Source organism: Zingiber officinale, chromosome 1A (assembly GCF_018446385.1).
Source record: "Zingiber officinale cultivar Zhangliang chromosome 1A, Zo_v1.1, whole genome shotgun sequence".
Taxonomy (NCBI): Eukaryota; Viridiplantae; Streptophyta; class Magnoliopsida; order Zingiberales; family Zingiberaceae; genus Zingiber; species Zingiber officinale.
Genome location: NC_055987.1, coordinates 141,399,080 through 141,543,258, shown reverse-complemented (window position 1 = coordinate 141,543,258; position 144,179 = coordinate 141,399,080). Strand labels below are relative to the sequence as shown.

At 38.9% G+C, this 144,179-nt stretch overlaps 7 protein-coding genes across 18 annotated transcripts; 5 read left to right on the top strand and 2 right to left on the bottom strand.

The window, feature by feature from the left end:
* Positions 1–786: 786 nt before the first annotated feature.
* Positions 787–5,885, top strand: LOC122036347. Of its 3 annotated transcripts, XM_042595660.1 has the most exons (6): positions 1,167–1,308; positions 1,405–1,568; positions 2,290–2,604; positions 4,387–4,588; positions 5,197–5,425; positions 5,539–5,885. In XM_042595660.1, exons 2-6 carry the CDS (start codon positions 1,560–1,562, stop codon positions 5,729–5,731), a joined length of 948 nt encoding a protein of 315 aa, XP_042451594.1. In that variant the 5' UTR covers positions 1,167–1,308; positions 1,405–1,559; the 3' UTR covers positions 5,732–5,885. The 3 variants fall into 3 exon arrangements, with proteins under 3 accessions (XP_042451580.1, XP_042451587.1, XP_042451594.1); XM_042595646.1 differs by lacking the exons at positions 1,167–1,308; positions 1,405–1,568 and adding an exon at positions 787–1,113; XM_042595653.1 differs by having other exon boundaries at positions 1,164–1,568.
* A 57,724-nt stretch (positions 5,886–63,609) lies between these two features.
* LOC122036339 (alanine--glyoxylate aminotransferase 2 homolog 3, mitochondrial-like) lies at positions 63,610–67,898 on the top strand. Its single transcript, XM_042595637.1, has 9 exons — positions 63,610–63,933; positions 64,137–64,367; positions 64,462–64,632; positions 64,949–65,092; positions 65,291–65,470; positions 65,739–65,964; positions 67,090–67,203; positions 67,323–67,409; positions 67,509–67,898. Exons 1-9 carry the CDS (start codon positions 63,688–63,690, stop codon positions 67,550–67,552), a joined length of 1,443 nt encoding a protein of 480 aa, XP_042451571.1. The 5' UTR covers positions 63,610–63,687; the 3' UTR covers positions 67,553–67,898.
* Positions 67,899–80,773: 12,875 nt separating this feature from the next.
* On the top strand, positions 80,774–87,245 carry LOC122036317 (protein MALE DISCOVERER 2-like). 3 transcript variants are annotated; one of them, XM_042595611.1, is made up of 9 exons: positions 80,774–81,199; positions 81,331–81,466; positions 81,672–81,743; positions 83,951–84,094; positions 84,242–84,292; positions 85,153–85,559; positions 85,634–85,824; positions 85,901–86,033; positions 86,444–87,245. In XM_042595611.1, exons 1-9 carry the CDS (start codon positions 81,115–81,117, stop codon positions 87,007–87,009), a joined length of 1,785 nt encoding a protein of 594 aa, XP_042451545.1. In that variant the 5' UTR covers positions 80,774–81,114; the 3' UTR covers positions 87,010–87,245. The 3 variants fall into 3 exon arrangements, with proteins under 3 accessions (XP_042451545.1, XP_042451553.1, XP_042451560.1); XM_042595619.1 differs by having other exon boundaries at positions 81,302–81,466; XM_042595626.1 differs by having other exon boundaries at positions 81,302–81,477.
* A 1,256-nt stretch (positions 87,246–88,501) lies between these two features.
* LOC122010453 (clathrin heavy chain 1-like) lies at positions 88,502–89,359 on the bottom strand. Its single transcript, XM_042566988.1, has 3 exons — positions 89,203–89,359; positions 89,007–89,117; positions 88,502–88,915 (listed from the first exon to the last, which is right to left on the bottom strand). The coding sequence occupies exons 1-3, from the start codon at positions 89,242–89,244 to the stop codon at positions 88,754–88,756; spliced, it is 315 nt and encodes a 104-aa protein (XP_042422922.1). The 5' UTR covers positions 89,245–89,359; the 3' UTR covers positions 88,502–88,753.
* A 2,730-nt stretch (positions 89,360–92,089) lies between these two features.
* On the bottom strand, positions 92,090–94,530 carry LOC122036295 (protein FAR1-RELATED SEQUENCE 9-like). 5 transcript variants are annotated; one of them, XR_006127355.1, is made up of 6 exons: positions 93,375–94,530; positions 93,226–93,285; positions 93,048–93,143; positions 92,816–92,886; positions 92,615–92,686; positions 92,090–92,508 (listed from the first exon to the last, which is right to left on the bottom strand). XR_006127355.1 is itself a non-coding variant. In XM_042595596.1 (5 exons), the coding sequence occupies exons 1-4, from the start codon at positions 94,458–94,460 to the stop codon at positions 92,830–92,832; spliced, it is 1,299 nt and encodes a 432-aa protein (XP_042451530.1). In that variant the 5' UTR covers positions 94,461–94,530; the 3' UTR covers positions 92,615–92,701; positions 92,816–92,829. The 5 variants fall into 5 exon arrangements, 3 of the variants coding, with proteins under 3 accessions (XP_042451530.1, XP_042451514.1, XP_042451522.1); XM_042595596.1 differs by lacking the exon at positions 92,090–92,508 and having other exon boundaries at positions 92,615–92,701; XM_042595588.1 differs by lacking the exon at positions 92,090–92,508 and having other exon boundaries at positions 92,621–92,740.
* A 2,457-nt stretch (positions 94,531–96,987) lies between these two features.
* LOC122036285 (U-box domain-containing protein 43-like) lies at positions 96,988–124,311 on the top strand. Its single transcript, XM_042595569.1, has 6 exons — positions 96,988–97,522; positions 97,599–98,393; positions 99,624–99,930; positions 113,926–114,396; positions 114,988–115,262; positions 123,194–124,311. Exons 1-6 carry the CDS (start codon positions 97,097–97,099, stop codon positions 124,040–124,042), a joined length of 3,123 nt encoding a protein of 1,040 aa, XP_042451503.1. The 5' UTR covers positions 96,988–97,096; the 3' UTR covers positions 124,043–124,311.
* LOC122036266 (protein FAR1-RELATED SEQUENCE 9-like) lies at positions 117,416–119,875 on the top strand. 4 transcript variants are annotated; one of them, XR_006127342.1, is made up of 6 exons: positions 117,416–118,590; positions 118,680–118,739; positions 118,822–118,917; positions 119,079–119,149; positions 119,279–119,350; positions 119,457–119,875. XR_006127342.1 is itself a non-coding variant. In XM_042595558.1 (5 exons), exons 1-4 carry the CDS (start codon positions 117,505–117,507, stop codon positions 119,133–119,135), a joined length of 1,299 nt encoding a protein of 432 aa, XP_042451492.1. In that variant the 5' UTR covers positions 117,416–117,504; the 3' UTR covers positions 119,136–119,149; positions 119,264–119,350. The 4 variants fall into 4 exon arrangements, 2 of the variants coding, with proteins under 2 accessions (XP_042451492.1, XP_042451485.1); XM_042595558.1 differs by lacking the exon at positions 119,457–119,875 and having other exon boundaries at positions 119,264–119,350; XM_042595551.1 differs by lacking the exon at positions 119,457–119,875 and having other exon boundaries at positions 119,225–119,344.
* Positions 124,312–144,179: the final 19,868 nt, after the last annotated feature.

Here is a 144,179-nt window from a genome sequence, read left to right as displayed (position 1 = left end):
AAAAAAATAAAAAAAAATAAAAAATATAAATTTTAAAAATAAAAAATAAAAATTTTTAAAATAAAAAAAAATAATTTTTTTTTAAAAAATAAAAAAATATTTTTTAAAAAAAGTTTTAAAATTTAAAAAATAAAAAAATTTAAAAAATAAAAAAATTTAAAAATCAAATAAATAAATAAAAAATAAAATTAAAAAAATGTAAAAATATATATATAAATATAAAAAATATAAAACATTAAAAAATATAAAAACACATAAAAAGCAAAAAAAATATACAAGAAAAAGAAAAATAAAAAAAATATTAAAAAATAAATAAACAAATAATAACAATAATAATAATATTATTATTATTATGTATAGTTGGTTTTGTGACTGAGGGTAATATGATAAATATTAAATTAGGGTATCCATTAAAACCTTCAAACAAACAAGTTTTTATTGTATTACCTAGGTTGAACCAAACAACATTTGGTTATATTTTATTTCCCATAACCTTGATTATGTGATTATCTGGTAATCACATAATCAAAATTATACATGATGACTTGAATCAAATACACGAGTTACTTACTTATGCCTTTGGTAATTCCCCCTCCCAATAAAAAACATGATCGTTTTTTTTAGAAATCTATGAAATGATCGTAAAAATATTTTGAAACCAAATGAACTTGAGTTGACTTGGCGAAGCCGGTGCGGTGCGGTGCGTTGGGTTGGATCAAGATTCGAAGATGTCGGATATGGACGGCGGCGCGATGCTGAACGTCCACAGTCGATTCCCGGTTCGAAGCCGTCGATCGAGCCCCGTGCTTATTCCAAGAAGGGAAAGGTGTGGTGAGCCTCGCGAACGAGCAACCGCCCCGTCCTTCGCCCCTCGCTTACGGAGGAGCACGTTTCTTAATTTCGAGCAGCACTGTGCGCGACGACGCGCCATCGGATCGGATCGGATTGTTGCTTCCCACAGACGAAATCCCCGGTGTGCATCTGGATCTTGCTCGGCTTTAATGATCCACGCGGATCTGAGAGATTGCGATGACAAAATCCGGGACGGAGAAGAGGAGGGTTCGGCGAGCCCCGCAGAATGGGGGGAGAGATCCGACCGACACCGCGTTCAAGGTTCTCTCTCTCTGTGTTTCCTTCTCCCTCCCTCCATTAAATTTCCTTCTTTTCCCTGTATAATCCCTTAACATGTTCATTGCTATTCGACTTTGTGGAAGTTAAATTTTATTTTTAAATTCATTTATTTGATCTATTTTTGGATGGAAATGGAATAAAAGTAGGGTTTTTGTTCTTCCTCTGCGCGAATTTCTTGTAAGATAAGCCGTCAGTTCGTCCAATATTTAACATTTTCCCTTTTTTTAAAAATGTTTATGGTTATTAACTGTCATGTTCTTTTTGTTTAATCAGAAATTGCAATTCTATATTGCTAAAGATAAGGTCAGCTTTATGTATACAATGAAATGAACTGTACAAATCGGGCGCAGCAGTTCATTATTTTCCTTGCCTCGCAAAGGACATGAAGAACCATATCCAACAAAAGGAAATGTTATCAGCTCAAGACCATGTTGCTGGTGCTCGTACCCTACAAATGCCCGCGTTTCTACTCTCTATTTTAATTATACAAGCAGCCAAAGCATTTTTGTGTAGAAATCCTTTGACTATTATTGTACGTATATCCACAGAATATGCTTCATAAGTAACATGCTGAGCCGAGCCAAATTTCTACCTAATAGCTTGACCCAGATTCCCAAAAGGAACATGGATCATTCATTCAATTCATATCGACTAAGCTTTATCTATATATCATAAACCATATAATGATGTAGTTAACAATCTATCATGAAGTTGTATCAAAAGCGTTTTTCTTCTACAAATCTGTTAAGGTCACAATGTTTTTGTACTTTTTATTTGATACCACTCTCTTTAAATTACTACCTATATATATGGACAAACTACATCTGTTATTATGGATCTTTAGTGTACTATATTTGAACTGCTTGAATCTCTGAGATACAACCACTGTATTCCACTCTGTAGCTTAAGAGAGTTGACCTTTGGAATAATAATGTGTTAGATTTTTTTTCAGACTTACGATTGGATGGAAGAGTTACTTATATATCCTGTCAATTTGGAAGATAATTCTTCTGTTTTGTCAAACAGTTTTCATACACTTGGATCTACTTAACATGTATGTTTTGATGTTATTGATCAACAAAAATAGAAGGTTTTCTATCAAAAACTACCATATGAGTTTGTATTACACTTCATTTTTTAATACCATGATTTCTGCAGAAGAATACTCCGGGTAAAGATGTTTTCCAGCTGTTTGCTGAAAAGGTTAGAGACAATAAAAAGTTGGAATCAAGATGGGCCATCATGCAAGAAACAAGAGTTGAGTACTTTAGAGGCAAAGACTTTACAGTCTTTTTGAGAAATTATCCAGAGGTCAAGGAAATTCTTGCTTATGATAAGGATCTAGAAGTAGCAGATATCATAAATACACTATTAATCAAAAACCTTTTGGTGAGATGTGATCGTGTGCTTAAAACGGTTAGGCCTGGGAAGAAAAAGTTGTCCTCATGGCCTGCTCATCTTGAGATTCATTCTGTAAGTTTGTTTCATTGTATTTGATTTTTTTAAGCATCTTGATTTCTATTTTAACTCCGAAAGATATGAGCATGGTTTTAAAAAAGCACCTAGTTAGTAGCTTATATAGTTGAGAAACCAATCATGACAAAGAGGGCACATTTTCTACCACTATTGCATATAAATCAATATTCTAGTTGATGCATTAATTGGAAATCTATGGTAAAAGTTTATAGTTGAATGAAACAAATGTCATAAGTTTTTAACATGCAGATTTTGCACTTCACAGAAATACTAATTCTAAAGTAGTCCATCTAATCATGTTTTGAAATTTTTGTATGTTCTAGGTAGCATGATTGATCAAAATTTACCATTCTAGTAAATACTGAATACTAAATACTAAAATCTAATATTGGTCGACATAGTTAATCTCTCTTGGGCTACTCATACCACCCATGTCAGGGTGCATTGGCTTGTATCAACTCTTTGCATGTATCAAAGTGTGTCTAGATGAATTCAAATATACTCGAATAATGATATCTCGATTAATGTTTAGGTGTAGTGATGGCAGTCTAGGTGGACGAAAATTAAAGGAATAAAATTTGTTTAAATTCATTTTGACAGACTTTATCATGTCCATCTAGATACATCTTGGTGTCTTTTTCCACATGCAAAGTTTGTTGAATATTGATACAATATGGTATGGTAAAATTTTAATTCAATTGACTATCTAATTATTATTATACTTTAGGAGATTGAGAGAGTAACCTCTGTTTAAGTTCATCTTGATACACTTTAATGCATATTGAGTGCCATCATAGTATACTACTGAAATTTTACTGTTTGACCAGATACTTAAATGTCAACGTGGAATTATATTTTGAACCTTGCATCTAATGATGAAATTATTTTCACAGTTCAAAAACTACACATCAACATGCAGTGTATTCCAACTAATCGTGCCGTCCTTAAATTTAAGAATAAGTACAGCAATTATTAGATTCAAACTATGTTTAAATAGATCCTTCATGATCTTTAACAATTTTAAACCCGCACAAAAGAATCTTACACAGTTTATGTTTTCCTTGTACGGAACAATATGTGAACAGTTGAAAGTTCTATAATAATTTTAATATATAAATTATAGTTAAAATTCATTATTTGTGTGGCATTGATGGAAAATGTAGGCTTGGTCTGAGGGGAAAATAAGTCTATTTTCAGCCTGGCATATACAATTTCAGGAGATCTTATCTTAAATCTGAAATATTATTTCATTGTAATCTAACTCATAAATAAGTATTTGTTCAGCCTCCTTGAATAGTTAACTGAAAACCATTCTTTTATTTTTGCAAGGGTCATTAATAGTGTAATTTATTTCACCGATGACAAATAAGATACATTGGGATACTACAAGTTAATTCATTTTCTACTGGGTGATAGTGACCAAGTTGAAATCATGAATACTCTAGTTTATGACCAAGTTCATAGATGTCCACACCAAGTTTTTTTGAGGAATATTCTATGTTGTGAATGGATATTATATGTGATTGTTCATGCTTAGTTTTTTCCTTCCCTTTCAGTTTATGATAGCTCGTCAGTTAGGCATACATTTAAAGCATAATTTCCTAGATGTAATCTTTTCCTGGGAAGAATTTCTTTTCCGTACACTTGAAACCAAGAATACAAATGTCTTTCTCCAGAATTATACCTTATTAAAAGACTAATGTTTTTTTCTTTTTATGGAGTGGAAAGGAACAAGGTGACCGTGTCATACTGATATTTATCTTCGTTCTTTATATGCAGGAACAAGTATTCTCTGAAAATGATGGTTTTTTTGCATGGACTTTCATGAAAAGGCGGACCCTGTGGCAAACAATTCTTTCGTTTCTTTGGCCACTTGTTGCACTAGCGGTGTGCCTATTTCCTGTATACCCTTACCAATGCAAGATTGTTGTTCTATACGCCTGTGCTGGAGCTTTGTTGTTCTTGGTTACACTGCTGCTTAGTAAGTTCTTTAATGGCAGAGTATTCATTATTTGATTCTTTTGTTTCTGAATTTAATTTACCATCTTTTCTTCAGGAAACTGAGATGCATGTCATGCACCGATCCATGTATTTATTTGATAGTGTTAAGATTGCTTTTAGGATTGTATTTGGTGATGACCAGAAACTGTCTTGTTTGGTTTTCAAGAATTGGTTGTCAAACTAGACTGTTTGATTAAGGACAGATTATAGGGTCCTAGAAGATGCTGAATATAGTGACAAATGAACAAATGAAATCAAGAAAATCAACAAGAGCATTGTCTTAATGCACTAGTGACTCTAATAATAGGTCAAGGGAGTTCTTCAAGGATCTAAAAATATTTGAAGAAATAGTAGAAATACATCACTCAAGGTTAATTTTCTATGATTATGACTTCTACACCATGATGAAAATTTAGAACAATAAAGAGAGAATTAATTAGGACGTAGCACATTGGAATTGTTTGAGATTGATTTCTTTCTTACTCAAAGCAACGCATGCCTATGCACTTGAATATTTGGTTACAATATTCATAATTTATTCTATCGACTGAAAAAAATACAAGTTATGAATTCATTTTTGTCTGGCAGTTCGAGGAGCTATCTTTGGCATTCTATACATTATTTTGGGAAAGCGCATCTGGTTTTTCCCCAATATAAATGCTGAGGAAACAACATTTAGAGAGCTAATCCGATTTTGGCCAAAGAAGGATGAAGAAGAGCCCCCAAAATGGACATCAAGGGTTACATTTGCCATTGGGACTGCGTTGATTGTGGTTTTGCTTCGGCATCATGCTCCCAACGAGGCTGCTAGAGCTAGGTAACTTCTCAAATGTAAAGAAATTTTATGTATCATTTGTTGCTATCCCTCTTCATTTTTTACTCGACATGGATCTTTTTCTATTTATCATTTCTCCTGTTAATTCTCTTTAGATACCAGAAGAAGGTTTACAACATTATCGATGATGTCCTCGAGTGGTCTCCAAAGCTAGCATTATCGGGGATGATGGAGAAGCAACACCCTCTTGTTAACGGAACAGAGACAAACTTTACAAAAGAAGAGAATCAATCAGCCAATACTGAAGATTTGGTTCAAGAGGCTGATCGAGATTCAGCTCAAGTTTAGTAATACAGGATTACAATTATCCAAATTTTGCTTCCTCATCTTCTGAATCTTGAATTTTGAATGAAGAATTTTGTGGGTTCAGGAAGCTGATCGAGAATCTTGAAGTACATTTGCTACAATATTTGATTAATATCAAGTCTTTTACTTTTGATGATGGTATGCACTCTGATGTAAATCCATGAGTAGCATAGTAGCCGCCTGTGATTTACCTCCTCCGTGTTGGTCTTGGGACGGGTTAGCGGGGGCGTTAGGGGTGAACATATTCGTCTTTTTGCCACAATGAGTACAAAAGCCTAGTTCCACGAGTGCCTAATTGGTTTGAATTATAGATTTATTAAGGCAGGGATTAAATGTTGCATGCCTTGGGTCAGGGCTCCTGCCTAGGCTTTTCCTCGCCAAAGCCCTAGCTCTCTTGCCAACTCGTTCTCACAATTCTCCTAGTCGAAGACTCGAAGCCCTCTCTTGTCGCAACGACTACGAGTTCTCTCTCAAAGGCGTCCTCCATCGGTGAGACGAGCACTCTCTGACTCTCTCTTCCCCTATTGATTTTCTCTGTTGTGCTCTGCCCTCCTTTGCCACAACGAAGCTCTTTTGCCAGTAAACACTTATGTGTTTTTATTTTCTTGTTAATCATGTTTTGTTTATGACTTTTTGCATAAATTGGCTTAAGTATCTAAGGATACTAGATAGATGAGACTAATTCTTTTCTTCATATTTCACTTTGCATTCTTTTGCCTTACTGAAAAAGACAGGCGAAAGAGCTAGCTAGAACGAACACAAGAAGAATGTTCTGCTAATTAGTACTAATGTTTAATCAAGCTCAATTTGGATGTACTTGTGTTTTTAATTGCACGAATAAAGTCTTAACTCCTTAACAATTGAATTGTTGTATTTTTTAATAACTTTGTAGGATATTAATGTGACTGTGTAACTTCTTATTTAAGTGAATTTTGAATTGAAGAAAAATTCTCCATATCAGGTTTTATTATTTTTTGTTTATTGCTATTGTTCATAATTATTTATCATCATAAACAACTCTCTTGATATTAAAAAAGACAAAAAAAGAAAGAAGAAGAAATAACCTAAAGCTTAAAAGGTTTATTGAATAAATATTTTAGTAAAGAATCACATAACAAACGGAATGTTTAGGTCAGATTTTAACTAATGAGTCAAATGTAAATGAAGATTTTGTTGAAAACAAGAATGATGAAAATGAAAAATTAGTGAGAAATAAAAGTGATGAGAATGAAAAATTTGTAGAAAATGAGAACTAAGAAAATATAGATTTTAATGATTTGGATGAAATTTAAATTGATAAAACTAAAGATATTGATAATTGTTGGGATGATGAGCGTACAAACGAATATTAATGTTTGACACCTACATATGATTTGAACATATTTGATCTAAGAATCTAAGATAATCTCGATATAAAAATGAAAGATTTACTCGTGGAAAGATGTCCTAAAATAGAAGATATTCTCAAGTTTCCTTTAGATAAATAATCTCAACACTTTTCTCATACTTACTATGTTCAAATGTTACCAAATGGTGAGACTTGTGATAAAAAATGGTTAGTGTAATTCGAAGGAGTTGGATAAAGTATTTTGTATTTGTTATAAGTTGTTTAAAGAAATATATACAAAAAGTAATTTAGCAAGAGGAGATAATGACTAGAACCATTTATGTGACAAACTTAAATAACATAAAAATAGTATTGAACATCGAGCTTTTGTAAACTACAAATGAGATTAAAGAAAACATTGACAATTGATAAGGAAATACAAAAATAAATTAAAAAGGACACAAAACATTGGAAACAAATTATGCTAAAAATAGTCATTTCGTGGTACACATGACAAAATTTATGAAGATGGTAATAGTAATTTTTGGATCTACTTGATATGATTGCATATTTTGATTAATAATACAAGAGCATTTTTGACTCATTAAAATAAAAAGATTCATTATCATTATTTTAGTCATAAAATTTAAAATAAATTAATATCTATTCTAGCCTCCAAAGTCAAGAATATAATAATTTAAAAAGTAAAAGAGGCAAAATATTTGTAATTCTTGATTATATACCGGATGCAAGTCACAAAGGTCAAATGACTCTCATATTAAAATGTGTAGATGATTCAGAGACTCCAATTAAAATAAAAGAGCACTTCTTAGAATTTGTAAATGTAGAAGATACAACTAATTTAGGTCTTTTCAATAAATTGTAAGTTGTTTTACAATCTTTAGAACTTGATATTGATAATGTGAGAGGGAAAGGTTATAATAATGAATTTAATATGAAAGACAAAAATCAAGGTGTGCAAATGAGATTGCTTAACATTAATCCTAGACCATTTTACATGTCATGTGGTTGTTATTCTCTTAACTTAGTTGTTTGTGACATGACAAATTCTTGTACGATAGCAAAATCATTTTTTTAAAGCATGTCAATGTATGCACACCATGTTCTCTAATTCAACAAAAAGATGAAATATTTTTCTTAAAATTATTATAAACTACAAGATGGGAAAGCTATATTAAAATAGTCAAAGTAATATTATCTCAAACTATCCAATTCAGAAAAGTTTTATTCAAATTAATAGAAATAAGTGAAGGTAATAAATTAAGTAGAGATGCTGAAACTTTATCATATGGTGATCCATAATGTTAGCTTGTGTATTAGAATTTGTGAAATAACATGACCACATTATTTGTCAGCATACTATTTGATTTATTTCTGTCAAACTCGTAATGAAAATAATTTTCTTTTTAACATATAAGTATTGTAAAAATACTATTAGATCATATGAAAATAGTCACTAAATAAGGGGTATCCAATTTAAAACGATGCTCTTTGGCTTTTTCTATATGGTTGAAGTTACCCATGCTTTTATTGATTAATAATGTTTGTTCCTTTTAGTTGAGCGTAAGTAGATATAGGATGATGTTACCGCTCCTTGATATTGAACCTCAATTGAGTGCTTTGTGCATTTGATGATCCAGAAAAATTATCTTTTGAAACAATAAATATTGGAGGTTAATGGTGTCGACCTTTTTTATGTCACAAGGCGCATCAAATTAATTAAGATTGGAATTCATTGTAATTAAAGTAATCACGTATAGTAAGGAGTCTCAAGTCGTATTTTTCTAAGGGTAACTAGTGTGTAAATGTGTGTTGATTCTAGAATTCGATTCAACTTATGCTCTTACACCATCAAGGAGAATTCAATGTCAATTTAACTGCAATTAAATTTAAACTCAATGCATCAATGAAGCAAGGTAAACAATCAACAGAAGCTTCAATGAACAACTAGAATCCAACTTGACAATTAAACTCAAATGTTCAATCCAAATCTTTATGTCATTCCCACAATCAGCAAAGTTATACAAAGAAAAATAATGAAGATCATCACGTGATCCATTCAGCATCTAAACAAGTTCACAGTCACTAAGATCAAAAATCAAATCAACGCTAATAAAAGAAATCCAAATTAGTAACTAAAAAGATTAAATACAAAACACTAACTAAACACTTGTTAGTAACTAAGCATTAGCTGGGTTAAACTGAAATAAGGAATGAAAAATAGGAAATAGATTGCAGAGCTAAGTTAGTAACTAAATCTGGGTTTTGATTGCAGATATCAAACAAAATCAGAATTGCAACAGAAAATTACAGGAAGGAGAATTCAAATAAAACTAAATTGCAAAGAAAATTATCAGATCATTAGATCTGAGCAGGTTCAAGCATGATTCAAAGATAAAGAAAAAGAAACAAAACCCTAGCATTCCACAAACCCAACCGAGCTTCAAACATTCTCCTCTCTGCTGTGAAATAACAGAAATGCTCTCGGAACCCCTTAAGCATTCAACAACCAAATCCCGAGCTTCCAACTATTACCAGGGACTGATCACAGCTCTTGGAAACCTCCCTCAAAGCTCACATCTAGCTGGTAACTGTTGGGATCGTTCGTACTCGGCTAGAGAGGGGGGTGTGAATAGCCGCCCCAAATTCTCGCGTTCTTCCTACAGTTAGGGTTAGTCGCAGCGGAAATACAAGGAAGAAACTAAGGAGAAGAAAAAACAAACCGATGTAACGAGGTTCGGAGATGAACTCCTACTCCTCGGCGTGTCCGTAAGGTGGACGAAGCCTACCAATCCGTCGGTGAATGAGTCCCCGGAGAACCGGCTAAATATGAGCTCCTTATGGGTGGAGAAACCTCGCCACAACTACTTCTTGCAACAGCAAGATAAGGAGTACAAATACAAGAGAAGCAAGAAGTAAATACACAGCAAATGTAAACAACCCTTGCCTTCTTGTCGACTGTTGAAGAAGCAACAGCTTCTCAGACGCCAACCACAGCAGCAGCTCAGTCGGAGTCCCAGCCGAAGGAAGAAGCTCACGCGAAGCTTGCGAAGAAGAGCTCAACAAAGCTCAAGCACCAGAACAGCAGCTCTGTAGCAGAAGAGAAGAGGAAGAAGCTATAGCACAGAAGATGCCCTCGTCTCCTTTATACCTGCGAAGAAGAAACAGCGAAGAAACTAGCCGTTGCAACGCAACGGCTAGAATCCTGATCGGTCTGTGGACCGATCAGGCCCTGCGCTGATCGGTCCCCAGACCGATCAGTCAGTGCACAGAAACATTCTGTGCGTACTCTGATCGGTCTGTGGACCGATCAGGCCACAGCTGGATCGGTCCACAGACCGATCCCAACTCTTGGCTTTGAAGCTCTTCCTTCCGCGACATCGTCTCCTGATCGGTCGCCACGACCGATCAGGGAAGCTCCTGATCGGTCCACAGACCGATCAGGCGTCTTTCTCGCGGCTACTGATCACCTTCTGATCGGTCTGCAAACCGATCAGATACCGATCAGTAGCACACTGATCGGTTACTGATCGGTCACCAGACCGATCAGATAACTAGTGACTTGGTTTTTGCCCAAACCAAGTCCCAAGCCTTCCAAACCAACATTCGGTCAACCTCGACCTGTTGGTACTTCATTCCTAGCATCTGGTCACTCCCTTGACCTGCTAGAATTCCCCGCCAAGTGTCCGGTCAATCCCTTTGACCTACTTGGACTTTCCTCAACACCAGATGTCCGATCATCCTTGATCCATGGATTTTCCTGCACGGCTTCACTCACCGGACTTTCACCGCTTCACTCACGTGATTTCCACACGCCTAACATCCCGTTAGGACTTTCTCCTTGCTCGGCTTCACTCACGGGACTTTCCAACCGCCTAACATCCAGTTAGGACTTTCCCCGGCTTCACTCACGGGACTTTCCACACCGCCTAACATCCAGTTAGGACTTTCTCCCTGGCTTCACTCACCAGGACTTCCACTTTCACCTAGCTTCACTCACTAGGATTTTCACCTGGTTTCACTCACCAGGATTTCCCGACTGCCTGGCTTCACTCACCAGGACTTCTCCGACTGCCTGGCTTCACTCACCAGGACTTTTCCCCGTGCCAAACTCCCTGTTTGGACTTTCCCCGTGCCAAGTCTCCATACTTGGACTTTCCGCGTGCCAAGCTACCTGCTTGGTCTTTTCCCCGTGCCAAGTCTCCGTACTTGGACTTTTCCAGTGCCAAGTCTCCATACTTGGACTTTTCGCGTGCCAAGCTCCCTGCTTGGACTTTTCCCGAATCAGGTCAACCAGGTCAACCTTGACCTAAGGTTGCACCTACAATCTCCCAAACACCTATTCTTGTCAAACATCAAGAATACAACTCTCTTCTCGTCAAACATCGTCAAACATCAAAACATAACTCGAGTCAAGTCAACTCGAGTCTGGTCAACCAAGTCAACTTTGACCTAAGGTTGCACCAACAGTAACCTCACAATCCGAAGAAACAGAGTAGAATTCTATGAATTTGCAAACCAGATCAACCGGCCAAATCGACCCAGGTTTGGTGTGGTATGGAAATCGGAAAAGGGCCAGTAGCTCCCGGAAACCTCCCTTGAAGCTCTGGTGGAAGCGAACAACGCAGATCTGGAACCTCCCTCGATCGGGTTTGCGGCGATGAAACAAAATTCAACTGCGATCTGGAAACCTCCCTCGATCGCTCTCTGAACGCCGGAAAGTGAACGTCGGCCGCTGGAAGTCGTCGTCGATGAAGAAGAAGAAGAAATCGGATCTGATTTGAGGAATGGGAACTCAGCCGTCGCTGCGAAGAAGACGAAGCACTGTAGAAGAAAATCGCGACCGAGCCCGTCTTCTGCACTGTAGCTTCTCGCTATTTAAACAACTCCCTCTCTGATCGGACGGCTGAGGATTCTCGGCGCTTGATCAACGGTGGAAATCATTTCAGATCTGGATCAAAAGGTACTGATCTTCATCTATGGTCCAGATCTACTCCTCATTAAGTTGGATGAGCTGGATCTTTAACGGATGGCTCAGATCTGCTTGATCTTCAATGGACGGTCTAAAATACTTCAAGGCTTGATCACTTCGTTTAGCCCTAGATTTAAGCCCAAGTGTGGCCTAATCTGATCGGGTCCATGACCCTTTTGATGCCTACAAAATAATAAACAAATATTAGCATCAAATACCATGAAAATAGGCTAATTTGCAATTAGGTCCAAAATCATATGCAATTATGAAATACAATATAAAATGTGAGATAATGCTATGAAATGACCAATAAAAATATGCATTATGATTCAAAATAATATAGCAAAATCATGGTTATCAGTTAACTAGTTTGACTAAGCTTGAGTTGGCTCAAGCTTGAGTCTTGATGTTTGAATTTTGATATTTGACAATATATGAAAAATTGCTGGTGTAATTGTCCATTGAAGAGATTGTTGGTGTAATTCTCCTCTAGTCAAGGTTTGACTAGTTTAATGTAAAGAAGAGTCAAATAAATCAAGGTTGACTAGATACTTGACTGGGAAGTCCTAACTGAAGGTTAGACAAAGGTAAGACTAACGAGAAGATTGGCAAAAGAAGAAAATCTAAGTGGATCATTGTTGATTAGACACTTGGTGTAAAAGTCCTGGTGAGTGAAGTCAGACAGTTTAAAAATCCTAATGAGTGAAGCTAAACAGATGAAAAATTCTGGTGACTGAAGCTAGGTAAAAAATCCTAGTGAGTGAAGCTAGGCAGTTGGAAAATTTTGATGAGTGAAGCCAGGTGAAAAATTCTAGTGAGTGAAGTTAGGCACATGAAATTCTTGGTGAGTAAAATCAGGTAAAAAAACCCTAGTAAGTGAAGCTAGGCAAATGGAAAATACTAGTGAGTGAAGCTAGGTTACCAAAAGTCCTAATAAGTGAAGCTAGGCAGATAGAAATCCTAGTGAGTGAAGCTAGGTGATGAAAAGTCCTGTTGGGTGAAGCTAAGTGAAAAACCCTAGTGAGTGAAATTAGGTAGTAAGGAAGTCATGGTGAGTGAAGCCAATTAGTTGAAAATTTAGGTGAGTCAAAGGTTGATTGGACACGTGGTGATTGAAAGTCCAAGTGGGTCAAGGCTAACCGGACACTTGGCATGAGATGGTGAGTCCAAGTGGGTCAAGATTGATTGGACACTTGGCACGAGGAGAAAATTCCAAGTGGGTCAAAGGATTGACCTGACACTTGGTGGAAAAGTCCCAACAGGTCAAGGTTAACCAGATGCTTGGCAATGAGAAGTCCAATAGGTCGCGGTTGACTGAATGTTGGGTGAAGGAAATCCTAGACTTAGGTTTGAAAGTTATGGTTTGGTAATCGATTAGGTTAATCGATTACAACATGTGTTAAGCGATTAAGATAAAAGGGTAATCACTTAAGCTTAAAGTTGCAAGAAACCAAATGAAGCTAAATCGATTAGAGTAATCGATTCAACAATTCTTAATCGATTAAAGCTGTTTCTGTGAGAAATAGAATGAAGGTGAATTGATTAGGGTAATCAATTCAATAATCCTTAATCGATTAGGCTAATCGATTAAGGTTGTTTCTGTAAAAAATAGATGCTACAGTAAGCAATTAAGTAGGGAGACTTAATTGCTTACGGCTAATTCTCGCACGAATAGAAAGCTCCCTAATCGATTAGGAAGGCCTAATAGATTCGATTAAGCTTCATAAAAGTAGTCATTATGTAGGTTGCTGACGTGGTAATTGATTAAGGAGTTCCTTAATCTATTAAGACGCCAACGATAACCCTAGAAAAGGTTTTTTCATGCACTGTTTCATCAGAACTTTCGACGCCAGTTCTTGAGATTTAGGGGAGACAAGTGCTGCTACATTTTCTACCTTCAAGAGGCATTCTAAAGTAAAAAGAGCTCAAGCAAATCAAGGTTCAAAGTGCTAAGTCATGTTTCGATTTGTATTTGCATTTATTTCCTTGTTTCGAGTTGTATTTTTGTTCTTCAGCTTGTATGAGGCTTCTCCACCTCCAGATTATTTCCAAGGAGTATTTTCATAGTGTAGAGGTGTGTACTGTGTGAATCCTTAGATTAGTCACCTCATTTGAGGTTAATACCAAGTAAATCCTATTTGTTAGAATTGGAGAAGCTTGGTTTCGAGTATTCTACTACAAATCATCATTCTTGAAGCGAGCAAGCTATTCACCCCCCTCTAGCTTTGAAGTATCCCAACAAGTGGTATCAGAGCGAGGTCGCGCTTCATCGGACTCATCGCCTGAAAGAGCAACGAGCTAGAGCAAGAAGAAGAAGTTGAAGTCCTAAGTCAACAAAGTCAAAAACTTCATCAAAAAGGAGCTCTACTTCAAGATGGATTTCTGAGATAGACTCGGATCGACACAAGGATGCCTCCACTATTTACAATGATAAGCTTTGATCTTTGGAAATCAAGGATAAAAAATTTCTTAATGATGAAGATAGAGCAATGATTTGCTCTAATGGAAGGCTTTGAAGCTCCAAAGGATTGAAAAGGCAAGCTTATCAAGAGAAGCAATTGGAGCAAGGAGCAAATTCGATGATGCGAGGCCAATGATAAAGTGACCAAATTGTTGGTCAATCTATTGCCGAGCAATATTTTGAGCCAAATTGGAGACTATCACGATGCAAAGGAGATTTGGAGCAATTTAGTGAAGCTATATGAAGATCCATCCTCAATGGAGTGCAACGATAAAGGTAAAGAGGGAGCATACTATTTGTTTTATGTATATGAGGATTCGGAGGTTGAGTGATGCTCAACATCCGAGGGTGGAGAGGAAGAAGCATCCACCTCAAGGATTGAGGGGAGTATGCATCATCAATGCCAAATCAAGAAGAAGCCTCTACATCCAAATCAAATGGAGGATCATGTGCCACCCCTATAAGCAAAGGTATAATAATTCAATTATTAATAATAAAGATCACATTATTTTCTTTGAGCGTAAAGAAAGTGGGCATTACAAGAGTAAGTATTCTAAGTTGACCAAGAAGAAAGGTCAAATGGCACCAAAGGCTAAGGAAAAGCCAAGAAAGGTCGGCCCCATGATATGGAGGGGCAAGGAGCATATTGTGTGCTTCTTGTGTAGTCAAAAATGGCATTACTGAGTCAATTCCCACGGAGGAAGATATCGACCAAAAGTTAAGAAGGAAGTTTAACTCAAGGGGGAGCTCTTAAAAGCAAACCCAAGGTATCATTTATTGAACCAATTCCTTTGAACCATGATAAAAAGCATGCTAGGTCTAGTTTATATCATTTTAATGCTATTTATCATGAAAATAGAAAGCATGATAGGATTAAGGAAAAATATGTTTCATATCATGCTAGGACTATCTCACTTAAGTCTAGGAAGGTAGGTGATAACTCTAAGGATTTTAGATACATGCCTAAGAAAAGGAAAACTCAAGATTTTAATGAAAAATCAAAATTTGAGAACTTAAGGAGTGAAAATCAAGTCTTGAGGTCAAGACTTAAAAAATTAGAGAGGACCCCAGAAAACTTGACAATTAGTGTTAAAGGGTTAAATAAGTCAAACCTAGGTCAAAATAATCAAGAATCATTAAATGGTAGGAGAGGTTTGGGTTACGAACCTAAAGCAAAGAAGGATGCACCTTCTTATCAAAGAGTTTCATATAATTATGGAACCAACCATAGGTCTAGGGGTTAAGCCAAGGTTTCAAAGGAGGATATCCCTAAAATTAACCTTGAAAAGACCAACGTAACTAAGACTTCTAAAAGGATTTAGAAAGTCACTAAGAAGGTCATAAGGGAAGTTATCCCTAGAGTTGACCTAAAAGAATCTAGTGTGACCAAGACTTTTAAGAAGCCTATAAAGGTCATTAGGAATGTAGTTAGGGAAGTTATCTCTAGTGAGTACCTAACACACCCAAGGAGGGTCAATAGATTTTAGGTTCCTAAGGATGTGTTCTCTACACCCTAGATAGGTTTACAGAGTGTCAACTCCAATTGAAAGGGTAGTTAACCCAACCTTGATGAAGTTAACACTTGGAGGTATTTTTAAGGTTTTGTTAACCTTTGAAAATGTAGGTCTAATTGTTTACTCTTTAGAAGAGTAAAGTGTGTCAAAATTTGAAGATTTGAGCTCAACTAAATTGGCACAATTAGGATAGAGGTCAAAGAAATATCAAGCTGAGATTTTGACATTTTTCTTGGGAGAAAAATGGACAACTTAGGTTATTCTTACTTTAGTAAATGGTTTAAGGATATAAACACGTAGATAGATAATCTAGGTATTTCTTTATTCTAAATTGCCATGATTGTTTACCCATCGTATGCCATAACATCATATTTTATATTCATATTTGTTATAAAAAATACCATGTCATGTCATACATACATCATGTAACTATAGTATATTTTCTTTTAAAAATTATTCATTTTGATGTATGTCATAAATCATCATGCATTATTTTAATTCCTTGTAATTAAGTACAATGACACTAGCTATCAAATGACATCCTAGGTGGATGATTATAATTTAAATACCTAGATAGATATGCGCGAACCCTTAGATTAGGAAAAACCAATATCTACATCTCACAAAGACCATAAGTTGACTTGTATGTGTTTTTAGCATATATTGGATATAAGCGAGATGTTAGGAGGATGAACAAAACTCAAGATGTTAATTTAGTACATCGCTTTGAGTTTTAAATTTATCAAAACACATAATTATGTGTTATCCAATCATTGAAAAAATTAGTGCACAAGGTATGTGCATTTAGCTCAAGGAACATGGTTGAAAATTGATTTTAAAAATTATTTCAAAATATACTTTATAAAACCTTAGTGAAAGCTATTTTTTTATATATGAATCATCATTATATAGTTAGACACAAACTTAAAAAAATATTAAAATTTTCAAGAGTTTCCAACTTTGTATCAATTTTTAAAAATGAGATGTATTTTCTTAGAAAACTATTTTTACCTGATAGCATATGACATAATTAATGTTTATATGAATTTTTATAATTTTTAGAATTTTACATAATTACATATGTATTTATGAAATTCGGTTGAAATCAATTTCAGAAATTCAGGTATGGGAATTGATTAGGGTAATCAATTAGGTCAATCGATTAAGGTGAATTCTTGTGAGCACAGTGGCTCACAGAATTGATCAATGTGATCGATTAAGAGGTCTAATCTATTATAGCAATCGATTAACACTCGATAATCAATTAAATTCTAACTTTAATTGATTAAGAGAGACTGTAATTGACTAGTAGCTAACACCAATCGATTAAGAATGCCGATTTTAGGTTATATGGTTTGATTACAGTCTATTAAGCCATGTTTAGTCGTGATAACTATTCCTAACCCTAGGAAGTTCTTAGATAAGTATTTAAGTGTAGTTTTCTTGATGAAAACAAAAATGGAATAGTTAAATTAGACTAACTTGGAGTTTAAGATGAGGTTTAGTTTCAAAGTTAAATTTTAAACTTCAAAACTTTAAATTTTAAATTTCCTAAAGGTTTTGGAACCCCAAGTCATTGTTGGTGCAATGACAGAAGGTTAGAGTATGTTTTGAGGGGGAGATACTCCTTAAAGACATGGTTTTGATTTTTCTTTCAAAACAATGAAACAAAGGAAGGTTGAAAATCTTTATTGTTATGAACACTTAAGGTCGAGCATTGGAAAACATGGAAGATTGAAAATCTTCATTGTGGTGTGTGAATGCTCTAGGATGAGCATTAGATGATGGAAATATACTCCAGGATGAACATTTGGAGACAATAAAGGGTGTGAGACCTTTATTGTGATGTTGTGAACAACAAGTGAGTTTGTAAACAACATGTGGATAACCTTTAGGAGGAGAGTTTTTGATGTACGCCAAAGGGGAAGAATGTAGGGTTTAAGTTAGGAAATTCTCCATATTCACAGGAAGAGATTGGGAAACCCTTATGTTAAGGGGGAGAATGTAGGAAATCCTTATTCAATCTTTGGCATGAAGAAGAAGTTGGGGTTTGTGGATGAGTCTAATTTAAACGTATTGTCAAACATAAAAAAGAGGGAGATTAATGGTGCAATTTGTTGGGGTTGCAAGGTTGCAAACATAGTCCCACAATGAAAACACATGGGAAAGATCATGAGTTTATAAGAGAAAGATATCTTCATTGGCATGAGACATTTTGGGTAGAGCCCAATAGCAAATCCATGAGGGCTTAGGCCCAAAGTGGACAATATCATACCATTGTGGAGATATCTAAATTCTTTTCGATCTTACAATTGGTATCAGAGCCCGGACTGCCAGAAGGTTTAATCACCGACTGTGCACAAGAGCTATGATCTAATTTGTTGGTTGCTACTAGGAATATCGTACCGGTTCCCCTGAACAAAAATTTTGTACAAGTCCTAAACCTTTCCTAAGAACCTATTGTGTTCTTTAGAAATTAAATTTGGAATCGCAAACGGAACTTAACATTATTGATTCCAAATTCAACTTATCTGTTCATAGTGGTTTGGACTTAGATCGCAAACGATGCTTAACATTATTAATCTAAATCCGCCCATGTTACAAATTCAATTAAATATTTATTTCAGAGATTGACTCCCAGGTCAAACATGGCGAGACACTTGGCCTTCATGGGTATGGGAACATCCACCACTGCCTCGACAAAGCCTCTCAATGAAATTCAATATTTAATTTCCTTATAGTAACCCTAGGCTTAACCAAAAAGAACAATCGAATCACAAGATGAAAAAACAAAAGAAACACAACTTCGAATCACAAATCCGAAAATCTAGAATCACTAGCTTCTTGTGTTTGGTATTTTAAAATCCATACAAAGAAAACTAGTATGATGCGAAATAGAATTACTAGTTATACTTTTCTTTGTAAGCACCAACTTCTTGATCTTTTATCGTATTCCTCTTCTTATCTCAGACTTTGTGTGGGCAACGATCTACCGAGATGAGAACCACAAAGACACCTTCCTTCTTGCAAGTTTCGGCCACCAACCTTCAAGCTCCAAAGGATGCTAGAACAAAGCCTCCTTTCTCTCCTTCTTCTCCTAGCAAGAACCAGCCACCACAAGAACTCCAAGAGAGGGATGCACCGGCCACTAAAGAAGAAGAGAAAAGGAAGAGTATAGGGTCGGCCACACCAAGGAAGAGAAGAGAGAAATAACAGAAAAGATGTTGTAAGGTGAGTCACCTCTACCCTCTCTTTTATATTCCTTGGTCTTGTCAAATAAGAAAATTTAATTATTAAAATTTTCTTATTTTCCTTGCCATTGGTTAATAAGGAAAATTTAATTATAAATTCCTTTTAACCCTTCTCATGGTCGGCCCCTACAAGTGCTCCAAATAAGGCAAGTTTTAAACACAAAATTAAAACTTCCTTATTTGTTTCCGGAAATAAAATTTCCTTTATGGTTGGTTATAAAAGGAAACTTTTATAAATTAAAATCTCTCTATTAAAACATGTGGATGATTACAAAAAGGAAAGTTTTCTCAAAATTAAAATCTTCTTTTCAATCTATAAATAAGGAAAGATATCAAATCTTTTCTCTTAATCTTTTGTAGAAACTATAAAAGGAAAGATTTAATTTTAAAACTCCCTTTTAAAATCATGAAGATGGTTACATAAAAGGAAAGTTTTATAAAAAATTAAAATCTTCCTTTTAACTACAAATAAGGAAAGATATCAAACCTTTCTCTTAATCTTTTGTAAAAAACTATAAAAGGAAAGATTTAAATTTTAAACTCTCTTTTAAAACCATGGCTTCCACATAAGAAAAGATTTTAAAAAATAAAATCCTTTTATTTTATATGGTCGGCCACACTAAGCTTGGGCTCCAAGCTATGGCTGGCCACCCTACTTAGCTCAAGCCTTTGGCTTGGCCGGCCCAAGGTTGGGCTCCAAGCTTGCTTGACCGGCCACCTAAGGATGGGTAGGAAGTGGGTATTTGGTAGATATAATTCTCTATAAATAAAAGGCTACGATAGGGACCGAGAGGAGGAATTGGTTTTGGTCTCCCGATGAAATTAAGCTTCCCGTGTTCGCCCAGAACACCCAACTTAATTTCATCAATAATAATTCATACCACTAAAGAATTATTATTGAACTACCGCACCAATCCCAAACTATATTTTGGGTTCCTTCTTATCATGAGTGTGTTAATCTCCCTGTGTTTAAGATGTTGAATGCCCACTAATTAAATGAGTTACTGACAACTCACTTTAATTAATATCTTAGTCCAAGAGTAGTACCACTCAACTTTATCATCATGTTGGACTAAGTCCACCTGCAGGGTTTATATGACAATCCTTATGAGCTCCTCTTGGGGGCATTATCAACCTAGATTACTAGGACACAGTTACCTTCTATAATCAACAACACATACTATAAATAATATCATTTCTCAACTTATCGGATCTCTTGATTTATCGAACTAAATCTTACCCATCGATAAGTCAAAGAAATAAATACTAGATATATGTGCTTGTTATTATATCAGGATTAAGAGCACACACTTCCATAATAACAAAGGTCTTGTTCTTTTATTCAGTCAGTATAAAAAGAACTTACCTTAAATGGTCTTGCTCAATACACTCAGAGTGTACTAGTGTAATTTTATACTTAAGATAAACTAATACCAAATTATACTACGACTGTTTCAATAGTTTGTTCCTTTTCATCTTAGTCGTGAGCTACTGTTTATAATTTATAAGGAATTGATAACATGATCTTCTGTGTGTGACACCACATACCATGTTATCTATAATATAAATTAGTTAAACAACTACACTTAGCATATAAATGTAGACATTTGACCAATGTGATTCTTTATTTATAAAATAAATGTTTATACAAAAGCTAGGCTTTTAGTATACACTCTAACAATCTCCCACTTATACTAAAAGACTATGCTACCATAAATACTGCCATACATCTGATTCTCATTCCTTCATCATGCCCATCAAAAGCTCTTGCCTTAAGGGCCTTAGATAAAGGATCTTCCAGTTATCATCTGATGTAATCTAGGCGACAACAACTTCTCGTTATACGATGTCTCGTATTGGGTGGTACTTATGCTCTATGTGTTTACTTGCTTTATGGGCTCATGGTTCCTTCGAGTTTGCTACTGCACCATTTATTATTACAATACACTGTAATAATTTTGGGCAAACCAGAAATCACATCTAAGTCCATAATAAAGTTTCTGAGTCATACAGCTTTTATGACTTCCTCAGAGGCTGCCACATACTTAGCTTCTATGGTGGAGTCCGAAAAAGCATCTCTGCTTAACACTCCTTCATTGTTATGGCTCTACCTCTTAAAGTAAACACAAACCCCGAGGTTGACTTACTATTTGTCCATATCTGATTGGAAGTCAGAATCCGTGTAACCCACAGGGAGCAAATCATCTGCTTGGTAAATCAGCATATAATCTCTAGTCCTTCTCAGGTACTTCAATATATGCTTTACAGCAGCCCAATGTCTTTGTCCAGGGTTACTTTGATATCTGCTAACCATGTCCACGATAAAACAGATATCCGATCTCGTGCATAGCATACATTAGGCTTCCTACAGCTGAAGCATAAGGAACTGCCTTTATGTCCTCTATCTCTTTCGATGTCTTTAAAGACATCTCTTTAGATAAAGCTAATCCATGTCTAAAAGGTAGAAAACCTTTCTTGGAATCTTGTATGCTAAAACAAGTTAGGATTGTATCGATATATGAAGCTCGGGATAAGCACAACATTCTTTTCTTGTGATCTCTTATTACTTTGATCCCGAGAATATATGTGCATTCACCCAAGTCCTTTATATCGAATTGCTTGGACAACCATACCCTTACTTCCGACAACACTTTGATATTGTTTCCAACTATCAAAAAGATCATCTACGTATAGTACAAGAAATACCACCACGTTTCCATCACACTTCTTGTATACACAAGACTCATCCGAACACTGAATAAATCCATATGATTGGATTACTTCATTAAATCGGATGTTCCAAGACCTTGAAGCTTGCTTCAGTCTATAAATAGACCGATTGAGCTTACATACTAGATGTTCTTTGCCCTTTGCAATAAGCCCTTCTGGTTGCTACATATGGATGTCTTCTTCAAGACTTCCGTTAAGGAAAGCTGTCTTGACATCCATTTGCCAAAGCTCATAATCCATATAAGTGGCAATAGATAAGAGTATCCGGATAGACTTAAGCATAGCTACTGGTGAAAAGGTTTTGTAATACCCCGGTTCTGAGATTCTGGTTAAGTATGACTTAAAAGGTTAGATGGTACTATCCATATCACCAAGGTGCACTTTCCTTTTCGGAAGCCCAAACTTAAGAACTCTAAAGTTAAGCGTGCTTGGCTTGGAAAAATCTGAGGATGGGTGACCTCCTGGGAAGTTTTCCAGGGTGCGTGCGAGTGAGGACAAAGCACGCTGAAAGGACCTCCGGTGGTCTGTGGAGCTAGTCATCAAACCGATAGGTAATTCTGGTGTCGTTCCTGGTTCGGTCCGGGTGAGGCCCGCCCGAGCCGGGGCGTTACAGATGGTATCAGAGCGACCTTGCGACCGTGAGTGTATCTGTGGTAGGAGCACCCAGGGCACCACCTAGCGAGGGAGATTCTTGGATTTGTTTGTGGTGTGATTTGTGGTTACACAACAAGGACGTTGTGTCTTTAAGTGGGGGTGATTGTAATACCCCGGTTCTGAGATTCTGGTTAAGTATGACTTAAAAGGTTAGATGGTACTATCCATATCACCAAGGTGCACCTTCCTTTTCGGAAGCTTAAACTTAAGAACTCCAAAGTTAAGCGTGCTTGGCTTGGAAAAATCTGAGGATGGGTGACCTCCTGGGAAGTTTTCCAGGGTGCGTGTGAGTGAGGAAAAAGCACGCTGAAAGGACCTCCGGTGGTCTGTGGAGCTAGTCATCAAACCGATAGGTAATTTTGGTGTCGTTCCTGGTTCGGTCCGGGTGGGGCCTGCCCGGGCCGGGGCATTACATGTTTCCTCATAATTGACTCCCTCTTTCTAAGTATACCCCTTCGCTACAAGCCTTGCTTTGAAGGTTTCCACCTTCCCATCTATCCCTCTTTTCCTTTTGTAGATCCACTTACATCTAACGGCTTTTAAACCATTTTGTGGTTCTACAAGCTCCCAGACCTTATTAGAATACATAGATTCTATTTCAGAATTCATCGCTCTTTGCCAAGATGCTGCATCTATATCTTGGAGTGTTCCATCATATGTTCGTGGATCAGGTTCATGTTTACCTGGGATCAAGTCCGACGACTCTCCCAAAAACATGAATCTCTTAGGTTGCCTCACAACCCTCCCACTACGACGAGGCACTATCTGTAACTGTGCATCATTTGTGTCACATGTTGCAGTTTATTGTGGTATCTCATCTTGTACTGTTGGTACTATATTAGACGTGTCCTTTATTATTTCCTTAAGAACAATTTTACTTATGGGCATAGTCCTTTTCTAAAAATCAAGCATTGGTGTTATCAATGACCTTCTGATTTTTAGGACTATAAAATAAACCTCCTTTCGTTTCTCTAGGATATCCCACAAACAAGCGAACTTCTGTTCGTAATTCCAACTTATCAGTGTCTTCCTTCGGCACAAGTACTGGACTACTCTAAATCTGAATATGCTTCAGACTAGGCTTACGCCCATTCTACAATTCTATGGGAGTAGAGGGTACTGACTTAGAAGGTACTAAGTTCACTGTCGTTTCCTAAAACGAATTAGGTAATTCTTAATAACTCATCATTGATCTAACCATTTCCATAAGAGTCCTATACCTTTGATTTTCCTCACCATTCTTGTTGGGGTGTACCAGGTGCAGTCAGTTAGGATTAAATCCCGTCTTCTGATAAGTGACTCCTAAACTCTCCTAAGAGGTACTCGCCACTACGATCTTACCGTAGTGTCTTGATACTTTTACCATGACGTTTCTCCACATCAGCCTTATACTCTTTGAACTTTATCAAAGCACTCAGACTTGCGGTGCATCAAGTAAATGTAACCGTATCTCGAATAGTCGTTTAAAAAAATGAAATATTCGAAACCACCTCTTGCCTGGATAGTCATAGGTCCACACAAACCAGAATGAACCAATTTCATCACGTCTTTGGCTCTTTACCCCTTAAACTTAAAAAAGCATCTTGGTCATCTTTCCTTCCAAGCAAGACTCGCAGGTTGGAAAGTTTTCCACCACCAATGAACCCAAAAGTTCATCAGATCCTTTGAATCCTACTCAAGTTAATATGACCTAGCCTTAGATGTCAAAGATATGATTGGTTTATTTTCGAAGGTTGCTTTCTCTTATTAGAGTTAGAAGATGTTTTATTAATTTTCATTTGTTGCATTGTGAGAGTTTTTGGATTGATATAGATTGCCAACCAACATACCAGAACAGATAACTTCCCTATTTTTATTGATAACAATTTTGTCATCAAAATAGACAGAATATCCAATTTTAGAAACTGAAATCAAGTTCTTTCTAAAACTTGGTACGTAAAGACAATTTCTCAAAATCCATGTTTTATTCCTATCAAAGGATAAACATCTCCCACTGCAACAGTTGCTGCTATTGCAGCAGTGCCCATGGTGATTTCCCCTTTATACAGTTGTCGGGTTTCCTGGAACCCTTGCAATGAATTGTAGACATGAACAGTGGCTCTCGTATCTGCACACCAGGTAATGGTAGATAACACCACTAAACATATTTTAACAACTAATGAAATATACCTTTATTGTTCTCATTTCTTAGAGGGCAGTCCACCTTAATGTCCAAGTTTCCAATGATTATAATTGGGACTACTAAGTCTATTCTATAGTATAACAGCTAGGGGATTGACAAACATTTGAAATTCTAAGAATCACAAAAATATTTGGTCAAGACCAACACCTCAAAATCTCCGTGAATTTTGTATGTCACGTAAGTGTGGATGTATACAAATTCAAACTTTAAGAGGAGATTTTATCTATTAATTTTATTATCTCGTCAACCTGACTTTATGACAAATAAAATTAATAGTTGGTCTGTGTTTGATCAAATATTTGGACAAAACTTTGAATTTAAAATAATATTGATTCCTCAAAACAATATCATTTAAATTCATCAACACCTCAAACACCGTGAATTTTGTATGTCACGTTAGTGTGGACGTATACAAAATCAAGCATTTGTAAGAGGAGGGTTTTATCCATTAATTATCTTGTCAACCTATTCTTATGACAAATAAAATTATCTCAAACACCGTGAATTCTGTATGCCACGTTAGTGTGGACGTATACAAATTCAAACATTTGTAAGGGAGGGTTTTGCCCATTTAATTTTATTATCTTGTTATCCTAACTTTATGACAAATTAATAGTTAGTCTTTCTTTGGTCACACAAATAATAGCAGTGACTCCATTGGGGAGGATACTATTAAGTGTGCCTAAGTGTATACCATTACTTGATTACTTATAGGATTGTGCTCCTTCACCTAGAGAAGATCACACAAACCTAAACAATTTCCTATAATTACCCATAAAGAAAGTTTGATCTAGTGATCCACAATCAAACTCATCTGTTGTAGAGGAAAGCACTCAGAGCCAACACGTAAGTTTGAATGCATCACCTACAAACCAGTAATTATAAAGGAAGTTTGATCTAGTGATCTGCAAACAAACTCATCCATTGTGGAGGAAGGCACTCAGAGCCGACACGCAAGTTTGAATGCATCACCTACAAACCAATAATCATTCATAAAGGAAGTTTGATCTAGTGATCCGCAAACAAACTCATCCGCTGTGGAGGGAGGCACTCAGAGCTAACACGCAAGTTTGTTACATTATTTACAAACCAGTAATGGAGACCATGGAATTTATTTACTAATCCCTCTCCCACTTAGTTATTTAAGGTGAGGAATTTTAAACTATGCAAGCACACATCACATGCACGCACACATCACAGTAAATAAAAGCAATAAATATGGAAATTAATTTTCCAACTATTAAGACTTTTTCCATCACTGCCCTCCGTGTGATGCCAACTCTAGCTGCTGCCATCTTTAGCCACCACAATCGGGTTTAGTCGCCGCATCCATCTTGCTTCTTTTTCCGCTGCATCTCTGGTCCTCAAAAAGTACCACGCCTCGCAAGGATATGATCCGCGACAAAAATAGAATTTTACATTTATCGATCATATATTCCACAAAGGAATGTACATGTAATCTAGATCGAAATAAAATGTAAAATCCTAAAACTAATATAGCTCCTGCTATATTTAATACATACAATCATGCACACACATAAAATGCCCTTGACATGTCCAAGGGTCCAATCACACACAATATCTATAAGCCATAATAGTTGGAGCCTGCAACCACAGAGTTATCACATCCTACTATTATCCTACCTAAATTATGTATAACATGTGCATAATTTAACTGAAAACCAAACACACAGAGGCAAACCCTAGCTCTGATACCAATTGTTGGTTGCTACTAGGAATATCGTACCAGTTCCCCTATATAAAAATTTTATACATGTTTTGAACCTTTCCTAACAACCTATTATGTTCTTTAGAAATTAAATTTGAAATCACAAACGGAACTTAACATTATTGATTCCAAATTCAACTTACTTGTTCTTAGTGGTTTGGACTTGGATCGCAAATGATGCTTAACATTATTGATCCAAATCTACCCATGTTACAAATTCAATTAAATATTTATTTCAGAGATTGACTCCCAGGTCAAACATGGAGAGGCACTTGGCCTTCTTGGGTATGGGAACATCCACCACTGCCTCGATAAAGTCTCTCAACGAAATTCAATATTTAATTTCCTTATAGTAGCCCTAGGTTTAATAAAAAAGAACAATCAGATCACAAGATCGAAAAAACAAAAGAAACACAACTTCGAATCACAAATCCAAAAATCTAGAATCACTAGCCTCTTGTGTTTGGTATTTCAAACTTCATACAAAGAAAACTAGTATGATGCGGAATAGAATTACTAGTTATACCTTTCTTTATAAGCAACAACCTCTTGATCTTCTATCATATTCCTCTTCTTATCTCAGATGTTGTGTGGGCAACGATTTACTGAGATGAGAACCACAAAGACACCTTCCTTCTTGCAAGTTTCGGCCACCAACCTTCAAGCTCCAAGGGATGCTAGAACAAAGCCTCCTTTCTCTCCTTCTTCTCCTAGCAAGAACCGGCCACCACAAGAACTCCAAGAGAGGGATGCACCGGCCACTAAAGAAGAAGAGAAAAGGAAGAGTATAGGGTTGGCCACACCAAGGAAGAGAAGAGAGAAACAATAGAAAAGATGTTGTAAGGTGAGGCACCTCTACCCTCTCTTTTATATTCCTTGGTCTTGGCAAATAAGAAAATTTAATTATTAAAATTTTCTTATTTTCCTTGCCATTGGTTAATAAGGAAAATTTAATTAAAAATTTCTTTTAACCCTTCTCATGGATGGCCCCTACAAGTGCTCCAAATAAGGCAAGTTTTAAACACAAAATTAAAACTTCCTTATTTGTTTTCGGAAATAAAATTTCCTTCATGGTTGGTTATAAAAGGAAACTTTTATAAATTAAAATCTCTCTATTAAAACATGTGGATGATTAAAAAAGGAAAATTTTTTCAAAATTAAAATCTTCCTTTCAATCTACAAATAAGGAAAGATATAAAATCTTTTCTCTTAATTTTTTGTAGAAACTATAAAAGGAAAGATTTAATTTTAAAACTCTCTTTTAAAATCATGAAGATGGTTATATAAAAGGAAAGTTTTATCAAAAATTAAAATTTTCCTTTTAACTACAAATAAGGAAAGATATCAAACATTTTTCTTAATCTTTTGTAAAAAACTATAAAAGGAAAGATTTAAATTTTAAACTCTCTTTTAAAACCATGGCTTCCACATAAGAAAAGATTTTAAAAAATAAAATCCTTTTATTTTATATGGTCGGCCACACCAAGCTTGGGCTCCAAGCTATGACCGGCCACCCTACTTAGCTCAAGCCTTTGGCTTGGCCACCTAAGGGTGGGTAGGAAGTGGGTATTTGGTGGATATAATTTTCTGTAAATAAGAGGCTATGATAGGGACCAAGAGAAGGAATTGGTTTTGGTCTCCCGATGAAATTAAGCTTCCTGTGTTCGCCCCAAACACCCAACTTAATTTCATCAATAATAATTCATACCACTAAAGAATTATTATTGAACTACCGCACCAATCGCAAACTATATTTTGGGTTCCTTCTTATCATGAGTGTGTTAATCTCCCTGTGTTTAAGATGTCGAATGCCCACTAATTAAATGAGTTACTGACAACTCACTTTAATTAATATCTTAGTCCAAGAGTAGTACCACTCAATCTTTTCATCATGTCGGACTAAGTCCACCTGTAGGGTTTATATGACAATCCTTATGAGCTCCTCTTGGGGACATTATCAACCTAGGTTACTAGGACACAGTTTCCTTCTATAATCAACAACACACACTATAAATAATATCATTTCTCAACTTATCGGGGCTCTTGATTTATCGAACTAAATCTCACCTATTGATTAGTCAAAGAAATAAATACTAGATATATGTGCTTGTTATTATATCAGGATTAAGAGTACACACTTCCATAATAACAAAGGTCTTGTTCTTTTATTCAATCAATATAAAAAGAACTTATCTTAAATGGTCCTACTCAATACACTCAGAGTGTACTAGTATAATTTTATAGTTAAGATAAACTAATATCAAATTACATTACGACTATTCCAATGGTTTGTTCCTTTCCATCTTAGTCGTGAGCTACTATTTATAATTTATAAGGAATTGATAATATGATCTTCTGTGTGTGACACCACACACCATGTTATCTATAATATAAATTAGTTGAACAACTACACTTAGCATATAAATGTAGACATTTGACCAATGTGATTCTTTATTTATAGAATAAATGTTTATACAAAAGCTAGGCTTTTAGCATATACTCTAACATGATTGAGCCATGTGGGTACAATATTGACCTTAAATAAAGAAAGTGGGAGCTCCTATGTTCGGATCAAGAGGGCCAAACACCAGGTAGGAAGTCCTAGTAGGTCGGGTGGACTGAGGGGCAGGAAGGCCTGGTGGGTCGAGAATCAGACGTGGAAAGCCTGTGATCCTCTGTTTGAGGGGGAATTGTTGGGGTTGCAAGGTTGCAAACATAGTCCCACATTGAAAACACATGGGAAAGATCATGGGTTTATAAGAGAAAGATATCTCCATTGGCATGAGGCCTTTTGGGTGAGTCCAAGAGCAAGTTCATGAGAGCTTAGGCCCAAAGTGGACAATATCATACCATTATGGAGATATCTAAATTCTTTTCGATCCCCTTTTTTGATTATGACAACAAAAGTTCAAATTTAAGTAAAAACATAGTAAGATCATAGCATACATGCAATATCAAATTGTTCTAGGTATTCAACTTAACTTTTTATTTATTTTTAACTTAACTTTCACTTTCCTAACTCTCCCCCTTTGCCATATATCAAAAGTACTAAATATAGAATTGAATAATTAGTTCCCTCTGAAGGGCAACTCGTACTTGAAATATTAGCTTTGATAAAGAAACTTTAGCAAAAATTTTGAATTTTTGAAAATAATTTAGAAAGAAAGTTATATTCACTTAAAGAGTTCTAAAACTTAGTGAAGTACTTTAGCTTTTAAAAGATGTGAAGGAGAAGTCCAAATAAGTACTTTAAAAATCTTAGCTAGGTATTAAGATTTTTTATAATTATATTTTGATAAAATACTCAAAAAAAAATTGATCATAATTTTGACTTTATCAGAAATAAGCTTAAAGAAGCTTAAAATTTAGCACTCTAGCTCAAAAAGAAAAATCCCATAAAAATCTTAGTAAAATGTAGTTAAAATAATTTTGCCAAAAAAAATATTTTTAAACTGAGTCAAAATTATTTATTTCAAAAATCAAAAATTTATTTTAACACTAAGTAAAAAAAATTCCAACACTAAGTAAAAAATAATTTTTGTTTTTTTTTAAAAAAAAAATAAGTAAAGAAAACCAAAATTTCAACACTGAGTAACATAAACGTTTATTTTAAAAACTAAGTCAAAAGAAAATATCAACTTGATTTTTTTTTTAAATCCTTTGTTCACTCCCCTTTGATTAATGCCAAACAATTATGATAAAGTCCTAGAGTCCAAGCATGAGTAAACAAAACATTTACTTTCAAACAACTGTCTAACCTTTAGTTACTAGCTATTTACCAAGAGGTAGTAGTCTTCACTTGGTTAGTCAAATTAAGTAAATGTTCCAGTTAGTTTGACTAAATATGGATAACTCAATTTGATTGATATAAAGTTTGTATTTATTACTCAGACTTATGTCGATATATAGACATAAGCATTCTGAAGTCCAAGTAGGCAGTACCCAATGCATCTCACATCATTCTAAGTTGTTTCATAGACAAGCAAGGTAAACCTAGTGTGCTTGTGAGATGCTCTGGCTGAGAACTAGGGATACATGCTTTCTAGGGGGTAAATGCCTAGGCTAAGTCCAAATTTTGAAATACTAACAAACTTGAAATTTTGAAACTATTTTTCCTAGAATTTTAAACTGAATAGACTGAATTAGCAATTTGAGGAAGAATTAAGTAAATTCTATTCTACCAAACACATTCCTATCTATCTTCTCAGTGCACTGAACTCAAGTTCAGGTAAGGATTTTGTAAAAATGTCAGCCAGGTTTGATTTGGACTCAACATAGTTAATTACAACATAACCCTTAGCTACATGATCCCTTACAAAGTGGTGTTTTACTTCTATGTGTTTAGTCCTTTAGTGGTGAATTAAATTTTTGGTTAAGTTAATTGAGTTTTTATTATCAATTAAAATTTTTATATTTTTATACTCTAGTTGATAGTCTTTTAAGGTATGCATCATCCATAGTAGTTGAGATGCACATTCTTTTAGGGCTATGTATTCAACTTCAGTAGTGGATAAAACAACACAGTGCTGCTTTCTGCTTGACCAACTTACTAGGCACTTACCTAGAAATTGACAGCTACCACTTGTGCTTTTTCTATCTAGTTTGCACCTGGCATAGTCTGAGTTAGAATAACCAATTAGGTCAAAGGTGCAAGTCCTAAGGTACCAAAGTCCTACATTAAGGGTTCCCTTAATATACCTTAGAATTCTCTTAACATTTGTTAGGTGAGACTCTTTTGCACAAGATTGGTATCTTACACACATACCTACTGCAAACAAAATATCGGGTCGACTTGCGGATAGGTAAAGTAGACTTCCTATCACACTTCTATAGTATTTCAAATCTACCGATTTTCCTTCTAAGTCAGAGTCGATTTTAACATTAATTGCCATTAGAGTATTTATATTTTTTGAATTTTCCATGCCAAATTTCCTGATTAGTTCTTTAGCATATTTAGTTTGAAAAATATAAATTTCATCTTTGGTCTGTTTAATTTGTAAACCTAAGAAAAAGTTGAGTTCCCTAACTAAGCTCATTTCGAATTCACTTTCCATTAATTTGACAAATTCTTTTAAAAATTTAGTGTTTGTCGAACCAAAAATTATGTCGCCTACGTAAATTTGAGCTATAAAGATATCTTTTTCTAGGGTTTTTACAAATAAGGTTTGATTTATTTGACCTTGTTTAAATCCTTTAGTTATTAAATAATTTGATAGACGTTCATACTAAACCCTATGTGCTTGTTTTAGTCCATATAGGGCTTTTTTTAATCTAAAGATATGGTTTGGGTGGTTCAAGTTATCAAATCCTGGGGGTTGACTAACATATACTTCTTCCTTAATGAACTCATTTAAAAAAGAGGATTTTACATCCATTTGGTATAGCTTGAATCCTTTATGTGCTGCATAGGTCAGCAACATTCTAATAGATTCAAGTCTAGCCACGGGGGCATAGGTCTCATCATAGTCTAGCCCTTCTACTTGGCTAAATCCTTTTGCTACTAATCTAGCTTTGTTTCGTACTATTTTGCCCTTATCAACCAATTTATTTCTAAATACCCATTTGGTGCAACTATGGTTTTATTTATGAGTTTAGGTACTAGTTCCCAGACCTAGTTTCTTTCAAATTGGGCTAACTCCTCTTGCATTGCTAATATCCAATTTGGGTCTGGTAAGACTTCTTCTATAGTTTTGGATTCGATTTTAGAAATGAGGGATATTTGACTTAGGTTTCTATAAGATGACCTAGTCCGAACTCCTAGGGTTGGGTCTTCCAAAATTTGGTCAGATGGGTGATTGGTACTTATTCTTGATAATCTTAAATTAGGGTCAATAATTGGTTCTTTTGTTTCTTTAGGTCTAAATTGAATATCTTCATCATCTTCTGTGTTTCTTGAATTAATATTTTCTGTGTTTGGATTAGAATTTTCATTTATTGAGTTAGGTAAGTTATTTTCTTAATCAAAGATCACATTAATTATTTCTTCAACTTTTAGGGTACTTTTGTTATAAACTCTATAGGCCCTACTAGTTGTGGAATATCCTTAAAAAATTCCTTGAGTTGATTTTGATGTGAATTTACCTAAGTAGTCCTTAGTGTTTAGTATATGAACTTTACACCCAAACACGTTTAAATAGTTTAAGTTGGGGATTTTATTATAATACATTTCATATAGAGTTTTATTTTGAATTTTATTTATTAAAATTCTATTTTGAATGTAACAGGCTGTATTAATTGCCTCAACCCAAAATTGATTGTTTAAGTTATATTCATTTAACATGATTCTAGCGGCTTCTTGTACGGTTCTATTTTTGTGCTCTACTAGACCGTTTTGTTCAGGGGTTCTAGGGCATGAGTATTTATGTTTATATCCATTAATTTCATAAAATTTAGTAAATGTGAGGTTCTCAAATTCTCCCCCATGATCACTTCTAATTCTTTTAATTTAAGTATCTTTTTCATTTTCTACTAAGTTACAAAAGGTTTTAAAGATTTTGTAGGTTTCATCTTTAGTTTTTAGAAATTTTACCCAAATAAATCTTGAGTAATCATCAATTATTACAAAGCAATATTGATTTTTGCTTACTGAGTTGGCCCCATGTGAGTCAAACAAGTCTAAGTGAAGGAGCTCAAGTATTGAATTAGTCTTATTTAAGTTGGTTAATTTGTGAGTTGACTTGGTTTGTTTATCCTGTTAACACGCATTACAAATTGAATTTTCGGTAAATTTTAATTTGGGAAAATCTCTAACTAAGCCATTTTAACTCATTTTTGAAATGAGTCTAGTATGAGTGTGACTAAGTCTTCTGTACCACAGCTTGGTTTCCTCTTGTTGTGTCAATAGACACTTTAATGAGGAGGTTGGTAGGTCAATTGTATAGATATTCTTTTTCCTAATTCCCTTAAGTGTGATTTCAGGATTTTCAATGTTTTTAATTAGGCACTCAGATTTTGAAAACGTGACTAAGTACCCTGAGTCACATAACTGACTAATACTTAGTAAGTTAAAATTGAATTGATCAACTAGTAAAACTTTTTGAATATAGAAATCGAAACTCAGTTGGATATTACCTGTTCGGACTACCTTAAGTGTTCCATCGTTGCCGAATACAACTGACCCTAGGTTCTTGAATTTCAGCTTAGTAAATTTCAATCTGTCTCCGGTCATGTGCCTGGACAATTTCAATCTTTCCGCCTAGGGTTATCACCCCCTAAAACCTAGGGTTACCATCCCCTAGGGTTTTCCACCGCCTAATCGCAACCAGGACTTTTGCCTAAGTACCCTTAGGACTTTTCTGCAAACTCATTCAAACATGTTAGTCCACAAATAACCTTAACTTTGAACCATTTGCCATTATCAAAACTTAGGTTCAATCGTCGGATGGTTCCTGCACCAACACAATTTTCCTATGTCAAGGTTGATCAGTTTGACTAAACTTGAATTGACTCAAGCTTGATTCTTGATGTTTGACTTTTGATGTTTGATCAGTTTGATGTGAAGAAGAGTCAAGTAGGTCAAGATTTACTTGATACTTGACTGGGAAGTCCTAACTAGAGGTTATGTAAGGGCAAGACCAACGAAAAGTTGGCAGAAGAAGAAAAATCTAAGTGGATCAATGTTGACTGACACTTGGTGTGAAAGTCTTGACGAGTGAAGTCAGACAGTTGAAAAGTCCTAATAAGTAAAGAAAGGCAGATGGAAAATCCTAGTGAGTGAAGTCATGTGGAAAGCCCTAGTGAGTGAAGCTAGGTAGTTAGAAATCCTAGTGATTGAAGTCAGGTTAAAAATCTTAGTGAGTGAAGTTAAGCAGATGAAAGTCCTGGTAAGTGAAGTCAAGTGAAAAGCCCTAGTGAGTGAAGCTAGGCAGATGAAAATCCTAGTGAGTGGAGCTAGGTGATGAAAAGTCCTGGTGAGTGAAGACAGACAGTTAAAAATATAGGTGGGTCAAGGGTTGACAAGATACCCGGTGATTGGAAGTCCAAATAGGTCAAGGCTAACTCGACAATTGGCACGAGATGGTAAGTCCAAGTGGGTCAAGGCTGATCGAACACTTGGCATGAGGAGAAATGTCTAAGTGGGTCAAAGGATTGACAGGACACTTGATGGAGAAGTCCCAGCAGGTCAAGGTTAATTAGATGCTAGGCAATGAGAAACCCCAACAGGTCATAGTTGATTGGATGTTGGGTGTAACACCCCACCCTCCTCGCTACTAGTCTGTGAGAGTGGAGCGCTACTGTACTACTAACTTTACTAAACTATCCTTATTCATATATTGATAGTAATTCCTAAAACTCTTGGAGAACTCAAAACATACAATTAACTAGCAGCGGAAGACTAAATGACTCATCTAATACATTCTTAATAAATGGCAATCTTAATAAATTCTTATCCTAGGTCCCAAGGCTTCTATAGTCCAGGCATCACACATCCATCCGCACCTCCTTGTCGCCTTCCTTTGCTATAACTTTTCCTTTCCTTTATCTGTAGTAAGAGAAATGCAACTATAAGCAAAATTGCTTAGTAAGCGCTATCTAACTCACAAAACTCGAATATGCATGTTGCTGGAAGAAATCTAAAACTGAATGCTCAGAAAGAAATACTACTCATGCTCATCTAATAGCAAAAGAAACATAGCATACTGAAATACTAAACATGTAAGCAAATCTAAACAACATGTCAGCATATAGGAAAACTAAACTTGCTAAATTCTAAACCTATGTGAAGCTAGTTTCTTTTGTTTAAAAAAAACTTATACTTTAATACTTTTATACTTATGTGAAAACTTATTTTTCTTGTTCAAAAACTTATACTTATAATACTTCAAAATAGTAATCAACTTCTCTTGGGCCCAGGCATAGTACCATCTTATGCGCGTTCCCTAATAGGTTGGGGTAGCGAGCCACCAATCCTAAAAGAGCATACCTCGGTCTACCAGGGCCAAGACCTCGGAATTGGACACCTGGATTTGTTTAACGACAACCTCGGAAGTCAGGTATTAGCCTCTTCAAAGTAAAATATCTTATTATCTTAATTACTTCTTATTTAAATGCCTCGACATTTTAACAAGCACCTTGTGTGCCAAAATCCCTAAAGTCTTGACTTTGGGATCTACTTAAGGCCTTGGCCTTTTTCTTTCTTTTCTTTATCTTTCTTATACTTGTTAATACCTCTAATAAAAGAATGCTTCTGTAAAAAGAAACTGAAATGTTTAAACAAATTCTAACTTTGAAATGCATAAACAAAAATCTGCATACTATGCTAATTAAAATTCTGCATACTATGCAAATCAAGATTCTGCATTCTATGCTACACTATTTCTGCATACTATGTAAACATAAATTTTGCACTATAATACTTAATCAAACTGTACTATAATATTTTTCTTTAAAACTGCACTATAAGTTCCACCAAAAATCTGCACTACAAGTTCCACCAAAAAATCTGCACTATAAACTTTAAAGAAATCTGCACCATAAACTCTTAAGAAAATCTGCACTACAAGCTCTAAAGAAATCTGCTCTAAAGAAATATGCATTTTAAGCTCTAAGAAATCTGCACTACAAGCTTAATTAAAATCTGCACTATAAGCTTACATAAAAATCTGCACTATAAGCTTAATTAAAATCTGCACTATAGGCTTAATTAAAATCTGTACTATAAGCTTAAATAAAAATCTGCACTATAAGCTTAATTAAAAATCTGCACTATAAGCTTAATTAAAATCTGCACTATATGCTTAATTAAAATCTGCACTATAAGCTTAATTAAAATCTGCACTATAAACTTAATTAAAATCTGTACTATAAGCTTTCATAAAAATCTGCATTATAAACTTAATTAAAATCTGCACTATAAGCCTACATAAAATCTGCACTATAAGCTTAATTAAAATCTGCACTATAGGCTTAATTAAAAATCTGCACTACAAGCTTAATTAAAATTTGCACTATAAGCCTACATAAAAATCTGCACTATAGGCTTAATTAAAAATCTGCACTATAAGCTTAATTAAAATCTATAATATAAGCTCTACATAAAAATCTGTATTATAAGCTTAATTAAAATCTACACTATAGGCTTAATTAAAAATCTGCACTATAAGCGCTTAATTAAAATCTGCAATATAAGCTCTACATAAAAATCTGCATTATAAGCTTAATTAAAATCTACACTATAGGCTTAATTAAAAATCTGTACTATAAGCGCTTCTTATGCTTCGAATTCAAGAAGAACAAAGGTCCGAAACTGCTCCTACTGTAGGTGAGAAGCACTTACCTTGCTTCTTGGACTCACAACCGAACAAAAAGGGCTTCTAGGACCTTGGCCGACCGCCGGAGATGATGCCCTAACTCCCTTTCATTTTCTGCCCAAGCTCCGCCATCATACGCAGAAGAGAGGGAGAGAATGGTTTAAGTCATGGGAAAACAGAACATCAACTTATCCCTTTTTATAACTTAATATTTCTGTTAACTCCTTAAATAAATTCGCTATCTTTTCTAAATAGACAAATCCAACATCAACTTATCCCTTTTATAATCCAATATTCTGTTAACTATCTTAAATAAATTCGCTACCTTTTCTAAGCAAACAAATCCAACATCAACTTATCCCTTTTATAATTCATTATTCTGTTAACTATCTTAAATAAATTCGCTACCTTTTCTAAACATACAAATCCAACATCAACTTATCTCTTTTATAATCCAATATTCTGTTAACTATCTTAAATAAATTCACTACCTTTTCTAAATAGAAAAATATGTTTGCCCACCTGGTTATCTGGTTTTTGACCGAGTCAAAGGTCGTGGATTCAATTCTCAGCTTGGACATTTTTTTCTCGAAACTTCCTTCGTTTAGTAAAAATATCAAACGACCTCCAAAAATTACATAAAAATACTCTAAAAATTTCTAAAAATCCCTAGAATATTTCTATAGCATTTTTAAATATTTTAAAATTACTTTTAGGACTCTAATTGAGGAAATTTGGGGCGTTACAATTCTCCCTAACTTATAAAAAATTCGTCCTCGAACTTAGAATAATTCTTGATATCTCTGTCTCATACTGTCCTCACGCTCCTAAGTAACTTCCTCGTGCTTCTGGTTCTAAATGACTTTCACTAATGGTACTCTTTGTTCCTTAGTCTCTTAACTTCTCGGTCCTCTATTATTCATATCGTATCGTACCCATTAGGGGTCCTTGGAAGGCTTGATATCTTCTCTATCCTTTCTAAACATACTTATGTATATGAATATAAGAGAGACAAAACTTCTATCTTACTAAAGCGCATTTAAGCAATTACTCCATACTGCAAATAATAAAGAAAGCATAAAAGAAAAAACTTAAATACTTTCTTACTTGAAGACGGCAAGGTTGGTGCTGATGTGTGATGCTGGAGAATAGGAAATGCTCTGATACCAACTTGTAACACCCCACCCTCCTCACTACTAGTCTGCAAGGGCGGAGCGCTACTAGACTACTAACTTTACTTAACTATCCTTGTTCACATGTTGATAGAAATTCCTAAAACTCTCGGAGAACTCAAAACATACCATTTACTAGCAGCGGAAGACTAAATGACTCATCTAATACATTCTTAATAAATGGCGCAAGCCACATCAGGAAGCAAGGGCGCAAGCCGTGCAGCATGTGGCTTCCGGCAGACTAAAGACAGCGAAAGGTAAGGTATGGACGCCTATGTTTTGCTCCTTCCACTAGTCAGCGTCACACAACACACGTGACTGTCGCGGCCTAACGCCGATCGCCGGGCCAGCCCCAGAGAGCTATCGTTGCCGATCTCCCTCTCCCGACCGATGACACAGGCATCAATCCGTCGGGCAGCGGGAGGATGCAAGAAGATCACCAGAGCGACGACACCATCACCAGCAAAGGGAAAGTGTCGATCACCCCCTAGCCTCTCACGAGCAAAACAGGCCATCCACTCGGGAGGAGAAAAACAAAAGCAATGCCGCTCGGGGGGAAATAAACATCATCGTCGGCGGACCGATCAGCGGTGACTCTAACCGAGCCAAGAAGTCATACGCTCAACAGCTGGAGATTCACGTCGTAGGTTGTAGTCGAGAGAAGGCGAACGGACCCGAAATCAGCTTCGGACCCCAGGACCTCGAGGGCGTAGAAGTCCCTCACGATGACGCTCTCATCATCCGAGCGGTAATCGTAAATTATACCATTCATCAAATTTTTGTTGACACAGGGAGCTCGGTGAACATAATCCTCAAGAAGGCTTTCGATCTGCACTAGATCAACCAAGATGAGCTGCTGCCAATGACGACCCCGCTGTACAGATTCATGGGCAACGAGGTTATGTTGATCGACCAAACTAAGTTGACAATATCGCTCGGCGAGGAGCCGCTCAGGAGGACCAGGAGCACAAACTTCATTGTGGTAGACGCTTCCTTGGCTTACAATGTCATCCTGGGCTGACCGACCCTCAATGAATTCCGGACAATAGTTTTTACCTACTGCTAGAAGATCAAATTCCCAGTAGACGACCGAGTTGGGGAAGTTAAGGGCGACCAGCTAGCCGCTCTGCGTTGCTATGTCGAAATGGTCAAGACCGAAGCCAGGTCTGTTTGGAAGAACTCACGGCTAGAGGTTAGCGCTATTATTGAACAACCTCCTACCCTAGTCTATGAAGAAAAAGAGGAGGTTCAAATCCATCCTTACCGAGCGGAGGCAACAACTTTCATAGCGTTTGATCTGGAAGCCAAGCAGAAGGCAGAGTTGATCACCTGTCTACAGCAAAACCACGATGTATTCGCATGGTCAACGCACGAGCTTCCCGGGATTTCCCCGAGCGTCGCACAACACGAACTTCATGTCCGACCGGATGCTCGGCCGATAAAGCAGAGAGAGAGAGAGACTTCAGCGTCGAACAAAACCTGATTATCTGAGTAGAGATAGAGAAACTGCTGGAAGCTGGCCACATACGGGAAGTTCAATTCTTGACCTGGCTCGCAAATGTCGTTCTGGTCTCAAAGCCGAACAACAAGTGGCGAGTCTACATCCACTTTCGGGACCTCAACAAAGCATGCCCAAAGGACTTCTATCCGCTACCTCTAATTGATCAGGTGGTAGACTCCAGTGCTGGTTGTGAGCTGATATGCATGCTGGATGTGTATCAAGGGTACCACCAAGTGTTGCTCGCCCGGGAAGATCAAGAAAAGGTCAGCTTCATTACGGCCGATGGGACATACTGTTACAATGTCATGACGTTCGGACTGAAGAACGTCGGAGCTACTTATCAGAGGTTGATGAATAAAGCATTCCAACGGTAGATCGACCGTAACATGGAGGTATACGTCGATGACATATTAATCAAATCTCTCTGAGCAACTGACCTATGTACGAATATCAAGGAGACCTGCCAGACACTTATGACATACGAAATCAAGTTGAATTGAAACAAGTGTCTATTCGGCGCAAAGAGCGGGTGATTCCTGGGCTACATCATCACTGAGCGGGGCATCGAGGCAAACCCCAGCAAAGTAAAAGCACTACAAGACATGTCACTGCCAAGAAATTTGAAGAAAGCCCAACGCCTCACCAATCGGATAACAGCATTGTCTCAGTTCATCTCCAAAGCATTCGATTGGAGCTTGCCATTCTTCAAGATACTGCGTTGAGCCACCAAATTCTAGTGGGATGAGGAGTGCGACTGGCCGTTCGAAGAACTTACGGAGTACCTCAACTCATTGCCTGTACTAGCTAAGCCAGTTGTCAATGAGCCCCTCCGAATTTACCTGTCTTCAACCGAGTATGCAGTCGGCTTGGCTCTAGTGAGGCAGAACGACGAGGAATAGCCGGTGTATTTCCTAAGTCATATATTGAAAGACGTTGAATCCCGCTCACCGGTCTCGAGAAGTTGGCTTACGCGTTCTCCTCAATCCAGAAGCGTTCGGACGGCTAATCAAATGGATGATGGAGCTCAGCGAGTTTGACATCCAGTATCAGCCTCGAACGACCATCAAATCATAGTCCTTGGCAGATTTCATTACCGAGGTACAAAATCCTGAGCTAGAAGTCGTTTGGAGGATATATGTGGATGGTTCGTCTACTCGGCAGGGGAGCGGGGTCGGCATATTGCTCATCTCCCCCCGAAAGGAGCGGATGCAGCTGCCCGTTCGCTAGACTACAGGGCAACAAACAATGAAGTCAAATATAAGGCGCTCATAATCGGCCTACAAGCTGCTCAGGACGTCAGAGCCATCAAGGTCCTCATCCACTCAGACTCTAAGTTGGCAACTCAGCAGTTGACTGGGGCATTCGAGACAAGTAACGCACGACTCAAGCTTTACGCCGAAGCCTTCAAAAAACTAAATGCCAACTTTCAGAAGGTCGTCATATAGAAGATCCTCCGGTCGAAGAACCAGGCTATAGATGAGCTGGCCAAATTAGCTAGCTCATTATCGTCGATCGTCATAGCACAGCCGATCGAGCAGGTATCCCTAGTGGCTCATATTGACCAAATGGAGGGGCTTACCTTCCCAAATGATTGGAGGTCGCCATTGACGGAGTTTTTACGGTCGGGAGCTACACCGTCCGATCAGGAGGAGGCTCGCATGTTAAGGAGAAGGGCTGGTCAGTTCACATTGATCGGGTATCAGCTCTACAAGAAGGCCTTCTCTAGGCCTCTACTTAAATGCGTCAGATCAGAAGATGCTAATTACATACTACGGGAGGTACATCAAGGATCCTGTGGAGGACACCTGGGCGGTCGCTCATTGGCAAGAAAGATTCTACTAGCTGGATACTTTTGGCCAACCTTCCAAGAGGATACCACCCGGACGGTGGCTATTTGTCTGTCCTGCCAGAAATATCATAGTCTCTCGCACCGACCGACCGAGTAGATGAAGGTGTCAACAGTCTCTTGCCCGTTCGATCAGTGGGGCATGGACATCGTTGGGTCATTCCCCATGGCCACAGGTCAGCGAAAGTTCCTACTCGTCGCGATGGATTATTTCTCCAAATGGGTTGAAGCCGAGCCGCTGGCAAGAATAACCGAGCAGATGGTCATGAAGTTCATCTGACAACACATCATCTACCGGTTTGGCATCCCACGCCGGCTCGTCTCAGATAATGGAAGGCAATTCGTCAATCAAAAACTCAAAGAATGATGCGAAGGATATGGTATTCAGTAAGCATTCACTTCAGTGGCCTACCCTCAGAGCAACGGGAAGGCGAAGGTCGCCAACCGCGAAATTCTTCGAATCTTGCACGCTCGACTCGACCACGTTGGGGGGAGTTGGGTAGATGAACTACCTAGCGTGTTAAGGATGATCCGCACGGCTCCCAAAGAAGGGACCGGGGTGACTCCTTTCCACCTGGTGTATGGCGGCGAAGCGGTTGTCCCCGTCGAAGTCGGAGTCGAATCTGATCGGATTCAACACTATAGCGAGGACAACGCCAATCAGAGGCTTCTCAAGATAGACTTAGTGGACGAAGCTCGCGCAAAAGCCGCCAGCCGACTGATGGCATACTGACAGAGGATGAAGCAAAGCTACAATCGGAGGGAGATCCCGAGGTCGTTCCAGGTCGGCGACCTGGTATGGAAGAAACTAAAATCGGTCGACGATGTCACCAAACTGGAGGCCCCGTGGGTCGAACTCTTCAAGGTCGTGGAGAAGCTCCGATCAAGCGCTTACTACTTGGAAGATGAGGACGGATGACGACTAGAGAGACCGTGGAGTGTGAACCATCTCTAACCTTACCGAGCCGAGTGAGAGATGTGTCTTGTAATAGTTAATGTTTTGCATCCCTGTAATTTTTGCATATAGGGCAAAAGTAAAAAATAAAGGGTTTTAAAGCTTTGTGCCGAGCGACATGGAAAATCGTCGAGTGATGACGTTAAATGCGTGTCTCTATCGACGGTCGAGTGGCGACGTTAAACCCATGACTTCGTCGAATCGTCGAGCGTCGACGTTAAACGCGTGTCTCCATCGACGATCGAGCAGCAACCTTAAACCCATGACTTCGTCGAATCGTCGAGCGGTAACGTTAAATGCATGTCTCCATCGACGGTCGAGCGGCGACCTTAAATCCATGACTTTGTCGAATCGTTGAGCGGCAACGTTAAACACGTGTCTCCATTGACAGTCGAGCGGCGACCTTAGACCCATGACTTCATTGAATCATCGAGTGGCGACATTAAACGCGTGTCTCCATCGACGGTCGAGCAGCGACATTAAACCCATGACTTCGTCGAATCGTTGAGCGGCGACGTTAAACACGTGTCTCCATCGACGGTCGAGCAGCGACCTTAAACCCAAGCCTTAGTCAAATCGTCGAGCGGCAGGAGAAGGTATAAACCTTCCTAAAATTCCTTCAATGGCACTTGTATTGCCAAGTGGCTAGCCGCAGAAACGCCGCTCAAGCAAGCATCCTCGAAGGTGCTGCCCGTTCGGGGTGATACGCACAAACACCATAGAAGGTTAAGGGCAGTCGTACAAAGAGAATTGTAAAAAAAAACAAGTTCCATTGAACGGGCTAACATTCATTACAAAAAGGTTGGTGCACCACTGAATGGGCAGACTTACATTCAAAAAGAAAATCTTTTACAGGACGGACGCTCAACCTCACTCTAGGTAATCATAAATGTCATCAGACAATGAGTCATTCAGCTTGTTGTGATCGATGACGCTGTCCGTCAGCATGGAGGGAAGATGGGCATCTACCTTGAGCTGCTGGAGAGTCCCGTCAATAGCCAACTCAAAGATCCGGACAATCCGCTTGACGACCTTATCAGTGAATTTGCCCGAGCGAAGGTAAGCCTGCTTCAGCGTTTCAAGCTTGCTCGATTCACCTTCTTGATACGTCGCCAGTGCCAAGTGGGAGGCTTCCAAAGCATCCTCAGCAGCTTTCAGCTCCCCTCGTAAAGAAGCCTCTTCAGCCGAGCAGCAGCTCCGCTCGACGGCTAGAAAGTCTTCAACTTCCTTGAGCTTTTGGGTGAGATTCCAAGCCTCCTAGTTTTTTAGCTCCAGATCGACGATGGCTTGGTTCTTCCTCGCCGTGGCCGACTCAATTTTCTATAATTTCCTGGCTAGCAGTCTTCTGCCGCTCGGCCTTGAGGAGCTTGTTGGCCTTCTCCAGGTCAGCTTATAGTTTGACGACCTCAGTAATAGGCGGCCCTTGGGAGGAGGATGTACCACTCGAGATCTTAAGTTTCTTCAGCTCGTCCTCCACAAAAGCGAGTCGTTGGCACATGGCTATACTTTCCACCCAGTACTACAGGCGAACAAAAAAACGTTAACATTGATCGGAGGTAAATCCTGAATGGATAGTAAAATATATACCCGAGTGGGAATTTGCAGGTGACTGTTGCTGAGGACCCCAGGGGGCATCGTCGTGGCTCGCACCCTGGCTTCCTCCCAAATGTCGACGAGCGACCCACGGATGAGGATTTTATGCTCAGGAGTGCGAGGTTGGACGCTCGGCTCAAGGTAATCCTCTGTTGGCAAGTGGAGGATCGCCGTCATGGATCGCCGGTCGCTCGGGGCCGATTGGGAAGAAGCCACCGGACTGGAAGGTGAGGTCATGGGTGCGGGGCGAATACCGGAACGCAAAACTCTTCGTCGGGTTGGGGGCAGAAAGGCGACCGATTGTGCAACGAGGGTCTCTGGCAGCAGCTCGACCAAGGACGACGTCCGATCAAATGAAGTGGCCTCCACCGTTGCTGGGATGGGCGCAGGAGACGAAGTGCCAAGTTGCTCGACGGCCCTTACAGCCGAGGTGGCAGAACGGGAAGGCTGGTCCACTTGGCATCTCTTGCGCCTAATAAGGGGCTTGCCATTGCCCGAAGATCCGGAGCCCTTGGTCCGGGTGGCAGGCTACGACTCCGGGGTGGGGAGTAGCTCTCTAGCAGCTTCGACGCTAGGCACCCGGTCGGCAGCGCCCTCGCCCAAAGTGGGCGTCTCCCTGCTCTCGGCAAGCGTGCCTTCATGAGAGTCGACCGACGTTAGACCTCGACTCGCCAATTCCTTTGTGGCAGCTGCCTCAACCTCGGCATCTTTAAGCTTTGAGAAGCTAGCCACCCGCTCTCTCATCATGATTACGGTTGCGAGAGATGGAAAACAAATCAATTAGACTTAAAAGAAAGGATAAGATAATGGCATAACTAAGCCGCTCGGGAGCTTGGTGTGGAGCGGGCTCAGAGCGAAGATGTACATGACACCTTCCAGCAGCAGCTTATGGATATCATATTTTTGGCCAGCCATCATGGAGACAGCATGGAGGTAGTCTGAATGACTCTTGTACTTCTTCAAATCAGGTTGGGGTGGTAGGCTGACCTGCCAGCGGGTTCGGAAGCTAGGCCATTCGGGAAGACGAACAAAGAAGAAATATTCCTTCCAATGTTTATTGGAAGTGGGCATTTTGTCAAAAAACATTAAGCCGACTGAGACTGAAAGAGGAAGGTCCCTAGTTCAGATTGCATGGGATAATAAAAGTAATGGAAAGCTCGAGGGGTCAAAGGAATGTCGTGCAGCCGAAACAGTACGATGATGTCGCACAGCAAGCGAAAAGAATTCGATACGAGCTGCGGAAGGGGGGCACAGAAGTAATTACAGACTTTAATGATGAAGGGGTGGATAGGAAATCAAAGATCGGCCACAAACTGGTCTCGGAATAGGCATATGGCGCCGATTGGCAGGTCATTGGGTCGATTGGACGAAGAAGCCAGAATGATTTCGTGGTCGGAGGGAAGCTCGAAGGCATTTTTGAGGCTCTCAGCGTCGCCCACGTCGAACCGGGTCTCCGTGGTAGTGTACCAGAGCCCAAGAGCAGGGTATGACGACTGTGAAGTGCTAGTCATGGCGAAAATGCGAAGGGAAAAGAGTCCAAAGGGGAGAAAGACGAGCAGAAAACACAAAGCAAGCATTGGAAGTACCGGGAAGCGAAAAAGATCGGAGGGAGGATTCAGAAAAAAAGCTTACAGGAGGAAAATGTCGCCGCCGATGAAATGTAGGAGATCGCCAAAGCATAGAGCACGCACAAAGTCAGCCGTCAAAACTCTCGCAGAAGGCGCAAAGTGGGAGAAGCCGACGTTGTGGCTTTATAAACTTCGGGCTCGGCCGACCGGAGCCGTCCGATCTAGGTCACAGGAATTGGAACACAGATCCAGCCGTATAATTCAAACCATCGGACGTCACATCAATGCCTGTCGCTTCAGAGATACGGAAACTACGATGGCGACATGTGGTATTTCCCCATTGGTTCGCATTTAATGAGCACCATTAACAGGCATGGGCGCGTGCTCGGCCTTAATGGGGGTGATTTGCACAAATTCCCAAGAGATTCGGGCAACGTCAGCGCTGAGCACACGCATTCAAAGACGCTGAAGGAGAAAGTCTAAGTACAAACATACGAAGCGCCGATCAACCTCAAGGATCGATCCTATGGCCGACCGACACTCTTCGGCAGATCAACCGGAGTCCACCCATTATCATGGTCGATCGGCCAATTGAGCTCAGGACTTCTTCTGTCCAGTTAGTCGGACTTGCAACCTCCTTCGACTAGACTTGAGGGGGAGGCATGTGATGCGGTGATGAGGGGCCCACCCAGTGGAGGGTCATTGCAATGGTGGAGGTTCAAAGTCAGGGCAGTCAATGCCCCGGTATCACGGCCGGTCAGGTGGCCCACTCGCCCAACCAGGACAGAGAAGGTCCAACCCAACATCATTATAGCTCGGCCACATACCGAGCTTCTGACACTCAGAGAAGTGTGTCGGTGGAGCACACGCCGAGCGGCCAGCCTTGCTCGGAGTCACATCAAACCTCAGAACCAGTCCAGCGGAGCCACGACCGAGCAAATTACATTCAAAGCGGAGCTTTGACAGTGGGTGGTTGGTCGAGCGGTCATCCTGCTCGACCTGAGAACGATAGCGTCCGGACCACTGATGGTTGGCCGAACGGCTCACCCGCTCGGCCCAGTAACAGACAAAAGGAGGATATGTTATATCCTTCTGGGAGCCCGTGCCACCGACAGACAACATGGTCGGTGGCATAGTCAGGCAGTGGATCGTACGACGAAAGCTTCCACTATCATGTTAGAGATATGCTTGGGTCGTTAAGGTATGATGTCAAGAACACTTTCCTGACATATCTTTTTAGGGAAAGTTTTGAGAAGTGTGCACGCCTCGAGGAGTGTGCATGCGCGCCCCCGGAGCCCTATATAAAGGGCCCCATGCTTCAACGGAGGTATGCTAATTTTTACTGTAGCCATACTGTTACTCTATTACTCTGCTTCCTTGCTCCCGCATCGCCGGAGACTGACTTGAGCGTTGGAGGGTCATCGCTGAGGAACTCCTCCCTGGCTCGGCACTGACGTTGCTATGGTTCCAGGTCTCTCTAGCTCAAAGTCCACGCACAGTCAACAAGAGTGTCATGTCCCCCAACATCTATTGTCTCGACTCTCGGACAGGATCAAATAAATTTCAAGCCTTTCAAATAGCTATTTTCAAGCAATAATTTAAATAGTTCATGAACATGCTCGAATATTTTGAGCCGAACTCGAACCCGAGCTCTAATTCGAACTGAACTCGAACAAAAATTTTTGAATTTTTCGAGCTTTGAATCGAGCTCGAACTCGAATATACCTATTTTGAGCCGAATTCGAGCTTTAGATTTTTCTACATATTCGACTCGATTTGATTCGTTTACACCCCTACCCTAAACTTAAGTTTGGAAGTTAGGATTTTGTAATTGATTAGGTTAATCGATTACAACGTGTGCTAAGCGATTAAGATAAAAGGGTAATCGCTTAAGCTTAAAGTTGCGAGAAATAGAATGAAGTTAAATCGATTAGAGTAATCGATTCAGCAATCCTTAATTGATTAGGCTAATTGATTAAGGCTATTTTTATGAGAAACAAAATGAAGCTGAATCGATTAGGATAATTGATTCGGCTAAGGTTGTTTATGTGAGAAATAGAAGCCATGATAAGCGATTAAACAAGGAGGCTTAATCGCTTACGGACTAATTCTCACGCGAACAGAAAACTTCATAATCGATTAGGGAGGCTTAATCAATTGGGGCAATTGATTAAGCTTCAAAAAGTAGTTGTTATGCTGGTTGTTAAAGTGGTAATCGATTAAGGAGATTCTTAATCGATTAAGGCGCCAATGGTAACCCTATAAAAGGGTTTTTTGTGCACTATTTCATCATAGCTTTCAATGTTAATTCTTGAGATTTGGGGGAGACAAGTGTTGCTGTATTCCCATTTTCAAGCAACATTCCAAATCAAGAAGAGTTCAAGCAAATCAAGGTTTAAAGTGCTAAGTCATGTCTCGATTTGTATTTGCATTTGTTTCCTTATTTCGAGTTGTATTTTTATTCTTGAGCTTGTACGAGGTTTCTCTATCTCCGAATTATTTTCGAGAAAGACTATTTTCATAGTGTAGAGGTATGCACTATGTGAATTTTTTTGATTAGTCACCTAATTTGAAGTGGATATTAAATAAATCCTATTTGTTAGTATTAGAAGAGCTTAACTTCGAATATTCCGCTTCAAATTATCATCTTCGAAATGAGCAATCTATTCACTTCCCCTTTAACTCCAAAGTATCCCAATAATAAATTGAATCATTCAACTATTGCAACTGATATATTATTGAACTATTCTACAGCTGAATTGTTAGTGAATAAAGAAATTGTTCAAAGGCCTCCCGAGAGAGTGGAGAATCGAGCAAGCAACCACACATAGAAATGACAGAGACAGACCATTATGTTAGACGATGGGAGAGCCAACAATGAATTGATCATTCTTGTCATGTTAAAGTTTTGTGCTACTTTTATGCTATGAGAAGCTCCCTAATGCTATATCTTTAATGTCTCAGCATTCTTCCTAATATATGCTATTTGGTCATGGTTTCTTATTCCTGTGAGGGTGACTTATCACAGTTATGTTCCCTGATGATGACTTCAAATAATGGTTGTTGATTATTTGATTTAGTTTGGACTTTAACCTCAGGTTTTATGTTGTTATGCATTGCATGATCTCAAATTTTATACCTGGATTTGAAGGAAGCTTTAATCGATTGGATTTCATTGTCCTTGACACCAGGAAGTGAGTAAGTCATAATGCATAGGATTTTGGTCTATTGCTCCTGACATGAGATGAAAATTTTATTGAGTGAAAACCTTCCATGGATTCTTTGCAAGTGGTGGATTAAGTAATATATCTTTTTGATAGAAGACTCGAAAGATAAAATTAGTATATGTTGATTCTTGTAAAACCTAAGTCGTATGGATTCTAAGAACTGTATAAGAATTCACATATATAAGAATATATAAGCATGGAATCTTCGTTTTATCAATTAAACATGACATAAGAAAAATAAATACATAAACATAATAGACAAAAAACTTGATTGAAGAGTCATATCTTTGTTTTTAAGGTCGTCGGCTTAATTTCTATTAAAGAAGATGTAGCAGAAAGGAAGGTCTTCCAAGGGGCTTAAGGGATGACGGCGCCATAAAGTTTCTTGTCAATGGGGAATAAGAAACTATGTCAAGATGATCCCCTAAGCCCTTGGGGCCAACCCTATATATAGTGGACATCTAATATCAACCCATAGATAGTAATAAATACAAGACTATAAATCCATATATATACTGAACATCTATTATCAGCATATAGATGATAATAGATGTGAGACTAAAGGTTTTACATATACAAGGTCTACATCCAACAATCAAACCCAATAAGCCTAAGTTAGATCACTTTAAAAAGTTCAGATCTTATTCACATGTGCAATTTATAAATAAGCCCACCTAATAGAGATAATTATATCCAACAATCTCTCACTTGGTCTATATATGAGTTGTATGTAGAATACAAATAAAACTTTAGTTGATATCAAACTTTATGGGTACAAGATACCCCTGCAAACAATCTGGTCCATTAACTTCATTAGTATAGGATTAAAGAGGTCATAGCTATTGTATTGATCATAACAAGTCCCAATAGTAATCGCAATACCAATATCATTAATGACATATATCAAGATGTAGATGTGTAGAGTGAAAATTATATGAAATGTGATCAGTGCATGCCAATTTTCAACTGGTGTTAAGATGACCTTAAAAGTGATTATATCATATTTGCAAAATACTTTATACTAAACTGCAATAGCAAATCATGGTCCAAACTGTATGATTCCAAAAGGAATCTATATCTTATTTACAAACATCAAATGCTAAATAGCAACAGTAAATAATGATATCATAGTCAGAGTGTCAAATAAATATATAAATTCACATTAATATTTTGAACTTTAAGTACGTACAATAATTAAAACAAATATTTATCTTTATTAATCAACATAGAGCAATAAATACAGACTCCTACTAGATGAGTTCTTCTTCCATAAGAAGGACTCCCATATCCACAACATGTGCATGAAACACCTTAGGCACTAAGCCTTTGGTGAGTGGATCGGCCAATATGGAATCTGTGCTGATGTGCTCTACCATAATCTAACAACTCTGAACTCTTTCTTTAACCGCTAGAAACATGATGTTGATGTGTTTCGATTTCGATGAACTACGGTTGTTCTTGGCATAAAGTTCTGCGTCTTTATTATCACAGTAAATCCTCAATGACCTGCCAATGCCATCAACGATATGTCATGATGTGATGAAGTTCTGCAGTCAAATCCCGTGATTGGATACTTCATAGCATGCTATCAACTTTGCCTCTATAGTAGAAGTGGCTATTAGCGTCTTCTTGACACTCTTCCAAGATATAGCCCCTCCAGCAAGCATGAAGATATAACTCGAAGTGGACCTCCTGCTATCCAAGCATCCAGCAAAATTAGAGTCTGAATATCCAATCACCTCCAAGTGATCTGATCTCTGATATGTGAGCATATGTCCTTTAGTTCTTTGTAAATACCACATCACTCTCTTTACCATTTTCTAGTGTGATGGTCCTGAGTTACTAACATATCTGCCTAACATTCTCACTATAAATGCTATATCTGGTCGAGTACAAACTTGTGTATATATGAGACTTCCTACTGCTGAAGCATATGAGAATTGCTCCATCTCATGTATTTCAAGTTTAAGTCTTGGACACTGCTGCAAGCTGAACTTGTCACCTCTTGACACAGGTGTGTCACCAGGTGTGCAATTCTGCATACCATACCTTATAAGCACCTTTTTAATATATGTTTGTTGTGAAAGTCCAAGAATGCCTCTTGAACGATCACGATAGATCTGTATGCCTAAAACAAAGGATGTTTCACCAAGATCTTTCATTTCAAAATTACCAGATAGAAATGACTTGGTTCGATACAGCATACCCTTATTATTGCTCGCAAGCAATATATCGTCCATATACAAAATAAGCATAACAAAGTTGCTCCCATTGAACTTGACATATATGTTCTTTGGTTGCACCATATATATAGACTCCTCTATATTTCCATTGAGGAATGCAGTCTTTACATCCATTTGATGTAGCTCCAAATCATAATGAGCTACAAGTGTCATGATTACCCTAAGTAAGTCTTTCGTCGACACAGATGAGAAAGTCTCCTTGTAATCAATGTCTTCTTTCTGAGTGAATCCCTTGGCAAAAAGACGAGCCTTATACTTTCGACACTGCCCCTTGAATCCTGCTTGATTTTAAATATTCATTTACAGCCAACAGGCTTCTTTCTTTCAGGCAATTCGACAAGTTCCCAAATGTCATTGTCCACCATAGACTTTAACTCTTCTTGCATGACGTTAATTCACCTTTCAGGGTTAAAGCATTATTTGACTTCTTGGAAAGATGTAGGATCACTCTCCAGCCCTATGTCAAAATCATGCTCTTGGAGATAAACATAATCATGAGAATTCGTGGTTCTCCATTCCCTTGTGGATCACCTTAAAGGCACTTGTGTTTGAGGGGGTTGAGGTACTTGCTCATCAATATGAGGTAATACTTCAATTTCAGTAACAAGTTCCTCCAATTGCATTGGTGATGTCATGGGAATATCTTGGATCACTATGCTCACTGGATGTGTGATACCCATAATGTGTGGTATGGTAATCATACTGCTACTGATCTCACTAGTAGTAACCACAGGAGGATCGCCAATTCTTTCCTCAAAAGATACTTTCCTAATTTTATTACTCCCACTGTCCTCAATAAACTTGAGGAAGAATCTATTAGAGGGATCATAAAATTTATACCCTCTTAACTTCTCAAAGTATCCTACAAAATTACAACTAACCGTTCTTGAGTCTAGTTTCCTTTCATTAGGCTTGTAGGGCCTAGCTTCAGCTGGACAACCCTAGACATGTAAGTGTCTAATGCTAGGCTTCTTACCCATCCACATCTTGAATGGGGTTTTAGTTACTGCCTTACTAGGTATTCTATTGAGTAGATAAATTACAATCTTGAGTGTTTCACCCCACAAGGATTCTGGTAGAGAAGTGAAAGTCATCATACTTCTTACCATGTCTTTTAGGGTTCAATTGCGACGCTCAGCTACACCATTTTGACTGGGTGTACCAGGCATGGTATACTGAGGCACAATTTCACACTCCGTAAGGTAATTCGCAAAAGGTCCTGGACGTTGTTCACCTGTTCCATCATATAACTGTAATATTCATCTCCACGGTCGGATCGGACAACTTTAATTTTCTTACCTAGTTGAAGTTCAACTTCAGCTTTGAAAATTTTGAATATATCCAAATATTGTGATTTCTTATGAATAAGGTACAGATAGTCAAATCTGGAATAGTCGTCTATGAAGCTAATAAAATATGTGTCTATTCCAAGATGTCTTAGGGAATGGTATATAAATATCCATGTATTTGATCCTATCTGAAAGCTTAACGCAATGAAGAGATGGAGACGATGGGCGAAGACTTCGGGGGGCAAGTAGATGACGGCTCCGGAGAAAAGGAATCACGGTGGATCTGAGAAAACCAAAGCAGATCCCGAAGAAATCTAATCAAAAAATACCTCCCAGCGGTGAGAATAGCAAGTCGAAGCTAGATCAGAGAAGCCCAAAGCCGATCTAGGGAAGACTCTGACGAATTAGAACACCGCGACGAAGAAAACCTAGCTCACGGTTCCGGCGGATGTTATCACCTCCTGCACATTGTGCAGCCAATCAACAAGACGTCAGTGACTTAAGACCGGGGTGGGAATCTCTGGCTAGGCCCTCTGACGTTCAAGTTAGTCCCCTCTATTCCAAGAGAGAAGAAGAAGAAGTATAGTGAATTGGAATGAAACTAGGGTTTCAGTGGTGATGTTGTGCACATACCTAGCCAACGGAGGGGATTCCCCTTTTTATACCACTTCATATAACCTCCGTTGTCATGAAGTGGACCCCGATTTGTTAGAGTTTGTTATGAGATGACATAAGCACCTGCAATAATAGTTTAAGGAATATTTTTGTACCCCAGATGTACCTTCTTTGTCGTTTAGCACACCTACAGAAGTTTCTAGAAGTTGTTTCCCGCCAAATTGCCATATGATTGTATATTATTCATACATCGCCGATATTTGGTCGTAATACTCCTTACTGGTTATGTTCATGAGATTTAATGAATGTGAGTGTCTTTATGCCCGGTCAGATTTTGCCAAGTTGACTTTATACTAATAGCCTCCTAAAGGTGTGTTGGTATACTCGCCCGTGATTACCAAGCGAGTTATGTGTATGCTTGTCCGGGCTTATTCAACCGACCGTGTTAAGCCGAGTCTCTTCTAGCAACTTAGGTTTGTATGCCTGCCCGAGATTACACTGCCGAGCGAGTTTTGTGTATGCTCGTCCAAGCTTCTTCTACCGATCGTGTTAAGCCGAGTCTCTTCTAGCGACTTAGGTTCGTATGCCTGCCTGAGATTACACTGCCGAGCGAGTTATGTATATGCTCATCCAGGCTTCTTCTACCGACCATGTTAAGCCAACTCTCTTCTGGCAACTTAGGTTCGTATGCCTGCTCGGTCGCCTGAGATTACACTGCCGAGCGAGTTATGTGTATGCTCGTACAAGCTTCTTCTACCGACCGTGTTAAGTCGAGTCTCTTCTGGCGACTTAGGTTCCTATGCTTGCTCGGTCACCAGAGATTATACTACCGAGCGAGTTATGTATACGTTCGACCGGAATTATACTATCGGGTGTGTCATGTCTATGTCTGACCAGATGTTTCCGAGCTGAATCCCTTCTAACCATCTCGGTCCGTGTGTCTGCTCGATCACCCGAGCTTATATTACCGAACGAGTCATGTATACGCTCGATCGGGATTCTACTATCAGGCGAAATATGTTTGTATCGTGTTGATGCTCGCATGAGTTTCGCCTATCGAGTCATGTTGGGCCTTATGACAGGCAATCGGTCTTTGCTAGACCGACTACAGAGATTGCTTAAGGATGTACACCTTTAAACTCAGCGGAGCTTTGCTTGATAAGTGCTCCTAGGTTTATTGACCCTCTGTTATTTTAACTTGGCCGATATTTTATGCTCGATCATCTTTCTACCATTGAACGTATCAACACACGCTAATCCTTCGTTTGTTATAATTCGATCTGGCTTATTCTCTCGACCAGACCTACATTCTCAGTCGATATTTCCTGCTCAATCAAGACTTCCTCATTAGGCGTAGGCGCGCTCACTAGTACTTCACCCATTTGGATTAGTCTGATCTCATATACCTATTTATATCATGTGCTCTTGTTATTTTTATCCCGGCCTGTCCAAAGTAGACGATCGAGGTTTGCTTAGCGAGTGCATTTGTCTTGACCGAACCTCCTTACTTCCTCTTTCTTCTCCTTATATCTCCTTTTATATTATTACACAGACTCCACTCCTTATAACCCATATTACTACAGCGGCTAGCCTCCTTATTCCTTTTGTTAGTGGTCTTCCCCTTACACTCTATGTAGACATCAAAGTCTGACATGTCAAGGGAATCGAAAATTCCATATGACATTAACCTTTCTAGGCGTTGTTTGGATATATGTCCTAAAAGCCTATGTCACAACATGGAAGAATTCTTGTTAGTCAATTTACGTTTCGTACCTATACTATGCATTATCACGTTGTTAACTGTAGGAGTAAAGGTGTTTAATTTATATAGTTTATCACCCAAGGAACCATTGTCAACTAACACTAAATTAAAGAAAATACTAAAAATTCTATTTCTAAATGAACAAGAATAACCTGATTTGTCCAAACGAGAAATTGAAATTAAATTCCGTCGAAAAGATGGTACAATAAATGTATTTTCTAAATACAGAAAGACATTGGTTCCTAAACAAAGCCTAAAAATACCAATCGACTCGACTTTAGCCTTCTTTTCATTTCTTGTATAGATGTATCTTTCACCATCAAGCAGAACTAGGCTCCTAAGACAACCCTGTATAATGAAACTTATGTGAGTAGTAGCACCGGTATCTATCCACAAGTGTTAGTGAGTATAATAGCTAAATTAACTTCCGAACTAACAAAGTTGAGAAGTTTACCTTTCTTTACACGCCAGTTGGCGTACTTGAGGTAGTCTTTCTTCATATGATGTTTCTTCTTGCAAAAGAAATAAGTAGATTCCTTATCCTGCTTCTTGTGCTCCTTATGGCCATTGCCTCCAGAATCTGCAGTTTGTTTTCCTTTTCCTTTATTATTGATCATCTTTCGTTTCTTCCTCGCATTTTGAGAACCAGATGCTAAGTGAGCACTCTCATATGTCTCAATCTTTAGTCTCCCTTTCTCTTGCACACATTGAACTATGAGTTCATTCAATGTCCACTTTTCCTTTTAAGTTTTATATGATATCTTAAAAGGAGTGAACCGTGCAGGAAGAGACATCAAGATGAAATGCACTAATATACTCTTAGACATATCGAGTTTTAGTGCTTTCAGACTTGTCGCTATATTGGGCATCTCCATAATGTACTCCCTTATGTTTCCTTTACTATTGTACCGCATGGTTACCAACTTTATAAGAAGTGCGGTAGTCTCAACCTTTTCATTTAAGGTGAATCGGTCTGCTAATTGGTCCAGGAAACTCCTAGCATCTCCTTACTCTGTTATTGAGCCCTTTAGTGGTGCCGATATGAAAAGTTTCATGATACTTGGACACATGCAATTTGATTTCTCCCACGGCTGAAATTCAACCCTCTGCTCTATAGTGCTAGCACGGGACGATCGCTCCTTAATGCATAGTCTAAGCCCATGCAGCATAAGACTATGGTTATGTATTCTTTCCATTTAGCAAAATTTGAACTAGTTAGTGTTGAGATGTTATTAATATTGGCAGTTACAGATTGCACTGAAATTAAAGAGAGAAATTTATTTAAGCTCACGATTTAACTAAAGCCAAGAACATATAAGTAATATAAAATTATGCAAATAAAATAAAATTTTAAACGCATATAAATGGACTCTTTATGAGATACCAAATACAACATAATATGTCTTCCTTTAGATCGACACATTATTTGTTAGCGATACTCTCTAATATAACTCAAACTTTAATTAACCATACAATGTGTCTTCCTTTGGGTCAATCCATTGTGCGCATAATATGATACTTTATATGAGTTATATTTTGGTACATAGCTCACAACAACCTTAATCGACCACATAATATGTTTTCCTTTGGGTCGACATATTCTGTGCATGATCTGAACAAAATAATATCTTGTTCCATAGTTGTAAGCTATCTTATGCATATGTCTGGTATAAAAGTAATCTTTCTTTGGGTCGATTATTTTTAGCATAGATATACGTCTACCAACACAAAATGTACTAAACCTACCTAAGATGTCTTCCTTTGGACCGACACAATAGTTCAACTTAGTAGCACATTATATAGATAGATTCAAGAAAATTCTAGGAACTCAATTCGAATAAAAATTACTCAATCAGCTTTAACAGCTTATTAATCGATTGATATCTTATGGTAATTGATTGGTAGGATCCAATCGATTATCCCAATCGATCCGAAAGTCTATTATATACGACTACATAATTATATATAGAACTCTCCCCTAAGAAACTAAAACTTCTTTTAAATTCTATAATTAAATAATATTATTTAATACTATTTAATTCCTTAATCATTACATTAAAATTATTTAATACATTTTTTTCTAGACAAAAACATTGTTTAAAAAAAAACATAACTCTTTCAACATGAAGCAGTGCGGAGCAAAAAAAAAATACATTAATTTTTTTCTTTGCACTGTTTATGTTGGAAGTGGTTTTTTTTATTATTATAACTTTAAAAAAAAGTTAATATTTTTTATAACTTACAAAAAACCTTGTTTTTTTTAATGAAACAGCACGAATATTGTTTTTAAAAAACCGATTAATTAAAAAAAAACAATCACAATCCATTAAAATCAAACTTAATCGATTAAAATTTACATAATCGTGAGGTTTAAAGTTATTGATCGATTAAAATCTTTAACCGTTTCCGTTTAAAATTTTAGACTTGACAATCGATTACTCGACTATATTAATCGATTAACGGTCATAATTTTACTTAAAATTAGGTTAAATAATGCCAGTTTTCACCATTCTTCGTGTTCTTCGCAAAAATACGAAAAACTCATAGTTTTCTCTTACATGATTTTCGACGATTAAAAATTGTATTATACTAGGAAAACTTAATCTAGTATACAAATAATAAATCGACGAAAAATTTAAACTTTATTGCCATGAAAATTACGAAACAAAAACTTAGCTCTGATACTAATTATTGGTTCTTGTAAAACCTAAGCTAAAAACCGTATAAAAATTCACATATCGGAAATACTAGAACATATAAGCATAGATCTTCGTTTTATCAATTAAATATGGCATAAGAAAAATAAATACATAAACATAATAGACAAGGAACCTGATTGAAGAGTCATATCCTTGTCGTTAAGGTCGTCGGCTTGATTTCTGTGGAAGAAAATGCAGTGGAAAGGAAGGTCTTCCAAGGGGGCTTAAGGGATGATAACGTTGTAAAGTTTCTTGTCAATGGGGATAATCCCCTAAGCCTTTGGGGACCAACCCTATATATAGTGAACATCTATTATCATCCATAGATAATAATAGATACTGAACTATAAGTCCACATTTATACTGAACATCTATTATCAACATATAGATGATAATAGATGCGGGACTAAAGGTTCTATACATACAAGGTCTATATCCAATAATCGAACCCAATAAACCTAAGTTAGATCATTTTAAAGGGTTCAGATCGTATTCATATGTACAACTTATAAATAAATCCACCTAATAGGGATAATTATATCCAAAGGATATACTTAATAATTTTGTCTGGCATTTAAACAATAAGGACCAGCTTTATGCATATCCTTGATTAAAAAAAAAAAAATTCATTCCTAATCACTTAAAAGTTTATAAACTGATCTTCTTCCTTAATATATTTTGAAATTAAGGAATGAGCCGTAAGGAAATTTGATTGTAATTGCAACTATAAAAGCCTCCAAATGCAAACCTCCGAGCTTCCTTTGTTCCTCTCACCCCGCAACTTTCTCGCTTTTGCAGTTGTCTTTGCCATTGCTCATGCCCGCCAAGGCTCAAGCAAAGAGAGTAGATCCTCTGGACTGCACTTTGTGGTCCAAAGGATGAATCACTCTATTTATTGGTCCATTTGAATGGACCTTACCTGTTAAATGAACCAATTATCATTTATGGTTCATCCTTTGATCCATAAAGTACATATCAGAGGATCCCGCCTACGAGCAAACGTCTCCATATAGCCTTTAATTCCTTTCCTCCTCATATTTTGCACCCTTACCTTGGATTCTCTACCCTCCCTTTCTCGACATTTTAATCCATTAATGCAGGAGGAGAATCGAAGGATTCGATCCCTATAAATACCAGCACCTGTGAGCTACGCTAGCTTGAATTCATCATCGGCTGCCTTAAACATGGGGATGGAGAACCATGGTGTCGTCACCCTCAATTCCACCATCGCTCTGCTAAGGGAGAGGTCGAGCAGCTGGAGAGATTGAGGGAGATGCGAGAAGAGCGGGAGCTGTGCAGATCTCTGACCAGCAAGGGCGACCAAGTTATTAGTTTGTAGTTGCGAGAGCAACCCAAGTGGCTATTCTCCGGCGCCACGCCGTCATGCAGTAGCCATGTGGTCGACACCTCGCTCACTGTTAGCTCGTGGCACCGTAGTAATGGCTCAATGAGCAGCGAAATAGACGTCAACACTATAGGATCGTAAAGCGCTAGAAGAGGGTGAATAGTGCTCGTAACTAATTCATTCATTTTGAGTAAATACATAACGGAAAATAAAGATAAACAACACAAACACCAAGAATTTACTTGGTTCGGAGCCTATGACGACTCCTTCTCCAAGGCCCTCACGTGAGAGTCCTTTCGATGGGCAATCACTAATTAGTCGGAAAGAGTACAAATATAGTTTTACAAGTAATTTGAAAATTAAAGAATACCGACAACTTTGTATAAGGAAATCTTCAGTAGAATCATCGTCTAAGCTTTCGGGCATCGTAGAAGTATTTTATGAGTAGCTCGAAGAAGCGAAAGTTGTTCATGATCTTGTTGTGAAGCTCCTGGTCGAAGCCTGCTTTTATAGGTTGTTCCGGGCGCCTGGAACCCCTCCGAGCACCTGGAATATGTGGTTCAACCAATCGACGCATACCACATTAACTTGTAAATAATTTTTGGGTTCCGGGCGCCCAGATTAGTTCCGAGCACCTAGACCAATTCAAATACTTTTGAAAACGTTCAAAATATTTTTGAAAAAAGAAATCCAGTAAACCTTATTTGAAAAAACAAGTTCAAATACTTTTGAAAAAGTTTAAGTTTGTGGGAAAATACTTAACTGTGCTTTTTATCTAAAAACCTTTTTTAAAGGCTAAGTTTTTATCAAACTAAGTTTTTTTTTAAGATAAGTATTTTTCAAGCTAAATAGTTAATTAAGCTTTTATCAAAATCTTTTTAAAGTTAAGTACTTAACTAAGTTTTTTATCAAAATTTTTTTTAAAAGTTAAATACTTAACTAAGTTTTGATAAAGCTAAGTATTTGATAAAGTTTCTTTTTAAAAGAATTCATCTTTTAGGTAGGTATTTTTAGAAGTAATTCTTTTTAAGGTTAAATGTTTTATCAAAATCTTTTTTAAACCTAAGTGTTTATCAAAATCCTGTTAGAGCTAAGTTTTTCTAACTCTTTTTTTAAAATAATTATTTTCAAAGTTTAAGTTCAACTAAGTTTTTATTGAAAAATCTAAGTATTTTCAAAGCATTTCTAATTTAGCTAGGTGTTTTTTAAAGTAATTATTTTCAAAAGTTAAGTTTAACTAAGTTTTTTTTTTTTCAAAAGCTAAGTCATTTTCAACTCTTAAAAATTAGTTAAAATTTTTTTTGCTACCTTTCAAGAGAGTTTAAAGTTAAACAGAGTAAATATTTATATATTAAACAAACTTTCTCTCTACTTATTTTATTTTTAATTTATGTCAAAGGAGGATAGAGAAATTAAAAGTTAAGAGTTAAATATAATTTTTGTGAAAGGGGAGCATAAGGAAATTTTTTTTTTTACAAATTATTATATTTATGCTCATACTAAAATTCCTTTAGTTATCATTATATTTTACTTAACTTTGAACCAAGTTGCCATAATAAAAAAAGGGGAGATTATTGGTGCGGGAAGCACTAGACGATCGAACCTGTGTTTTGATTATGTCAAAGGAGTCAAAGTTAAGTTGTCTTGTGATCTAACAAGATTGATTGAGTTTGCAAGAAAAGTCCTAAGTGTTCTTAGATAAAAGTCTTAATGGATTCTAGGCAGGTGGAAAACCCTAGGGGTGGTAACCATAGGTCCTAGGGGGTGGTAACTCTAAATGATGAAAAGTCCTAGTTGTGGTTAGGTAGGTGGAAAACGCTAGGACTCGATAACCTTAGGTTCTAGGGGGTGGTAACCCTAAGTGGAAAGTCTTGACGAGTCGAGCGTTTCGGGCAAAATCCTAGAGTCAGGGACTCTAGGTTGAAATTCTGGTGGTCGTGGGTTGGGTGGAAGTTTGGATGGGTCGTGGAGCGGATGTCCAGCATGAAGACCGGAAGTCTCGGCCGCTGAGCAAAAGTCTAGTGTTGGTTTGGAGGATCGGTCTGGCAATAGGTAACTTCTCCTAAGAGGAGTAGGTGAGAGCGCGTTCCCCGAAGAGAGAACAATGCGTCAGTTCGACCTAGAGTTTCGACGAAACTCAAAGTCAGAGACTATCAAATCTCATATTATATAAATTGTTTTATGTCTGGACTAGCTTTATTTTGTAGAAAATAAGGGGCTGGAAAAAACTGGTCCGAACATCCGGAACTCAAAAATTATCTACAAACTGACATGACGCGCGTCGATTGACCTAACTACATGTTCCAAGTGCTCGGAATAACTTATAAAAATAGTCTTCAACCAAGAACTTCACAATAAAATCACGAATAATTTAGCTTTGATCCTTTAATAATTATGCTCGTCCCATCAATGGATGTAGTTATGCTCTGTTTTTTAAGTTCTTGCGACTGACTGCAAGGATCTATTGTACTTGACTGATCAATCTTTCCAACTTAGAACGTGGAAACAAGCGATAAGTGCTCGACGGAGGAAATGGATTTCCTGTAAGCAAAATGAGTAAACGACGGGCACAAAATGAACCGTCGTCTCTATCAGTTAAATCAATGGCGCATCTGCCAAGTGCTTTCTGGCGTTTTCTAGATTCAAGCCAAAAATCATCATGCTTCTGCGCAATGATTACTGGTATATTTGCCCGGGGCAGGTCAAAAACAAATGGTTCATGGTTGAATCATTTATAATTACGATCAATATAATCGGTAATTCAGTTTTAATTAATTATGATAACTCTCTAAATTTATTTTTCCATTTAAATTATAATTTAGATAGAATCAATGATTAAAGGTCGTCAAGAGACTACTAACAATGGATAAATAACTAGACAACATGATGTCAAGCAGAGGGCGGTCTCCAGATGACCTCCGGTCAATTATCTCAATCTAAATTATAATTTACGGAGATGATAAATTTAGAAAAAAATCATAATTAATTATGATCAGATTATAATTTTCATCAGATCATAATTATAAATAGTCCATGTAATCCATTTTTTTTTAATCAAAAGACCTGGGCTCATGTTTACTCCGGCTAACGTTCATGCCATCTCTTAAATATATTCCGTCCTCAATTATAATTTATTATAGAATATTTGTAGTGGGTCGAAAAATTAAGATGTTGGACTGTAGAACAGTACGTCAGTTGCGTTTTCAGACGTTTTAGGATCTGATTGATTCGAACAAAATCTCTGGATTAACAAACCTAGAATAGCTTTTTTTTTTCCAAATAAAATGATTTCAAATGACTAATCTCGACCACACTCCTAAAAACATGATCAACATCTTTATCAATCAAAACGAGCATGTTTATTTATTTATTTATTTTTTGCATATAATATATTTTCCATATTAATTTTTTCATTAGAGCACGTGCACTTAAAAACAAAAAATAATAAATCCAACTAGCTAGCCTTGCTGATTGATTCCGGTCCACGTAATTTTTTCATCGATTATTGATTACTAGGATAAATTAAGAAATACACGTAATAGGCGGTCTAAAAGCTCAGTATTTTTTAGTTATGCATCTCATTTAAAAAAAAAATTCTACAAATTGATCATAGCTAGAGATTGAATCGTAGGTACCCGAATCATAACTTAGATACCTTATCGCTACACTATAATTCCAAGGTAGGGCACATGCACTTCATACTAAACTTAGTTAACTTCTTTAATTAGCCCGGAAAGTGACTGACCCGATCTATGAAATTTTTTCATTGGTCATCATGATAAATCAAGAAGCTGATGATCAAGAAGTTCAATATCCTTTGATTATGTGTCCCAAATAAATATTTTTTACAAATTTATTATAGCTGAATATCCTAAATGATAACTCATAATCCGTGGACTACAACACATGCACTTAATGATCACTATCCTTTGATTATATTCCCCAAATAATTTTTTTTTACAAATTTATTATAGCTGAATATCCTAAATGATAACTCATAATCCGTGGGCTAGAGCACATGCACTTAATGATCACTGTCAAAATTAAGGATGACAATTTCACCCGAATTCTATGGGTAATCCGACATCCAGCCCGAATGGAGAAGGATATAGAGGAAATTTTTATACCTAATTATAGTAAATGGATATTCGGGTATGGATATTTCAGAAATGAAGACGGATGTGGTAAAATTACTCCCCATACCCTACCCGATACATATATCACTTTTTATTGAGAATGAAAAAACTTTAGCCTGCTTTTCATCTTAGAAAAAAAAGACTTAGTTTGTTTCTGTATCCCATCATCAACACATATCTCATCTTCTTTTCACGCAAAATATTCACCCGATCGAAGGAGCGCGAGTCGAGGAAGAGCTGACAAGTATATTGAAATAATTTTTTTTAAAAAAATGAGAAGGGTAGGAAGTAATAGGATGATAAATAAGATATAGATATATGAAATTTCGATTGATATGAAGATAAGTATAAAAATTAAATACTCAATAAATATAAAGATAAATATAAATATAAATATAAATATAATAAATAAAAATAAATAAAAATAAATATAAAAAATATAAAATTCTACTTAAATTCTATCCATTGTCATCGTAATCAATTAGCATATTTATCATATTTATCAAACCCACAATATTCAATCTGTTTGTCGACTTATGAGTGAGCCATGGTTTGGAGATAAGCATGACTGGTCATATAAAATATCTGGAAATTAAATCATGCATGACGCCATTCAAAATGTCAGTTTATGTATATTATATATAGATTATGCATTATAAGATTTTCCGGTCTGACTTAATTTTATGGAGCTGGACCGGGTTCGACCGACCCAGTGCTGATTCATCGATCTACCCGTTTTGGATGGTATGTAAGGGCAAAATGGTCAAAGAGCAGCCAGCTGTCTATTTAAGCGAGAGAAGGAGAGCATTCCTGCCGTGTTGGTGTGTCACTGGCCATAGTTGTGGGAAGGGAGCCGTCGAGGCAAGATCACGCCTTTCTCGCGCTCTTCGGAAGAAATGAAGAGAGTTCTTTTTCGGCGATTTTCTTCTTCATCATCTTCTTTTGCCTTGAATTCTAGGAGGGTCTTCTCCCAATCTTCCGCAGTAGCGACGGCCGATGAGAATGCCGCCGCCGCCGTCCTTGCCAAGATGCCACATTTCGACTACACGCCGCCGCCCTACGATGGTCCGCGGTCTGAGGAGATACTCAGGAAGCGTTCCGAGTTTCTCAGCCCCTCCATGTTCCACTTCTACAAGAAACCCGTGCGTCTGCTCTCTTACCCCTCTTTACCACCTGCGAAGAGCATAGATGGAACGAAATCTTGATCTGTTGCCCGTAAAAAAAAAGATCGTTTTTTTTTGCAATGCGACAAACTTGATCTGTCGCCAGTTTAAACTGGAAGTGATCTTCTTCTAGTTTGTTTCAAACGAATTGCTAAATTTTTAACAAATTTGTGTTTCCGCAGTTGAACATTGTTGATGGGAAGAAACAATACTTATTTGATGAGGATGGTCGCCGCTATCTGGATGCATTTGGTGGTATCGCTACTGTTTGCTGTGGCCATTGTCACCCTGACGTAATTGAAGCAATAATCAATCAGACAAAACGACTTCAGCACTCTACTGTTCTATATCTAAACAATGCCATTGCAGATTTCGCTGAAGCATTAGCCTCGAAAATGCCTGGGGACCTAAAGGTGCAGTGCTTCTTTTCCTTGGTCATTGATTCTACAAATTTATCCTGTTTCTTTCTCTAATGTGTTTAGATTGAATCCTTGTAACACGGTACAGGTTGTATTTTTCACAAATTCTGGTACCGAAGCAAACGAGTTGGCCATGATGATTGCTCGTCTTTACACTGGTTGCCATGATATTATATCACTCAGAAATGCATACCATGGGAATGCTGCAGGTACAATGGGTGCAACTGCTCAATGCAACTGGAAATTCAATGTTGTTCAGGTACATGTGATGTTCAATATTTAGACTGACTCTATTATCTTTTTTCTCTGATTAAATTTCCTTACTATGACAATTAATGAATCTGATGACTTAATTATTTATTGTGATTGTAGTAATTTTTGTGTGAATTATAGATTGATAACTTGTTTTTTAATTTTGTCCAAGCAATCATTGCAAAGAGTGGACATACCAAATTCTTTGACCTTCATTGTTTTTTTTTTCATTCTGAAACAGTATTTCATTGCATTGAGAAAATTACTTGTATTGAATTCCAAGTGGCTGTCTAGGATATTTATTGAATCTTGCTTTATTTCAGAGTGGAGTGCACCATGCTTTGAACCCAGATCAATATAGAGGAGTTTTTGGTTCAGATGGAGAAAAATATGCTAAAGATGTTGAAGAGATCATAGATTTTGGTACTTCTGGTAGAGTTGCAGGTTTTATTTCAGAAGCAATACAGGTACTTAGATTATGTTATTCTTTTACACCACAATCAACTGTGCAGTCTGAGCTCATTGTTTGTGAAGATAGAACATGACTTCAATTACTACATGCTTTCACATAATCTTTCATCTATTCTGACAGTAATTTTTCATTTAGCGAGATGACAAATTCTGCAGCTGAAACTATGTTTTTCACATGGGTTAACATTTAACAGGGAGTAGGTGGAATATTGGAGTTGGCACCTGGCTATTTGCCTTCTGTATATAAAACCATAAAAAAGGCTGGAGGACTTTGTATAGCTGATGAGGTCCAATCAGGATTTGCACGCATAGGAAGTCATTTCTGGGGTTTTGAGGCTCATGGTGTGGTGCCAGACATTGTCACAATGGCCAAGGTTGACTCATAGTTACTGTCTGTGAAACTTATTGTTTTGGATTTATTTTTCAAACTTGATTTTGATTCTATCTTCCATATAGTTTCCCTTGGTTTGGTTTGCCTACATGCTATCATGCTGGTTTATTGTTTCAGATCATAAAAAATAAGAAACTTAAGTTGATTTTGGATTTGCTTCATGTGTGCGCGCTTTAGTAAATTTTAGTCCACTTTATGCTCTGAACTATGGCTCATTAAGGACCAAGTAATTGTTTATGAAATTTTGTCAGGGTATTGGAAATGGGATACCCATAGGTGCAGTGGTTACTACTCCAGAGATTGCTCATGTTTTGACTCGCCGATGCTACTTTAATACCTTTGGTGGCAATCCAGTCTGTACAGCAGCTGGTCATGCTGTGCTTAAAGTGCTTGAGAAAGAAAAGCTTCAGGAGAATGCTTTGGTTGTTGGATCTTACTTGAAAGATCAACTCATGGCACTTCAAGAAAAACATGAAAGTAAGTCATTTAATATATATGCATGATATTTGTGATTTAGTGCTTCATAGTGATTTTGGTTCTATGCTACTCTAAGCCACGCCACTTGTTATACATTTAACTGTGCCACATGCAAATTGCAAATAATGAAGAAACAATGGTTTTTAACCAATATACTTATGGATGTAGCTTGGAGTTTTTTGGATAAATATTTAGTGGTAGAGTCTAGGAGGGTTTCATGATTGGTTAATTACAGTATGGGGTAGCTTTTTGAACTTCTTGAAGTCTTAGTTAATCTTGTTCTCATACAAAGCAAGCCAGACTGGAGTATATAAAAAAGGCCAACCAAGCTAAGGTTTACTGAATCACGGACAAGAAAGGCATAAAAGAATGGCTGTTGTGATTTGATGTATCTATGTTAAGGACTTATTTTTTCAGTTTCCTATTATTCGAGGACAAGGCATTCTTATGGAATGGTGACAATTGAAAATCTGTTTTTGCCATTTATCAAAACGTTATAATTTATCAAAAGGTTGCCATGGTTATGGGCTGACCTGAAATTGACAGACACAATGCCAACGATACATTGCATTTTGGATCAAATCTACTTAACATGGTTATGTGGTCACCTTAAATGGACAGAAATAAGGCATTTGTTTCCTTTATTATCCTAGTATTTCACAGAGAACCTATTTTTATCTTGATTTCTTTCTCACCCTTCTGTTAGTGTTCTTAGACCTATACTGAACCAACCAATTCGACGAGAAATTAGGGTCTAATCTGGTCGGTTCATGCTGGAAATTTAAAAGGTTAACCAAATTCAGTCACGAAATGGTTGATACTGGTGAAAACTGATCAAACAGAGATGAACCTGAAAGGATGCTGCTTTTGTATCTGAGAGATGTAAAGAGGATGGCATTTGTTTGGGGATTCCTCTGTTATACTCCTATTTGCATACACTCGAAAGTCCTTGGTTTATTTTTCCGATGCGGTCATATGATACATTTGTTCAGTTGGTTCTAGCTTCTTGTCGTTCTTCATAATTCTCACTGTATTAGTAGGTTTGCGCCAGAGGAAGTTACATCTACACTCTAGTTTCATTGGCACACTGATTGTCTGTCACATTCATGGTTTTTATAATTGTAGTTATTGGCGATGTGAGGGGAAGAGGTCTGATGCTTGGGGTTGAGTTAGTCACTGACCGCCTCAAGAAAACACCAGCGAAAACTGAAATATTGCATGTGATGGAGTCAATGAAAGGTAAGGAATCCTTCAAACTGCCATTGTAGATGGCATCCTTCTTGTTGGTACATTAACCATTCTCTGTATCTGTACTCGGGTTGCTTGTTCTCTGACCAAGTTGGGCATCTCGATAACAGACATGGGTGTGTTGGTCGGAAAGGGCGGCTTTTACGGTAACGTTTTTCGAGTAACACCTCCTCTCTGCTTCTCCAAAGAAGACTCAGGTATGGCTTTTGATGCTAGGCATTCATCTCCGTTCACTCCAATTCTTTTCTTCATTGCCAGTTTTATAGTGACAATGCACATAATCTTATTTGACACAGATTTCTTCGTGGATGTCATGGATATCTCGCTTTCCAAGTTATGAATCCTTTCTTCTGTTCTCACATCTTTCATTGTTCTAATAATATGTGATGGCCAATAAGAGCTGTATGCTCAGTCGGAGAAGATGGGACATCACCTCGTTGCCCCTCGCCTTCGCTCGTGTCTAGCCTGTGCGTCCTATTGCCTTAGATTTAGCCGTGCTTCCTGTGTACGCATGGTTGGCAGTACTAGCAAATGTGTTTTGTGACAATGTTGTTTCCCGCTACTTTCACTGCATAACATCACAGAATAGTTGAGTTCGTCATCTAAATCATAAATTCTAAATGCATCAATGTTTAAGGGGTGTATTTAATGTTCAACTTTTAATTATTTTGAATGACTTTTGTAAATTTTAAAAGTCTAGGTGTATTCAATCTAGATTTTTATAAACTCTATAGAAATCTAATGGTATCTGATCTTGTCCGAGAGCAAGTAGACGGATGCTGGGGAGACGGCGCTCATGTTGACTGGGTGTCGACCAAAGATGATGTGAACTTCCGACGAGCTGAGCCTGTAACCATAAGTTGTTAGTGCCGAGCCAGGGAGGAGTTTCCCGGCGATGACCCTTCGACGTTCAAGTCAATCATCGGCAGTAGGAGAATGAAGAATGAACTAGAGAGGAAAGGAACAGCGTAACTGTAGCTACAGTGATCCAAGCACACCTCCGTCGAAGTCTGGGGGTCCTATATAGGGCTCTCGAGAGGTGCGTGCATGCTTCCCAAGGCGTGCATGCTTCTTAAAGCATACCTGGAAAGGATGTGTCACCATACCTTAACAACCCGAGAATATCCCTGACGTGACAGTGGAAGCTTCCACCGTATGATTTTCTGTTTGACCACGTCGTCGATCACGCCGTCTGTCAATGACGCTGATCTTAGGAAGATATTATCAATTGCTCCCTTTGTCTGTTATTGGGACGAGCAGGAGAGCTGCTCGGCCAGTCAGCCGTCCGGGGGATGCAACGGCCGCGCCGAGCGTCCGCTCGGTCGATGAGCTGTTGCCAGCTATACCCCGTCGGGCGAAGAAGTACTGCCTGTCGGGTCAAGGCTGCGTCCACTATTTGATCGAGCGGGATGGACGCTCGGTCTTCGTGCCTCCCTGGTTGAGCTTCATGAGCGTCGGAAGCTCGGTGTCTGACCGAGCTGTCGAAGTGTCGGACCGACCACTCTTCCTGCTGACCATGGAGGTAATTCGCCCGATCGGACACCCGCCTAACGTTGACTACTTTGACCTTCTGCTGACCAGCCCTATCTTATCGTCAGATCACGTGCCTTCCCCTCAAGTCTAGTCAAGGAGGCTGCAAGTTCGACTAACTGGATAAGTAGTCTGATGACCAATTGGTCGATCAGCCAATGAGTTGGTTGGATTCCGATCGGCCTATATGGGACTGATCTTTATCTGCCAATCGACACTTTGAGCTTTTGTACTTGGATTTTTTTTCCCCATCGCTCTTGGAGGGGTGCGAACCGGGCAATCAATGCTGACGCCACCCAAATCTCCTCGGAACATGCGTAAAGCATCCCCATTAAGGTCGAGTACGCGCCCACGCCCATTAAATGCTGCCCTGTGGGAGGGCGTCACGTGTCGCCGGCACAGCCGCCGCAAGTCCGAGGTGACAGCTGCTGATGTGACGTTTGGTGGTTCGAATTCAACGGCTGGATGTGCACTCCGATTCCCGTGCCCTAGATCGGACGGCTCCGGTCGACTATGACCATCTTTATAAAGCCTCAGCGTCGCCCTTTCTTCCTCTACGTTTTCTTCGTGCTCTTTGACAGTTTGCTCCGACGATTTTGCTTGCTTCCAGCGTTCCGGCGACTCTCGACTTCCTCCTTCTGCGACTTTTCTCTTTGTAAGCCTTTCGACCTTTCCCAATCTCTCTGTTTGTGCGTAGTTTCCATAGCTTTCCTGTTTCCCATGTCTGCCTAGTTTTTCTCGATCATCTTCTCCGTCGAACCTTCTGCCTTTTTATTTCCCGGCAATGACAAGCTCCTCGCAGCCGGCCGATCTCGCTCCTGGTCTCGGGTATGCTACCATGGAGACTCGGTTCGATGTGGGCGACGTCGCGAGTCTCATAAACATCTACGACATCCCTTTTGACCACAAAATAATTTTAGCCTCCCCGTCCGATCGGTCCAATGACCCGTCGATCGGCACAATTTGTTTTTTTCGAGATCAGTTCGTGGCCGGTCTTCGGTTTCCCATCCACCCCTTCATAACCGAAGTCTGCAATTACTTTCATATCCCGCTTGCCCAGCTCGTCCCCAACTCTTTCCGCTTGCAGTGCGGCGTGGTGGTGGTGTTCCGAGTGCACAACATCCTACTGACCCCTCAGGTCTTCCACTACTTCTACTATCCCAAGCAGTCCAAGCTGGGCACGTACCTTTTCCAATGTCGGATCGGTTTAGTCTTCTTCGACAAAATAGCCACCTCCAACAAGCACTGGAAGGAGTACTTCTTCTATTTGAGACTTCCCGAGCGACCTTGCTTCCGGGCCAAGTGGCAGGTCGGGCTCCCTACTCAACCTGATCTGAAGAAATACAAGACCCGGCCGGATTACCTCCACGCTGCTAATATGCTGGTCGGCCTGAAGTTCGATATTCACAAGCTATTGCCAGAGGGTGTGATGTACGCGTTCGGGCTAAGTTCGATCCGAACGAAGCTTCCGAGCAGCCTAGGTATGAAATTTCTCAATCCTCATCCCTTAAGTCTAACTAATTCCTTTCTTCTTTTGCAGCCGACATCATGATGCCCGCTCGGGCAGCCGGGATAATGAAGACCAAGCAGGCCGAGATTGAATTAGCCGTGGCCAAGGAGATGGAACGGCTTGGCTTGACTCCTGTTGGCTCGCAGGAGGGTACAGTTGGGGAAACCCCAACTGTGGGTGAAGGGACAGTCGAGCGGACGCCCAGCGTAAGAGGAGCGGCTGACCCAGTCGCCCTTGCTGAGGGCTTGGGGTCCTCGGGCAATGATGTGCCGCTCACCCGTAAGAGACGTCGAACGAACGCGCCTTCCCGTTCTGCCACCTCGGTCGTCCAAGCCTCTGCAGGGGGGGCACCCCGTCTCCAGTTGCTCCCGTAACAGTGGAGGCCACTTTCTCTAAGCGGACTCCATCTTTGACTGAGCTGTCGGAGCCGCTCGCCATTCAGCCGATCACTTCCTTGCCGCCAGTTAGGCGAAAGGTAACACGGTCCGCTATTCTGCCGGCCCCTCCTACTCAAGCTTCCGGTCCGTTGACCTCTGCTCAATCGGCGCCGAGCGGGCGACGATCCATCACTGCTACGCTCCGCCTGCCGATAGAGGACCTTATGGCACCGGGCGACCAGCCCAACTCTCCCCAGCATCAAGTCTACATTCGTGGTCTACTCGCCCATGTCTAGGAGGAAGCAAGGGCACGAGCGGCGGTGAAGCCCCCTGGCGTGCTGGCCAATAGTCACCTGGAGATATCCACCGGGGTTAGTATTTTCAACTATCAACTCATGATTTACCTCCGATCGACACTAATGCTTGTTTGCAGTTCTGGGTGGAGAATATCGTCATGTGCCAGCGATTGGCTCAGGTAGAGGACCAGCTGAAGAAGCTCAAGATTTCTGGAGCTTCCTCCCAGGAGCCGCTGGTCGCTCGCCTGCAGGCCGACCTGAAAAAGGCCCAACAACTTCTTGCGGAGGAGTAGTAGAAGTCGGCCGAGCAGGCCAGTAGGCTGGGCCAGATCGAGGCGCAATTGAAGACCTATGATCATAAACTCGAGTTGGCTACCAAAAGGAAACAACGAGTCATTGTCGACTTGGAGCAAAAAAACCAGGATGCTCAGCAGTTGGCCGAGAAGCTGAAGAAGGTAGAGGACTTCTTGGTTGCCGAGCGGGAGAGCTGCTCGGCTAAGGAGGCAGAGCTTCAGGATCGAGTGAAGCACCTTGAAGAGGATCTGGGGGCCTCTCGGGCGGCACTGACATCCTATCAGGAGGCCGAACCGAGCCGCTTCGTGGTCTTGAGGCAACAATACCTCCGCTCAGACCAATTTCTGGAGAAGGCGACCAACCGGATCGTCCACTCGTTTGAGCTGGCCATCGACACTACGCTCATCCAGCTGAAGGAGAACGACCATATTTCTGAAGCTTTGTTCGACAAGGATATCAACCTTGTCCAGCTCCTCGAGTCCATTCCCGACGAAGCCTTTGATTATATTGAGTGAGCGAGGGACTTGTAGAGCGCGTATTTTTGCAATTTTTGAATGTACTCCTGCCGTTCGGCAGTGCTTGACCTATTGTCAATGAAATCTCTATGCTCTTTCTTCATATGCTATCTTTCTGCTAGTATTCGGCTGTGTAGTTCTGATCGGCTGTCACGACCGTACTTTCAGTATTGAAAGATTCGCTAAGATCATACCTCCGGAGTTTATAGTCGCCGTTCGACTCTGAGTTTTAACGTCTCCGCTAGACGATCTTCTAAGGCAGGAGTTTAAGATCGTCGTTTGACCGTCGATGGAGACATGGGGTTAACGTCGCCGCTCGACAATTTAGTGCAGACCAAGATTTAAGGTTGCCGCTCGACCGTCGATGGAGACATGGGTTTAACGTCGCTGCTCGACGATTTGGTGAAGATCGGGGTTTAAGGTCGCCGCTCGGCCGTCGATGAAGACATGAGTTTAACGTCGTCGCTCGATGATTTGGTGAAGATCGGGGTTTAAGGTCGTCGCTCGACAATTAATGGACACATGGGTTTAACGTCGCCAGTCGACGATTCGGTGCAGACCGGGGTTTAAGGTCGTCGCTCGACCGTCGATGGAGACATGAGTTTAACGTCGTCGCTCGACGATTTGATGAAGACCGGGGTTTAAGGTCGCCGCTCGACCGTCGATGAAGACATGAGTTTAACATCGCCGCTCGATAATTTGGTGCAGACCGGGGTTTAAGGTCGGCGCTCGACCGTCGATGGAGACATGAGTTTAACGTCGCCGCTCAACGATTTAGTGAAGACCGGGATTTAAGGTCGTCGCTCGACCGTCGATGAAGACATGGGTTTAATGTCGCCTCTCAACGATTTGGTGCAGACCCGGGTTTAAGGTCGCCACTCGACCGTCGATGGAGACATGAGTTTAACGTCGCCGCTCGACGAGTATTTGGGTAACCTTTCATTTTTCATTTCAATCTTGCAATCAGAGGGCACAGGAAAAACGGAAGGTACACTTCAATTACATTGGCACACCTTTCATCCAGCTCGGTACGACTGGAGGTGGTTCGCGCTCCAAGGACGTTCTAGTTGTCGTCCGTCTTCATCTTCTAAGTAGTAGGCGCTTGAGCGAAGCTTCTCCACGACTTTGAATGGTCTGGCCCACGGAGCTTCTAGTTTAGTGGCATCGCCAACCGGCTTCACTTTTTTCCACACGAGGTCGTCGACCTGGAACGACCTTGGGATCACTCGTCGATTGTAGCTCTGCCTCATCCTTTGCCTATAAGCCGTCAGGCGAACGATTGCTTTGTCACATATCTCATCCACAAAGTCCAGCTCCAGAAGCCTCCGCTCGACGTTGTCTTCGCCATAGTGCTGTATTCGATTGGACTCAACTCCCACCTCTACCGGGACGATTGCCTCACCGCCGTATACGAGGTGGAACGGGGTTACACCCGTGCCTTCCTTAGGGGTTGTTCGGATTGTCCATAACACACCGGGGAGCTCATCCGGCCAGTTCCCTCCGATGTGGTCGAGCTGAACTCGCAAAATCCGCAAGATCTCCCGATTGGCGACTTCAGCTTGTTTGTTGCTCAGAGGGTACGCTACGGAGGTGAAGGTCTGCTGGATGCCATACTCCTCACACCACTCTTTGAGTTTCCATTCGGCGAACTGCCTACCATTGTCTGAGATGAGTCGACGCGGAATGCCGAACCGACAGATAATATGCTGCCAGATGAACTTTTGAACCATCTGCTTGGTTATTTTGGTCAGCAGCTCGACTTCGACCCACTTGGAGAAATAGTCCACCGCGACGAGCAAGAAATTTCGCTGCCCGATTGCCATGGGGAAGGATCCCACAATATCCATGCTCCATTGGTCGAACGAGGCACGACACAATGGAGGCGTTCATCTCTTCAGTCGGTCGGTGGGAAAGGTGGTGATACTTCTGGCAAGATAGATAGTTGGCTACTGTCCGAGCGACATCTTCCTATAGAGTCGGCCAGAAGTTCCCGGCCAGCAGGATCTTTCTTGCTAGTGACCGACCGCCCGGATGCCCTCCACAGGAGCCTTGGAGTATATAGTCGGCATCCTCTGATCCGACGCATTTAAGCAATGGCCTGGAGGAGGCCTTCTTGTAGAGCTAGTCCCCGACTAAGGTGAAGCGACCGACCCTTCTCCTCAATAAGCGAGCTTCCTCCCGATCGGAAGGCGAAGCTCCCGATTGTAGAAACTCTATTATGGTTGTTCTCCAATCGCTAGGGAAAGTGAGCCCCTCCATCCGATCGACGTGCGCCACCAAGGATACTTGCTTGATCGGTTGAGTAATGACGATCGGCGAGAGTGAGCTCGCCAATTTGGCCATCTCGTTCGCCGCTTGGTTCTCCGCTCGGGGGATCTTCTGGATGATTACCTCCTGAAAGTTTGCCTTCAGCTTTTCGAAAGCTTCGGCGTACAACTTGAGTCACGTGTTACTAATCTCGAATGCTCCAACCAGCTGCTAGGCGGCTAATGGAGAATCAGAGTGGATAAGAACTCTGCCCGTGCCGACGTGCCGAGCGGCTTGTAAGGCGGCTATAAGAGCCTCGTACTCGGCTTCATTGTTAGTTGTCCTGTACTCTAGCTGAACGGACAACTGCACCCGCTCTTCTTGTGGGGAGATAAGCAATATGCCGATCCTACTACCCTGCCTGGTGGACAACCCATCCACATATATTTTCCATACTGAGTCGGGCTCAGGGTTTTGCACCTCCGTGACAAAATCGGCTAAGGCTTGCACTTTGATGGTCGTTCGGGGATGATATTGGATATCAAACTCGCTGAGTTTCGTTGTCCATTTGATCAGCCGGTCGGATGCCTCTGGGTTAAGCAGGACTCTTCCCAAAGGGTTGTTGGTCATCACCACGATAGTGTGAATGAGGAAATAAGGGCGAAGCCTCCGAGCGGCGAGTACCGAGGCAAATGCGAGCTTCTCAAGACCGGTGTAGCGAGATTCATCATCCTTTAATATATGACTCAAGAAGTACACTGGCTGTTCTTCGTCGTTCTGTCGAACCAGCGCCGAGCCGACAGCGTGCTCAGTTGAAGACAGATAGATCCGAAGCGGTTCATCGGCAGTAGGCTTAGCTAGTACAGGTAGTGAGTTCAAATATACTTTGAGTTCCTCAAAGGCCCGATCACACTCCTCGTCCCACTAAAACTTGGTGGCTCGGTGCAAAATTTTGAAGAAGGGAAGACTTCGGTCGGACGACTTGGAGATGAATCACGACAATGCTGTTATCCACCTGGTAAGGCATTGCGCTTCCTTCAAGTTTCTTGGTGGTGACATATCTTGGAGTGCTTTTACCTTACTGAGGTTTGCCTCAATGCCCCGCTCGGTGACGATATACCCCAGGAAGCGTTCGCTTTTAGCGCCGAACAAACACTTCTGAGGATTTAACTTTATTCCGTACGTCCGAAGGGTCTGGCAAGTCTCCTTGATGTCTGCACAGAGATCGATAGCTCGGAGGGATTTAATTAATATGTCGTTGACATATACCTCCATGTTGCGGTCGATCTACCGCCGGAAGACTTTGTTCATCAACCGCTGGTAAGTGTCTCCTCATTCTTCAAGCCGAACGACATTACATTGTAGCAGTACGTACCGTCGGCGATGATAAAGCTGACTTTCTCTTGGTCTTCACGGGCGAGCGACACTTGATGATACCCCTGATATGCGTCCAACATGTATATCAGCTTGCACCCGACCGTGGAGTCTACCATCTGATCGATCCTGGGCAATGGATAGAAGTCCTTCGGGCATGCCTTGTTAAGATCTCGAAAGTCGATGCAGACTCTCCACTTGTTGCCCGGCTTGGAGACCAGCACCACATTGGCGAGCCAGCTCGGAAACTGAACCTCGCGTATATGGCCGACCTCCAGCAACTTCTCAATCTCCTCCCGGATGATCAGATTCTGTTCAGCGCTGAAATCTCTCTTCCTCTGCTTCACCGGCCGAGCATCCGGTCGGACGTGGAGTTCATGCTGCGCGACGCTCGGGGAAATGTCGGGCAGCTCATGCTTCGACCATGCAAAAACATCATAATTCTACTCGAGGCATCTGATCAGCTTGGTTTTCTGCTCGGCCTCCAGGTCAGATGCTATGAAGGTCGTTGTCTCTGCTCGGCCTGGATGTATCTGTACTTCTTCTTTCTCCTCATAAACCAAAGTAGAGGGCTTCTCGGTTATGGTGCTTACCTCCATCCAGGGTGTTTTCTGAGTGGACTTTGCCTCGGTCTTGACCATCTCGACATAGCATCTCCGAGCGGCCAGCTGATCTCCCTTTACTTCTTCAACTCGATCTTGTACCGAGAACTTAATCTTCTGGCAAAAGGTTGAAACGACTGCTCGAAATTCATTGAGGGTCGGACGACCCAAAATGACATTGTAGGCTGAGGGGGCATCTACTACGATGAAGTTGGTGACCCTTGTCCTCCGGAGTGGTTCCTCCCCGAGCGAGATGGCCATCTTGATCTGGACGATCAGCAAGACTTCATTGCCGGTGAACCCGTATAGAGGGGGTGTCATTGGCAACAGTTCACCTCTGTCAATTTGGAGCTAGTCGAACGCCTTCTTGAAAATGATGTTGACCAAGCTGCCTGTGTCAACGAATATACGGTGAATAGTGTAACTGACGATTACCGCTCGAATAATGAGTATGTTGTCATGCGGCACTTCAACTCCCTCGAGATCACGAGGACCGAAGCTGATCTCGGGTCCGCTGGCCTACTCCCAACTGCAGCCCACCGCATGGATTTCTAACCGTCGAGCGTGAGACTTCCTAGTTCGGTTGGAATCTCCGCCGGTCGGCCCGCTAGCTATGATGTTGATCTCCCCTCGAGTAGTATTGCTCCTGTTCTCCTCTTCCCGAACAGACGACCTGTTTCGCTCCTGCTCGACTCTTGCCGGCTCTGCGCTCCTCTGATGGGGTGGCCTCGGGGATCGCCTTGCTTCTTCTCATCGCTCAGAACGATGATACTTGTGTCGCCGGTCGGGAGAGGGGGATCGACGACGATAACTCCTAGGCGTCGGTTGGGAGATCGGATTGAACCCGCGACAGTTGCGGGTGTTGAGTTGCAGACTGATGGAACGAGTAGAACGAAGGGGTCCATACCTTCCCCTTGGGTCTCGGTCGCTTAGCGGCAACATGCTAGACGACATGCGACCTTGCTTTTTGGTGTGGAGGCACTCCTTCGACTCGTGGTCCTCTTAGCGGCTGCTGGCTGGGTGGCGACCGTCGTTCGGTCAGCGCCGATGGTTCGGATGGAGTCTCCTTCCTTCTGGTTGCTTGGGCTTCCTCCACGTTTATGTACTCATTGGCCTTTTTCAACATGTGGTCGTAGTTGCGGGGCAGCTTCCTGATGAGTGATCGGAAGAAGTCCCCGTCCACGAGCTCTTGCGTGAACGCGTTCATCATGGTCTCGGATGAGACCGAGGGGATATGCATCGCCATTTGATTGAAGCACTGGATGTAGGCTCGGAGAGTCTCTCTCGACCCTTGCTTCAAAGAAAACAGACTGACGCTTGTTTTCTGATAACGCCTGCTACTCGTGAAGTGGTGGAGAAAAGTCATTCGGAAGTCTTTGAAGCTTCGGATAGACTCGTCCGACAACCTTCTGAACCACCGTTGAGCCGAGCCGGAGAGCATAGTGAGGAAAACTCGACACTTGACTCCATCTGTGTACTGATGCAGAGTTGCGACGTTATCAAACTTACCGAGATGGTCATCCGGGTCGGTCGACCCGTTATATTCTCCGATCGCCAAGGGAGCGTAATGCCTTGGCAGGGGATCTTGTGGGATTACCTCGGAGAATTACCGATTAACCCGCTCGGGAGAAAGACCAACTCAGGGTGCTTTGCCCTTTCACGCGTCCCGAACGGGAGCTTCATCTGATGAAGATCCTTGGTTTTGATTTGCTTGCGTTATCTCAGAGGGCGTTTGAAACAATGCCTGATGAAACGGAATGGGCACGGGAGGAGCTTCTCCGGGAGTGTCGATCGGCATCTTGTTCTATCCCCATATGGAGAGTTGCTCCGGTCGGTCTTCTTGCGCCGCTTGGCCCCCAGAGGCCGACGTTGCTTGTTGCACTAGCCAATCGGCTAGCGTCTTTTGTTGCTGCTGCTCGACTATTTTTACCGCCCGTACTTGTATGAGCGCGTTGAGCTCCTCTTGCGTGAGCGTCACGGTGTGGAGGCGTCCAATTCTTCCATCTTCTCAGCTTGGATTCAGGTGCGTTTCCACAAACGACGCCAAATTTGATCCTGTCCGAGAGCGAGTAGACGGATGCTGGGGAGACAGTGCTCACGTTGATTGGGTGTCGACCGAAGATGACGTGAACCTCCGACGAGCTGAGCCTGCAACCACAAGTCGTTAGTGTCGAGCCAGGGAGGGGGTTCCTCGGCGATGACCCTCCGATGCTCAAGTCAATCATCGGCAGTAGGAGAATGAAGAATGAACTAGAGAAGAAAGGAGCAGCGTAACTATAGCTACAGTGATCCAAGCATAACTCCGTCGAAGTCTGGGGATCCTTATATAGGGCTCTCGAGAGGTGCGTGCACGCTTCCCAAGACCTGCACACTTCTCAAAGCATACCTGGAAGGGATGTGTCAGAAAAGCGTGCCTGACGCCATACCTTAACAGCCAGGCATATCCTTAATGTGACAGTGGAAGCTTCTATCGTACGACTATTTGTCTAACCATGCCGTCGACCACGCCGCTTGTCAATGACGATGATCCCCAGGAAGATATTACTAACTACTCCCTTTATCTGTTGTTGGGTCGAGCAGGAGAGCCGCTCAGCCAGTCGGTCGTTCGGGCGATGCAACGGCCGGGCCGAGCGCCCGCTCGACCGATGAGGTACTGCCGGCTATACCCCTTCGGGCGAAGAAGTCCTGCCTGTTGGGTCAAGGCTGCATCCACTGTTTGGCCGAGCGGGATGGGCGCTCGACCTTCGTGCCTCCCTGGTTGAGCTTCATGAGTGTCAGAAGCTCTGACCGAGCTGTCAAAGTGTCGGACCGACCACTCTTCCTGCTGACCATGGAGGTAATTCGCTCGATAGGATGCCCGCCTAACGTTGACCACTTTGACCTTCTGCTGACCGGGCCCTATCTTACCGCCGGATCAGTATCCAAATTGGATTTTTATAAAGTTTTAAAAAGTCATGTGATATTCAAACACGACTTTTTAAAACTCTATGAAAATCTTTTGGTATCCAAAATTTTAATAGATTTTCATGGATTCTTTTAGAATTCCTTGGATATAAATTTTAACCAATGAGAGCTCTCCAAAAATACTTGGTACAAGTTTAAATATAAAATAAAAAGTCTTCTCCTCACCCTTGAGATTTATATAGACTTCAAATCATTTTAACTTTTTACGAATAAGTCATTTCTCTTTTCGCTCCTCGATTTTGATTATTTCTCTGAGCCCCGTCCAGAGCCTACCAATATAATAGTACACAGTCCAACTTGACGCATATTCAACAAAGAATCTTCACCATCTTAATCAAATTTAACACTGTTTTCGATGTTATTCCTTCACCACCTTGATCATGTCGGTGGTCTACTATAGAGATTGCTTTAGGGGTGTGTTACCCTCTGTTATAAAACTAACCATACATATTTTTTTTTTTAACTTTATTATTATTTTTTTGAACTTTATTATTTTTATTTTTTTGAATTTTATGCTTTTCTCTATTTTTTTTTGTTTTTAAAATTTACGTTTTGCTTTTTGAAATTTATGTTTTTTTTAGTTTAGGTTTTTTTAGGCTTTTACTTTACGTTTTATGGTTTTTTTTAACTTTTACATTTTTTTTACTTTAGGTTTTTTTTTAAGTTTATGTTTTTTTCTTTACAATTTTTTTTTTGTAAGTTTATAATTTTTTTTAGTTTACCTTTTTTTTTAATTTATGTTTTTTTAGTTTACCATTTTTAAATTTTTCTTTAATTTTTTTAAAAGTTTACGGTCTTTTTTAAAATAAAATTTTTATTATAAAAAAATTGACTTGTGCCGGATTACATAATTTTTTACGTAAGGAGTGTCATTTTGATGAATTTCTAGTTGAACCAAATAATGAAGCTTCATCATCCTACCAGAACAAGTTCATGGTGTCGATTGCTTTGATCAATTATTTGATACTCAAGAACAACAACGAGCAAATGTATGCATGGAGAGATACAGCAGCGTATCGAATGTGGAGCCATGTTTATCATATTGACAATAACGAAATGAATTTTTCTTTCTCATAAATCCACAAGTTTCCATGAAAAAGTTTATAAATGTCTGTAAAAATCTTACAAAAAAGTTTATAGAATTTCATAGAATTCTTTTCATAACTACGCAAGATTTTATACAAGTCAATAAAAATCAATCAACTCCACAAAAGTCTATCATAAAAAAAAGTCAATGAAAATCATTCAATCTCTTGATTGAATACACCCTCTAAATTTGACTTATCAAAGCAAATGAATGTTTGAATCTGGCCCGTTTAGATTCGGAATGGGTGAGATATCCAATTAAACGAGATGACTTTGAGTGAGTTTAATTATAGATACTAATCCCGTTACGGACAAGGAATTGAATAAATAAGTTACTATGTAAAGCAAACAATGTATGACAATTCTTGTCTACCATGAAATTTGAATGATGAAGATGAACTTGTCCAATATAATTGAGAGGAAGAATCATTTTTTATTTTTTATTTTTATACTTTTTCATTATCCAACTTCGTTCCAATTGCCAATGAAAATCTCCTTGGCCTCGTTCAAGTTTCATCTGTATTCCTTCCTCTACAGCAACTAAAAACAACAATAAAAAAACAAACTTATTGGTTAAGCAAATTAGCCTTAAACATTCGAAGTCAAAGTGTAATTCCATCACAATCCGCAACATGGGCGACTAAGTCGACCCTTTAGAGAATATATTTTTTTTTCTTTAAAAAAAAGGTTAAATAATAAATTAAGTTTGAAGAAAACACGTGGATTGCATAAAGTCGACTCTTTTTATTGTGAATTAATTAGCAGATGAGCAGAACAGCGCAGCCGACGGCAACAGATAACATTTTAATTGCGGCGTCAAGGGGAAGATCAAATGAGACTTTGCGCTTGATCGGTCCGAAAATGCCAATGGGAACTTTGCGAGGTCGCGTCCACTACCTTCCAATGCCGCGTGCCGACCTTTTCATCCGCCTAAGCCTCCTCGTTCCCTTAATTTCTTGCTTGTTTTCGGCGGCATTTTGCGTGTGCTGAATCGAAGGTGAATTTGAGGCTTTTAGCCCTCCTCTTGGATCTCTATTCTTGATCCTCGCGATCTAGTCGGAGGTGCTGCTTAGGGCGAGAAAGAGGCTGAAAAAGGAGCCGCCTTGGATGGATAAGTGGATGCTCTGTGGGATCTCCGTCTTGCTGTTGATTTTTTCGGATTTGGAGCTTTGCACTTCTCTCAATGAAGAAGGTACCTTTTTTTTTTTTGTTATATACACTGGCGATTTGGTTCTAAGGTCACTGAGATGGAGTTGGATTCGGAGTTTGCTTCTGTCATTTGATTTTTGGGAAGGTCTTCGCTTGATGATTTGGAACGTGTAGGAAGGGCTCTCCTGGCGTTTAGAAGGAGGATAGAGGCGGATCCTTATGGTGCTTTATCGAATTGGGATGAAGGCGCTTGCGATCCTTGCTTGTGGTTTGGCGTGGAGTGCTCTGATGATGGGGAAGTCGAGGTTTTGTAAGTCACTGGTATTCGTTAGAATAGAATACTTGCTCTTAATTTAATTTATGCTGATTTTTCACAATCGTTCCGATTTAGACTAAACATTTTGATGATCCCAGTGAAATGGCTTCTTTCTTTAATGATTAAGAAGTGCATTGATCTACCAACTTGACAATTTTGATGTTGTGTCATCATTCTGAAGGGAGTGTCGTTTTTGCAGGAAACTGAGGGATCTTAATCTAAAGGGGACGCTTGCGCCTGAAATTGGGATGCTCAGCCACATCAGAACAATGTAATCATCTGACAGATACTTTTTGACTCTAGCCTGTCATCACTTCTTCATCTCCTCCTCCTATTATTATTTTTATTCATTGCAATTATTGCTAAATAATGTGCTTACAATCATACTATTTTGCAAGTATTTTCCTATTTATTTTTACTCTATAGTACTTGCAGTTTGATGCCTCTTGTGTTAGAAAATTATATCTTGGTAGTCAAACGACTTCTTCTCTAGCAGTATTAACCACATAGACCAAAATATTAAACACAGTCAGTGACGTTAAGTAACCAAGATAGGTGGAAGATTATTGTAGAAGTAATATTTATATGAATTCGTTTTGGCAACTATTGGAGTAAAAATAATTAAAAAACATTTTAAACTCAACCATCTAATTGCAATAGTCTTAGTTAAAGTATAAATTTAAGTAAAAAAACAATTAAATGAGTAAATTCATCTCAACATATTTTAACAACAAATGTTGAACCAGGTACCATTGAACTTGGGGCGACTAGCCCGGTCCTACGGAAGTTTTCCATCGGCCACTAGGGTAAATCGGGAAGCGCTCGTGACGGCCGGCCTAGAAGCCCAGTTGCGCGCCCCATTTGGAGGAAAAATCCCTACAAATGCGTTGTAGCTGGGGATTGAACCACGGGTGTCTGGGTGACAATTGACGCCCTTCCGTTGCATCGTAGCCCTAGGGGCATCTCAACATATTTTAACACATGTTGTAATGTGTTATCAATAATAGTTTATTGCAATAAAAATTTAATTCAATTGACTATCGAATGAGTATATTTTTAATTTTAGAAGTGGTATATTTTATAACTTATTTCTCTAAAACTTTAATTAAATAATTTTAATTGATATAAACTTAAATTTGGAAGTAAATAAACTAAGTAGATGAAGACTATAGGAGGAAAGCTTATTTGAATTCATCTTGATAAGCTTAGGATTGTATTGGTGCATGCCAAGCGTTGGGACAACACAACATCAAAATTGTACCATTATGATTAGAGATCTAAATTGGCACACCACGCCCATGAGATTTTAAACCTTGGTTGAATTTAACAGGACTATTAATCAATGGGAAGGGTAGTTACCCTCCACATATAGGATCATAGCATGATTACTACTAGAGTAAACTCCTTATTGTGAAAATATATACTCTAACATGCTTTTGAATCTGGAGCTAGATGTTGATTGATGATCATCGATCACACAAAAAGGAAGGTTACATGTGCAAAAATAAAACATAGTCATCACAACAGTTGAGGGGTTTGGATGGTGTGGTGCCTTGGATTCAAGTCAACAATGTGATCCAATCTTCAAAAGAATAGAATTTCCTTAACTTCCCCTGAAACTAAAAATACATAGAATCAAAGTTTGCAAACTAATGGCGATATTATATATGATGAAATAAAGATTATTTTGACCCATTTTTGTAGAATCATAAATCGTAACATAATAACTAACAGATATTATTTAGACCCCCCGGCAATAGTGTAGTGGCAAGACGCTTTCTCAGTTTCCAGCATCTAAGGATCCTAACTTTGGCGAATTAACAGATAAATTTTCCTTAATGGGCAGTTGACCTAAGAATGTTGGGCTGATGGACTGTCCTGCTGCGAGTGCTTCCTAATTTACCTAGGTGACCAATGGAAAACTTCCGTGGGGCCAGGTTGGTTATCCCCAAGATCAGTAAGCTGGATACCTAGTGCCAACTTAAAAAAAAAATCATAACATATTAACTAACAGGCAAATACTCCATGAAAGGCGTAGAGTATCTTGTAACACTTCCCATATTAGTAAGCCTGATAAACTTCTAATTCATCATTTCATAGTAAATTGCAGCAGATAGCATGTCCTAATTCCTATCATAGTGAAAAAATTACATGGTTTACATTGTTCACAGAATCACAGGAATAGATTAAAAGTGTATGCGATTAGAGAGAAATCTTGGGATAACCACTAATATAATTGTGCTCTGACATAATGAACTGGTGCTCTATTATGAATTGGCTGTGCTGCATATTTACTGTTAGTTAATCTTTCTAGAAAATTCTGTATTCTTCTTGACCAGTCTTGCTATATTGTGTGGGACTATCTTACTTTCCTAAATTTATAAAACTATTATAGCCTTACACCAAGAAAGTCAGGTCTTAGTTCTCAAATAGTGGCCATTGTTTCATAGTTTCTCCAACTCATCTATTTTCGTGCAGCATTTTACATAATAACTCCTTCTCTGGAGTAATTCCTGGAGAGTTTGGGAGATTGGAGAATTTGGAGTTATTGGATTTGGGTCACAACAATCTTAGTGGGCCACTACCTTCTGAATTTGGAAAAATGTCATCCCTAAAACTTCTGTAAGTTCCAGACTCAACATAATTTACTGTAGTTTTTTTAAAATTATTTTTTGGTAGTAAATCTGTGATCATTACCATGGTGACATACAATTCACTTGAAAACAACATATTTTCTTGTTACCTATCTGATGGCAACATGGTCTGCAGGATACAAATTGATGAAATGCTGGTTTCATCAAATAGGCAACGAGTTACAAGGTAATACCACTCAACCATAAAATTTGTTATGTAAAGTATGCAGCACTAAATTTCATTGTGGCTTATGAATCACTGCTATTGTACTATCTTTGTAAACTAATTCTTGTGCACTTTGCAAGGTTTCTATGTTTCGTGTCTCTTGAGTTTTCTTACATTAACATTTGGGTTAATTGGTAAAGTTAGCTTATCTTTTGTTTTATGTATCTCACACAAACTTTTCTTTTTGAACAGTTCTAACATGTATTTGTTAACCTTGTAATTGATATAGTTCCCCTTTGACTTTCTGTTAACTTTGTTATTTGTTGTCTGAGCTGACCATCAAATGATCCCATGGTTTAATTAGATTATATCCCTGCATCGTGTCACTGTCCTCTAATAGAATAGATCACAAATATTTTCAATTTATGATATTTGTTTTTTAGTCAATTTTTGTTGTTGTAATATAGCATCAATATCCCAATATCCATAGATAAAGCTGATGGTGTATGTAGCGTATCACCATAGTGGCAATGCTAGTTTTTTAAAGATTCACTTGCCATTGTTAAGATCTCTTAAAGTTTTATTATTTGCTACCAAATGTTTTCATGATATCAACTATCCCATTGTTCTTGTTTTGTCATTAATTTTGCTGACTACTTTGTTGCCAAGTATGAAATAAACAAATATCCCTTGATCTGCAACACAATGAACATGCTAAACTATTTGTAAGCTGTTTATGGATTTTCTTCTGCAACTAATTTTGCCCAAGAAACAGGATAACATTGGGAACCAAAATTAAAATAATTATGATATGTAAAACAGATGTTCTTAGGTTTAGCTTTTATATTTGGCTTTATGATAGTCATTTGTATTGTTTACAGGAAAATTGAAAATACAACTATGAGGAGGCTTCTTTTTTTCCGTTTTGTATCTTCTTTTTCAAGTCAGAATGCTGCATCACAATCTCAGAATCCACCTGCCTCTCCAAATAGTGATTCTCCTGCACAATCCCCATCATCTCCCTCCCCATCCCCATCACAATCAGTGTCCCCATCTGCAATACCACTGCTGATTGATCCACCAAATAACAGCCCACTGCCAGCACTTGCAACTGAAGGTCCAACAAACCATCGTAATTTGGTTGTTCCTTTAGTAATTGGTGGATTACTACTGTCCATCATTTCCATAGCTACTACATATTTCCTTTGTTATCGTGCCCAGAAGGCTGCCTCTGTGATGCCATGGGCCACTGGATTAAGTGGGAAACTGCAGAAGGCATTTATTACAGGCATGCTTAGTTTGAAAGATTGATATTATTTATTATTATCGTATTGTATTCATAATTATTTGTATTGACGACAGGTGTGCCTTTGCTTAGACGTTCAGAACTTGAAACAGCTTGTGAGCATTTCAGCAACATAATTGGTTCTTTGTCAAATTGTACATTATGCAAAGGGACACTTTCTAGTGGAACTGAAATAGCAGTGACATCTACTGTTCTCACTTCAGCTGAAAATTGGTCAGACCAAAATGAAATTCACTTTAGGAATAAGGTATCTTCCCATCTTACTTTTCTGATGACAGTCATTTTGTTAGTAACATGTTCCTGAGTAATTCTTTTTGTTCCAGATATCTACGTTGTCAAAAGTGAATCACAAGAACTTCATGAACCTCATTGGTTATTGCAAGGAAGAAGAGCTTTTTACTAGGATGATGGTGTTTGAGTATGCTTCAAATGGGACGCTTTTTGAGCATTTACACAGTGAGTATCAAAATTTACTTTAGTTGATATCTCAATGGTTACACTCTTAACTCCATAAATTGAGTGTAGACTGGTCATGGATGTTGACGGGCAAACTAGAAGAGGGTGAATTGCATCTTGACCTACATATACAAATTATGCTTTCTCTTGCACTTTTGCAAGGCCAAAAAACTACTTAGTATTTTCTCTGGTGAAAGTGTTTTTATTCATGTTAGAGTTAACACAATAGAATAGAATAAATAATAAACAGAGAAGATGAAACAAGGTTATCAAAGGAGGGGAGAACATTAAACTTTCTTCATTAAAGTATATTTTCAGTCTATTAACTTCAGTCCGTTTAAATTATATCTGATCGCTTGAAATTTTTTTAGCTGTGCTGATGTTGTATGGTTTCTATAAATAATTTACAGTCAAAGAAGTGGAACAGCTGGAGTGGTCTGCACGGTTACGTGTGATTATGGGAATTGCTTATTGCCTACAGCACATGGAGCAGTTGAATCCTCCGCTAGTCATTAGAAGTTTGAGTTCCTCATCCATCTACCTGACTGAAGACTGTGCAGCAAAGATCTCGGATCTTGAATTTTGGGACGATGAAAAAACCGTGGAGCCAACTTCTGAAAGTTCAAAGCAAGAGAAGATCACGTACAAGTTTGGAATTATACTGCTGGAGATCATTTCCGGAAGGCTTCCATTTTCAGAAGATGATGGTCTCCTTGTGCTCTGGGCTTCAAGCTATTTGAATGGGAAAAGACCTCTCATGGACATGGTGGACAATACTCTCACCCCCATCCATGACAAAGATATTACCGAGCTGGCAGACGTGATACGATCCTGCATAAATGCATCGCCTGAGAATAGACTGACAATGACTGAGGTAGCTGAACGCTTGAGGATTATCACATCTATTACACCAGAGGAAGCTTACCCAAAACTGTCACCATTGTGGTGGGCTGAGCTAGAAATCATATCTCAGTAGGATACGAATTCATAAGTTGACAAAAGCTGGAATAACAATTCTGTTTCTTTGTTCAATTGTTTAATTTTTTTTCTGAAAAAATAGTGTGCGATTGAAAGAATGTCAATTAGTTTGGATTATTATGTTTGAAAATTGTAGATAGAGGATTCTACATCTGAAGCCTCAAAGATAATGTCGACATTTCAAAATCACATGTTGACCTCAACTTTTTAAACAATTCTAATTTAATTTCCTTATGGATTTCAGTTAATTAGGAGGAGTTAATTTGCCTGTGTTCAGGTAGTTTATCGGCATGTTTTAAAAAAGCACTAGCCTTTTTCATTAGTAATCTTTTGTTGAAAATAATCTCTCTGTTCATTTAGAGCACGATTTATTCTATTTCACTTCTATCGAGTACAAAATTTGAGGGTGTGTTTACTGGAGACAAATAAGAAAAGAGGAAAGTAATGAGTAAATGAAACAGATTGCTGATGGTTTCAACTTTAGATTATTGCATTTAAACTAAGAATAATTAGACATGTTGCCCCGTTGAACTTGTGATTCTTCTGCAGCCTGATAAGTGATAAATGAGCAAAATGTTTGTAAAATAAAGATAGTTGCTGCAGCTTCAGATGCCAACTTCATATTTTGTCTTGGAATATTAGAGAGGAACAGGCTCATCAATGGCCGCTAGTGATGGATTTAGCTTTTCAACACAAAAATGTTGCTTGATTTCTTTGTCGCAGTGAACCTTACCGTTTGCAATGTTCAACGATCCAATTTAGGTGTCTTCACATTCATTGTGCAGTGAAAGCTCAGAATTACAGAATTAGCTTTGAGTAGTTGCTGATCTCCAATGGAAATGGTGGTGCTGGTCACCTATCAAGCAAGCAACCTGTGGCGTGAGCGCTGGAATGGCTGAACGAAAGGGACAAGGCTTGGCAGATGGTGCCGGATGTTCATAGGTTGGAATGTTGCAGTCACATGGTTCATCCTGCTTGCCTTCATTTTCACCACTGAGGATGACGGAAAACCAGCTTCTAGTTTGTGAATTTGCCATTCACAGGGAGGGGAAGCTTACAGTTTGGAAGAACAGTTGAGGATCAGAGAATGGGTGAGAAACCTTGATGATTCTAACGGCAAAAGACAAAGCACTCGCCCCTCCAACACCCCTACCAGTCTGTCCCATTACCAACATGATAAATCACAATTACTAGGGAGGCGGGACAAGGATGATTCTAACTAGTAACCTTGATGATTCTAACAACTAGATTCTGTGGTCGCGATGAGAGACATCACATTCCAGATCCTTGATATGTATTCAAAAACCCTATACAATTGATTAAACTGGTAATCCCAATTGATGAATAACACCTGAACAAAATTAATCGAACAATTTTGCAGTATTAATCAATTTACATTTTCTTTCTCTAGATGGATGGACAAAATCAGCAGGGACAGCAAGCAATAAAGACAAATCGTAATCAGAGCTGGAAATCCAATTGAAACCGAATGAAAAGAAAACAATAGTTTACTCTGCGTGAAGAGATCCTATACAAAATACAGCAACCACTCCATATAACGATCATACAAAAGCCTGAGTTTAGACTCAATCGCAGTCAATCACTGCTTCAAGAAAGAATAAGAAATGCATGAAAACACTAACATCAACAGCAAAAGACTTCGACTGCTGATTTCATCAACACCCTCCCAACATCTACAAGTACATTCTAACTTCCGAGTTTACAAGGTGTCACCAAAATCCTCAGTAACTCCCCATAGCAGGCATGCCAAATGGTGGCATGGGAGGCATTCCCATAGCTCCCATTGGTGGAACTGGTGGGGGTCCGTAAGCTCCACCCATGGCTGGACCTCCCATACCAGGCGGGGCTGGCAATGCAAGAGGCAGCAATTGTGCGTACATATTCTGCAGGTAAATCATACCCAATTTTATTTAACCGTGATGCACGACGACATGGGCAAAACATAAACCAGGAACAAATAGGAAGGTTAGGTACCTGTTGTGCAACCAAATCCTTCTCTTCCTTTTCTTTAGTTTTCTCCTCATTTTGTGCCTCAATCTTATGTTTTATGAGCTCATCAACTTTACTAGTATACTCACGAATAAACTGAAAAGACAACACAGTATAATTATACATATATTGAAAGAAAATCTCTCAATACATGACAAACAAAAAGGACAAAACAAATCACCTGTAGCAAGTATGGGAAAGCAAAATCAATCATATTGTTCATCCAGGCAAGTTCAAGAGCAACATCAGGACGGATCAAGTCATAACAAATGAAGAGGCTAGAAGCAAAGCATTCTTTCTTTCCCTGTGACAAAAAAAAACAAGAAATCCATCAGCTGCGTCTTCTAGACAATAAATAAAAAGATTGAAAAAAATGTATTTTCTCTTGGGTATGTAATACAAACTTTTTACAGCTGCAAAAGGAGAAAAAATCACTTGACATAATAGCAACAAAAAATAAGAAACCATGTAGGGAAACATGCTTTGAGGGCCAAAGAACAATTCTTACAATAGAGGCCTTTTTACAGAATAAAATCCATCTCGAACTTTTTGCAAGTAACCACAGCCTTATAACTATGGATTTTACAACGTTCTGACAGTTTGTGCCAACGAAAGCTTGTTTTCTATTTTACTGTCTTTGCTTGAATTCCTAACTATTTAATTGTTTGAGTTCTGCATATGCCAATTTTAGTTGAATGTTGTTGATTAATTCCCTACATGATACAAACATGTACAAATTACTCTTTACAAAAACAAAATATAACTGACATTGTTTGAAACATTTTACATCTTTATATTGTGCTATTATATATTATGGATTGTCATATGATATTGGAATGTGGTTGTAACAGTGATTAGCCTGATATATATGTATCTGTGTATATTCTGTGTTTGTGTGTTTGTTGCATGCACATGAAAGTAGGATTGAATGCTACGCAAGAGTAACTGTTTAACTGTTTGTTGTAACATATTCTAATACTTTGAAGTTATACTGTTGATTTGAGTTTAACTGTTAATTGCTTATGCATAATATAGGTTTCACCTTTAATGTTGATATTGAAGTTATAAGAACATCAACATCAAGTAACTCTGATGATTGGAAATAATTTGTATTCAGATTGCAGCACTGAATTCAAATTCAACATCAAGTTCCAATTTGTACTCAACATCAAGTAACTCATTGTTTACAACTTTGAATTATAACTTTGAGCTTATTTATTTTTTAAAATTTATTTAGCATACAATCTATGAACATTAAAAAATATTTGAACTTAAGTAATTCTTGTTTGCTTAATAGGTTGGTATTTCATGGCATCATCAAGTTACAACTCCATCGACAATACAAAATTTGAATATGTACCATGCAGGGATTGCGGACAAAGAACAGTGGTTTGTGTTTCTAGATCGAGCAAAAATCCCGGAAGAAGGTATTATCGATGTGGGCAGCATGGCTGGCAAAAGTGGGTGGTAACCGATACTTTTTCTGATGAAGACAACAGTGAAATATGCCGTGGAAGGTTAGGAAAAATTGAGTCAAGGTTAGGTAGTGAACCCATTGCTTCTCGTGAGCATAATCTAGGAAATTCAAATGTACCATCAGTGGTTTGGATATTAGTTATAGTGAATCTGACTCTTTTGGCCGTTTACCTTATTACTTTGTTGGTTCGGTCTTGTTAATTAGTGTTGAGTAATGTTGTTATTGTAATATGACAGATTAACTGTTTGTAAGAACCAGCTGAAGGCTAATTGATTTATTAGTTCAGGTGGTTAATTAGTGTTGACTAATGTTGGTATTGTAATGTCATAGGATAATTAGTTCTTTTGTTAAGATGGATGTTGTGGAACTTGTTATATAATGGTTTGGAAATTTTATAATGATTTATTCTGTATTGTTGTTCTTTCGGTATTTTATTCTCATCTCTGTAATGTTCATCAAGGGTTGATTGGTTCGCTTGTGTTGCAATGGTTGCTTTTGATGTCCGTGTGATGCTTGGTGCCAACGGTTTTGTTTGATATAAGCTTGTGTTGCAATGGTTGTTTGCTCAATCACAGCTCAAGGGTCAACAGACTTGGAAGCATCAAGTTGAACAAACTCTCTTACAGAATCAAAACTGTCGTACGGCAAGCTCTTCAAGGGACTTTGGTTTCGTTATCGGATCTAGTAGCCTCCTCAAGGGACTTTGTCTACCTTTACTATTCCTGGTTATTTGATCTCCATGGGAATTGTACAGAAAAGAGATCAACTCGAATAGTTCTTCCGATGAGCCAGCCTTCAAACTAGAACTCCTGCTCATCTTATTTGCTCCAGTGCTATTTGCTCAGTGCTAGATGGATAAACTGTCGACTTCTTCCCTGCTGAAGCAATTGCTTTGGCTTCAAATTTTCTTGGTTTCTGGGTGGTACAGGACTCAAGTTTCTCACAAGAACTCATGAGAAAATAACCCTCATGTTATTCAATTTGCTGTAACTTCTAACCAAAAAAATTCTGAAGTTGATAGTAGAAAACATAAAACACAGACTTAGCTGATCGGAGAGGGCCGTTGGTATTGGATCGGTCTGCAGACCGATCCAGTGATACTGTGGGTATTGGATCGGTCTGCAGACCGATCCAGTAATACTGTGGTTAGCTGATCGGTCTAGTGACCGATCAGTAACCAAACAGTAGTGTTCTGTGAGTTATCTGATCGGTCTGTAGACCGATCAGATGGGATTCAGATAACAATAGGGGATCGGTCTGTGGACCGATCCCTGATCGATCCACAGACCGATCAGAAGTCTCCCAGACCGATCAGGACATATCCTGATCGGTCCAGAGGGCTATGGATCGGTCTGCTGACCGATCCACAACATGATCAAAGGTCCTCAGGAGACTTTAAGGAAGGGAAGATAAGAAAGGTTACGAAAACTCAATTGACGTCCTCAAAAATACTATTAAAAGAAGACAAATGAATACTCCATTCTTCTCTTCTTCTAAAAAACATGATCAGTAGCTTAACCATGCAAAAAGAAAATTAAGAGAGGAGGAAGTAGCTTAATCTGAAGACAAGACAATAGGGGCAAAAACATGCTGCATCAAGAAGTCCATTAGTTCTGCGATGGTCCAAATTATATAACATAACATAGAATCAATAATGTGCATCTTTAACATCTTTAACATCAGCTGGGTTGAACTTCAGGCCAAGCTAATATAACATCTTTAACATCATGTAACATTGACCTTGTGTTCAAACAAATAATAAAAACATCTCCATTGTCAATAAGAGGACAAATACTAAAAACATTGACCAGAATTTTTCAAGCAAGATGTCTGGAAGACCAGTGAAGATGCTGATAGCTCAAGAGATGTCAACAGACATAAAGTCTAAGAAGAAACCACTCAGTGTTGTTGCTCGATTGATGGGTCTTGATGATGAACTAAAACCTCAGCCATGCCCAGAAGATAGCCAAAATAAGTCCCAATAACTTGTTCCTTCTCAGTCTCATCAAGCTGATCATCGAAAAGAACAAGATGGTGCAAATGAAGTTTGGCATAAATCAACTCAAAAGAGGGGAAGCTGTGAAGGTAATCAGAACGAGATAAAAATAGTACTTGCCTGTTCACAAAGCTGGATGTTCTCAGTTCAAACAGAGATTTATTTCTAAAATTTCTTAATGAACCAAACTCCCTGTTCACAAAGCAACTAAACAATAGATTAGTTGGAACCTAAAGTATTTGGAACCTGTCAAGAAAGGAAATCATATCAATAAATTAACTAGTATTTCAGGTGCACATATAAATAGACATAGGCACATACGAGATCGTTACTGTCTAAGGAGAGGAATCCGCACGAGGTGGTCTAGCAAATTGCACAAATGGGGATTGCACCTATAACAGTAAACAACTGTAAACTATTAGGAAGCCGAAACAACAATGTAGGTCAAATTTGCTCAGAAAGTTCATACAGATTGAAACAACAAGATTTAGACAGATATTATACATTTCATTCAGACTTAAAGAAACTTGTGATAACTAAGATGTATATATACCTGAGAAAGTTGTGATGCCAATAATGGTGGAAATTGAGTCTCAGTCATATTGAAACTACCAACAGAGCTACCAATTGTTGGCACATAATTTATAGGCTAAAACAAAAAAATAAAATACATTCTTAGATAGTTATAACATAAACTATCTTAGATTAACATAAGTAAAACAAATACCAACTTGGTGAATGATCCGGTCACATTGTACGCTGCCCACGGTGGAAATACTTTGATCTACACCCTGTGTTATAAAAAAATAGAATGATTTTAGTTACAACAAATAATACCAAATAAACAAAATTTGCGAAGTTAAAGAATAGAAACTATTACAATTGTTGAAGCTTGGTTTGTTTTCCTCGTTGCTTTTCTTTTCCTTGAAAGCTTCTCTAACCCACCTTTCAACCTCTTACCTGACACCGTTTTTTTCTTCATTTTAATCCCTTTTACTCCAGTAGAGTTCCCTTCACCATAATCAAATTCCCTGGATGCTTGGCTCACATTTAATTGTTGGACATTTGATTCATTAACTTGTAATTTATCATCCACTATCTTACACAAGCTCAACATAGCATCTTTAACAAACATGTAGGTATCATCCCTTTCTGCTGCCTTGGTAACCAATTGAACATTCAACCCACACAACTCTTTGTAACGCATGTTTTGAAGTACTTTTGGATCCAAACTAGCATTGTTGGCCATTGAATCATTTACTCCAAAATATCCAATTTTTGCTTTTCTTGTCCACCTTTTCAATACATAATCACTTGGGATCTTCATGATATTATTCCACGTAAATATTTTCAGAATATGAGAACACAAAATCCCAGCAAATTCAAATTTTCTACAGCTACACTCAATCTTTTCACACTTCTTATCAAGTGTAACTATATGATGGTTTTTCTTTTTGTGAGGAGTAACTTTATATTTTGCAAATGTATCAACATCCTCACAAATTTCAAGATTAGAATCATGAGATAAGCACCACTCCTGTTGAAAACACTTGTATACCTCAGGAGTATAAATTTCACTAGCATGCTTTAAAATCTCAATTGGAAACATTAAATAGGGAACAGTTGTATTTGATTTGAAATCAGCTTTTAATTCCTCATATCGACGATCATCAAGAAGCCTTTGGAAGTGGCTGAAAAAGTCTAAAAACTTGTGTTTATAAGTGACATATTTTTTCACAATACTATTCATGCTCTCACTTCTTTGGGTTGTAGTCATATCTGCACAAAACATTTTTCGTCCATATACTAAAGCCCATTTTTCCTTGATGTTGTACATGCGCCTCAACCAATCATTGTCTTCAAGTGCATACTTGGCTAACATCATGTTCCATGCTGAAATAAAATCTTCCTCTTCATCAAAATCATATATACATGAGGCAAAATCTTTAGCAAAATCTCTAAACATAGAAAAAACTCCATTCAAATGTATGGCAGCATTTTGATAAATATGCCAAATGCACAAACGATGATGTGTTTCAGGCCATCCGGAAGCTAACGCCTTAGCCATTGCTGCATCTTGATCTGTAAGAATAGTAGTTGGCTTTTTCTCACCCATAGCTCTAGTTAATGTATCAAATAACCACTCAAAAGTCAAACTGGTTTCATCATATAATAAAGCGGCACCAAATAGTATGGATTGTTTATGATGATTAACGCCTACAAACAATGCAATTGGTCGACCTTCATTGTTCTTTCCGTAGGTTGTGTCAAAGCAAACAACATCTCCAAAATTTGCATAATCGGCTCTCATCTTAGCATCGGACCAAAAATATTAGTAATCAAATCATCTTCATCAACTTGGATAGCATAAAAAAATTAGGATCCTCGAATTGCATTTTGCAGATATTCCAATACACCCCTGATCCCCAACTCTCATATTTATTGTTCTTTTCGATCGCAAGTAGTTTTTATAATCTTGAGGAATAAATCCTAAATTCTCCCTCCCACCTACTTGCCTCACCATAAGATCATGAGATGATTTTGGGGATTCCCACATCACTTGCCATCTCAATCAGATCGCTGCAGAAGAAGATATATTCCTATGACTTCAGAGGTGCGTTTTATTTGGACTTGAGAGATAATGATTATGCTCTTTAACAAACTGTACCACAGTAAACTTGCTTTTTTCCGATTACAAATCTTCATTTTAGCCTCACAACCAAACCTTGTTTCATCACGACTTGCTTTGACATAAAGATCTCGTTTGTCTTTTCCTCTTTTACCTTGGGCACAACAATAAAAGACCCTATCAAGTAATTTACCCGATTCATCCTTGTGGATTCTACCTCTCCTTACACCAAATCCAACCTTTTTAGAATATGCCAAATAAAATTGATATGCATCTTCTTCTGTTTCAAATTCCAATCCTAGTTGTGGTATATCCAAATCGGTTTCAATGTTCAAGCCTATACAAGCAAACAAACAAAGCAAGATGGGTAAAAGGAAAATTTGATATACTGAAGCTCAATACATTCTCAATATGATTTCTATTACCTTCATTAATATCATCAAAGTCAACTTCACACATATCCTCGTTTGAAACAAAATTCAAACGACGACAACTTGTAGATTCACCCTCCATGATAATTTCTTTGATCCTGTTAATAAATTCCAATCCTTAATTTGCTACTGATCATTCACATAACCAAGATCAGAATTTCAAATCTGTTCTTATAACTTCAACATGAACATTAAAGAAATAAGCTTATTTATAACTTCAAAGTTCCAACAAAATTTAATGGTTTCTATTCAATTACTTTTGCAAAACAAGGGATTGGTCAAGGCTAATTATAAGAATTGGTGATACTGCTAATTTACTTGCACGCCATTTATCATTCCTGAATTTGAAAAAGGAGATGAAACTACTTGTTACTATGACCTTGCAGCAACCAAAGTACAAAACTGATAGAGACAAAAACAGAAGAGCATCAAACGAATGGAACTAACCTCAAGATTACATGGAAAGGTGAAGATAATAGAGAGTATAAGTAAATCAGAAACAAAACATTCAAACGAATGTTACATAAGAACTAACCTCAAGATTACATGGAAAGGTGAAGATAATAATAGAAGAGCATCAATTTTCTGTAACATAAGATGGCATTGAAGGTCTTACATTTGATTGGAACTAATTCCAATGAATCCTATGAACCAATAGACTAGTTGGTCTCTTTAAAGTCAACTTTCAGAGACCAGAATTACTCACGTTTGTTGGAGGCCGAACTTGTTCACACCAGCAAATGGGAAATCAGCCCTAACGGCGGAAGAGCTTGGGGCGTCGCCGGTCGCGGGCAGGGTTGTGCCTCGGAAGAGCTTGTGTCGTCGCCGCCGGAGGATCCCGGTTGGTTTCTGCGTGAGTCGCGGAACCAAAAGGCCGCAGGGGGCTGTCACTTCGTCGCCGACGCTAGAGGTGGGCGTCGGGGAGGGGCCAGGGTCTGCGACGGATCTGGTCGCCGGCGGAGCGCGGAGGTGGAAGAATCGCGAGAAGTTAGGGCTGCAAGCAAATGGGCGCGTTTCTGCGGGAGTGTTGTTTCCACGTGCACGCGCATTGCACGTGATAGCTTTTTAACCGGAGTTTGTGGTCCAGGGGTGGTCCAGGGTTCCCTGGTCCAGAGGATCCGAACTGGTTTTTGAGAAGGCATGACTTACAACCAAATCTCTTGTACGATGACGAGGCCTTCTTTTCTTAAAGCAATAGAAAATTACTCCACTTTGGTCCGTTACCAGATGAGTCAAACAGCCAGGCGCTTGGGGTTTGACTACAAGTCAACGTATGAATTTGCGACTTGGTCCTCACTCCCAACGCACCAATCACGTCGTTTCTCGATGCCGCGTTATCCGAGCACCCTTTGGTACGCATGACTTCGCTCTGCCAGAACAGCAAACACGGAGAGCTGAATGGGCATGCTTTTTTGGAGCGAAGGGAATGACGAATGAGAGGACGGGATAGTTTGGGTTTGTCTATCCGCGTGGTGGAGCTTTGAGGCTTTATTAAGACGACATGTTGTCGTCATACTTTTCACTCGGTCCAGCGTCGAATCGATGACGTCACACGGCGGAGCGGCGGCGCTCGAGTGCATTGCCCTCTTCCTCGCCGAGATATGCGCCGGCGGAGAGGAGAACCGCTGGGACACCGCGCGCCGATTCATGGACTTCGCCCGGCGACTCGAGTGCATCGTCCACCGCCTCGCGCGCGAGCCTGAGTTGCTGTCCTCCCCGGCCGTCCGCACCGCTCTGGGGGGCGTCGCCGCTGATCTCGACGCTGCTCGACCCACTATATCTGTTTACCGTACCCGGAGTCCAATTTACATCCTGATCCACTGTGTTCCCCTCTTCGAGGTCCTAAGCAGCCGCGCGACCTCCATCGCCGCCTGGCTTGCCCTCCTCGATGCTCCGCTATCCACCCTCCCTGACCTCCGCAAAAAGGTTTCAGACCTCTCACGCGACATGGACCAGCCACATCACAAGGTGCCATTCTCTCCTTAATGTATCCAACAAACCGATCGGCTACTTCCACTGACAGTAAAATGTGATTTTGATTCAGGTCACAGACACCGAGGAGAGGGTTTATGCAGGCCTCCAAAGGGTTGCGGCGGATGCGAAGCAGAGCTCCAAGGCGGTGTTGAGTGCTACTGTCATGGACCTCGCCCGCGCCCTCGGGATTGATCCGACCGATCACACGAAGCTAGGAGAGCAAATCAAACTTCTGAAGGTGGATCTGTCCGGCCTGAGCTCAGTGGCAGAGCGGCGGATCTTGGTCTCCCTTGAGAAGACGCTTCATGACTGGTCGAGGGAGCCAAGCCTTGCGGGCGGTTTGGTCGTTAGTAGCTTCGAGGAAGAAGCGCAGATTTCGCCCTTCAATAACTTCCTTTGCCCTCTGACGAAGGAGGTGATGAAGGATCCAGTAGTCATAGAGTCTTCCCAGACGTACGAGCGTGCTGCAATCCGTCATTGGCTTGACCGTTGCTCGGAAGATGAGCGTGATCCAACATGTCCTGTCACCGGGCTGATACTACAGTCGCTAGAGCTGAAGCCAAACATTGGTCTGTCTGGTGCAATCGAGGAGTGGGTTAACCGGAATGTGGAAATCCAGATTAAATTAGCGTTGCAGTATCTTGGAGAAGAAACTTCATGCCCTGTCGAGCGCATAGAGATGGTGCTGGATAACGTATATAGGATCTCTGAGGAGCACCCTGCATACCGATATAAGGTGAGGAATTCTGGCATCGTCAATCTACTGGTGAGGCAGTTGAAGGACCAGTCAAGTAAGATTGGCTCAGAGTTGAGGGGGAAAACACTGATGGTGATGCTTAGCATGGTGAAAGATGGTGAAAGTAAGGTACTCCTGATAGGCCGATACACCTATGTTTTACAAATGATCAGGTCTGGCTGTTGCTATGCTAACATATGATCTTATTTCTAGGCTAATAAGGGGATGCATAGCTGTGACACACTAGTTGTTTATCAATATGGAAACACTAGCACTAGGGTTCTTCTTTATTCGACGTGAATTGCGTCCATATTCATATTCACTTCTCCATGTTTTCTGTTTGCTGATCTCTAAACTATCCCCATTTACCTTCTAGGCATACCTGGGGTCAGCATGAAAGGACCAAATTAAGTCTCTTTGATGTTTCATGTTCCTCATATGAGGAATGATTCCTCTATTACATTATTCTCCATTATGGAAAAAGGCTGTGATTCTTGTTCAGCAAGGCCTTTAGATCCTGTTTGACAAAAGCAGGGTTGTAAAGGAGCTGAGCTTAGCTTGAATATTCGAACTTATTTTTTTAACTTATTGAGGTTGTTCAAACTTGTATATTGAAAAGCTTGTGGAACTTGATCCAAGCACGACCTTTTATCAAAGTTCAACTGACAGCATAGCTCATTATAATTTAGTTAAATCATTTATATAATAAATAATGCTTATATTATTTCTCATTTTTAACAATTTATAGATAATCTCAGAAAAAAATAGATACAACTTATGAACATTATTGAGCCAAACTCACGAATGTTCAAAATCATGTCTATCTATATGTATTCTGTTCAAACAAACACAAACAACTCTTGTCGAGCTGAGTATCAATTTTATTCTTGAATATTATATTCATATACTACCCTAGACAAAAGTGACAGGGTTTATGAAAGTGCCTGATTTATCATCGAACCTCTGGTTTTACATTGCAATTCCATGTTGTCCTTTTTATTCAGCAAATAGGTATCTGAATATGGCAAAGCTAAGAATAGGGTCCCTTCTGAGTGACATGCATAATGCATATAATCTGTCAAACTGAAGAAAGCAAGAGTATCTTTGTCATGTTGAAACTTTGTTAATTATTCTCTCTTTCTAACTGTACAATATTAAATGTTTGCATGATTTCCAAATGATTATTCTTTCTAATAGTGTGTTTACTCTTGATAATTATGTTCAGATAAAATATCAGTAGTTTTATGTGATGTTCATGCAGTGAGTTGTTTGATTATTCCTATCTTCGGTCTCATCTTTATTTTGCTGAATTTCTTCCTAGTTATGATAGCATGATTAACATGGGGACATACTGTGTAGCAAATCATGCTTGAAGAGGGTATAATTAAACTGGTAATTCGTAGCCTCACTGGGCGGTCAGAAATGGAAAAGGAGTACGCTTTGAAGCTATTGCTTGAATTCTCTAATGAACTTGATTATTGCACCAAAATAGCACTGGAGAAAGGGGCTTTAGTTCTTCTGTCAAGCATAGCTGAAAATCCAGATTATCCCACATTATCAAATTTGGCTGAAGAAGTACTAGCAAACCTTGAAAAGGTTGAGGACAATGTTCAGCATTTAGCTATGGCTGGAAGATTTCAACCATTAGTGACTAGATTGTGCAGTGGTATGAATCCAACTATTCTACTATTTGATTTGGGTTTATGTAGCTAAAATTATAAATTCTCTCCAATATATGTGATCGTATGTTACTTCTGTATTATGAGATTACAAAAGGGAGATAGGATCCTGAATGCGCCCTATTTTCTCAAACTATTGAGGAGTTCAGATTGCTAATAGCAAACTTGTTAGGCATTTAAAATTATAAATATTTAATTACCTTTTTTTGTATAACGCAAAAACATGGAACAATAAACTTTCTCTTGGCTGTTACCATTGCATTAAAGATTAGTTCACATGTTACAATAATAACCAAGCCTTATCCCATTAGGTGTGGTCGGCTATATGGATCCTTTTACGTCATTGGACTCTATCCCCTACTATATCATCATCTATACTTAAATAAATTTTATCTTATTTTATTGTTACTAACAAAGTCTTTTTTTGTCTTCCTCTTCCTTGTTTGATGTGCGTGTTTGTTATAGTTTTACATTGCATAATTGGAGCATTTATTGATCGTCTAAGTACATGTCTGCCATCTTAAACGCGTCTCTCAAAGTTTTCCCTCAATAGATACAACTCCGACTTTCTTTCTAATGCTCTCGTTTCTTATTCTGTCCATCCTCGTATGTCCACACATCCACCTTAACATCTCCATCTCTACAACTCTCATCTTCTGCTCATGTGCTCGAGTTATAGCCCAACATTCAGCTTCATATAACATAGTAGGTCTCTGAGAGAATTTATTTTTTTATTCTCAATAATAGAAGAAAGAATACAATATACAATTATATACCAATATAGTGGAGCTATTCTAGGAAACTAAGTCAATGGAGTTATTCTAGGAAACTAAATCAATCAATAATCAATTAAAACGATACATACAATCATATAGAATAGTGTGAAATATTCTGTGTATAATATCATATCTTTCAACACTCCCCCTCAAGCTGGCTTGTAGATGTCTTCCATAGCTAGCTTGTTTACTAGAGCCTCAAACTATTTTTTGTGCAACCCTTTAGTGAGTATATCAGCTATCTATTGAGTAGTTGGTACATATGAAACACAGATTAGGTCACACTCAATTTTCTCCTTGATGAAGTGTTTGTCAACTTCAACATTGTTCGTTCTGCCATGTAAAATTAGATTATGAGCAATTGAAATTCCTTCTTTGTTATCACAATAAACTTTCATTGGTAACGTAAACGATATCTTCAAGTCATCTAGTAATCTCTTTATCCAAATTGCCTCACAAATTCCATGTGCAAGAGATCTAAATTCTGCCTCCACACTACTTCGAGCGACAACACTTTGTTTTTTACTTCGCCAAGTAACAAGGTTCCCCCCAAAGAATGTACAATAACCTAAAGTTGATCGTCTGTCAGTAGTACTACCAACCCAATCCACATCAGTATAGACTTCTATTTATAGGTTGTCGTGCTTTCTAAACATCAAACCTTTCACAGGGTTCCTTTGAGATATCTTAATATTCTGTGTGTAGCATCAAAGTGTTCCTGTCTTGGTGAGTACATAAATTGGCTTACCATACAGACTACAAATGCTATGTCAGGGCGAGTATGTGATAGGTAGATTAATTTCCCTACCAACCTTGAAAATTTTCTATTTCAATCACATCTTCAGGTTTAGCAGGATTAAGTTTTAGATTAACTTCAATTGGAGTTTCAGCAACTTTGCATCCTAGAAACCCCATCTCTTTGAGTAGATCTAAAATGTATTTTCTTTGGTTCACAAAGATTCCTTCTCGAGACCTTGCAAATTCCATACTTAGAAAATACTTTAGTGGTAGTAGGTCTTTTATCTCAAAATCTCATGTCATCTCTCTTCAAATGTATCAATTCTTCAATATCATCTCCTATTAAGATGTCATCCACATAGACAATAAGGATGGAAATTTTACCTTTATTAGAGGTTTTATAGAACATTGTATGGTTAGCTTGGCTTCAAAAGTATCCATAGCTTTTTACAGCTTTCGTAAAATGTTCAAATCAAGTTCTTGGAGATTGTTTAAGGTCGTATAAAGACTTTCTTAGTTTGCAAACTTTTCTACTGTCGAGACACTCTTGAAATCCTGGTGGCAAGTTCATAAACACCTCCTCTTCTAACACTCTATTTAGAAAGGCGTTCTTGACATCTAATTGGTGTAAGGGTTGTTGGACAAAACAATCTGCTGCCGGAGATTTACGAGTATTAGTTGAATTTAAATACATCGAATTAAATTCACTTATCTGTCAAAATAACTTGAGCTGATAATCTCAGGCTGCCAACAGGGGCTGGTTTCTGCTAATTGCTGAGTGCAGACCGAGCTCCGAGTCTGAACAGCAATGTCCGAGTGGACTTAATGGCCGGGTGGGTAAGCAATAGATTGGCCAATCAGGAAGAGTGCAGAGCGGCCGACTAGGTAGGCCGAGCGGGTGAGCGATCAACCTCGTGTTCGAGTCGCACAGTAGAAAGGTCGACTGGGTAGTAAGGTCGAGCAAGTTCGACCGGACAGAGAAGCTGACCGGGTTAGAGGTCAGTCGGGAGAGCAGACAGGCCGAGCTATAGGTCAGTCGGGAAATAAGATAGGCTGAGCGAGAGGTCGGTCGGGCAATCAGACAGGTCGATCGATAGATCGATTGGGCGAAGCAGATAGGCCGATCGCAGACAGGGCGATCGAACGAGCGACCAGAGAGGTTAACCGGGCAAGTGGAGAGGCTGGGCGAGCTGAGCGCGCGTGCAACCGATCGGACGGAAAGGCCGACCGAGTTATCTGTCGAGTGAATTTCGTCAAGCAAGATGACAAGACGGGCGATGAGGTCGAGCGGGCGCTGCAACCGGGCGAGCGATGTGAGCAGCCAGACATGTGAACCGAGGCCTGCGATACGTAGTTTCCTTGAAACAGATTCGCCCCACCTCCGGCTATGCTTTGAAGTTTCCTCAGGTCATCTGTTCCTAGGATATAATGGTTAACCGTGATTCCCACCAAGCACTGATGGTCACGGTGAATTAAGTGGTACCCGCGATAAAGGAGGAGGGAACGTAGGTGGAAAGCTTCTGCTGCTTTTCTTTCCTATGTGCGTAACCTTTTGCATATGGTCACAACCTCCTTATATAGGAGCTCACACTAATGGGCAATGTTAATGATCATTTAATGATCATTATTTGCCAGCTGTGTAACGCCAATGTTTCACTCGGCTGCATTAATCTTTCTTTAATGCATCCGTTACACAAGCAGCAAAAAGGTTTACGTGGCAAAATATTGGTTGTTCCACTTGGGTAAATTTTATCCTGACCGGTTCGGCATTTGGCGCGTGCAGGTCGTGCCCGCACACGAGTCAACATGGTTCAATGCAATCTGGGCCTTGGATTTGCACTCCCTGCGCACTCACGCGTGAGAGAAAGCCTCTCCCCATGCATTTGTTCACATCCTCAATGCATATGAATCAATATAAACCAACCAACATATCATGAAACTCCCAATGTTGGACTAAAGTCTCATTCACAATGGAGCCTCTTTCCTTTTCCATCTCTTCTCCATTCATATCACTTATATCCAATAATCCCCCACATGAATGGAGATAGGGTATGTGATAGCATTCAGTAGTTGAGTCCAATATATGATAGGTTGGTTTTACCCTTTGAACCTTCCCTTGTGAAGATCTGTTTGCTTACTGGCTGATAGTAGATACGATGTCCTTGAACTATTCTGTCGTTAGTGTAAGCATTGAAATATCTCACCCAAGACTTTTCCTGATACAACTCAGTTCTCATGAATGGGTTCGTTCTTGGCCATGAACACGCCTGGTTCTGTGAGAAGCTCTAAGAATTGTGCCTCTAATTCTCTTTGAAGCAGACTCACTTATTTCTCACATAAGTGATCCCTCGAGAGTAGCCATCTACTCTTCTTGATCATTAAAAATCCATCGACTTACCCTGATCCAGTTACTGTTCTATTGGGCTGGGCTACCCCCACAGTATGTCTAGTCAGTGCAAATTCGTTGTCCCTTTGAACCTAGCTTTTGGGATCTCCAGTCAGCATAGGTTGGGTGCCCACTGCACTGATCGCTGACAATGGCATCAAGTTCATTCCTCGTGATGAGCTTGCAACTAACTCTCTGTTTAACCCCTTGGTTAGTGGATCCGCTAGGTTATTTTTTGACTTCATATAGTCAACAATGATAACTCCCATTGAGAGTAGTTGTCTAATGGTATTATGTCTACGGCGTATATGCCTAGACTTACCATTATGCAGATGACTCTATACTCGACCGATTGCTGATTGACTATCGTAATGTATGCAAATTGCCGGCATAGGTTTCGGCTATCGTGGACTATCTTCTAAGAATTGTTGTAGTTATTCAACCTCTTCACCACATCTGTCAAGAGCTAAAAACTCAAATTTCATCGTAGATCTGGTTATTACCGCTTACTTAGAAGATTTCCAGGATATGGCTGCACCTTCAAGAGTGAATACATATCCACTCGTAGACTTGGAGTCATTTATGTTAGATATCCAACTCGCATCGCTGTATTCTTCGATCACAGCAGGATATCTCGTATAATATAGTCCATATTCACGAGTATATCTCAAGTACCTCAGTACTCTTGTTATCCCTTTCCAGTGCTCAACACCGGAATTACTCGTGTATCTACTCAGTTACTTACTGCGTAGGTCAAGTCTGGTCGTGTACAACTCATTAGGTACACTCGAGAGTACTCTATTTGAGAGATACTTTCACCTCGATTTATCGATAGATGTTGACTCGTATCTATCGACGTTCGTGCCAACGATCACCCTTGGTGAATTTCTCAAGAATCTTGTTCATGTAATGGAACTGACTAAGAACAAGTCCTTCTGTCGTCCTAAAAATTTTGATTCCTAGAAGCACATCAGCTAGGTCCATGTCTTTCATGTCAAATCTTGAGTTCAACATATCTTTAGTGGATTTGATTATCTTATCATTACTTCCAATGATAAGTATATCATCTACATATAGGCACAAGATGACGTAGTCATTCTCTGTGACTTTCATATAGACACATTTATCATATTCATTAATTTTAAATCCACATTACTTCATGACATTATCAAATTTCTCATGTTACTGCTTTGGTATTTGTTTCAAGTCATATAATGACTTCACCAATCTACATACCTTGTTTTTCTGTCCTAGCATAGAAAACCCCTCAGGTTGCTCTATGTAGATTTCCTCTTTTAAATCCCCGTTTAAAATGACAGTCTTTATATTCATCTGATGTATTTCGAGATTCCATAGAGCGACAATAGCCAACAATACTCTAATGAAAGTTATTCTTGACAATGGAGAATACGTATCAAAGTAATCAAAGTCTTCTCGTTGTCGATATCCTTTGATTACCAATCTGGCCTTATACTTACCAAGTGTGCCATCTGACTTTATTTTCTTCTTGAAGATCTACTTGCAACCTAGTGGTTTACTTTCAGGAGGAAAATCCACAAGTTCCCAAGTGTGATTTGCAAGATAGAGTCTATCTCAGATGCAATTGTCTCTCTCCAATGAGGTCCATCAGAAGAGCCTATAGCTTCTGAGTAACTTCGGGACTCATTTTCCAACATGAAAGTGATAAAATCCGATTTATAGGATTTTTCTACCCCAACTCTTTTGCTCCGTCTAAGCTCAACCTCCATCATCATCTTCACTTTGTGTTTCATATGTCCGCTTTGAGGAGCTAGCATCCTCTTGGGTCTTATACGGAAACACTTGCTCAAAGAACGAGACATTTCTCGATTCTATTATCGAGTTCTTGTGTATCTCCGATATTTGTGACTCATACATAAAAAATTGATACACATTGTTGTTCTGTACATATCCAATAAATATGCAATCAACAGTCTTTGGTCCTATCTTAATCCTTTTCGGATCAGACACTAACACTTTGGCAGACACTCCCACATTCGTAAATATTTGTAGGACGATTGTCTTTCATTCTACAACTCATAAAGGCTCTTATCTATCTTTATTCGGGGCACCTTATTTAAAAGGTAATTAGCTATTAACACAGCTTCCCCCACATGAACTCTGGCAGTCCAAAACTTAATATAAGAGCATTCATCATTTCCTTTAGAGTTCGGTCCTTTCACTCAGCAACTCCATTTTGCTGAGGAGTATAAGGAGCTGTTGTTTCGTGTCTGATTCTATGTTCAGCACATAACTCAGCGAACATACGTATTCACCATCTCGGTGACTTCGAACCACCTTAATCTTTTTATTAAGTTGGTTTTCAACCTCATTTGTATAGAGATAAAATTTCTCTATAGCTTCATCCTTACTTTTGAGAAGATACACATAACAATATTTTGTGTTATCATCTACAAAAGTGACGAAGTATTTATTACCACCACATGTTGGAGTACCTTTTTAGGTCGCACACGTCAATGTGGATTAGATCAAGTGGTTCGTTATTTCTTTCAATATGTTTAAAGGATGACCTTGTCATTTTCGATTCAACACAAATCTCACACTTGTGTTTTGAGTCAAAGTGGAATGTAGGTATGCTTTGTATATTTATTAATCTACACAACACATTATAGTTAACATGTCCTAGTCTATCATGCCATAAATATGAAGACTCAAGCATATAAGTGAAATAACTTTCATTTTTATTTATCTTAAACCTAATGGCCATTACATTGAGCTTGAATAACCGATCAGAAACATAACCCCTTCCTACAAATATTCCATTCTTGGACAATACAACTCTGTCCGACTAAAAATAATGTGAAAGCCATACTTGCTTAACAATGATCCGAACATTAGATTCTTCCGAATCTCTTGAACATACAACACATTGTTCAGAGTAAGGTCCTTACCCAAGGTTATCTTCAGCACCACTGTTCCTTGGCCCATAATGTCCAAGTTTGCTGAGTTCCTAATGAACAGCTTGTCTCTAGTGATTTCTTCGAAGTTGTGGAGCAGCTCCTTGTTGCAGCACACATGTCTAGTGACTCCAATATCAATCCACCATTGCCACGAGTTTGAACCGAGGTTCAGTTCAGAGACCACAGTACAAAGGTCGTCCATTTTTGGTCCCTTGTTCAAGTTGGCCTCCTGCTTCTTTGGCTTTCTGCACTCCGAAGATTTGTGACTCACTCTGTCACAGTTGAAGCACTTCCTAGAGAACTTCTTCTTGCTATTGCCTCCTCTGGTCCCATCTTGGAAGACTTGGAGTTCTTCCGTTTCGAGCTTTGACCGTGCTTGACCACGTTGGAATTTTAGAGAGAACAACTTTCTCTCTAAACTCTTGTTGTCTTTTTCGATGCGAAGTCTAATAATGAGTTCCTCCACATTCATCTTCTTCCGCTTGTGCTTCAGGTAGTTCTTGAAGCCCTTCCAGCCGGGAGGTAGCTTCTTAATGATAACAGCCACCTGAAAGATTTTACTCAAAATCATCCCTTCTCAGTGGATCTCATGCAAGATCACCTGAAGTTCTTGGACTTAGCTGATCATCGTCTTGTAGTCAACAATCTTGTAGTCCAGGAATCGGGTCATGATGAACTTTTCGGCCCTGCATCCTCCATCTTGTACTTCTTGTCCAGGGACTCCCACAGCTCCTTAGCCATTCTCTTCATGCTATACACTGCGTACAGCGAGTCAACAAGACAGTTAAGGATGTAGTTTCGGTAAAGGAACTCAGAATGAGTCCATGCCTCTACTGCACTTATAATCTGCGCATCAGCATCCTCAACACGCTTGGGAGGGTTCTCGGTCAAGAACCGAGCCAGATTGAGCGTGGTTAAGTAGAAGAACATCTTCTACTACCACCTTTTGAAGTCTAGTCCCCTAAACTTCTCTGGCTTTTTCCCGTGATTGATTGACACCGTTTCAATCGGGGCGGAGGAGACCTTCACTTGTTGTCGACATTCTATTCAGTGAACATCTCAACAGAAGCGAATCTGTTTCAAGATTGTTGGACAAAATAATCTGCTGCAGAAGATTTACGGAGTATGCTGAATTAAATTTATTTATCTGTTGAAATGACCTGAGCTAATAATCTTAGGCTGCCAGTAGGGTCTGGTTTATGCTAATTGTTGAGTACAGACCGAGCTCCGAGTTTGAGCAGCAAAGTCTGAGCGGACTTAAATGCTAGGCGAGCAAACAGTAGATTGGCCGATCGGGAAGAGTGTAGAGCGGCCGACTGGGCAGTTAGGCCGAGCGGGTGAGCGACCAACCCCGCGTCCGAGTCACACAGCAGAGAGGTCGACTGGGTAGTAAGGCCGAGCAAGTTCGACCGGACAGAGAAGTCGACCGGGTTAGTGGCCTGTTGGGAGAACAGGCCGAGCTATAAGCCGATTGGGAAATAAGACAGGTTGAGCGAGAGGCCGGTCGGGCAATCAGATAGGTCGATCGATAGGCCGGTCAGGCGAAGCAGACAGGGTGATCGAACGAGCAGCCAGAGAGGTCGATCGGGTGAGTGGAGAGGCTGGGCGAGTTGAGCGCGCGTACAGCTGACCGGACAGAAAAGCCGATCGAGTTATCTGTCGAGCAAAATTTGCCTAGCAAGACGACCGGACGGGCGATGAGGCCGAGCGGGCGTTGCAACCGGGCGAGCAATTCGAGCAACCAAACGTGTGAACCGAGGCCTACAATATGCAGTTTTCTTAAAACAGATTCGTCCCACCTTCGGCTGTGCTTCGAGGTTTCCTCAGGTTGTTTGTTTCCCAGGATACAACGGTTAACCGTGATTCCCACCAAGCACTGATGGTCACGACGAACTGAGTGGTACCCGAACTATCACGGGCACTCCGCCGAGCAAAAGTTGCACGACAGAGGAGGAGGGAATGTAGGTGGAGAGCTTCTGCTATTTTTCTTTCTTATGTGCGTAACCTTTTGTCTGTGGTCGCAACCTCCTTATATAGGAGCTCAGATCAATGGGCAGCGTTAATGATCGTTTAATGATTATTATTTGCCAGTTGTATAACGTTAACGTTTTACTCGACTACATTAATCTTTCTTTAATGCATTCGTTACATAAGCAGCAAAAAAGTTTACGTGGAAAAATATTGCCCTGATCGGTCTGGCATTCAATGTGCGCAGGTCGTGCCCGCACACGAGTCAACATGGTTTAGTGCAATCCGGGCCTGGATTTGCACCCCTGCGCACCTACGCGTGAGAGAGAGCCTCTTCCCATGCATTTGTTCACATCCTCAATGCATGTGAATCAATATAACCAACCAACATGCCATGAAACTCCCAATGTGGGACTAAAGTCTCATTCACAATGGAACCTCTTTCCTCTTTCACCTCTTCTCCATTCACATCACTTATATCCAACAAGGGCCCGTTACAATTGGCAGCTACACATAATAATACACGAATGAAATTTATTTTTGCAATTGGAGCGAAGGTCTCTTGGTAGTCCAATCCATATGTTTGTGTAAATCCTTTGAACTCAAGTCTTGCTTTGTATCTTTCTACTTCTCCATGTGCTCTCAATTTTACTATGAACACCCACTTACATCCAACTATTTTATGATCACTAGGTGGATCTACAATTTCCCATGTTCCAGTTTTCTTTAGAGCATTCATCTCTTCCATTACTATTGATTTCCAGTCTGGATGATTGAGTGCTTCCTGAATGCTCCTTGGTACAAACAAGTCAGTAATTTTGGATATAAAGGTTGTATATCTTTTTGATAGCTTACCATAGGATAAATATTTGGAAATTGGATAGTCAATACATAAGCTTTTTCCTTTTCGATTAGCTATGAGAATATCAAGATCAATAGACAGGTTATTAGGACTAGAAACATTATCATAAACAGATAATTTATCTCGACTAGGAATATTTGTTGAAGAAGTGTTTAGAGTACCTGAATTTTCTCCAGGTTCATTACCCAATGTGTTAGATTCATCCTGTGCTAAAGGAGTAGTAGGCTCTACTCTTTTAATGATTCTTTCTCCTCGTATAGACATGGAACTCTGTATTATGTTCCTTTGGAATTTCATATAGTTCTTCTTCCCCTGTGGTAGAATCAAAAATGCTAGGCAAAATGGAACTAGGGATAGTAGTTTTATTTCTATTTTCACAATGTATAGGTTTTGGTAGAGGTAAAGTAGTGGGAATAATATCCCAAAAAATTTCTTCTCGTTGGTTCTCCTCCAAAAGAGAAATTTTGTAGAAATAAGGTTGATGTTCAAAAAAAGTAGCATTCATAGTTACGTTAGTCTTCCTAGTGTTTGGATTAAAACACTTATAGCCTTTCATGTTTGGAGCATAACCCATTAAAACACATTTTTTCAGCCCTTGGATCTAATTTGGACAGTCCTTTACTTAATAAGTAGACATAAACCATGCATCCAAATATTTTAGGTGGGAGAGTAAATATAATCAAGGTTTAAAATTTCGACTCGTGTCAGGATTTCGGTCTGGATCAGAATGATATAGTTTTGGTATCGTATCGTGCCGTGCCGATATAGTTTCGGTATTTTTTAAATATAAAATATATTAATTAAAAAATAAAATATTTAACATAAATATTTTAAAAAATAAACAAAATAAACAATATAAAAAATAATCTTTAAGAAAAGAAAAGATATGAAAATAGATAAATAAATAAATAAAAATTTTATTATAATTTTTAAATTAAAATAAATAAAATATAAAATTAATTAGATAATTTTATTAGGGTTTAATAAAACCTCTTTAGATTATCTCCATCATAATTAGTAGTTGATTAAAATAATTAACCTAAGTTTAATTTAAAAAAATTCGAAATCCGACGCCCCTCACGAGCTCACGTGATTTCGCCATTGCCACGGGGTTGCACAACTCCTCAGCCATGGTCGCGAGATCGCGTGACTCCTCTGACACGATTGCGGTGGTCGTACGACCCCTCAGCAACAGTCGCAGGGTCACGCAACGCCTTCGCAGAGGTACTGGAAGGGTTATGCGACCCCTCCGCTGTTGTTGCGGGGTCGAGCGACTCCTCCGCTATGGCCACGAGATCGCGCAACACGTCGCAGGTGTCGTGGGTTTGTGCTGGGGTTGTGTTGGTGCCAGTCGCTAGGCGGAATGAGATGCTTCGCCCATTTCGACCGTCTCGACAGGACACTTTAAACCAGGGATATAATACGTGTTTTGATTGCTTAAGGCAATTTAGGGGTGTAGTATAGTTTAAAACACGAATAGACATTCTATTTATCAAGTATGATACATTTAAAATTGCTTGTCCCCAAAGATATGTAGGAACATTTCTAGAAAATATAATTGCACATGCTACTTCCAGTAAGTGCTTATTTTTCTACTTAGCAATATCATTTTATTGAGGTGTATTAACACAAGTAGATGAATGATGAATGCCATTTTCTTTCAAGAAATTTCCAAGAACTTCATTAAAATATTATGTTCCATTATCAGTATGAAGTATTCCAATTTTACTTTGAAATTGAGTTTCAATCATGTAGTAAAAAATTTTAAATAAAATTTCAACTTCAGATTTTTTGCTTATCAAATAGATCCAATATAGACGAGTATGATCATCTATAAAAGTCACAAAACCATCTTTTACCATACAAAGTATTGATTTTTGATAGACCACAAACATCACTATAGATTAAATAAAGCGGTCTTGAAGCGTGATAAGGTCTTGAAGGATAAACAACTTTATGACTTTTTGATAAAATACAATTTTCACAATAAAATTTATAATCATCCAAACCATGAAACAAACTAGGAAATAATTTTTTAAGATAAGGAAAACTAGGATGTCCTAGTCTATAATGCTAAAGCATAATTTGATCCTTAATAGAGGTCGAATTAGTACTAGTGAGACTTTGAGTGTATTTTTTGGAGTTGAATCTTCAAAATAGTAGAGGTCATCTATTAGTTTAGCACTGCCAATCCGCTTCCTCGAGCTTTGTTCTTGGAAAATATAGTGGGATTCAAAAAAGATGACACTACGATTAGAATTTTTGGATAATTTACTAACTGATAGAAGGTTACATGCAAGTTTAGGGACATGAAGAATAGATTTAAGACAGATGGTTTTAGATAAATTAACCAAACCTTTACCAGCTATAGGGGAATATGAGCCATCTGCTACACGAATTTTTTCATGACCAGAACAAGGGATGTAAGTTTGAAATAAATGAGACAAACTGGTCATATGATCAAAAGCACCTGAATCGATAATCTAAGGGGTTAAAAAGTTACATGTGAGAGCTATTGCATCACTACTTGTTGGCGCAATGGAAGCATTAGGAGTACCCAAAAATCCAGAGTTGGATTTCAACAGCTTTAGAAGGTGATTCATCTGCTCATTGTTAAAGGGAACAAGTTCAGCTTCATGGGCAGCAGATGAATGATTGAATCTGCCCTCATGTGATCCCTTCCAGTTTTCTAGTTTACCATGAATTTTCACGCATGTCTCCACTATGTCACGACTGATTACAATGTTCACACCACACACGTGTCTTTCCCTCAACCCTTTTTGAAGAGTTCCTATCAGTTTTGCTTTGAGCAGCAAGGGCAGAATTTTCAATCATGCGGTTGGAATTTTTTTTGCCAAGCATAACAAGGCAACGACTTTCCTCACGACAAATCTTAGAAAAGGAAGGGGCTGCTTGCCTATTATCCTGCCTCTAACTTCATCAAACTCAACATCAAGACCAATAAGGAATTTAAAATTTTTATTATCTTCCGACACCTATTTATAATGTTTGCAATCATCCGGTGATTTCCACTCATAATCATTAAATAAATCCAAATCTTGCCAAAGACATTTCAATGAGTTAAAATACTTGGTAACACTATCCTCACCTTGGCGGATTTCTCCAAGTTTCAACGTTAATTCATATACTTGAGATTGATTACCCAAGTTATAATACATTTGATTAATGTTCTCCCAAAGCTCCTTAGTCATGTGATAGCACATGTAGTTAGAGCTTATATCTTCCTCCATTGAATTCACCAACTAAGTCATCACCATAGAATTTTTAGCATCCCATGTTAGGTAGGTTGGATCCTCGATCTCAGGCTGCCTTTTTTCTCCTGACAAATAGCCAATTTTCTTTCTTCCATGAATATACATTCGTATAGAAAGTTTTCTCCATTCAATTTTATGGTGGTAATCTGAATGGAGATTCTGAAGTAGGTGGCAGGGCTGCAGCAACCTTTACCAATTTCTTGGTATCATTGGATTTTTCAGAAATTTTTTCAGACATGGTGGCGAGATGTTGATTTTGGGCGGCTGCAGTAACTTAGGGCGACGCGACTGTAAATTAGGGTAGTGCAGGTAGTCTTTTTTTTTTTGCACTCTGATACCATGTAAAGGGCAGCCCGGTGCACGAAGCTCCCGCTATTCGGGGTCCCGGGGAAGGATCCATTGTACACATAAAATACTAATTCTTCTCCTAATCATCGTGTCTACTATCTCCATTGATTTATCGGTGAGAGTTCTTATGTTGCATGTTCCAAATTTTAGACTATTAGTTCTTATCCAACCTATGGTGTGAGAACTCTTATCTATTTAACACTACACTCAAGTTCTCGTGGAGATGTAGCGGTTCTTGCCGATACGTTACAGTTGGACTTGCAACGCGAACTCTTGCATATTTAGCATTACACCTGAGTTTTGGAGATGTAGCGGTCTTTGCCAAGACGTTATAGATCTTGCAACGCGTTCTTTTCGGGGAACAACCTAGCGTTAGCACAATAGTTTAATGAATTCATTTATTAAACATTTGTCATAGTTTAATGCTAGTTAGCAAGCTAATGCATCCCTCCTCCTTTATTCGGATTTGGGACCGGTCATGACTAATTCGCCATAGGCGGAGTTAAGATTAGCTCACATGTTAATTAGTTAAATGAATTTTAATAATTTAGTCGTGTTATTTAAATAATTGTCCAAGGATTCAGATAGTGAAGACATCAAGACAACATATTTCTGAATGTTAAAGAAGTTTTGTACTTCATATTAATAATTTTGTTCCTTTCAAATAACATTTACTCTTTTTGTTTTTAGGGGCTGAAGATATTAAACTGGAGACGGCAACTCTCCTTGGAAAAATGAGTTTAACAAACATCGGCAAAGATTACATTACTAGACAAGGAGGTCAAATCCTGGTAGATATGCTCTCGTGCAGTCAAGAGCAGAAGAAATCTAGCTTACATGCCTTGGTTAACTTGTCAACACTGGATGAAAGTGCTGCTATACTAGTAGATTTTGGCATTCTTCCAGCACTTACAAATATCCTTTTTTCAAAGCAGCAAGATTTTTTTACTGAGACCAATGAATTGGCAGCATCGACTATCGCTAACATTGTCTCCAAATCTGGACACTGGGAATTTTCTTTCGCTGACAAAGAAGGACATCATATGCAATCAGAATTCATAATGCATAAACTGCTGGATCTTCTGTCTAATTCATCTTGTAGATGTCAAGCTGCTATTCTACATATTCTTTGCGGAATTGTTTCTTCTCCTCGAGCATCAGGTGAGCTTTGTAGAGTTAGACTGCCTTCATATCTAATACTTTGAGGTCATATTGGCGATCAGAATACAATCATTACAAACAATTTACCTTGATAAGTTTCCAAATTGTTATTCATCGTGTTCATAAATGAAATTCCACTCTGTTCATTCTTTCTCTTGCAATAGTACATGTCCATTTCCTGTCAATCATAATATTAGTTTTATTCGTGAATAATATTTTGTAATAAAACCAATCTGTATCATTTTGTTGTCTGATCAGATATCAATTAATGAATGGATATCTCATCCACCATCAACTTAAAAGAGTTTTTTTTTTTTTTGGTTTAATTTCAGAGCCTATTTCTTCCACACTGACAGGACTTTGCCTAGGTCATCATACAAACTGTTTGACCAAATTTTTCTGTCAATATTTTCTGGTTACATCAAGTTATTTTCTTAATTCTTCTCCTAACTTCTTCGAAACGTAGGTTCTTGATGGTTCAATCCTATTGATTTTCAGCTTTCTTTGCTCTTTTATAAAATCTGAAATTTTGTAGGTAAATTCATGTTCTGGTTATTTCAAGTATATTATTATTTACTTATGTTGATGCAGATATATCAGCTTCTTGCATTAAAAGCAGTGATGGAATTAAATCTTTAGTACATTATGTTGAACACCCAGAGATTAAGCACAGAGTATATTCTTGTAGACTTCTAAGTTTGTTATCCGAAAAGCTGGGGCATGCATTTTCGGAAGAATTCAGAGCTTATGTCAAGATTGTCTCATTGAGGATAAAATTGCTAGATGCTGATAGCTCTCCCGAGGAGACATGCGAAATTGCATGCCTGCTTGCTAACCTTTCCTTCTCAGATGATGAAGTCAAGACAGTCCTTGGATACAGTTCGGATCCTCTGGACCAGGGAACCCTGGACCACCCCTGGACCACAAACTCCGGTTAAAAAGCTATCACGTGCAATGCGCGTGCACGTGGAAACAACACTCCCGCAGAAACGCGCCCATTTGCTTGCAGCCCTAACTTCTCGCGATTCTTCCACCTCCGCGCTCCGCCGGCGACCAGATCCGTCGCAGACCCTGGCCCCTCCCCGACGCCCACCTCTAGCGTCGGCGACGAAGTGACAGCCCCCTGCGGCCTTTTGGTTCCGCGACTCACGCAGAAACCAACCGGGATCCTCCGGCGGCGACGACACAAGCTCTTCCGAGGCACAACCCTGCCCGCGACCGGCGACGCCCCAAGCTCTTCCGCCGTTAGGGCTGATTTCCCATTTGCTGGTGTGAACAAGTTCGGCCTCCAACAAACGTGAGTAATTCTGGTCTCTGAAAGTTGACTTTAAAGAGACCAACTAGTCTATTGGTTCATAGGATTCATTGGAATTAGTTCCAATCAAATGTAAGACCTTCAATGCCATCTTATGTTACAGAAAATTGATGCTCTTCTATTATTATCTTCACCTTTCCATGTAATCTTGAGGTTAGTTCTTATGTAACATTCGTTTGAATGTTTTGTTTCTGATTTACTTATACTCTCTATTATCTTCACCTTTCCATGTAATCTTGAGGTTAGTTCCATTCGTTTGATGCTCTTCTGTTTTTGTCTCTATCAGTTTTGTACTTTGGTTGCTGCAAGGTCATAGTAACAAGTAGTTTCATCTCCTTTTTCAAATTCAGGAATGATAAATGGCGTGCAAGTAAATTAGCAGTATCACCAATTCTTATAATTAGCCTTGACCAATCCCTTGTTTTGCAAAAGTAATTGAATAGAAACCATTAAATTTTGTTGGAACTTTGAAGTTATAAATAAGCTTATTTCTTTAATGTTCATGTTGAAGTTATAAGAACAGATTTGAAATTCTGATCTTGGTTATGTGAATGATCAGTAGCAAATTAAGGATTGGAATTTATTAACAGGATCAAAGAAATTATCATGGAGGGTGAATCTACAAGTTGTCGTCGTTTGAATTTTGTTTCAAACGAGGATATGTGTGAAGTTGACTTTGATGATATTAATGAAGGTAATAGAAATCATATTGAGAATGTATTGAGCTTCAGTATATCAAATTTTCCTTTTACCCATCTTGCTTTGTTTGTTTGCTTGTATAGGCTTGAACATTGAAACCGATTTGGATATACCACAACTAGGATTGGAATTTGAAACAGAAGAAGATGCATATCAATTTTATTTGGCATATTCTAAAAAGGTTGGATTTGGTGTAAGGAGAGGTAGAATCCACAAGGATGAATCGGGTAAATTACTTGATAGGGTCTTTTATTGTTGTGCCCAAGGTAAAGAGGAAAAGACAAACGAGATCTTTATGTCAAAGCAAGTCGTGATGAAACAAGGTTTGGTTGTGAGGCTAAAATGAAGATTTGTAATCGGAAAAAAGCAAGTTTACTGTGGTACAGTTTGTTAAAGAGCATAATCATTATCTCTCAAGTCCAAATAAAACGCACCTCTACAGAAGTCATAGGAATATATCTTCTTCTGCAGCGATACAGATTGAGATGGCAAGTGATGTGGGAATCCCCCCAAAATCATCTCATGATCTTATGGTGAGGCAAGTAGGTGGGAGGGAGAATTTAGGATTTATTCCTCAAGATTATAAAAACTACTTGCGATCCAAAAGAACAATAAATATGAGAGTTGGGGATACAGGGGGTGTATTGGAATATCTGCAAAAAATGCAATTCGAGGATCCTAATTTTTTTTATGCTATCCAAGTTGATGAAGATGATTTGATTACTAATATTTTTTGGTCTGATGCTAAGATGAGAGCTGATTATGCAAATTTTGGAGATGTTGTTTGCTTTGACACAACCTACAGAAAGAACAATGAAGGTCGGCCAATTGCATTGTTTGTAGGCGTTAATCATCATAAACAATCCATACTATTTGGTGCCGCTTTATTATATGATGAAACCAGTTTGACTTTTGAGTGGTTATTTGATACATTAACTAGAGCTATGGGTGAGAAAAAGCCAACTACTATTCTTACAGATCAAGATGCAGCAATGGCAAAGGCGTTAGCTTCCAGATGGCCTGAAACACATCATCGTTTGTGCATTTGGCATATTTATCAAAATGCTGCCATACATTTGAATGGAGTTTTTTCTATGTTTAGAGATTTTGCTAAAGATTTTGCCTCATGTATATATGATTTTGATGAAGAGGAAGATTTTATTTCAGCATGGAACATGATGTTAGCCAAGTATGCACTTGAAGACAATGATTGGTTGAGGCGCATGTACAACATCAAGGAAAAATGGGCTTTAGTATATGGACGAAAAATGTTTTGTGCAGATATGACTACAACCCAAAGAAGTGAGAGCATGAATAGTATTGTGAAAAAATATGTCACTTATAAACACAAGTTTTTAGACTTTTTCAGCCACTTCCAAAGGCTTCTTGATGATCGTCGATATGAGGAATTAAAAGCTGATTTCAAATCAAATACAACTGTTCCCTATTTAATGTTTCCAATTGAGATTTTAAAGCATGCTAGTGAAATTTATACTCCTGAGGTATACAAGTGTTTTCAACAGGAGTGGTGCTTATCTCATGATTCTAATCTTGAAATTTGTGAGGATGTTGATACATTTGCAAAATATAAAGTTACTCCTCACAAAAAGAAAAACCATCATATAGTTACACTTGATAAGAAGTGTGAAAAGATTGAGTGTAGCTGTAGAAAATTTGAATTTGCTGGGATTTTGTGTTCTCATATTCTGAAAATATTTACGTGGAATAATATCATGAAGATCCCAAGTGATTATGTATTGAAAAGGTGGACAAGAAAAGCAAAAATTGGATATTTTGGAGTAAATGATTCAATGGCCAACAATGCTAGTTTGGATCCAAAAGTACTTCAAAACATGCGTTACAAAGAGTTGTGTGGGTTGAATGTTCAATTGGTTACCAAGGCAGCAGAAAGGGATGATACCTACATGTTTGTTAAAGATGCTATGTTGAGCTTGTGTAAGATAGTGGATGATAAATTACAAGTTAATGAATCAAATGTCCAACAATTAAATGTGAGCCAAGCATCCAGGGAATTTGATTATGGTGAAGGGAACTCTACTGGAGTAAAAGGGATTAAAATGAAGAAAAAAACGGTGTCAGGTAAGAGGTTGAAAGGTGGGTTAGAGAAGCTTTCAAGGAAAAGAAAAGCAACGAGGAAAACAAACCAAGCTTCAACAATTGTAATAGTTTCTATTCTTTAACTTCGCAAATTTTGTTTATTTGGTATTATTTGTTGTAACTAAAATCATTCTATTTGTTTATAACACAGGGTGTAGATCAAAGTATTTCCACCGTGGGCAGCGTACAATGTGACCGGATCATTCACCAAGTTGGTATTTGTTTTACTTATGTTAATCTAAGATAGTTTATGTTATAACTATCTAAGAATGTATTTTATTTTTTTGTTTTAGCCTATAAATTATGTGCCAACAATTGGTAGCTCTGTTGGTAGTTTCAATATGACTGAGACTCAATTTCCACCATTATTGGCATCACAACTTTCTCAGGTATATATACATCTTAGTTATCACAAGTTTCTTTAAGTCTGAATGAAATGTATAATATCTGTCTAAATCTTGTTGTTTCAATCTGTATGAACTTTCTGAGCAAATTTGACCTACATTGTTGTTTCGGCTTCCTAATAGTTTACAGTTGTTTACTGTTATAGGTGCAATCCCCATTTGTGCAATTTGCTAGACCACCTCGTGCGGATTCCTCTCCTTAGACAGTAACGATCTCGTATGTGCCTATGTCTATTTATATGTGCACCTGAAATACTAGTTAATTTATTGATATGATTTCCTTTCTTGACAGGTTCCAAATACTTTAGGTTCCAACTAATCTATTGTTTAGTTGCTTTGTGAACAGGGAGTTTGGTTCATTAAGAAATTTTAGAAATAAATCTCTGTTTGAACTGAGAACATCCAGCTTTGTGAACAGGCAAGTACTATTTTTATCTCGTTCTGATTACCTTCACAGCTTCCCCTCTTTTGAGTTGATTTATGCCAAACTTCATTTGCACCATCTTGTTCTTTTCGATGATCAGCTTGATGAGACTGAGAAGGAACAAGTTATTGGGACTTATTTTGGCTATCTTCTGGGCATGGCTGAGGTTTTAGTTCATCATCAAGACCCATCAATCGAGCAACAACACTGAGTGGTTTCTTCTTAGACTTTATGTCTGTTGACATCTCTTGAGCTATCAGCATCTTCACTGGTCTTCCAGACATCTTGCTTGAAAAATTCTGGTCAATGTTTTTAGTATTTGTCCTCTTATTGACAATGGAGATGTTTTTATTATTTGTTTGAACACAAGGTCAATGTTACATGATGTTAAAGATGTTATATTAGCTTGGCCTGAAGTTCAACCCAGCTGATGTTAAAGATGTTAAAGATGCACATTATTGATTCTATGTTATGTTATATAATTTGGACCATCGCAGAACTAATGGACTTCTTGATGCAGCATGTTTTTGCCCCTATTGTCTTGTCTTCAGATTAAGCTACTTCCTCCTCTCTTAATTTTCTTTTTGCATGGTTAAGCTACTGATCATGTTTTTTAGAAGAAGAGAAGAATGGAGTATTCATTTGTCTTCTTTTAATAGTATTTTTGAGGACGTCAATTGAGTTTTCGTAACCTTTCTTATCTTCCCTTCCTTAAAGTCTCCTGAGGACCTTTGATCATGTTGTGGATCGGTCAGCAGACCGATCCATAGCCCTCTGGACCGATCAGGATATGTCCTGATCGGTCTGGGAGACTTCTGATCGGTCTGTGGATCGATCAGGGATCGGTCCACAGACCGATCCCCTATTGTTATCTGAATCCCATCTGATCGGTCTACAGACCGATCAGATAACTCACAGAACACTACTGTTTGGTTACTGATCGGTCACTAGACCGATCAGCTAACCACAGTATTACTGGATCGGTCTGCAGACCGATCCAATACCCACAGTATCACTGGATCGGTCTGCAGACCGATCCAATACCAACGGCCCTCTCCGATCAGCTAAGTCTGTGTTTTATGTTTTCTACTATCAACTTCAGAATTTTTTTGGTTAGAAGTTACAGCAAATTGAATAACATGAGGGTTATTTTCTCATGAGTTCTTGTGAGAAACTTGAGTCCTGTACCACCCAGAAACCAAGAAAATTTGAAGCCAAAGCAATTGCTTCAGCAGGGAAGAAGTCGACAGTTTATCAATCTAGCACTGAGCAAATAAGATGAGCAAGAGTTCTAGTTTGAAGGCTGGCTCATCGGAAGAACTATTCGAGTTGATCTCTTTTCTGTACAATTCCCATGGAGATCAAATAACCAGGAATAGTAAAGGTAGACAAAGTCCCTTGAGGAGGCTACTAGATCCGATAACGAAACCAAAGTCCCTTGAAGAGCTTGCCGTACGACAGTTTTGATTCTGTAAGAGAGTTTGTTCAACTTGATGCTTCCAAGTCTGTTGACCCTTGAGCTGTGATTGAGCAAACAACCATTGCAACACAAGCTTATATCAAACAAAACCGTTGGCACCAAGCATCACACGGACATCAAAAGCAACCATTGCAACACAAGCGAACCAATCAACCCTTGATGAACATTACAGAGATGAGAATAAAATACCGAAAGAACAACAATACAGAATAAATCATTATAAAATTTCCAAACCATTATATAACAAGTTCCACAACATCCATCTTAACAAAAGAACTAATTATCCTATGACATTACAATACCAACATTAGTCAACACTAATTAACCACCTGAACTAATAAATCAATTAGCCTTCAGCTGGTTCTTACAAACAGTTAATCTGTCATATTACAATAACAACATTACTCAACACTAATTAACAAGACCGAACCAACAAAGTAATAAGGTAAACGGCCAAAAGAGTCAGATTCACTATAACTAATATCCAAACCACTGATGGTACATTTGAATTTCCTAGATTATGCTCACGAGAAGCAATGGGTTCACTACCTAACCTTGACTCAATTTTTCCTAACCTTCCACGGCATATTTCACTGTTGTCTTCATCAGAAAAAGTATCGGTTACCACCCACTTTTGCCAGCCATGCTGCCCACATCGATAATACCTTCTTCCGGGATTTTTGCTCGATCTAGAAACACAAACCACTGTTCTTTGTCCGCAATCCCTGCATGGTACATATTCAAATTTTGTATTGTCGATGGAGTTGTAACTTGATGATGCCATGAAATACCAACCTATTAAGCAAACAAGAATTACTTAAGTTCAAATATTTTTTAATGTTCATAGATTGTATGCTAAATAAATTTTAAAAAATAAATAAGCTCAAAGTTATAATTCAAAGTTGTAAACAATGAGTTACTTGATGTTGAGTACAAATTGGAACTTGATGTTGAATTTGAATTCAGTGCTGCAATCTGAATACAAATTATTTCCAATCATCAGAGTTACTTGATGTTGATGTTCTTATAACTTCAATATCAACATTAAAGGTGAAACCTATATTATGCATAAGCAATTAACAGTTAAACTCAAATCAACAGTATAACTTCAAAGTATTAGAATATGTTACAACAAACAGTTAAACAGTTACTCTTGCGTAGCATTCAATCCTACTTTCATGTGCATGCAACAAACACACAAACACAGAATATACACAGATACATATATATCAGGCTAATCACTGTTACAACCACATTCCAATATCATATGACAATCCATAATATATAATAGCACAATATAAAGATGTAAAATGTTTCAAACAATGTCAGTTATATTTTGTTTTTGTAAAGAGTAATTTGTACATGTGCTGTATCATGTAGGGAATTAATCAACAACATTCAACTAAAATTGGCATATGCAGAACTCAAACAATTAAATAGTTAGGAATTCAAGCAAAGACAATAAAATAGAAAACAAGCTTTCGTTGGCACAAACTGTCAGAACGTTGTAAAATCCATAGTTATAAGACTGTGGTTACTTGCAAAAAGTTCCAGATGGATTTTATTCTGTAAAAAGGCCTCTATTGTAAGAATTGTTTGCTGGCCCTCAAAGCAAAACCACAGTCTTATAATCAAGGACATAACGATGTTTCTCGTGTTTTAATGGAGAGCATCCGTCAGAAGCTAAAGAGCAAGAAGACTGACAATGATACCAGATCCCGGCGGATGATGGCGAGACGAAAGGAAGAAGTGGAAGATGGCGCCGACGGATGGCAGATGCGGGGACGATGACTTGCGGCTAGGGCAGAGCTTGTGTTTCGCGTGGAAGAGTGGAAGATGGCGACTTGAGGCTAGAGCTCGCTGCCTCTCGTCGTTTGGGCGTGAGGTTAGGGCTCCACCTGTTTTGCAGCTACACGTTTCGTCTCGGCGGACTTGGGGAGGAGGGATGCTAGGGCTCGCGAGAAACACTGCCGATGCTTGCGTTTCGTGTGAGTTGAGCGCCCATTTGCTTGCACGTGCCTTGCAGAGACGCTAGAGGTGGGCGTCGGGGAGGGGCCAGGGTCTGCGACGGATCTGGTCGCCGGCGGAGCGCGGAGGTGGAAGAATCGCGAGAAGTTAGGGCTGCAAGCAAATGGGCGCGTTTCTGCGGGAGTGTTGTTTCCACGTGCACGCGCATTGCACGTGATAGCTTTTTAACCGGAGTTTGTGGTCCAGGGGTGGTCCAGGGTTCCCTGGTCCAGAGGATCCGAACTGCGTTTCTGCGGGAGTGTTGTTTCCACGTGCACGCGCATTGCACGTGATAGCTTTTTAACCGGAGTTTGTGGTCCAGGGGTGGTCCAGGGTTCCCTGGTCCAGAGGATCCGAACTGCCTTGGATATGATCTTCTGGCATGGACAATAGCTAAGCTCATAGAGCAACAATCAAACTCTTCAGGAAGGAATTCCAGAAGAGGCAGAAGAATTGTGTATGGACTGCTCGGCCTTCTATTACATTATGCGAGGAGTTCTGACCTGGAGATAATTGCCATAGTCCAGAAAAATCAGATCATGAGCATCTTCCTAGAACAACTGAGCAGCCACTCGCATAGCAGATGGAAGCACCAAGCTGCGCTTGGTCTGAAGTACCTTTCTGAGTCCATAAGGGCCTCAGTTGCTACTGACCTTTTGGAACCTCAACTACAGCATGGCCTTTGTTCTCCCTTCCTTTTACTATGTGGAAGAAGAACAATGGCTCCTATCTTATGCCCACTACATGAAGCTCCATGCGACAAATGTAATTCCTTTTGTTTACTAAAAGGAAATGCAATCAAGCCACTGATTGATCTCATGGGCGACGATAATATGGATGTTCAGTTAGCTGCAGTGGAAGCACTTTCCACAGTTCTCCTAGATGTTCAAAGCATTAAGAATGCGAAAGAGGAGCTAGAACAGCTTGGCGTCTTTGATGCTATGATACATTTGTTCAAAGAGGTGCGACCAGGAAAACTCCAAGAACATGTTACACTATTACTGGAAAAGTTTTTCCAAGTCGAGATGATTGCTATGGACTATTCAAATGATCAAGGTCTTGTGATGGCACTGATTGGAGCTATGAAGTATGGGAATGCCAACACCAAGCGATATGCTCAGGACGCTTTGGCCAATTTGAGAGTTCTATCTGGTGGAATCAAGGTGAGTTCAAATCAAGGGAAAAAGAGAAACAGATAATTATTTCTAGAATGCATCTTCAGGATAACGAAAAGGAATGAAATTTATCATATTTTAAGTTCAAGTTAGCTCAATACAAAACAACAGCACTAGAAATATTCAAGTATACAGACTTAAGAACTGTTGATCATAGAAGCAATTTTGAGGAGCCTCCTTCCTGACCCTTACATGGCTTCCTTGGCTAAGTAGACCTTTAGCAACTTTTTGTGCTGAGGTGAAGAATCTTGACTAGCAATGGCAGAGAACTGGGACTTAGAGATTCGTTGAACTGCTTCCATGAGGGTTCTCTGCCACAATGATGAGTCAGTTCCTTGCCAAATTCTTTCTGGAGACACATGATAATTTGCAGAGTGCTACAGAAGAGAAATCAACAATTGTTTGGATTTTGCAACGTAGTTGGAACAGACGTTCATGTATCTTAGAAAAGTTAACGGTTTGAGGGAGAAGGGCCATATGATATTTGATCTCTTAATATTATGATTTTTATATCCGTTGAAAAGTAGTTAAGTTAAAAGTAGTATCATTTTAACTTTTTTTAACCATGATTTTATAATTTGATAAAAATAAAAAGGGCACTCTAAATTTTACAAATCATAAAAAATTGCATATTTTTAAAAAAATAATGGGTCTATCTCTCAAGCATCTCTTATGATTTTATTCATAAATATTGGTTGATCTAATACTAGAAGGATTAATTTAGAATTTGTAGGATGCAGAAATTATCACTTGCTATAACATGTAAAAGCTATTGGATAGTTACTAAACATATTTAGTGTGTATTTAGGATCTCTTAATATTATTATATCAAAAATATTACTTATGTCAAAATTATTTTAACTTTAACAAAAGTAGTTTAACTTCATCAAAAATATTATTTATGTTATATCAACTACTTGTTAACTTTTTATATAGTATAAATCTTAAATTATAAACTATGCTGATTTAATTTAATTTAATTTAATTTTTTTTTATTTAAGACACCGATAAAATATATATTTTTTTAATTTAGGGTGTTTACATTTTTATCCGTTATAGTTTAAACATAAGAACACATCAGCTTTACTTAATATAGAATTTATCTTAAATTTTATATTTTATGTAATTTTTTTTATGTTAATTATCCTATCTATTTCATAAATTTGGATTTCATAAATATTACTTCTCTAATTTGAAAGAATAAAATTCATTATCTAAATATTAAAATATCATTTAATTTGCCAAAGAGAAAAAATAAAATGCATGTATTAGATAATGAAAAGTAGATATTAATATATTATATAGAGAAAAAATAATAAAAATTAAAAGAGAAGAAAAATTAAAAAAATAAAAATTTTAGGATAGTTGATATAATATTTTCAATAATTATCTAAATTTAATAAAATAGATAGTTTATTCTAAATTTAAGAGATATTATAAACACACTAATGCCCTGTTTACTTTGGATCGCGGATCATATAAAGGATGGATGTCCCATGAAACGATCGATTTTCTTTCGTTAAGTACATACAAAAGAATTTTAAATTCATTAGTGAATCAAATTTAACTCATTTTCTTATCCATCCAAATCAGACGAAACCGACTTTTCATCCGTCATCAAGTCGACCTTGCCACCACAACATCTCGACGATGGGGCCGCAAACTAGTCCCGGCCTTGCCCGCTGCGAGTTCGCTAGTGAGGTGCAACATCGCCGGGCAAATCGGGGCGTGCGACCTCGTGGTGGCGATGAGCGACCTCGTCGGGGTCAGGTGCGAACTTGTCGATGCGAAGAAGTTGACAAGGTCAATCTCCAAGTCTTCGTCAAACTCCATCGGAAACATGTTGGGTGCTATTTGGAATTTCGTTCTATTTCCCTTGTTCAAAAATTTGTACAAGAACAGAACTTTTCCTAGCAGTCATGTGCTCTACAGAAGTTAAACTTGGATTGCAAATGAAACTTAACATTTTTAATCCAAGTTGTTCTTCAGAAGTTAAACCATATTACAGAAGTTGATTAAATATCTATTTCAAATATTGGCTTCCAGATTAAACATGGCGAGGCACTCGACCTTTTTGGGTATGGGATCATCCACCACTTCCAAGACAAAGCCTTTCAAAGAAATTGAATATTTAAACTTCTTACAGTAACCTTAGGTTTAACTATAGAGATCACAACAGAAACACAAGATCGAAACATAAAATCGTTACACAAAATCGATAACCTCTTGTGTTAGTATTTCAGGATTCATACAAAGAACACAAACTAATTATGCAACGGAAACAAATAATTAGTTATACCTTTCTTTGCAGCTAAAGACCTTTTGATCTTCTGTTACTCTCCTCCTCTTGGACGTCTTGTGGGCGATGATCTACCAACATTAAATCCACCCGAACCTTATTCTTTTCCTATAAGCTTCAACACCCAAGGAATGCCAAAATAGGAAACTTCCTTATCTTTTTCTTCCCCTCCAAGCAAACCGACCACAAGAAGATGGAGCTTGATGTGCCGCCGGCATTAAGAGAAGAAAACAAAGGGAGAAGAGAAGGAGAGAAGGGTCAGCCACCAAGAGAATAAAAGAGAGAGATTAAGTTGTGTTACTCGTTATTCCCATAAGGCACCCCATAGTTTGCAAAATCGCGATCCGGATAGTAGGATCGTACGATTCTACAATCTGAAAACCCAAAATCGATCCAAGATCATGTAGAATCGAGTTTTACAGTAGGATCGCAGCAGGATCGATAGGATCGGAACAGAATCGGTAGGATCGGAGCAGAATCGGAGTAAGATCGGTGGAAGCTTTGAGAGGTCATAACTTTTGACTCGGATTGAACCACGAGGCCTATAATATATCAAATCAAAGCTCGTTCAGAAATCTTTAATAAATTTCAAAGTTTATCCTTAACCACCCTATTTCAAATCTAAAAAATATCATTTAAATCCTTTTCAGATGTCTAGAAAATTTTATCTTTTTTTTTATTATCTTTTTTTCATCTTATTAGGGTTTTAAATTATTTAAATATATGTTTAACTATTTTTGAGTTAGTTTTTTATCAATAATATTTTGTCATTTCTTTTCCCCAAAATAATGATTTTTTAGATGTCTATTATCTAGTATTGTGTGACATTAACCAGTCTTTAGAAGATTATTTCCGGCATTCTTATTTGAATCAAAGGATTCAATAGCTTATGTTATATACATTATGCGTTTTGTTGGCTTGTAAATTGAATTATCTTATAAACTAAGGAAATATTTGTGACATTGAATGTGTTATTATTATTGTATTAATAGAAATTTTATATTTTTTTATTTTATGATATGAAAATATAAATATTATTATTATACGAGAATGATAGTTGAATTACAAGTTAATTTAAATTTGTACATGTAGTAATGTAATTTGAGGTATTGAGTGTAAATGATTGTATATATATACAAAATTAGTTATTTATTTATATGTAAATGAGTTTTTTAGGTATTTTTTCTAATTATTAATCATGTATGATAAGATTTTAAGGGTTTTTGGTAGGATCGTATGATTCTACGATTCGATCCTGACCGATCCAATCTTGACCCTAAATCAATTCTGCGTATGATCGCGATTCTACAAACTATGAGGCACCCTCTATTTCTCTTTTATATAATTCTCGGTCATGGCAAAAAAGGAAATTTTAATAATAATTAAAATCTCTCTCTTTTAAATTTCCTATTGTGATGGCTACAAAAGGAAAGTTTTTAATAAAATTTCCTTTTATTTGCTATTGTAGATGGTTTACAAAAAAAAGAAAGATTTTAATAAAATTAAAATATCTCTTTTAAACCATTGTAAATAGCTATAAAAGAAAATATTATAATAAAAAAATTTTTTAAACAAAATCTTCCTTTTATTCCTATAATGGTTGGTTAAAAAAGGAAAGATTTTAACAAAATAAAAATCTCTCTTTTAACCATTAGAGATAACTACAAAAAGGAAAGATTTTAACAAAATTAAAATCTCTCTTTTAATCATTATAGATAACTATAAAAAAAAGAAAGATTTTAACAAAATTAAAATCTCTCTTTTAATCCATTATAGAAAGCTATAAAAGGAAAAAATTTAATAAAATTTTGTTTTCAATAAAACTTCCTTTTCTCTTCTTGTATGGCCCGCCCCATGCTTGGGCACCAAGCATGGCTTGGCCGGGCCACATCTTGGGCACCAAGAGGGCTTGGTCAACCCCTTGCTTGGGCACCAAGCAAGGATGTGGCCGGTCCTTAGCTTGGGTAAGAAGCTGGTCTTTGGGTAGATAAAAAGGCTTTTAATAAGAGGCTACAATAGGGACCTAGAGGAGGAATTGATTTTGGCCTCCTGATGGACTTGAGCTTCCTGTGTTCAACCCGAACATCCAACTCAAGTTCATCAATAATAACTCATACCACTAAAGAGTCATTATTGAACTACCGCACCAATCTCATATTATATTATGGGCTCCTTCTTATCATGAGTGCATTAGTCTCCTTGTGTTTAAGATATCGAATCTCCATTAATTAAATGAGTTACTGACAACTTAATTAATATCTAGCTCTAAAAGTAGTACCACTCAACTTCATTATCATGCCGAACTAAGTCCACCTGCAAGGTTTACATGATAATCCTTATGAGCTCCTCAAGGGGACATCATCAACCTATATAAATAGGACACAATTTCCTTCTATAATCAACAACACACCATATAAATAATATTATTTCCCAACTTATCGGGCCTATTGATTTAACAAATAAATCTCGCCCATTGATAAATTAAAGAAATAAATACTAAGTATATGTGTTTGTTATTATATCGGGATTAAGAGTACACACATCCATAATAACAGAGGTTCTGTTCTTTTATACAGTCAGTATAAAAAGAAACAACCTCAAATCATCCTGCTCAATACACACATAGTGTACTAGTGCAATTTTATAATCAAGACAAACTAATACCAAATTACACTACAACCATTCCAATGGTTTGTCCCAATTCATCTTGGTTGTGAGCTACTATTTATAATCTATAAGGAACTGATAACATGATATTCTGTGTGACACCACACACCATGTTATCTACAATATAAATAAAATGGACAATTACATTTAGCTAAATGCAGACATTTGACCAATGTAATTCTCATTTCAAAATAAATGTTTATACAAAAAACTAGGTTTTTAGTATACACCCTAACAATCTCCCACTTATACTAAAAGGTCATGCTATCATATATGCTGTCATACATTTGATTCTCATCCCCTCCACATGCCCATCAAAAGCTCTCACCTGAAGGGCCTAAGTGAAAGGATCCAGGTTATCTACCGATGCAATCTTGACGACAACAACTTCTCCTCGTTTTACGATATCTCGTATTAGGTGGTACCTGCGCTCAATGGGTTTACTTGCCTTATGGGCTCGTGGTTCCTTCGAGTTTGCTACTGCACCACTATTATCACAATAAATTATGATAATTTTGGACAAATCAGGAATCACATCTAAGTCCATCAGAAGTTTTTGAGTCATACAGCTTCTATGGCTGCCTCAGAGGCTGTCACATACTCAGCTTTCATGGTAGAGTCCAAAACACATTTCTGCTTAACACTCTTCCATGCTATGGCTCCACCTCCCAAAGTAAACACATACCCCGAGGTCGACTTACTATTGTCCCCTATCTGATTGGAGGTTAGAATCCGTGTAACCCACAGGGAGTAAATCATCTGCCTGGTAAACCAGCATATAATCTCTAGTCCTTTTCAAGTACTTTAATATATGTTTTACGGCAGTCCAATATCCCTGTTCTGGATTACTTTGATATATGTTAATAATGTCCACGGTAAAACAGATATCCGGTCTTGTAAATAGCATTGAATACATTAGGCTTCCTACAGCCGAAGCATAAGGAACTGCCTTCATGTCCTCTATCTCCTTTGATGTCTTAGGAGACATCACTTTAGATAAAGGTACATTTCTTGAATTTTGCATGCTAAAACGAGCTAGAATAGTATCGATGTATGAAGCTTGGGATAAGCACAACATTCTTTTCTTGTGATCCCTTTTTACTTTGATCCCAAGAATATGTCCGCATTCTCCCAAATCCTTCATATCAAACTGCTTGGACAACCATACCCTTACGTCTGACAATACTTTGACATTGTTGCCAATAAGCAAAATGTCATGTATGTATAGTACAAGAAATACCATCACGTTTTCGTCACTCTTCTTATATACACAAGACTCATCCGAACACTTAATAAATCCATAAGATTAAACCAGATGTTCCAAGATCTCGAAGCTTGCTTCAGTCCATAGATAGACCGATGCTGCATCTTTATCTTGGAGTGCTTCATCATATGTCCAGGGATCAGGTTCATGTTCACCAAGGATCAAGTCCGAAGACTCTCCCAAAAAATATGAATCTATCAAGTTGCCGAACAACCCTCCCACTACAACGATGCACTACTTGTAATTATGCATCATTTGTGACATGTGTTGCAGTTTCTTGTGGTATCTCATCTTGTACCGTTGGTTCTAAAGTAGACGTGTCTTCTCTTATTTCCTCAAGAACAATTTTACTCATGGGCTTATGGTTCATTACATAGTCCTCTTCTAAAAATCGGGCATTGGTGCTAACAATGACCTTCTGATCTTTAGGACTATAAAATAAACTACCTTTCGTTCCTTTAGGATAACCCACAAACAAGCGAACTTCTGTATGTGATTCCAACTTATCGGCGTCTCCCTTCAGCACATGTGTTGGACTACCCCAAATCCGAATATGTTTCAGATTAGGCTTACGCTCATTCCACAATTCTATGGGAGTAGAGAATACTGACTTAGAAGGTACCAAGTTCAGAATGTATACTGTCGTTTCCAAAGCATATCCCCAAAACAAATTTGGTAATTCTGAATAACTCATCATTGATCTAACCATTTTTATAAGAGTCATATTCTTTCGTTCCGCTACACCATTCTGTTGGGGTGTACCAGGTGCAGACAGTTGGGATTGAATCTCGGTGATCCGGCAGTAAGGTCGGGGGACCCCCTCTAGAGGGAAGTCAACGCCACGTGGAGGTCAAAAGGCAAAATGGTCAACCTAAGGTCGGGACGATCGGATAGGAGTAGGGTTAACAGGCTGACCAGCCAAGCGAGTCCGAGCCGAAATCAACAACCCGACGGGGAGTCGGGTTTCCGATGCTCATGGTGAACAGGGTCGTTGGGCCGAGCGGGTAGCCCGCTCGGCCGAGGCATAAAGCAGCACCGCTGTGAAGGAACAGTCTCAGCCGAGCACGCGACCGGGAATCTTCCCGGTCGGACCAATACCTATTTCCGATCGGAAGTAATGTGCTTGCCGAGCGGCTGGACGCTCGGCGCGGGGAGAGAAGAGACAATAGGACAAGGGGACATTGGGGAACATCTTCTGACAATAGGCATGTTCGACGACCAAGCCATACGCAAAATCCTACGACGGAAGGTTCTACCATCCCATCAGAGAGGTACTCGGACTGTAGCAGTATGGTGTCAGGCATGCTCCTTGGTGTTAGCCATTTTCATGTCACGTGGCACATCAAATTAATTAAAATTGAAACTCATTAAAATTAATACAAGCGTTGTAGCAACGAGTCCCAAGTCGTATTTTTTTTCCAAGGGTTACTAGCAAAATGTGTGTGTGAACTCTAGATTTGATTCAAAATTGATTTCTCACATTAACAAAGTTATTAGGCATTCTCATCAATCAAGAATCATAAAATCATTAATTGACCGAACTACATACAATCCTTAATTTCAATCACTTCAACAGCCATTTCAAGAATTCATTCACGATAACATAGAATAAAAATAGCAATCTAATCATCAAATTAGGCATCCAACACCTAAACAAGATCATAGTCACAAAGATTAAATTGCTAACTAAATCACAAAACTCTACAACCTGTTAGTATCAGAATCACTAAACTAATCAGAATTAGATCTAAGATTTGGGGTTTGTAAGCAAGAAATCACAAACAAAATTGCATAAGGAAACATGAAACAAAATAGAAATTGCAAAGAAATGTAATCAGATCACGAGATCTGAGCATGTTCGTGGACAATTCAAAGACATAGAATAAAGGAAACTAAAACCCTAAACATTCCACAATCCCAAAATCGAAACCAAACTTCATCAATCTGCTGTTAAACAGATTTGTTCTCGGAAACCTCCCCTTAAACATCCAACGAACTACCAAGCTTCCAACTATCACCAGATGATGCTCATGGCCATTGGAAACCTCCCCTCAAACTCGCATCTGACTGGTATCACCATCAACCGAAGAAAACAGAGTTTGCTCTGTGTTTTGCCAAGCTAATCCGATTGATCAGAACAAACCAGCTTCGCTGCGGAATGGAATGCGGAAAAGGTACAGAAACTCCAAGAAACCTCCCTCGAAGCCCTGGTGGATGCGAAGATCACTGATCGGAAACCTCCCCGATCGACAATGTAGCGGTGGAACAGAACAAGGCACGGCTGAGAAACCTCCCTCGGCTGCTCTCTGATCGCCGGAAGATGAACGCCGAAGCTTGGTTATCGTCGTCGGAGAAGAAAATCTGCTCTCAGATCTGAATTGTGGAAGGGAAGCTTCGGCGACGAAGAAGATGAACAGTGGTGGAAATCGCGAAGCCGAGCTCAACTGTAGCTTCTCACGCGAAGCTTTTAAACCTCCTCAGTTTTGATCGGACGGTCCATATCTTTCAGGGCTTGATCAACGGCTGTGATATCTTCAGATCTGGATCAAAACCTCTGGATCCTCATCTATGGCTCAGATCTATCCCTCATTAGGTTGGATGAGCCGGATCTTCAACGGATGGCTCAGATCTGCTCAATCTTGGATGAACGACCTATAATGCTCCAAGGCTTGATCGACTTGATTAGCCCTTGATTTGAGCCCAAATGTAGCCTGATCTGATCGGGTCCATGACCCTTTTGATGCCTACAAGATAATGAACAAATATCAGCATCAAAATACCATGAAAATAGACTAATTTGCAATTAAGTCCAAAATTAACACAAAGTATAAAATGTAGTGTAAATATGGGTTCTATATATGAAACTATATCAAACCATGATTGTATGAATGAAAATAATAAAGTAAAATCATGGTTTTCACTCCTCTGGTAAGCCCATACTGAGGTATGGTAAAGGACACGTGTACGCCTCGGTAGGTGTGCATAAGCCTCCCCACAGCTCTATATAAGAGCCCTCAGACTTCGCCGGAGGTATGCGATCTCTCATCTTTGGAGCCACTTCATCGTTTTCCTCTTGCCTGACTTGAGCGTCGGAGGGTCGTCGCCGGGAACCCCTTCCTGGCTCGACTTCCTTGCAGGTTCGCCAGAGATCCATACGATCAGTCAGAGATCCACATCATCAGTTCGGAGAGCGCCACGTGCCCAGCGTCCCATCGACTCAGCATTCGGACAGGATCACCCGACCTCTGATATGTAACTCCTAAACTCTCCTAAGAGGTACTCACCACCACGATCAGACCGTAGTGTCTTGATACTTTTACCATGACGTTTCTTCACATCATACTTGTACTCTTTAAACTTATCAAAGCACTCAGACTTGCGGCGCATCAAGTAAATGTACTCGTATCTCGAATAGTCGTCATAAAAGAGATAAAATATTCGAAACCACCTTTTGCCTGGATAGTCATAGGTCCACACAAATCAGAATGAACTAATTCCAACACATCTTTGGCTCTATACCCCTTGGCCTTAAAAGGTCTCTTGGTCATTTTTCCTTCCAAGCAAGATTCACAGGTTGGAAAGTCTTCCACCACCAATGAACCCAAAGGTCCATCGGTTAGCCTTTGAATCCTACTCAAGTTAATATGACCAAGCCTTAGATGCCAAAGATATATTTGGTTCACTTTCGAAGGCTGCTTTCTCTTATTAGAATTAGAAGATGTGTTATTAATTTTCATTTGTTGCATCGTGGAAGTTATTGGATTTAGAGTATACAAATTGCCAACCAATGTATCAGAACAGATAACTACCCTATTTTTCTTGACAACTACTTTATCATCAAAAGAAATAGAATCTATAAATAGTTTAGAAATTAAAATCAAGTTCTTTCTAAAACTTGGTACATAAATGTAATTTTTCAAAATCAATGTTTTATTCCTATCAAAGGACAAATAAACATCTCCCACCGTAACAGCCGCCACTCTCGTAGCATTGCCCATGTAGAGGATGATTTCCCCTTCATGTAGTCGTCGGGTTTCTTGGAACCCCTACAATGAATTACAGACATGATCAGTGGCTCCCGTATATATACACCAGGTACCGGTAGATAACACCACTAAACATGTTTCGACAACTAATGAATAAGATACACCTTCATTGTTCTCATTTCTGCAAGGACAATCCGTTAAGACAATGTCCAAGTTTCATTTCCAATCAATGTAATTGGAACCAGTAAGTTTGTTTTCTTTCAATATAACAGCAAGAGGATTGAAAGCCATTTGAAATCCTAAGAATCACAAAATATTTGGTCAAAACTTTAGAATTTAAAATAATATTGATTCCTCAAACAATATCATTTAAATTTACCAACACCTCAAAACACCGTGAATTTTGTATACCACGATAGTGTGGACGTATACAAATTCAAACATTTGTAAAAGGGAGTTTTACCCATTAATTTTATTATCTTGTCAACCTAACTTTATGACAAATAAAATTAATAGTTGGTTTTTTTCTGTCACTCAAATAATAGCAGTGACTCCGATGGGGAGGATACTATTAAATACACCTAAGTATATACCATTACTTGATACTTAGTCCATTAAATAGGATTACGTCCTTTCAGATGGAGAAGATCACACAAACCTAAATAATTTCCTATAATCATCCATAAAGGAAGTTTGATCTAGTGATCCGCAAACAAACTCATCCGATGTGGAGGAAGACACTCAGAGCTAATGTGTAAGCTTGAATGCATCACTTACAAACCAGTAATGGAGACCGTGAAATTTAAATAATTCCTCTCCCACTTAGTTATTTAAAACAAGAAATTTTAACATGCACACACACACACACACACAGCACATATAAACAACACAAAAGGTAATGAATATAAAAAATAATTTTCCAACTATTATGTCTTCATCTATAGCTGTCCTCCGTGTGCCACCAACCCTAGCCGTCGCCAACGGGTCATGTCGTCGCGTCTATCTTGCTTCCTTTTTCACTGTGCCTCTGGTCCTCAAATAACACCATTCTTCGCAAGGATACGATCCGCGACAAAAATAAAATTTTATATTTATCGATTCTATATTCCACAAGGAAATGTACATATAATCTAGATCGAACAGAATGTAAAATCCTAAAACTAATACAGCTCCTGCAGTATTTAATAATTACAATCATGCACACACATAAAATGCCCTCGACATGCCCGAGGGTCCAATCACACACAAACACAATAGGGCCATAATAGTTGGAACTAGGATGCCTGCAACCACAGAGTTAAATCTATTTGCACATCCTACTATTATCCTGCCTAAATTTAGGTATGAAAAGTGAATAATTTAACTGAAAACCAAACACACAGAGGAAGAAAACTAGCTCTGATACCAATTGTTGGGTGCTACTTGGAATTCCGTTCTATTTCCCTTGTTCAAAAATTTGTACAAGAACAAAACTTTTCCTAGCAGCCCATGTGCTCTACAGAAGTTGATTAAATATCTATTTCAAAGATTGACTTCCAGATTAAACATGATGAGGTACTCAGCCTTTTTGGGTATGGGATCATCCACCACTTCCTAGACAAAGCCTTTCAAAGAAATTGAATATTTAAACTTCTTACAGTAACCTTAGGTTTAATTATAGAGACTACAATAGAAACACAAAATCGAAACATAAAATCGATACACAAAATTGATAGCCTCTTGTATTGGTATTTCAGGATTCATACAAAGAACACAAACTAATTGTGCAGCGGAAACAAATAATTAGTTATACCTTTCTTTGCAGCTAAAGACCTCTTGATCTTCTGTTGTATTCCTCTCCTCCTCTTGGACGTCGTGTGAGCGACGTTCTACCAATATTAAATCCACCCGAACCTTCTTCTTTGCCTACAAGCTTCGACCACCCAAGGAATGCTAAAATAGGAAACTTCCTTATCTTCTTCTTCCCCTCCAAGCAAACCGGCCACAAGAAGATGGAGCTTGATGTGTCGCCGACCTTAAGAGAAGAAAACAAAGGGAAAAGAGAAGGAGAGAAGGGCCGACCACTAAGAGAATAAAAGAGAGAGATTAGGTTGTGTTACTCGTTATTCCCATAAGGCATCCTCTATCTCTCTTTTATAATCCTTGGTTATGGCAAAAAAGGAAATTTTAATAATAATTAAAATCTCTCTCTTTTAAATTTCCTATTGTGATGGCTACAAAAGGAAAGTTTTTAATAAAATTTCCTTTTATTTACTATTGTAGATGGTTTGCAAAAAGGAAAGATTTTTATAAAATTAAAATCTCTTTTTTTAAACCATTGTAAATAACTATAAAAGGAAATATTATAATAAAATTTTGTTTTAAACAAAATCTTCCTTTTATTCCTATAATGGTTGGTTAAAAAAGGAAAGATTTTAACAAAATTAAAATCTCTCTTTTAACCATTGTAAATAACTACAAAAAAGGAAAGATTTTAACAAAATTAAAAATTCTCTTTTAATTTATTGTAGAAAGCTATAAAAGAAAAAAATTTAATAAAATTTTGTTTTCAACAAAACTTTCTTTTCTCTTCTTGTATGGTTGGGCCCATGCTTGGGCACCAAGCATGGCTTGGCTGACCCACATCTTGGGCACCAAGAGGGCTTGGTCGGCCCCTTGCTTGGGCACCAAGCAAGGATGTGGTTGGCCCCTAGCTTGGGTAAGAAGCTGGTCTTTGGGTGGATAAAAAGGCTTTTAATAAGAGGCTACAACAGGGACCTAGAGGAGAAATTGATTTTGGCCTCCTGATGGACTTGAGCTTCTTGTGTTCGACCTAAACACCCAACTCAAGTTCATCAATAATAACTCATACCACTAAAGAGTCATTATTGAACTACCACACCAATCTCATATTACATTATGAGCTCCTTCTTATCATGAGTGCATTAGTCTCCTTGTGGTTAAGATATCGAATGTCCATTAATTAAATGAGTTACTGACAACTTAATTAATATCTAGCTCCAAAAGTAGTACCACTCAACTTCATTATCATGCCGAACTAAGTCCACCTGCAAGGTTTACATAATAATTCTTATGAGCTCCTCAAGGGGACATCATCAACCTATATAAATAGGACACAATTTCCTTCTATAATCAACAACACACCATATAAATAATATTATTTCCCAACTTATCGGGCCTATTGATTTAACGAATAAATCTCGCCCATTGATAAATTAAAGGAATAAATACTAAGTATATGTGTTTGTTATTATATCGGGATTAAGAGTACGCACATCCATAATAACAGAGGTTCTTTTCTTTTATGCAGTCAGTATAAAAAGAAACAACTTCAAATCATCCTGCTCAATACACACATAGTGTACTAGTGCAATTTTATAGTCAAGACAAACTAATACCAAATTACACTACAACCATTCCAATGGTTTGTCCCAATCCATCTTGGTTGTGAACTACTATTTATAATTTATAACAAACTGATAACATGATCTTCTGTGTGACACCACACACCATATTATCTACAATATAAATTAAATGGACAACTGCATTTAACTAAATGCAGACATTTGACAAATGTGATTCTCATTTCAAAACAAATGTTTATATAAAAATCTAGACTTTTAGTTTACATCCTAACAAAACAAACTGCTCTCTGCTCCATGAAAGCCCTCAAATTGGTTCGACAGAGCAGGGAAAAACTACTCAATGAGAACCACTAAAAGGGTGGCGGTGAACAAGAACTTATCATGTAGAAAGGAGGAAAGGTTGCCCTTGGACATTAAATCGAAGACCAGGAACTTCTCTCCTTTAGACCCCAAGTAGTAAGCTTTCATAGGCAAAAGATTCAGGTGCTAAATCTTTCTGATCACATTCACCTCAGTCTCGAATTCTTTTTGGCTCTTGGCAAGCTTCTCCCTTAGCCTCTTCATTGCAACTTGGCTTCCATCCTCGTGTCACCTTGTAGATTGTCCTATAAGTGCTCTTCCCCATGATCTTTGTCGTGGCACAAAGGAGGTCATTAGCTGTGAAGACTAGTAGGCTGATGCGGTGATAAATGAGGGCCATTAAGTACGGGTCAAAGGACAGAGATAGCAATCAATGTGGAGGTCAAAGTTAAGAATGTCAACACGAAAGAACCAACAAGCTCACCAAAGGGGGGTCGAGCGGATCTCTACTGCACTAGCTGATCGAGCATGAAGTGATTAGTCTGGAGAAGGCCCGTACAGCTAAGGTCCAAGCAGAATGCCCATACAGTCAAGATCAACAGGCGCTCATCACGGAGTAGAGGAGCATTGGGATGACTGGAGAGTTAGTTAGGTCAGGCGGAACCGAGCTCCTATACCCAGTTACCGCAAGGAATACTAACTGATGCTAACCTAGCGAAGGTGTCCCCAGCCAAGTGGCTTCCCCGCTCGACCGAACAGAGAGATCTTTGATGTATCTCTCAATATCCTTTTGGGAGATAGTGTCGCTGACAGAAGGTATGGTCAATAGGTGAATCATACGGTGGAAGTTTCTACTGTCTTGTCAGGGATGTGCATGCCCTATTAATGTATGGTATCAGAGGCATTTTCCTGATAAGTCTTTTTATAGAATAAATTGGAGAATGTGTCCATGCCTTAAGGAGCATGCAAGTCACCTACTAGGATACTATATAAAGGAGGGTCCATACACTGACAGAGGTACGTGTTATTTATTATTCACGCCTGTGTTTATTGTTGTTCTGTTTTCTTCTCTCTTTCCAGTGACTGACTTGAACGTCGGAGGGTCATCGCTGGGACCCCTTCCCTGGCTTGGCATTGACTATTGGTGTAATATTCCTTTGATCAAGGTTGACCTGGTTGACTAAACTTGAGTTGACTCAAACTTAAGTCTTGCTGTTTGGGTTTCGATGTTTGACAATATATGGAGATTGCAGATGCAATCATTCGTTTGGGGAGATTGTTGATATAATTCCCCTTTGGTCAAGGTCGACCAGTTAGATGTGAAGAAAAGTCAAGTAGGTCAAAGGATTGACCGGATACTTGAATAGGAAAGTCCTAACTGGAGGTTAGGTAGTTGAAAGTCCTGGTGAATGAAGCCAGGCAGTTAGAAAATCCTGGTGAGTGAAGCCAGGTGAAAGACCTAGTGAGTGAAGCTAGGCAGTTGAAAAATCCTAGTGAGTGAAACTAGGTGAAAGTCCTAGTGAGTGAAGTCGAGCAGTGGGAAAACCCTAGTGAGTGAAGATAAGTGAAAGTCTTGGTGAGTGAAGCCAGGCAGATGGGAAGTCCTAGTGAGTGAAGCTAGGCAGATGAAAAATCCTGGTGAGTGAAGCCAGGTGAAAGTCCTGGTGAGTGAAGCCAGGCAGGTAGAAGTCCCGGTGAGTGAAGCCGGACATTGGAAATACTTGGTGAGTGAAGTCAGGCACGTGGAAATCTAGGTGAGTCTAGGTTGACCAGACACCTGGTGTGAGAAGTCCAAGTAGGTCAAAGGGTTGATTGGATACTTGGCACAAGGAAATCCAGATGGGTCAAGAATGACCGGACATCTGGTGGAAGGAAGTCCAAGTGGGTCATAAGGACCAGACACTTGGCACGAGATGGTAAGTCCAAGTGGGTCAAAGTTGACCGGACATTTGACACTAGGAGAATGTCTAAGTGGGTCAAAAGGATTGACTAAACACTTGGTGAAGGAGTTCTAGTAGGTCAAGGTTGATCGGATGCTAGGTATGAGGTTCCAACAGGTCACGGTTGACTGGATGTTGGGTTTGGAAACTTTGGACTTGATTTAGGCAAGTCAAAGGTGGGTCAATCGATCAATTGATCGATTGAACCGTAGTCCAATCGATCAGTTGATCGATTGGATACGTGCCGCGAAGAAGATTTGGCTTAATTGATCGGTTGATCGATTGGGAGCAAATATCACAAGCACATAACCTCTCCCAATAAATCAGCCGATCAATTGGGTATATCCAATCGATCGGTCGATCGATTGGGGACTGGATTTCTCACGCACAAATGCGAGAAAGGCTGGATCGATGGGTCGATCAATTCAACTATTTCCAGAGAGTATAGAGGTGCTCTGAATCGATCGACCGATCAATTCAAAGCCTTCCCAATCGATTGAGAGTCGTTCAATCAATTGGGATTTGACCGTTGAGCAGGTTTAAAGCTGTTGCGAGCGATTTCTTCTATACGGCTTCAAACGCTTCTTCACCGTTCTTTACGATCCGTTCTCCACTGAGCTCACTGACACACACCAAATCTTGGAGGCTTAGAGAGGAGTGTTGTTGCACTTCCAAGCAAGTCAAGAGGTGTATTCAAGCAAGAAGAAAAGTAAGCTAGGGTTTCTACCGTGTAAATCTTGTAAGATTTGATATTGTATCAGCTTGTATTTTGATCTTCTTGTATATCTTTATGTGTGAGCTTGTACAAGGCTTCTCCGCCTTCAATAGTTACCGTAAAGGAGTATTTTCATAGTGGATGAGTGAGTGGGGGACTGATCCTTGGATTAGTCACCTCTTCTTGAGGTGGATACTAAGTAAATTATCGTGTTAGCATTGTAGAGTGCTTCGTAGTCTTATTCCGCTACCTATCAACAACAATGAAGCAAGCAATCAAGCGCGACAAGCTATTCACCCCCCCCCCCTCTAGTACATTTCGACCTTAACAAGTGGTATCAGAGTAAGGTCGCTCTTCACCGGAATCATCGCCGCAAGGGACAACAAAGCTAGAGGGTGAAGAAGTTGGAGCAAAATCTATAAAGTCGAAGACTTCAACAAAAGCTCAACTTCAAATGGAATTCCGATATGGACTCGGATTCGACACGAGGGTGCCTCCACCATTCACAATGACAAGCTTCGATTCTTGGAAATCAAGAATCAAAAATTTCTTGATGATGGAGATAGAGTAACGGTTTGCTCTAATGGAAGGCTTTGAAGTTCCAACAAATTCAAAGGGTAAAATTCTCAAGAAGAGCAAATGGAGCCAAGAGTAAATTCAAAGGAGCGAGGCAAATGACAAAGTGACCAAGCTATTGGTCAATTTATTTCCAAGAAATATTTTGACTCAAGTTGGAGAATTCAAGGATGCCAAGGAGCTTTGAAGCAAATTGGCAAAGATTCATGAGATCTCCTCCACTGTACAAAATCAAGAAGAATCCAAAGAAGGCAACTCATTGGATCAAGATCAAGGAGGAGAGGAGTCCGAGGTTGAGACATGCTCAACATCGGAAGAAGAAGAATAAGAAGCTTCATCCTCTACAAAATGCAAAGAAAAAGGCAAGGAGGGAGCATACTCCTTGTTTTATTTAAAAGAGGACGAAGAAGAAGAAGAATCCTCCATCTCCAGATCGAGAAGGGATGAAGATGAAGAAGCTTCCACCTCCAAAAGTCAAGTCAAATCAATTGGAGTAGCATCATTGTTGGATCAAGATGAAGCCTCTACATCCGGATCAAAAGGGGAAGATGCCACCCCTACGAGCAAAGGTATAATAATTTCAATTGTTAATAATAAAGATTATATCATTTGCTTTGAGTGTAAAGAACATGAGAATTATAAAAGCAAGTGCCCTAAATTGGCCAAGAAGAAGGGCTAAGTGACACTTAAGGGCAAGGAGAAGCCCAAGGAGACCGCCCCCACAACAAAGAAGAGCAAGGAGCACATTGTGTGCTTCTCGTGTCATCAAAAAGGGCATTATCGGAGTCAATGTCCTAAGGAGAGGAAAGAGGTCAAAGTCAAGGGAGGAAGCTCAAGTCAAGGGGGAGTTTCTAAGGTAAAACCCAATGTATCATTTGTTAAGCCTATCCCTTTGAGTCGTGATAAAAAGCATGCTAATTCTAAGTTATATCATTTTAATGCTATTTACCATAGGAATAGGAGGCATGATAATATTAATGAAAATCATGTAGCTTTTCATGCTAAGACCACCACACCTAGGGTTAGGAAGGTAGATAAAAACCTAGGCAAGAACACTAAGGACCGTAATTATAAGCCTAGAAATAAAAATGCTCAAGGATTTAATGAAAAATCAAAATCTAGGGATTTATAAGAAGAAAATCAAGTCTTGAGATCAAGACTTGATAAAATTAAAAAGACCCTAAAAATGATGGAAAATATCCTAAAAGGGCAAAATGAGCATAATCTAGGTCTAGGAGCACATAAGTCATCCAATGGTCATAGAGGGTTGAGATACAAACGTAACGCTAAGAAGGATATAATTTCTTACCATAGGGTTCCATAATGTATGCCATAACTCATCATGCATTATTTTTAATTCCTTGCAATTAAGGACAAATGACATTTACTAACAAGTGACATCCTAGGTGGGGTGTTCATAATCCAAAATGCCTAGATAGTTATGTATGATCCCTAGTTTAGGGCAAAATCAAACTTTACATCTCACAAAGAACTATAAGGTGACTTGTGTGTGTTTTATTATACATTAGATACAAGTGATATCTTAGGATGATGACCAAAATTTAAGATGTTGATTTAGTGCATTCTTTTGAGTTTTAGGTTCATTAAAACACATAGTTATGTGTTTTCAATCATTGGGAAAACTAATGTACAAGTCATGTGCATTGAGCCCAAAGAACATGGTTGGATATTGGTTTGAAAATAATTTTAAAATATTTTTGGAAAACCTTGGTGAAAACTATCTGTTGATAGTAATCATCATTGAAAAGTTAGACACAAACTAGAAGAAAATACTAAAGTTTTTACAAGTTTTCAAGTTTGTGTCAATCTTTGAAAATAGGAAGTATTTTCATATAAAACTATTTTTTTTTATAATAGCATATACTCTAAGTAATGTCTACAATAATTTTCATAATTTTTAGAACTTTGTAGAATTTTTGGAGAGTTTCTGAATTTCAATGAAACTTTATTTCAAGAAATCAGAGCTCCAATTGATCAGCCGATCGATTGGGAGGTATTTCCCGTGAGCAGTAACTCACAGAATCGATCAGCCGATCAATCCATTCTCTCCTTGACCGATCAACCAATCGATTCAGAGACAGGTTCTACGAACAGAACCTCTCTGAATCGATCAGTGGATCGATTGAAATGGTTTCAATCGATTGAGACCTAATCCAATCGATTAAAATGGCTGATTTTGACTGTAAATGTCTACTTTCAGCATTTTTAAATCATTTTTAGTCTAGGTAATCATTTCTAATCCCTTGATACACATGTATATACATTCAGGGGGAGTTTTCATGATGAAAACAAGGATGGATTGGTTAAGAGAGACTAAGTAGGAGTTTATGTTGAGGTTTGGTTTCAATATTGAAGTTTTGAATCTCAAAACTTCTAAATTTGAGTTTCCTAAAGGTTTAGGGATTTCAAGTCATTGTTAGTGAAATAAAAGAAGTTACAACCATATCTTTAGGGGGAGTCACTCGCTAAGGATATGAAAATTATTTTCTGAAACCATGGGAGGTGGTATATCCTTCTCTTGAAAAATGCTCAAGGATGAGCATTGGATACAATGAAGGGTATGTGACCATTTTGTGTTTGTGAAGAGATTTAATACTCAAGGGTGGGCATTGAAGATAATGAAGGGTATGAGACCTTCATTGTTGGATTGGTTAATGCTCAAGGGTGAACATTAGAGATAATGAGGGGTATGAGACCTTCATTGTGGTGTTGTGAACAACGAGTGAAGTTGTGAATAATGATGAGTAACTCTTCAGGGGGAGAGTTCTTTTTGATGTGTGTCAATAGAGGGAGAATGTAGGATTTAATTTAGACTTTCATTACCTAAAGAGGGAGTTTGCCCTCTAGGAAAGGGGGGGATGAAGGAAACACTCATTCATACTTTGGCATGAAAGGAAATTGAGGCTATGAGATTAGCCTAACTTAAAGGTATTGTTAAACATTAAAGGCGGAGATTGTTGGTGCAATATTCCTTTGGTCAAGGTTGACCTGGTTGACTAAGCTTAAGTTAGCTCAAGCTTGAATCTTG

Coding starts and splice junctions, on each gene's coding strand:
- LOC122036347 (XM_042595646.1), top strand. CDS start 1,030: ATGACAAAATCCGGGACGGAGAAGAGGAGGGTTCGGCGAGCCCCGCAG. Junction 2,605..4,386: donor CTCATCTTGAGATTCATTCT/GTAAGTTTGTTT, acceptor CTTTATATGCAG/GAACAAGTATTCTCTGAAAA. Junction 5,426..5,538: donor AACGAGGCTGCTAGAGCTAG/GTAACTTCTCAA, acceptor AATTCTCTTTAG/ATACCAGAAGAAGGTTTACA.
- LOC122036339 (XM_042595637.1), top strand. CDS start 63,688: ATGAAGAGAGTTCTTTTTCGGCGATTTTCTTCTTCATCATCTTCTTTT. Junction 63,934..64,136: donor TCCACTTCTACAAGAAACCC/GTGCGTCTGCTC, acceptor GTGTTTCCGCAG/TTGAACATTGTTGATGGGAA. Junction 65,965..67,089: donor ACTTCAAGAAAAACATGAAA/GTAAGTCATTTA, acceptor TTATAATTGTAG/TTATTGGCGATGTGAGGGGA.
- LOC122036317 (XM_042595611.1), top strand. CDS start 81,115: ATGGATAAGTGGATGCTCTGTGGGATCTCCGTCTTGCTGTTGATTTTT. Junction 84,095..84,241: donor ATGTCATCCCTAAAACTTCT/GTAAGTTCCAGA, acceptor CATGGTCTGCAG/GATACAAATTGATGAAATGC. Junction 85,560..85,633: donor GCAGAAGGCATTTATTACAG/GCATGCTTAGTT, acceptor TATTGACGACAG/GTGTGCCTTTGCTTAGACGT.
- LOC122010453 (XM_042566988.1), bottom strand. CDS start 89,244: ATGAACAATATGATTGATTTTGCTTTCCCATACTTGCTACAG. Junction 89,118..89,202: donor CTTTCCCATACTTGCTACAG/GTGATTTGTTTT, acceptor TTGTCTTTTCAG/TTTATTCGTGAGTATACTAG. Junction 88,916..89,006: donor AGGATTTGGTTGCACAACAG/GTACCTAACCTT, acceptor ATTTACCTGCAG/AATATGTACGCACAATTGCT.
- LOC122036295 (XM_042595596.1), bottom strand. CDS start 94,460: ATGTTTAGAGATTTTGCTAAAGATTTTGCCTCATGTATATATGATTTT. Junction 93,286..93,374: donor CAAACCAAGCTTCAACAATT/GTAATAGTTTCT, acceptor TTTATAACACAG/GGTGTAGATCAAAGTATTTC. Junction 92,887..93,047: donor TGGCATCACAACTTTCTCAG/GTATATATACAT, acceptor TTACTGTTATAG/GTGCAATCCCCATTTGTGCA.
- LOC122036285 (XM_042595569.1), top strand. CDS start 97,097: ATGACGTCACACGGCGGAGCGGCGGCGCTCGAGTGCATTGCCCTCTTC. Junction 99,931..113,925: donor AGTGACTAGATTGTGCAGTG/GTATGAATCCAA, acceptor TTTTGTTTTTAG/GGGCTGAAGATATTAAACTG. Junction 115,263..123,193: donor CAGATGATGAAGTCAAGACA/GTCCTTGGATAC, acceptor CCTGGTCCAGAG/GATCCGAACTGCCTTGGATA.
- LOC122036266 (XM_042595558.1), top strand. CDS start 117,505: ATGTTTAGAGATTTTGCTAAAGATTTTGCCTCATGTATATATGATTTT. Junction 118,591..118,679: donor CAAACCAAGCTTCAACAATT/GTAATAGTTTCT, acceptor TTTATAACACAG/GGTGTAGATCAAAGTATTTC. Junction 118,740..118,821: donor GTGACCGGATCATTCACCAA/GTTGGTATTTGT, acceptor TTTTTGTTTTAG/CCTATAAATTATGTGCCAAC.